Here is a 119939-nt window from a genome sequence, read left to right on the forward strand (position 1 = left end):
TGTACATTTTAATCACATAAGGTTTCAAATTCGATGCATATAAAGGTAAAATTTATCTACTTTTTTCGTGGGCCCTAGGTGCAAGTCCTTCTTGCCCTTGCTTAAGGCCGGCCCTGCATATATATTCATAACATTAAGACGAAATTATACAAGTTTAAAATTATGTTTGTGAGGTAAATCTTAATCCATATAGAGTATTTTTTATTCTGATTCTGATACTGAATATAAATGAGTAAATTAAAAGTAAGTAACTTGAAATTAGCAAATATTACTTGTTTACTAGTACATTATCTAGGGTTTTAAACTTTTTTTTAGCGTAAATAACGTTTAAGTCATCTATTGTATGTATTCTTTTTCTTATTTTAAGGATGGAGCAAATACATAAATGTTTTTTAAGTTGTGTTTACTTTACATTTTATTGGAATTATTGGGATCTTAAGATAGATAGATATATAACAGCAAACTCTACCTTTATAAATGAAGTTGCCGCTATCACATAACCCTCGACTCAGGTAAAGTGTCGAGGAACCAACTCAACCAAAAGTTTAATCTGGTTCACACGAGAGCCCATTAGGCTAGAAGTGTGGATGCGCATATGCGCTAAATATTTCACTTTAAATGAGGGGTGATTGAGATTCGAACCCGTAACCTCTTGTTACATTGGCTTATGATACCATGTCAAGGAACCAATTTAACCAAAAATTTAAGCTGATAGTTGAAGCCCCAGAATATCTTATATACTCTAACATAAAGACATGCAAATAAAAAGAGGAAACAAGACAAAAACAAGGCAATGTAAGGCAAGACAAATATGACAGCTAGTCTCTTGAGAGATCGTCTTTTTTAGAGACGTATGTTAAGCCCAGCCCATTAAATTTTAATGTCTACTTATCGTATTATTAATGCATATTTACATTATTCTTAATTATAAATTACCGTCTCTTTAATGCCTACTTTTAATATCTTAAAGACCTACTTATATCATTTTAAATGTCTACTTATAATATTTTACAAAATATATAATGGGTTGATCCAATTAGAGGTGGTTTCTCAAATAGACCATCTCTCATAACAATTTTATGCAAATATAATACAGTAAACTTAGAGTATTTGAGACTATATTTAAGAAATTTAATGCTAGGTTTATACTATTTTTGGACGAACATGAACCGATGAATTATCGGGTGCGTAGTAATCTGGCAAGAATCATGAACTAGTGGAATTATTTCCATGTAAAACAAGAAATATACAACCATATTCTCGACAATGAGGGATTGGGGATGCAATTAATAAAAAATTATGTTCCTGAAAATCGAAAACAAATGTACTCCTACAATAATTCAATCAATTTTGTCTAGTTTTGAAGACATTTTGACCGTAATAGTTAAGAAATAATAAAGGCAAATTTTATATTGTGTCCAAAACTTTTTGGCTTTTTTATGTGATAGATAAATGTTTTTTTATTTGTGTGGTAAACATAAGATTTTAACTTTTTCACTTGATAGATAAAAATATAAAGTTTTTGTTAAATTTACGTTATTGACTTGAATCATAATGACGGCCTTTATCATAAAAACAGGAAAAAATTACATAGAATAATCCAACATTTTCATGATTTTCCCATAATAATCTCACATATTGATTAACCATGAATAATCTCAAGTTTAGGGGGTATTTACGTAGAGTAAACTTATGTAACCTGATGACTTGCTATAATAGGTGATTCACCAAAATAGTAAACTAAAAATTAATTTCAAATTTAAATTTTTTTTAAAAATTTACATAAAAAATAATAAAAAAATCATAAAATATTTTTAACATTTTTTCAACATTTTATTTTTTTATCTTTTTTTTTAAAATAAAACTTGCTATAACAAGTCATCTGATTACCGGATTTACCTTAGGAAAATACTCCTTAAAGTTGGGATTATTCATGGTTAATCAATAGTTGAGATTATTGTAAAAAAATGATAAACAAGTTTATATTATTTTAGATAATTTTTCCTAAAAACAGACGTTAGGATCTCCCTTATAAACATATTTTTCGAAAAATTTGTTCGAAATAAATACGTAATATAACAAAGAACTTGATCTTTTGTCTACATGAAAAACTTAAAAGCTCAAGGTCACCTTGTGAAATAAAATAAAGACTTATCTATTACATCGAAAAGTCAAAAACTCAATATTACCACATACAATTTTTCTTTGATTAATTATTCATGCTTAAAAATATTAGAGGATTGGCGGTCAATATTTCTTAGCTAGTAGCTTTAATCCTAAGCATTGACTTAGTTCTTGTGATAAAGATTTCTATCTTTGTACGTGTTTTAGGTTTTAGGAGTATCTTGGGTGTTCTCATCTAGAATAGACTACTAATTATGAAGTGTAAGTTTTTACAGGGCATTTTGGAAACAGTCAAACAGTATATGAGTTTTGATATTTCTGTAATGGAAAATGACATATAATTATGATATGTTTGATTGTTGATAATAAAAGGTGGTAATGTAAATAAGTTGTAATGTACTTTTCATTATCAAATAATATCATAATTTTAACTGGTAACACATTGCAAATAATTTTGTGAAAAAAAAAAGATGATTGGACGAGAACATTCATAATCATTAAAATGGCCAATAGATTTTCTTATCAAATTACACTAATTTTTCATTATTATTTACACCATTTAACAGTGACTATTAAAGGGGCTGTTAAGTACTTCTTCTGTCCCATTTAATTTGCAGCATTTTTCATTTTGATCCGTCACACTTAATTTGCATCAATTCTATTTTTGGACTATAGCCCACCACTTTCTTTTATTCTCATCCATACATTTTAACCATCTTTTAATTTCAACAACACAATTGATTCTCTCTCTTCATTTATTACCATTATCTATCTTTTTCTTAAAAAACAACTACTTTCTCTTTGCTTCAAATTATATGGGACATAGTAGTATTATATGGAGTAAGCTTAGCCTTAAATTAATTTCCATAGACTTATTTTATCGATTACATTATAAATTACACAAATAAAAATATAATAATATTTAATTTTTGTCAAATATTATAATTTCAATGCAAAAATTACACAAATAATAAAGTAATAATTCTACTTTTGATTTCTTTTATATATATATATATATATATATATAGCTCTAAGCGTTGCATTGTCATATTTTCTGATGCAGATTTGCTTAGGCCTAGTAAAATTCTCTTTTCGACAACATTTAAATTTAGAATTTAATAAATATTTTAATTTTGAAGTTTGGGTTCCGCTTTAAAGCTTTTGGTAATTTGAATATGTGGTATATTTTAGGAAACTAGGAATTACTTTATTCTACATGTTATCTTGTTAATCTTAAAAGCCTCATACAAATGGAGTATTTTTTTTGACCTTTATGTAAGTAAAATGATATAAAAGAAAAACTTTAAATTTTTTTGATAAATATACTATAAATGGAATTTTATATAAATAATATTTAGAAATAAAAAATTATGTAATTACCATTGCATTATTACTCCAAAATGATAATTATTAGTAAACCAAAAAACAAAAGCTAAAGCAACAAATTATTGGCAAAGAGAGGTAACACAATCTTTAAATTGTGAGTGGTTGAAGTTACAAAATTTAATTTATCTAATAATGATGTTTTATGAATCACAAATCTGTCTCGAAGAAAGTAAAAACTTTAATCGCAAATAGTTGTCCATAAATTAAACGGTCTATATTACTTGATCAATTATTTAGCATCAATATGAGAAGAGAAATAGAAGAATCCTAGATCAATTTAATTTTATAAGAAAAGAAATATTCTTGAAAAAAATAATTATATTCCTTTCATTTCATTTGCTGGTTACGTTTAGGATATTTTTATATAATAGAAGTAAGGGATAACAATAATACAATTTTTCATGAATAAATAAAAGTTAAAATATATTTATTTGTGACCTTATCATATTCGTCTGGATGTATATAATTAATTTAAATGGAGTAATATACTCTCCTCCAAATTTCTAAGTTCGCTAGGGGCATAGAATGAGTAATTTGGAGTATAGACAATATTACTTTCTTTGTTCCTTTTTCTTCTTCTTGTTTACTTTTTACACAGTTTTAGAAAAAAATTTTAAACCTTAATATCTCTAACTACACATAATAAAAAATTATAAAAAATACATAATAAAAAAATATACATTAAGACGAATTAACGACTTCTCACATAGATATATTTTATTTTTTAAATATGCGTCAAAAATATTAATCAAATTTCTCTCTTCTTAGAGTAAAATATTCCAATAGTAAGAACATTAGCGAAAGAAGAGTGTAATATTTAAAATAATTAAAATTTCAAAAAGGTAGTAGATATGGGGCCATGGAATTATGGAAACAAGAAGGGAAAAAAGTAAATAAATTTATGCAAACAGAATGACATAAGGTGAGCACTGAGGAGTGAGGACCACTGTATACAAGTCCAAAACTGCGGTCAACAGTGGCCAATTAATGGCAGACGCTCGGTCATGTTAGGAATTAGAGTGCAAAATTTCACTATAAATGGAGTTTATTTTTATAAGATTTTTTTAAATGGTAACATCCAGTATATGTACTATCTAACTGTCGTAATATTTATTGTTAAATTTTTGTTAAAAATGTTTAATTTATTATTTGTAAGATTTTTCTACATGGTAGCATCCAATTTTTACGCTTAAATGTTTAATTCACCATTTTAACGTTTAATTCACCGATTAATTTATCAACGCCCTTAAATGTTATAACAATTTTATTTTCATTCAAATTATTGGCATTATAAAGTTCAAAAGGTACATTACAAACACTAATAAATAATTCAAAAAGCGCATTTTATAAGCTCAAAAGGTGCATTTCATAAGTTCAAAAGGTCCATTCCAAGCACTAATACATATCTACTTAATCGTTACAACATTTAAGGGCGTTGTTAAATTAATCAGTGAATTAAATATTTGAGAGCAAAAACTGCATGCTACCATGTGGAAAAATCTTACAAAATGATGAATTAAACGGAAATTAACAAGAATTTAACGGAAAATGTTGCGACAGTTAGATAGTGTATAAACTGGATGCTACCATGTGGAAAAATCTTACAAAAGTGCTACCACTGGCGTTTCATGAAAACTAGATGCTACCATGTGAAATTTCCCTTAAATATATATACTATTACACAAATTATTAAATAAGTTGATCTCGTGGTGAAACTATTTTTAACAGATTCTGACCAATATAATTTAGTCTTTAAAGTAATTATTTATAATTTTTAAATAATTAATTAAAGAAACTGACTAATTATATAGGTTGTCCTATAGTGAAATAGTCTCTCATATAAGACGAGTTGAATATTATATATTCACTTCATCCTAAATGATATTCTCATTTATCATTTTGATCAATTTTATTATATAATAATAATAATAATAATAATAATAATAATAATGATAGTGTGTGTCCAAACTCCAAAATACCATACTATTACGAAATATTCGGCCATTTAGTTATTGTAATTCAACTTATAAACTAATTATCACATGCAAAAATGATTGTATATTTATTATTAAATTTTTTGAATAGATAAAATTTAGATGTGAATGCAAGGGGAATATGAATTTATTAGTAGTATATATATAAGTGAAAAGGTAATGTAAAATAAGAATACAAAATAAACTAATAACTATTTATTAAATTTTGATTCTTAATAAGATGAATTGTACGTAAGACTAAATATCTATCACTTTATAATTTCTATGTATCAATTGTGTTGGGTGAAAAATTATCATGAATTCACCATGGTTAACTCATAAGCAATATTAAAGTGAATACACCTTAATTCAATTTAAAGGTGGTCCTGAACATGTGCAACAAGTTTGATCGTACATGACCCTCTAAAATTAAGAGTCTTAAATATTAATTGACATTAGTTTACTTTATTTATGCTTTAGTTTAATTATTTGTTTTTAGGTCTTAAAATTTCAAACAAAAGTACAAAAAAAAGAGTCTTAAAGTTTATAGTGTATTTTTACTCCGCCCCTAATTCCATTGAAAATAGGCAAGTTAACGGAAAATGCTTATTCTTTTTGATTTATTTTTATTTACACTAATAAATTGAGCAAAGTTAAATCACTTCAATTTCTAAAGTTCTTCAATTTAGTACTAATTTATTTTAATATTATTATTTCAATATTTATCTTAAATTTTAATAGTATGAACAACATAAATTTCGCACGACTTAAATAATTTCACTAAATTTAAGCAAACCATAAAAAGGAATTGGAGGAGTGGTTATAACAAGTTGTAATTTGTAAACAAAAACAAGAAGAATTGATCAAACAAAATTTGGTCCCCCAACTTAAGGGGACGATCATAGCAATAGGAACATATAGCATAGGGAAAAACCTCAATCACGATATTCCTCTTGCCCTTAAGAAGAGGTCCCTTAATATTAAGTCATTTTCACCATTATGAAAGGTGAGGAAAAGGAACACAACAAAATAGATACAACCTACACTACAATAGAGAAATTCCCCTTAATTTGATAATTAAATTTATGAGTTGATATGTTGTACTATCTAATACACTATTGCAATTGGCAAACCAAATATATTTGAGCTAGTTGTTGAAGCTCAAAGTGGATTACATTGATGGGAAACTAGCCTTAAACAAGAGGACCCATGTATGATATTTTCTTGTGTTCAAACTAACACTATGCTACACATTAGAGTTTGTTTTGTATTTTGCCTTCTATTGCCACAAAACTTTACTCTCTCCCTTACAAAGGGTAGCTACAAGTGGTATTCAAGTTAAACACCATTATGATCTATGATTGCCTGGAGAATGTTGGAATCTTTGTTAAGAGTATATAACATATCTATGGGTCTCAATTATCAGTTTAAGCTTTTAGTTGAGTTAGTTCTTTGACATGTTATCAGAAGCCAACGTGATAAGAGGTCACGCACCGATTCGAATTTCAACCACCCCTCATTTAAAGTGAAGAGCTCATATACTGCATTCATACTTTTAACCTAAATGGCTTTAGTGTGAAGGGGCCTTAAATCACACAAATGCATGACAGTTACAAATCTCCTTGAAATGAATTCTACTTACTCTTTCATCTAGTGTGGTATAAAAGTAAAGATCAATTCTTTGTAATAACTTTTGATTTCTAGCTCGTCTTCTTAAACAATATATTAAACAATCATGAAAAAAATGATGTGTAAAACCTTCTAATGCAACAAAGAGTACACCATTCACATAAGCAATATTCAAAGTTGGCAAGGTTGGATCCTTAGAGGTGAAAATCTAGTCATTTAGTTGCATTTAAGGTACTTTAGGTAAACATTTTTGTTCGTGTAGGTAACATGGATGTAGATGTCACAATTTGACTCTTTTGCATACTCACAAATTGTATCATTGTTATTGTTTGAATCACTTTGAAACAAATTAGAGCCAGCAAGTATATAACTATGTATGATGTTATCATGGATGTGAAACATGTACCAATGTTCACAATGATGGGACACTATGTCTTCGTATAATTATAGGATTGTGAAAACTATTATAAAATTATTTCTTGTCTACTTAAATTAAGTTTTTTTTTCTACTGTTAATAAAAAAACAATATATTTTAAATTTTATCAAATTTTACATCAATATACTAAATTAATATATTATTCCTAGCTAAATGAATTTACCCTATGAGATGAAAATAAGAGGGTCATGACCTAAATTTATAGTTGATTCTTTTCTTGTAAATGCTAAAGTATCTTTGACCAAACCACAAACTCCATTAGAGCAACTATACTTGTGAATTTAAAAACCAGTGATGATAATAATTACTAGTAGATTTGTTCTAAATACAAGTAATATTCCTTTAGTGATTTTTTGTTGGATTTTTGTTATATAAAATTGATGGTGATAATTATTTTTTAAATTATAAATGATAACTTTAAATGACCAATAAATAATTATATATATTTACAATCTACAAAATATCCCATGTATAAGATAGAAAGCTAAGATACAAATATAGCAAAGAAAATGAAATAGAGTAGATAGTGATAATTTGAAAAAATACTTCTTCATTAAGGGTCATACTTATTCAAATAAAAGTTGAGACCAAATAAAAATATAATAATATATACGACTAATAATTTCAGTTAACAGTCATTTATCAAGCAAATTTTTCAATTGTTTTATAAAAATATTACTACCACATTTTTTCTTCCCTCCTATCCCATCTAGAAACTATCAATATGTGTTCACTTTATTCTCTTATTTTCTCACTATAAAATAATAATACAAACTTCTTTTATTATTGCAAATTCATATAAATTGAGGAAAATATGCTCTTTTCAAACAAAACAAACCTTGGGCAAACAAAATTAGAGCTCAAAAGCATATAAATCCTAGATAACGAAAATAAATTTAATAAGATACCATATCAATATATTTAACACAAATTATTATGAGAAAAGGTCTTTACGAGAGACGCATTATATATGGCTAAATAGTCTAATTAATACAAATTAAAAAGGAAATAAGATTGTAGGCCTTTTATTTTGAGGTCATTCCTCTGATAGACAGTCTCTTATAAGAATAACTTCAACTTTTTTATATCCTTAAAAACTTATATTTATATTTTTCTCTTTCTCCAAAACTAATTTTTGCGCTATTTATTATTTTTTGTTATTTTACATATTACGACTGTATACAAGAATAAAATATAAGCACATAAAATCTTATATTATTCATCTTACAGCATATTTCATAATATATTTTTTTTACAAATTTAGTTATGTATAACATTAAATATAGATGATCCAACAAATGTATTAACTGGGTAAACAATTGTGTGAAGCAACTAATACTAAAAACTACTCCCTTGTTCTTTTTTGTTCTTTCCATTTATTTTTTGCATAGTTTTCAAAGCAACTTTTGAGTCTCAATATCTCTAAATACGCATTATAAAAAATTATAAAAAATATATAATAAAAAAGTATATATATTAACACGAATCTAGATGTTACATAAATATATTTTATCATCCATATATATTTAAAATATTAATTAAAATTATCTCTCTAAAGTAAAATACTCCCTCCGTTTTTTTTTTCTCGTTTACTTTTTGCATAGTTTTCAAAGCAAATTTTAAACCACAATATCCTAAATACTCATAAAAAAATTATAAAAAATACATATTAAAAAAATATACATTAAGACGAATCTAATAAGATCTCACATAAATATATTTTATCTTCTAAATATATATTAAAAATATTAATTAAATTTCTTTTTTTAAGATAGAATATTTCAAATAGAAAAAACATTTAAGAACGTAAGAAAATATTCTTAACGACAAAAAACATTACAAAACAAAGAGATAATAAAGTCTAAAAGCGAGTAGTACCAAATATTGTAAGCGTAATTAAAATTTAATTTTATGATGATATCCGACAAAAGAAAGGGTAATAATTAGGATTAGGATTGGGAAATGGTAAATGTACTCCCTAATTGCCCTGCCGTAGGCTGACTGTAAAATGATGTACTCTACACTCTACAATTACCATTTACCCAAAATTCCTTCAGTAAATTCCAAGACAATGCGCCCCTCAATGGGCTCCCTAATTGAGGCAACTTTAGGATAACTTACTCTATTACTCCTACTTAAGACTATATTTATAACACAACAATACGACTAACAAACCCCGGATAAATAAAAAGAAAAAATAAATTATGTCGATAATATCAAAAGAGAGTTAAAATATATAGATAAATTGAAAGAAATTTATAGGCTATTTCTTAAAAATAAAAATGATTCAAATTAAGTGAGACGGACTAAAATAAAAAATAGTGTAAATTAAATGGCACGGAGAGGGATATGTGAAAAGGGTGTGATTTTCATGGTCCTTTTTGGATCCCAATTCTATTCCAAATTCATTCGGATTTTTTTTTATTATTGTTTATATTTTTGAAATTTTGTATTTATAAGAAAAAAATGGTATATATCCTTTTGTTTGTATAGTAGTACTTTTAATTTCTTTTATTAAATTTAAAAGTAAAGGACAATCTGGTGTACAAGGCGTTTTTTGTGAGGTGTAATGTTATTTTGATTTTCTCACATTTAATATTGCTAAAAAAATAATTTTTTGATTTGGACGAACACAGTGTAGATGAATCACATAGATGATACAAAAAATAATGAGATATTTGTGGTGATCCTGAACTTTTGGCTTTTTAAAAATTGTTTTTTAAAATTTGCGTAGTGACCTTAAGTTTCTAACTTTTTTATGTGTCAAACAAAATATTGAAGTTTTGGTTTTTCCATGTGGTTATTTAGGGTTATTACCATGTTTGTTTGTTTTTTTAAAAAATGACATTATATTGGGTAAAAATAGCGTAAAGTAAAAACAAAAAAGTTTTCTTTTGTCTAACACGTAAAAAAGTTGGAAGGTCAAGGTCACCACATAAATTGAATAAAATATTTGTCTACTACGCGGAAAAGCCGAAAAGTCAAAATTACCCCGTAAAATTTCCAAAAACAATTAATATTTATGAATAAGAACTAATCACATAAATTTTGTGTTATTTTTTGAAAATAAATATATATTAAAATTAATAAGCATATATTTATCAAATTTTCAAAAGACGGACTTGAAATAAATTTAAATTTAATGCAAGGTCTAGAGAAAACAAATTCCAATTATCAAATTAGACCTAGTTCTCGAATTTTACAAGGTGATTGGAAGTAGGATAGCTAGTAATAGTATTGATTGATAAGATTAATAAAGAACTTAATTCAATTATCCATGATTAAACCTTATTAATTAATTAATCTATTAATTAGTTAGAGTGAAAAGATCGAGGGAAGAGGCAAAAATTGACAGAAGGATGTATCAGAAGATGATACCTACAAACCCCACACAGACATAACTCAGTTACAATTCTATGGAGGATGTGGGGTCCATTTTGTTTTCATCCTTCCCCTTCCCCTAGAACTACAGTATCTTCCCGATGTATAGCTTTAGACCTAACCCCAAACCCATTCTTAAAAATGCGTAACGGTTACGATCGCGGTAATTTAACCAGAGTGATGGTTATCAATCGAATCATAAGATTTTTCTTAACACGTTCTAAAATGCGGTTTTCACTACAAAATTAAAGCGATAACAAAATAATGCGATTACTGTAACGCAACGTCTGAATATCAATTGAATCGTAAGATATCTCGTTATACAACTCAAAATGCGGGTCTTTAACACCTTTACGACGCGGAATATATATCAGTTTGTTTATTTTGAAAATCTTTACAACGCGGCTGATACAATATTATATAGCCTTATTTTTACACAATGCTCCAAACTCGAACCCTAAACCTTAATCTTTATGCATGCACTTGTCTTAAGTTGCCCTACATTTTATAACTTTGAATTGATCTTTAAATCAACAGCTGGTTGATAGCAAATATACTACTTCTAGTATTATTGTAATATATTCTCTTTGGGTTGATGTATTATTGTATTATTGTATTATTGAGATTGAGACTATGAGAGTACATGGGTAGTTGGCCTATACGGCTATACCCAATATTTTATGCCCTGTAATTCGTATGCGTATGAAAGTGAGGTGTGTATTAATTTTGATTTCTCTTTTTTAATTTGCGATACTATGTTTTGAAGTGTTTGCATACATAACTACAAGTTTAATTACAACATAACAAACTTAAATTGATAATTTACTTATAAGAGTTTTACACACTCTATTTAAATTAAAAGAATCAAATGATTAGTTTGATAGTCGGTAATAAATAGTAAAAATAATGATGAATTTGGATTATTGGATAACAAATTTGGTGGGAAGTAAATTAAAGTCTATGAAAGTGTATTGTTAAAATGACGAAGTGTATTCGCGTATGTATATGTTATTTTGAACGAAATTATAATTTAGTTTATTTAATTAAGAATATCACTCTTTTGACTAGAAAAAAAAATGTTGGTCTTTGTTTCTAATATAACTTTTGATTTCACAAATAATAATTTTCTTAAATTAATGTTTATTACTTTCTCCGTTTTTTTTTCGTTTACTTTTTACACAATTTTTAAGTGATTTTTGAGCTTTAATATGGCCATATACGTATTATAAAAAACATATAAATGTAGTTCTAAATATAAAAACTATACATCAAAACGAATCTCTTAAGATCTTACATTAATATATTTTATCATTCGTATATCTCTAAAAATATTAGTCAAATATTTTATTCTAAACAAAAAAACGGGAGGACTTATCTTTTGAAAATCTTAATATTAATTGAATATAGTAATAAAACAAAGATTTGGCACAACATCTCTTTAGACTTTCAAAGATCCCAACATTTTTAAATTTTTTACTTTAAAGATGTAAAATCAATATAATTAATGATAATAAATTAATAATTAATTAATGACTAAAAAAATATTATTATGTACTTTGCTTTTCTAGAACAGCGTGTGTTGTTCATTTAATACCAAAAGTTTGCCTCTAACCTGGTGTTGCTCAGCCTTCTTTTATCCCATGGTGCTCTTTGCAATAAGGGGGACCATCTTAAAATTGTCTATTTAACACAAATATTTAGGATTTAACACGAAATTAAGCGCTAATAGATATTATTAATATGGAAATCTTTTCTTTTTATTACATATAGACTAATTAAGTGAATGAGTGAGCTATTTGAATCGAAGAATCGAATTCAAAATCTTTTTGAAAAATAATATTTGTTTTTCAACTGAGATAATTAGATTAGACTCTTAGCAAATCTTATCTTTTAGTTATTTATACATAGATAACGACTCGTTTAATATTTAGTCGTTAATGAGGAAAAAAATGATTATGATATCTCTATGAAAAGTATCATGTTATTACAATAATACATCTACCAATAATGATGTATGAGACAGGATAATTTTTATATAACAATAAAAGTATCAAAACATTAATCTCAAAATATTAAAAATATAAATTTTTGTTGAACAGAAATATAAGAAGTCACGACATTATTTTGTAACATGTGCTACTTTAAAATTTTCAATTAAATTGGATTATTATTTCTAGTGTTCAATGAGTGTCATATGAACTATAAATAAGAGCTATATTTATTGATAATTTAAATTAAAAAAGATGATAAAATTTGAAGGCATGAATTAAAAAGAACCAATATAATTTGCTTTTAAATGCAGTCCTACAACAACAAACATTTGTTTACAAAATGAATACTTATCACTGATACAAGAAAATAAAGTATAATCAAAAGTAATATAAACACAATGTTAAATGGTATACTATTAAGATAAGGATGTCAATTTGCTGCTTTGCCTATATATATAGTATTTTTTTCAACAACAGATTGGTCTTGCTATATAATATAGATAAAGAAAGGGAGTAAAATTAAAAGTGTACAATGTACATGTGGAAAATTGCAACAAATAATAAAATATACATATACTTTAGGAAAAATAAATACTCTTACTGTTATATTATTTTCTACTAATTTAACATTTACTTTTAGTTTACTTTGAATAATTCAATGCAATATTTGTCTTAATTTAATGATAACATACCCTATTATTACTTATATGGCATGTTGTGGGCAAATATATGACAAATATTAGATTATTAGATAATAATTCAAATATAGAATTATTAAGGACGGATGAGTGAAAAATTAGATACTAATGTCAATTTTTCTAGTACTTTATATTTTATGATTAGGATTTCAATCATCACCTTAAATTTATAATTGTATTAGTTTCTTGAGGTAGTATTAATATTCGGGTCAAAGATACACTTTCATCAACTCCTTCTAAATTTAAGTTAAAAGGCTTATAAACTAAAACGAAAAGGTATTGTAAGTAGTCTTTTCATTATTGTATGATTTTTAATTTTTGATTTGCTTTTTAATAAATCGTCTACAACCAATAATTAATTTTTATATCAAATATGGCTAACAAACAAATCGATATTTTAAATACTAAACAAACTAGCCAACAACTTCGAGTTTTTGACCATCGACCATTTGCCAAACCAATCCAAAATTGAAAATCTTGATAAATGCAATATTTTTGAAATTTCTCCGTAAAAAAGCTAAGGCATTATTAAACTTCGCCACCCTTTTCATTTTATCGTCACCCCTTATATATTAAACTTCCAAGATTGCCCCTAGTTGCTTTTCAAACTTTTAATCTCTAACATCTCTCTAAAAACTCTCTCCGAACACTCATTAAACTAAACCAAGCTAAAACTAAAAATCGAATTACAATGGTCAACGAAAATGAGCATCAATATGATTGCGGAAAATAAACCTAATCACATGTATCAAATTTCAGCACAAATGCATGCGACTGAATATTAGAAATTACTGCAAACTTTAAACGGTCGTCATTTCTCGCTCGATTGTCGGAATTAGACATATAATACGTCGTTGAAAAGCTCTTGAAATCCAGTTTCAATGCTGCAAACCTTGCATTAATAAAATTTTTATATAAAAAGTTATGCCTAAAAGATTGAACATATATCAAATTTAAGCATAACCAAACTTTAAACGATCGTCATTTCTTGCTCAGTTATCGGAATTGAACATATAATATATCATTGGAAAGATCTTGAAGTCTAGGTTCTAATGCCGCAAATATCGCAGTAATGTGATTTTTCTATATAAAGTTATAGCCAAAAGAGTGAACATGTATCAAATTTCAACACAAAACGTGTGATTAGGTTTATTTTCCGATTTTAAAAATTATTTTCTTTTTTAAAAGTAATATTTTTTATTTTAATTTAATTATTATTAATAAATTTAGTTTAGTAATAATAATGATTGGTTTCATAATTAAAAATAAATTTAAGGACATTTTAGTATTTTTATTAAAAAATAGATGACAATATAATAAAAAGAATAACGAAATTTAAGAATAGTAAAAAATTACTACCGGTCAAGGATGGGGAAAAATTACTACTAGTTTTACTCCTTAGCAAGTAGCGATGAAATGGAAAATAATACGAAGATGAAGATATGACACCATTAAATAAGGAGAGGATCTCCTCGATCCCTTTCACAGCATCTGATTTTTGTATTTAGAAGAGAGACAAAAACAAAAGCATAAAAACAAAAAAGGAAAAATCATAATCCACTTTTGGTCCCTTTTCCATTCTCTTCTTTTTACTCATTACTCAATTCTTTTCCTTTCTATACCATTTTATAAATCCCCACTTATTTTTTGCATTTACATTCTTCAATTCTTTAGCTTCATTTCTTCTCTCACTCATCGTACACACTTCATTCTTTGCTCAAAATAATCTTTTTTTAAGCTTAATATTGTGAATTTAGAAAAAACCCAGTTTCTATTTTCATCTTTAAAGTAGCAAAATAAGCTAGATTTGACATCTTTTGCATTTCTACCATATTTTTTGATTTCTGGGTCAATTTAATGTGTTGAGGAAAATTAGAAAAACAGCTTTTCTGGGTTCAGAATTGCTTTGAAATCAGAAAAAATTTGTTAAGTTTGGGTATTTCTTGTTTTTTACCATTCTTTTTTTTGTTGGTAAAAAAATAAAAAAAATCCTTTTTTGGGATTTTACTGGTCACTGTTTGTAGGTTATAAACAGTAAAATGATTGATTTATAGCAGGAAAGTTTGAAACTTGTGAAGGTATTTTTGAGGAAGAAGTGAAAAGAGTTACTCTTTAATTCTCTTGTGAGATTTTTGAAAAAATGGGGATGGAAAATGGAGAGTCATATATTAAAAAGATACTCAAGAATTTATGCTTGAGCAATGGATGGTCTTATGGTGTTTTTTGGCGTTTTGATCCAATAAATCATATGTAAGTTCACTTTTTATCTGTTTGTTTTTCTTTGTTGCTAAAAATAGGAGGAAAAAATTAATGGGTTAGTCTTGAAATTTCTTTAAAGATACAAAAAAAAAATTAAAAATGTCCATGTTTATACTCAAAAACAAATAAAAATTGTCCAATGAAAAAAGTCTAATTTGTTTTTCTTAATTTTGAAAATTGTTTTTATGCTAATGAAGTGTGTTTGGTCACTTTGGATTGTTCCTTTTGCATGTTTTAAGATAGTCATATAAGGTTATTTTAGTATATGCAACTTTTTCCTTTGTCAAGGACCAAGATTTCACTTTAAGAATAAGAGATCTTTCAATCAAAAGTTTGAAAACATCTAATTGAAATAAAAGATTTAATTAATACTATGGTGGTAGTCAAATTTGATACACAATTTAATGATAAAAAAAAAAGTCGGCTACATGACTAATGTAAGATTTAATTAATTCTATGTTAAATAAGGTTGTTAACTATGGGAGATGCTTACTTTGAAGAACATGCTTCAAGTTTAATGGAGGGTATGCTTATGCAAGTCCACATGCTTGGTGATGGGTATTTGGCTTTCTTCTGATTCTTTTGTTGGGTTTTCTTATACATTTAATTTGAAAATTTATATTCTAATTTTAAATAATTTGTTGATTTTTTTAGAATAATTGGTAAAGCTATACTCAATCGGAAACATAGATGGATGCATAATTGTTTGGTATGTGGCTTGAATACCCTTCAAATATGTTGTTATGACCTTTATTTTTAGTTCAAGTTTGTTTAACTTGGAGTCTTTATTTTATTTTATTTTATAAGTACGAGTTGTCGCCTTTTTTCCATTCAGATCTCTATCATAGTTTTACTGGGTATGATAATAATGTTTGTCTATTTTTTATTTTCTTTGTGTTTTACAGGAAGATTCTCTGTTAAGAATTCAATTTTTATCAGGCATTAAGGTACTTTTTTTGTTTTTACTGTTCAGCCTAATGCATTTAACATGGCAGTTTTAAGAAGTTGTTTAGTTATCTGCTAGTGTAAACTGCAACGAAATGAGCTATATTCATGGATCTTTTGCTTTCAATTTGCAGACCGTTGCTGTCATTCCTGTTGAGTTGCGAGGCGTGATACAATTTGGATCCACACAGGAGGTTAGTATTAATAAATTTGTCATTGTTTGTACATAATGAGAATTGACCGTAAACAAGCCTGATGAGAATTGACCGTAAACAAGCCTGATGAGGTTCCATCCTAAAACCAATCGGTAATAGGAGGGAGTAGCCCATCAAGCTTTTATGTTGGTCCATCTCTCGCTAATTCTTCGATGTATGCAGCCTTATTAGAATTTGTATCCATTAGGCTTTGTAGCGGCATTTCATTACCCTAATGCCTTGAATCATAAATAGACGGTTTAGGTGGTTCGGATGTATGCAGCCTTATTATAATAACAAATAAATTGTTTTTCGATTACATAGCAAATATCATTTGCAATTTCTCGCGAATAGGAAGCGCTCATGATTTAATTAGTCGTTGACCATATATTTTAGTTATTCAATTCTTTCTAAACTTTGCTGCTTTTCATTTGGTAGATTTTTGAAACACCAGAGTTCTTAAATCAAGCAATGAAGTTCTTTCTTAAAGATCAGTATGAAACTTTTGCTGGGTTAAATGGCGAGAATGAGCTCTTTAATTCTCTGACCCCATCTCAAAATCCCTTTTGCAACGATCTTTCTACGTCTTGGACAAATGATATAACCAACAGTTCAACGTTCGATCCTTTACACTTTGGAGAGGTAGTCCCCGATTCAAGTGTTGCACGCCTAGTTAAGGATAATGTGGAGGTGCTTGGCGAGCTTGATACATGCCAAACGGATGATCTTTCTCAGTGGCTCGCTGATGCTTCGAAGATCTGTGTTACTGGAATGGATTTAGAAGCTATACTATCCGATGACATATTTTCTGATATTGGCCGAAACAACATATTTTCTGGGAGTCAGGAAAAGGAACCCGCTTGCTCATCACAAAGTTCTTTGACTAACGCCTTAGATTCATGTCGAGAAGCGAAACCTGTCGTTATTCGTGCCAATAACAATGGACTTTTCGCTGAGGTCGGGTTAGATTTTAGCTGTGACGCTAAAACCAACCCACCGCCAGTCGGTTGTACTGGTATGAGGTTCACGGAGTGCACGTCAGAGGCAGGAAACTCGGGTGCTGCACCCAAGAAAGGGTTGTTCTCTGAATTGGGTTTGGAGCATCTTTTAAAAAGTGGGTCTAAGTCTAACTGTAGTTCTATCAGTAAATCTTGCATAGAAGATCAATTGCCGTTATTAAAGAGGAGAACGGAAGCCTGTCAAATGGCTAATGATCATAATCAGCGAAGTTTCGAATCTTGGGGCGTAAAAGTGATGCAACCTACAACTCATGGTCAACAAATGCAAGATTTTGGGTCCTTAAAAGAATGCATGACAAAAGCGCAATCAAATTCGTGGGTTGATGCCCAGAGTTGCATCGCTGGTGTTAATGCACAAAGCAGGACCGAAGATCCTCCGAAGGCTACCAAGAAAAGAGCACGGCCTGGAGAAAGTACGCGTCCAAGGCCTAAAGATCGGCAATTAATCTCTGACCGTATCAAAGACTTGAGAGACCTTATCCCTAATGGTGCAAAGGTAGAAATTCACTATCGAAATCATCGTGTGTTATTCCTAAAATGCTCGTTTATAAGTTTCTGATGTATGTTCAATATTGTTGTTCATATTGCAGTTAAGCATTGATGCCTTGTTAGGTCGCACTATCAAACACATGATTTTCTTGCAAAACTTGAACAAGCACGCGGACAAACTCAAACAAGTTGATGAACCTAAGGTAAGGTTGCGTATATCGGACTTTCAAAAATCCCGTCTAAGTGAGAGCCAGTTAATGACATCAGAATAATTGGATGTAATATTCTTGCATTATTCGACGTATTTTTGTGAATTTTTCTGACAAATTTCTTCTTGTTTTCGATTCTTTCAGTTGATTGGCCAAGATAATGGTTTGTGTCCGAAAGTCAGTTCATTGTCCATCCCTTCAGGTGGCAGTAGTCGTCGTAATGCCACTTGGGCGTATGAAGTTGAAGGCTCAAACCTCCTTTGCCCTATTATAGTCGAGGATCTTAACGAACCTGGTCAAATGCTTATTGAGGTAAGATCTTGATGTGAATGCTTGGTTTTATATCCGCGCTTTCAAATGAGAAAACTCTAAACTGATCACTCTGATTTCCATTGTATAGATGCTTTGTGAAGAACGGGGATACTTCCTTGAAATAGCAGACATAGTTCGTGGCTTTGGCTTAACCATACTAAAAGGAGTCATGGAAGCTAGAAATGACAAAATATGGGCACACTTCATTGTTGAGGTACATATTTTCATCTAAATAACATTCCATCACAGTTATGGCATGAACTTGTTACTTCTATCTAAACTCGAACATGTGCGAAGTTTAAAGGGTAAGATCTATCCAATCTTACCTGTGCAACTTGAAACGACCCATTTTTACTATACTAGAAGTATATCATCATCTGAAACAAAAAAGCTATAAAAATCTTTAGCTCCAATCTCCATTAAACGTATGATTTTGAAATTGTTGGGCTCACCAGCCGTGAATGATTTGCATTAGTATGATATTATCTGATGTGGGTTAAGCCCGCACGGATTAGTTTTTGGCCACTTTTCCATAAGGTATCATACTAATTTGGATCGTTAATATGTTTATCTACTCTTATTTTTCCACGTGAGACTTGGGATGTACACTCAGTACGTAGAAACTTGGTCAAGCTTTCTCTTTTGTTTTGTATCAACGGATTGATGAATTTGTTCCTTTCTGTGGGTGTGCAGGGTAACAAACATATAACAAGAATGGATGTGTTTGGGTCCCTCATGCAGCTATTGCAAGGCACAAATACTAGTGAAGTATTAAACCCGATGCGTGAGCCAACTAACATTGTCACTAACGCAGCCCCGATATGGGGCGATTTTCAGCAGCAAATGGTGCCACTACCGATCTAAGCATAATGAACACTAAACATATCTTGCTCGGATCTGGTTTTATGTATAGAAATCTAGGACGTTAACCAACGTGGAAGACGAAGGGACTCAACAATCAAGTGTGTTGCTCGGTATTGTGGCGATTCATACAAAACCGAACTTGAAAAAAAGCCTCAGCAAAATGACAGATTGTTATCACAACTGTGTATGTGTGTTTCTTGTTCAGTTTTGTTGGACCTTGTGGGTCATTTGTGATTAGTAATTAACCTGTTTATATTCTTGAGCTTATTGTAGATTTAGCTTAATATAATTTTAGTAATTAGTATTTAGTACAGTTTTAGTTGGTTGGTAATTGGTATATTATACTTAGGGCTGATTACTGGGGGCATTTGCCTAATTTCTGCCTCCAATTTCTCTGTTTATTTGGTAGTGAAGTGGAAGATTGAAGATTTAAGCTCACTCTTTCTATTTGGCTCTTAAGTTTTTTTTTGTTTTTTTTTTTTTTTTTTTTTTTTTTTGTATTCCAATTCAATTGATTTTTACAGAGAAAAAAGCTTCTTCATTTTCCTTTTATTTTGCCTCTTTCCCCTACGATGGGGACTTGAGCAAACTCAACAGAATGGAAGGACTTGTTGCGAGTTATGATTTTGATGCTTCAGTCACCTCACACGATAGAACAAGACACTTAAGTCGACATTCTAAAATAGGATCCATCACACAATCCGTAAGGGGACGGAGGTGCTAAGGCTTCATTTTAAAATGTAAATCATACGAATGTCCAAAAAAAATTATTAAAAAAGTTGAAAGTTTTCCTTTTACTTTTTGTTTTCGTTTAGTTATCATAGTTAATTTTGAAGGCACAAAAGATTAAAATTTTATATCCTTACTGTTTGTCAAGGGTTTTTCGACATTGAATTCCAGCTAATGGGCATCATTCAAATTTTATCTTTATTCAATGTTGAAATTTTTGTTGAGGAAACAAAATCATAAACTAAAATTCAAATTCCATTATTTGCAAAAGATAAAAAATCAGAAAGTAGTGGTTTTGCAGCATTGGTGCTCTTATATAAGCTAACATCCATGATTTATGGCCTACAAGCAGTACAAGGTTGAGTTATATACCATATGTAAAGAAACCAAACTACTCCATTGCCTGTAGATTCATATGTCTCACCAATTTAAGGGACAAAATTTGTAGGACATTCAATTACCATTAATTAGCTAGCCACTACATACATTGTGATTTATGATGTGTACTTCTGCATTCAAGTGCCATTGAGTCAAAACTAAATAACTAAAATATTTTCCATAAAAGATCGGTGAAAACCAGTTCAATAAAACTTAGTTAAAATTTATAATTATGAATCGAATATTATTTCTTGTAGGAGCATATGAGTGACCATTAAATTGATATACTGATTTTTGTGAGTCTTCAATTTTTTTGGGATTAAAATTATATTATTGTTGTTGTTCTAAGTAAACAATTCTTTTTCACCGTAAACAGTTGAATTTATACATGTAGGAGTTTACACACTACTCACAAGTCACACAACGCTAATGCTCTGAGTATTCAATTTAATTTTCAAAAATGCTGGTGAGAGCAATTTGTTTTAAATTAGCTGATTCATAACAATTTGTTTCAGCTAGTTAATTTTTAAACACTGTATTAGATATTTACTATTAATTATCTGATCTTCAATTAACGCTCATAATTAAGACGATAAAGTATGTTACTTCATATTGTCAAAGTAAAGTATTATTTTTTCTAATTAATTGCAATTGCAATAATAACTTGATTAGGTATTTATTTATTTATTTATTTATTTATTAACTTATAACTGCATGCAAGCATTATTGTTTGAATGTTGGGCATAATAATTAATATGGTTGAACCAAAATAAATAAATGGAAAAGAAAAAATACAGAAATGGTAATGGCCGACTTAAAAGCAGGTTTGTAGTGATGGCCTGGGCTGTGTTATAGCCGACTGTGCTGACTTGTAAGAGATGTGTGGGCTGTGTTTATTTTGTAGGTCAATTTGTTATCATTTTGCCTTATTTTTCAAGTTATCATCCTATTTTTATTATTGCTTTCTTATGCCTTTTTCTTATTCATTCTTTGAGAAACCTAATCCTATTTTGTAGTTACTCCTACTTATAGCTACTTCATAAGTATATTCAATTTGACATTATAATAAGGTTTACACCTTTTCTTCTTTTTTTCAACTTTAATTAATACAAAGGAATCTTCTCCAATTTGAAAAAATTAGTCATTAATTGAATTGATACTTTTTATATTTTATATCTGCGAAAAATAAAAAAAAATTTATTATAGAGAGTACGAATTAAATTTCTGCAATAATACAAGCTATAAACTAAGAAACAAATAAATTAGAGAAATTCCAATGTCTCGTCTAATGATAATCTCACACAAGATTTTCTTAATTATTTTTAAAAAAATTTTCAATCTAAGGAACATCTAATTTTTAATTCAGTAATTACATAATAAATTATGTGAGGTAATAAAATTACTACAAAAGTTAATATTTAAGCACTTAATATAATGATTTATAACAAAATATTCATTAATAAAATTATGATAAATAAAATCTAATTGAAAAGAAATTACACATAAAATAAATATAAAAGATATTATGAGAGATAAAGGTAAACTATACATATATATATTTTTAAAGGAGAAAGCTTAGTAAAATTGGTGTCTATTCATAGAGCACCAAATAATATGGACATAAGTATATACTCCATTTTTTATTTTTTAAATTTATAATTTTTTAAAATTGAAAAAAAAAACCAATATTGCAACATTTAAAAAACCACTTTCTTATTTTGTTTACCTCCCTATACATTTTCCCCATCTATGATCTAACCATCCGTTATCATCCTCATTAGCACCTCAAAGTTTTTTACCAATATTATCTACTCCTATTGCCCATGCTCTAAATAGTTTTCTTAGAGATAGTTTGTAGGTAGTGGGTACATGTGCAATAGTTTATATGCCTAATATTCACACCTTCCACCCCATATCCATTTGTACCGTATTTGCTTGCACATACATACGACATTATGTATTATTTATAAAAATAATATGGACAACAATCAACATAAAAATTGATGGTCTAAGTAGTTTAGGATAATTCTCAGGATCTATAGTATAATTATACCATATAAAATACTCATACGTAAATTGTTATATGTAATAGTCTTACTAATTTGTAATGAGATGTTTGGCAAATAGTTGTTAATTTTTAAGCTAAAAGACCAAAACTAAACTAGTCAAGGGCCAAGGTCAATCCATTAATTTATAATGAGATGTTTGGCTAATAGTTGTTGGATTTTATTTTTTTTAGTTGACTTATTTAACCAACTGAAGTGTTGGTCTTTTTGTTGACTTTTAAGCAATTTGATTAAGCCAAGTTTTCAAGGGGATGTTTGATAAAATTATGTATGTGTTTATTGACTGTTTATCAGAGAAAAAATAGACCAACAAGCTAACCAGCTTTTCAATTGGTTAAAAAGTTATTTACCAAAATCTTTTTTTAGTTTTTTACCAACTAAAAGCCTTTTTGACCAATTGATTGAAAATCCATTTACCAAACTCATCTTTTAATTTTTCGACCAACAAAAAACGAAAGTCAACCCAAAAGCAATTTACCAACATACCAAATTCTTGCTTGAAATCCGAAGTAGAATACAGAAACCCTAGGCCTTTATAGCATGCATGGGTCAGGGCGGCCAAGGCTAAGGCCAGTCCACTTAACAATAATGCTTCATTGGGCTCCTGAGCAATTCAAAATTCGGGTCAAATACCTACATAACCCAAATACCATTTCTCCAGTTTTCCAGGTTTTTCCAGCACTCACAACTTTTCTTCTTCTTCAATTCTCCGTTCCCCATCCTCCATACTCCATTTTAACACTCTCCAAACAAACACAGTTTACAAATTAACGGGTTTCTTCTTGAAATTGAGTTATGGAGGAAACTATTGCGATATCTGAATCCAACAATTCTTCACAGTTTAATTCTGCATCTTCTCGTGTCATTTGTCGTGTGTAAGTTCATTCTCGAAATTTCAAATTCAGTTTATGAATTAGTTTTGATTTTCCTGATTTTAGTGGTTATTTTTATTGTTTGAATCAATATTTGGGGAATTTTAGGTGTCAGAAGCAATTTTCGCAATATACTTGTCCTCGCTGCAATACCAGGTACTGCTCTCTTCATTGCTATAAGGTATGCATTTCCCCCTCTTTTCTAATTATAATCCTTAATGCGGAAGTTTTATTTTTAAAAACTTTCATTCTTCCGTACTAGTTCTTGAACCCTTGACCTATAGCTTGTGATTTAATGTATTAAACCACCAAGGCGAAGGAGAACCAGTTTGAAAACTTTCATTGAAATTTTGTCAATTCGGCTATGATTCTAAAATTCTTGGAAATTATTTACTCTATTTTTAATCAATTTGCTACATTTTATTTGAGTGCTTCATGCTCATCATTAAATTTGTCATGTTGATTTTAGTATGGTTTTTGCAACTGTTGAATATGGTGACTCATAATCCCATCTTGAGTCTCTTAGTGATGTGTAGCTTTGGTGTAATATGGTGATCTAGGGGCATATTTGAAGTCTTGAAGAAACTGTACATGTTCTGTTGACCCTCTGCTCACTCAACCCTCTGCTCGACCTGCCCATGTTGCTCGACCAGGTCAAGCAAACTAGTTGAAGATACTTATCTCTCGCTCGACTGGCTGCTCGACCTGATAATTAGTCGTAGCTGCTGACTTTATATTCGCGCGGGCTGTTTTTCAAATAGTGATATTATTAGTTATCCCTTGTTTTCAAAACCTATTAAAGGCTTATGCTCATTTGTAACATCAAGGAAGATCATTTGATCTAATCAATTGGGATTTCAACAGTGTGAGTGCCACAATCAAATCTTAGGGTTTCTAGTGAGAGAATTTTGGTGATTCCTTCAAAGATTCATGCTAGGGGGTTCTTCATTAGTGAGTTTGGATTATACATTTGTAATCAAGAAACTCTTAATCAATCATTCAATTGTTTGGGCAGGGTTTTATAGTCTAATATCAAATTGATATTAGGATTTTTCCCACCTTCCAAATTTGAGTGTTCTTTCTTTAGGTTTTGCTATTCTTTATTCATTTATTTGTTAAGTATCTTCATCTACAATTTTAATTTACTACAGTAACATTAACCGGAAAGAGCTAAATTTGACAATTTAATTAAAAATCTAATGGTTGGGGGATGAAATTGGTATGGTTCTGAAATTGATAAGGTAGTTGGATATTTTTCAAAAAAAGATTCACTTCAGTTCTGCACAAAGAACAAATCATATTTTTGACAAATAATTTTGGAACACGGTGTTTTGTGGATTATGCTGTCAAATTGAGAACATGAGTTTTCTATTCATTTACGAAATGTGCATTTTTTTAGTGACGTGAAGTTCATTCTCTCCTTTTAATAAAAAATAACCTCTGTGATTAAAATTCTCAACAGTAAAGTTGAATACATCGGACCCTTAAATTTCACCTAGGTGGTAGCCATTTAGTGGCAATGGGTGATGGAATGTTGTTGATTTTGAAATGATAATTGAAACTATTGGTTGAAGTTCACTAGATTTCGCAACAGGAAATAAAAAATATGCCCTCATTGTCAGGTAAGTAATAGTAATTCTGAACGAACTGTAAACGCTGGGAAGGATCAAGAGACACAAAAACAGTACAATTGTAGTAGTTTTGTCTGAGAAGCAACCTAGGAGTTGTAATCAGCTCAATTCATATCCTGCAATTATGTGGTATATCTAGATCCATCAAGGTGATTATATTCTAGCTTTAACTATATTCATTTATTTCTATATACTGATTCATATTTAGGAGTTGATATTTGTATGTCTTGTATGCAATATCGATAAAAGAATTAAAGTAAGGAATTTCTTGTAGTTCTGTAAATGGTCATTGTAAAATCATGGTTTGTTTTTCCAATTAACATTCTATAACCATGTTTGGAACAAATCATCTTTGTTAAATAAAAAGTAAACTGTGCGATAGATGACTTGCTCTCAAAAACTTGTTTTTGTCAACAGATTATTTATCTTTGACAGGTTGGTAAAATATGTCAAAAGCTGAGAGTACCATGTTACTGCAATTGATTTATTAAGTGTTTGCCACTAAATATTAGATATTGGTTTTAGGAGTATTAATTTACAAGTCAAGATGGTATAGTGGGGACCTGTGTTTTAGATAGTTTATGTACTAGTTAAGTTATCCTCATATACCTCTCTCTCTACCTTTTCCTGTTTTGGATGGGCTAGTGGGTTGGAAAGCTTGCGTTGCTTGCCTTACCAGTGAGCTCACTCACTTTACTGCTACCCATAATGTACTTTTGTTATATTCATCTGTGGTGATATTATCGCATGCATTATCAGTGAGCGTACTCGCTTTACTGCTACCTATAATGCTCTTCAGCTATGGTGATATAAGTGATGATGTAACCGTATCTGATGCATTCTCTGGTTGTTTTTGCAGTCTCATAGCCTTCGATGCACTGAATCTTTTATGCGGGAAAATGTTGTGGATGAGATGAGACATATACGCCCTGATGATGAAAGCAAGAAAAAGATGCTAGAAATACTCAAACGTTTTCATGCTGAAGATGATGATGAGGATAGTATGGATGAGGATGGTATGATTCTTTAGAGATATGATTTTTAAGTTAAGCTCTTTTGTCAATATTTTCTTTTACATATGTTTGCTTTCTGCATTCAAGAAGTCTATTTTAGTTTTTAGTGCTTATTAACAGATAAGGGCAATGAGTTATTCCCTGAGTCTATTGGAATATAAGAATATCCTTACCAAATCAATCCCAATTTTCTTCATGCTACTGATATACTGAGTTTACTAAAAGTTTAGCCCTCGTTTTATAGTGCTTGTGAAAATGGTTATTTCGCTGCATTTTTCCCCTATTTGTGGAAGACGTGTTGCCAATCAACTACTTTTGACTATTCTACCAAAGCTGCATTCTTTTGAGCCTTCAGCTTAGATCATTTATGGGTGCATTTTGCACTTTTTTTTTTTTTGAAATTGTCAGCTGACTCTTTTTTCTTGTATTACAGAGCCAACTCTATCAGAGGAGACAATTCAAAAAGTTCTATCAGGTATGTTGCTTCAATATTCATGTGAATTACCTGCCTTCTATTTTGTAATTTTGTACGGAAGTAGTCACCTATAGCAGCTGAAATCAGAGGTGTTTTTTTCTCTTTTATGCTGAGGCTTTTGATAATTACTTGCAATACTGTCATTTTCACACTGTGACATACTCAAGAATCATGTACTCGATCTGTTTCACAGGCCACGGCTGTAATTAACTTTTTCTTTTTCCGTTGAGGTTGTCCTTATAAGATGCTTGCTGATTTTATGCTAGTCATTGATTTTATTTAGGAAGGATTAATACTGTTCTAAAGCAAGATATCTGTTATCAGGTGGCGAAATAAATTATGATGAATTAAGTGATCAAGAGAAGAAACTATTCCAGCGAGCTATAGCAACTGGAGAATTGAGCAAGATGATCGAGCCATGGGAACCATGGTGGTTGAAGCCTTCTGCTCATACAATATCTCTTAGTCACGATGCATCCAGACTCATTCAGCCTTTAGAAAGCAAAGAAACATCAGCAGCACACTCTGCTACAAACCTTGAGAGTGAAGTACCACCTGGTCCAGAAACACCATTACCACCGCTTAAGTTACTCACTTCCGCAGAGCCTTCCCCATTTCTCGCTTTTCATCTGGTTGACATCCTATATAGTTACTGTTTCACCCTTCGTCTTTACAACGGGGATTGGCAGTCTGATGCTCTCGGTGCTTCCATGGTGGTTATAAGCATATCCTCTGTTTTGGGGCAAGGATCCCAACCAGAATCCTTGGTAGAAGCTGTTTCGTACTGCTTAGAGCAGACTTGTTCTCCGGCTTTTAGACACATGGGTGGTTCACAATTCGGGTTTGGTGTTCTCGATGACATAGTATCCATAATGTCCTTGGGAAGGGCCGCACTTGTATGTGCACTAGCAGACATGCAGAGGATAGTCGAATCAGGAGAAAAGGAGTTTAAATCCTTAAAATCAAAGAAAGCAAAGAGTTCAGAGGTTAAGAGCAAACTCAAGTTTGCTGGAAGGAAGATATATTTTATCATGTCTTGGGTAAATGAGCAGCAAGAAGAAGTTTGGTCAACTCTATCAGCTCATGTTAAGGCTGAAAAGACGGTACAGTTGGAATCCCAGGGAAGCGGAAGGAAGAGACCTCTGAAGGTGGAGAAGAATAACAATGGACACAACCTAATAGAGGAGGTTTAATAAGGAGTCCCAACTTCAAATCATTGTATGTATGTTGTGCTATTATCATCTTAAGCTATCTATAGATATTTTTTGGATCATCAGGTAGCAATTTTTTAGCATGAGAGACCGAGGGATTTTCATTTGTAGGTCATTTTGAGACGAGGGTCATTCTGATCAGTTTTGTATCTTTTATGGTACGGGTATGATCTATCGTCATTTGACCTGGTCATAGTTTCTATGAGCCCAATATATTGAATATCACCAAGATGATGAGAGACCGAAGGAGTGTACATTAATTAGCATTTCTGTTAATGTGAGATTATCGTCTTCGTGTAACATGATAAGTCTTTTTGGAAATAAACATACAATCAGGTTGTGATCCTCCCCAAATAAGCCAATGATTAGCTTCTTAGAGAGCTACGTTTGACAAGAACTGTCATTGTCGAGCGTTCATTCTGATCTCATATTGACGATTGATAAGATAAGTCCTATTAGCTACTGTTCAATTTAGTTTGTTTCACCAACAAAGTCCTGTCTGGCATTCCAAATGCCCTCAGCTTCATACCGGGCCAACTTTTAGAGGGGATGACAAGTGCAATGGGTAAAAGTTTGGAGAAAAAGACTTTAAAATCGATTTAGGCAACTGACAATTTCATGTTCATGTCCAGATCCACATATTTAATTACTTCACATTTCAAAATAGACCTTAAAATGTACTAAATGTTATTATCGGTCTAATTCGGTCTAATAAGAATAATAATATAACGAGTATTTTTTTTAATACATGGTAAGATTAAAGAAGAGAGGGAAAAAACTAGGTGATAATTAAATTTAAAATTTTACCTAAATTTTTATATTTGCTCTTATTTGATTAGTCTCCATTCTTCAAATGATTATTTTTAAAATGTGTTGAAAATATACAAAATGGACGTCATTTTAAAGAGCATGAAAAATTATGATTAATACTATTTGTTTTGCTTTATATTTTTTTCAAAATTTTAAAATGAAATATTTAATTCTATGAAAATTAACTGTAAAACTTTCATCCAACTATTATATGCCATATGGCAATTGAAGGTTTAAAAAGTTTTAAAAATTGACAACTAGTAAAATCTTAAGGAAATTGTCAGATGAATTTTTTATTCTAAAATTTTGAAGCTCTAAAAATATTAAACTGTTAGGAGTCGATACAAGGTGAATGCTTTCATGTCGGCGAGCAAAAGATTATTTCCATGAATAGTTTATGAATAGTATTTATGAATAGTGCTCGAATAGTATATGTATAGTGATGATTGTTGCTCTTTAAATACACAACGTTCTTATATGTTCGTTTGCAGTTTTTTCTCGGTGTATGCAAGAATTTAAGCAATACAATTTATATTTGCTCTTACAAATATTTTTTCCTTATATTCTCCCTAACTCTTAATATAAATCAAATTTTGTATTTTTTTATTGTTAAATCCAACCCGACACATATTCATAAAATCCCTTGCTCTAAAAAAAAACCTTTTTAGGCCACTCCCATTGGTGTAAAAATTTTGTTCGAGTGAAAATTTTTTGTGAGGTTTTTACTCTCATTAGTAAAAACAAAAAAATTGTAAATATTTTTAAAAAAATTCTAAATGAGCGGAAATTTGTAGGACTTTCTCACAAGAACTCCACTATCCAAAATAAATTTTAAATAAAAACTAAGAGAGTAAAAAGAAAAAATAGAGTAAAAAAAGTAAAAGGGAGAAAATAATAAAAAAAAATTTTAATTTCTCATTAAGATAAATTAAATTAATAAATATTTTCACACAAAATTTGACGTGGTAGATTGGAAAAACAATGAGAAATTTTTTTAATCACCATTGTGAGGGTGCTCGAATTGAGTACTTTAAAAGTCGCAAGTCAAAGTTAAAACGACGTGTTTTGGATAGAAGTACGTCATTCGGGGACTAAACTCAGCATCCAAAAACGAAAATATTCCCAGTGGCATTTCCGATATTTCGACACATCCTGTGGCAACGTTCCGTTACCCTTCTACTTTCTTCAACCGTGTTTGGTAATTGTGAATGTGATTTGTCGATCAATCTTAATTTCCTCCCTTCTTCTCAGACCCTCTGATCATCTTTCCGTCTTCTCTCACTATCTCAGAAAAAACCTTATCAAATTCTCAGTGCCTCAATCGCACAATCAGGAACCTACAATCTTCAACACTAAGAAGAGATAAAGAAAGAATTAGAGATAAACAATGGTGGATTCCAGCGATAAATTGGCGTATTTTCAAGCAATTACAGGAGTAGAAGACATAGATTTATGCACAGAGATACTTGCTGCGCATAATTGGGATCTTGAACTTGCAATCGCTACTTTTACTGGAAATCACACCTCTTCACCACCGCAAACTGATGTCGGTAGCAGTGGACAACATTTTCTTCCAGATTCTACTCAGAACGACGTCGTTTTACGGCCCGATTCGAATTCCGCTGCCGGAAACCCTAGTTTAGCGTGGAGGATTGTTACGCTTCCAATTTCAATTGTTTCCGGTAGTTTAGGGTTGGTTTCTAGTGCTGTTGGGCTTGGGTTCTGGGCTGCAGGTGGAGTTTTGTCATACTCATTTGGTATGTTGGGACTCGGAGGTCGTAGAAATGGAGAATCGTCGTCAAGTCCATTAGTTGAAGCTCAGCCTTCTGCTGCTGAGGCTATGGAGTTTGTGGCGAGTCTGGAGAGAGAGTATGGAGCGTCTGTGAGAGTTAGATTTGTTTCTGAAGGGTTTATGGATGCGCTTCAGCGGTCGCGTCATGCTTATAAGCTGTTGTTTGTTTATTTACATTCTCCGGATCATCCTGATACGCCGGGTTTTGTTGAGAGGACAATAGGAAATGAAGCATTTGCGGCGTTTGTTAATGAGAATTTTGTGGCGTGGGGTGGAAGTATTCGAGCTACAGAAGGATTTAAGATGAGTAATAGCTTGAAAGCTTCTAGGTTTCCTTTCTGTGCTGTTGTTATGGCTGCTACAAATCAAAGGATTGCTCTGCTTCAGCAGGTACTGTAGCTAATGTATTGATAATGTTGTTGATGTCTTGATTTTAGTTGAGAAAATTACTTTAATTTCTGATTGATGGTTAGAAATGCTTGATATGTGATGACTTTTGTTCGTTGTTCTTAATTGAGATAACATATGAGGTTTATGATTATCGTCTTTAGGTGTAGGTGCTTGGTCAGAATCTAATTTTATGGGAAGTGGTCCTTGTGAAAACTATTTTTTTTCTTAATGGCTGAAGTTGTTTAGTTCATTTTGGATGAATTGTCACTAGTAGATACTGTGCAGCAAATGCATATTACATGGTTTGATGGCTTAGTTTGAAAACATTACCAGTTTCAACAAGGTGATTAGAAGAAGGGACCTATTGATTGAGGGGAGATGGATCCATGTTATTATGCTGGTGTTTGTGGAGTAGATAACAGTGAGAAACAATTAAGGACACTCCAGTGATGGTGATGTTGTTTAAGCTGGTTACTTGCTGCAAGATTGAACAGTTGCTTGGGTTTAGTTTTTAGAGTGAGTGTTTCAACTTTAAAGAGCAGTAGAATTAAGACATGGTCATTCTGCTAGGAAGTGGAAGCTATTGTGTTTCTTAAATTTTGAGTTGGGTTGAATACTTGCATGGAAGGTTTATTTTGTTTTTGAGAAAATGTAAATAGATTTCATTTTATGTAATCAAAATGCAGTTGCTAGTCACATTTAATTTATATCACAAGCTGTCTTGATTTTATTTTTACATGTGAGTAATCTTCCCTTTTTGGTTCAATTTTTTGTTTTTAGTTTATGAAATTCGTTTTAGATGAGATCATGCATCATACTCTGCAATTTGGAGATCCCCTCATTTTGATATTACACTGTCTTATATCTTATTTTTGATTAAAATTAGTGTATTTATCGTAGAATGGATTATAATTTAATGGCTTTCTTCTTGAGAATTGATGGCCTTGTTTTAAATCCTTTTGGAGTTTGCCTTGCCATTAAATTTCACATACTTTTTGGTTTTGTCATTGAAAGAAAAATTGGACCGAGATGAGATCAAAATTGTTGAGGAAAGCCGCTTTTCATGGGGTTTGCATATTAACTTTATTTTTATGCTTAATGCTCTCTTTGTCCGTAAAAGTTTCATATAAGTTAGAGTTTTGGTGCTAACGTCTAGGACTAACTCACTGTGAATAACAAAATGGTTTTGAGGTTGTGGATAGCTAGAGCAAAAGATGAGAGAAAAAACAGGTTAATATGAGGGGAAGAGAAGGAAAGTTTAACTTGAAAATAGAAATTGATCATAAAATTGTCAAGTGTTGTTGTGACAACCCTTATTAGAGCACCAAGAGAACCTTTAAAGTCCCTAATTTTGATGTTGGAGGTTTGTTTCACTTTTTTAACTTTGTGAAAGTGAGGTCAATTCGAAGTGTGTATATGATTGTTAGGGGCGTGAAGAGATGTGATTGGCAAGGGAGTGTTAGCTTACCAAGCCAGATGTGATAAACAACACGAAACATTAGCCCATTGGTGAATATTGAGTTGATGACTTGGGCCGCCAAGACACTATCCAATTCATCTTCATGGGGTTCCATTTGGTAAGTTGGTATACTTCTTTATCCTAGTCATTTTGCCCCATTTGCTTTTGGCATGAAACTAAGGAATTAGGTAAGTGGAGTAGAAATAAGAGAAAAATTATAGAGAATAAAAGTGGTGAGGTCATATCCAAAAATAGAAATGGGGTAAATTAATTAGGACATATTAAAATTTAATAATGATGCAAATTGAGCGGGACAGAGGAGTACTTTGTAAATGACGTTTGTTTCTAGATCACCTGAGGTGATAGTTTGGAAAGCATGGAGGGAGAGACTGTTGTCCATGAAGAAAGCATCATTTGGCTAAATAAATATCAGATGTATCTCCAAAGGCACACTAAAAATTCCATTCTGAAATACCTTTAGTCAATAGAGAAACCAAATTAGTGTTACTTTCCGATTCTATGCCGTATAGTCTATTCTCTGAAACTTGAAAATGGAAGAACAAGAAATATTTTGCATATATTTATGGCCCGTGGAGAAAAGAGAAGGGGCAGTTGGATAGAAGTATAAACTAAGTGAATTTACTGTATCATCACGACGACGACTGACATGGATGCAGAAAAAGAATCAGCACAGGCAAATTCTTTTATAATTTCTTTGACAATAGAGCTCATCATGTTTGAACCCTGCCCACATGATCAGAACCTTACTCCTGGACCGAAAATCAACCCACTGTTCCAACCATGGTCGTGTAATCATGTTTGATCACCTCCATAGAGCAAAACCCTCAAACAATTTTGCTGTTTCTGTACTGATTTCTACTTAAGTGCTTATCCATATCATCTGTTATCCTGGAAGCAGGATGCCGTCTGCCTTTTATTTGTAATATTAGGTGTATACTTGCTGCTTTTATAATGGGGACTTTTTTGTTGCATATTAACTTCTGTATATTTCTACAGCGGAAGAAATAATTTTTGTATCTATCTAATAGTGGACCGGCTGGGATGAACGGATCTCTGCTTGCTAAATATTGCCTTGCTGTTGTTGTTGTTGTTGTTGTTGCATGTAGAAATGTGTATTGCACACTTTGTAATTTTCCAAATTTGAGAGCATGCCTCAAACTCCCAGATGTGTTTTACATTTTGTGATTTTTCTAAAAATATTCTATAAAATTCCCCCTCCTTGAGCTTATGTACTACTCAAATCCTATTTCTTTGCTAACTATACTTCTCTTCTGTGCCCCTTCTTTTTCTGAAATTAATTAGTTGCCCTATTGGAATGTCTAAATTTTATGGTATATGGATTATGGCAGAACTGGTAGACCATATGGTGTTAGATAAGGAACAAATAGGAAAGCAGGAATGTTGCAAACAATTTCATGAGCTGATTTGTTTTTGGTTCATCTATAGTATATCTTTTGGGAACAAGGCTTTTGCATTGTTTTTGTTGTTATTTAAGTCTTTTACTTTAGTAATTTCATTTCTATGTGTGTGTATGCTGTCATCAACTAGTTAAAGTCTTGCTTAATCATTGGTATTTACTTAAACATTTACTGGAACTGATTTGATAGCACTTAGCCTTCTTAGTACTTCTTCTGCAGATTGAGGGTCCAAAATCTCCTGAAGAGATGCTTTCAATATTACAGAGAGTTCTGGAAGAAACTTCTCCTGTACTTGTCTCTGCCAGAGTTGAAGCAGAAGAGAGGAGAAACAACATGCGTTTGCGGGAAGAACAAGATGCTGCTTACAGAGCTGCATTAGAAGCTGATCAGGTAAAGCTGTAGTTATTGACTCTGCCTCTGCTGTATCTATTTTAGTGTCAACCACTCAACCTGTTTTCTTTGTGTTAGTTGAGCCTATTTGGCCGATATGAGTGGTTGGGGATTTCCAGCCCTTCTTTGAATGGTTTCATTGGAGGTTGAATGCATGCTGAATATTTGACATATCTAAAATCTTGGAACTTTTTCTAGGTGGATTGTAGTGAGTTAGTGACCAAAAGATTTGAATGAAATTCGGAAGTGATAGCCTATTGAACACTAATGTGTTCATGTTTTGGGGAGTGTACTGAACAACGTTGAAGGGTATGATTTAGGCATAGGTTGAGGAGTTTAATTGTCTATGTGTCCCAATTGTAACATGTGGATGATACTACTCTGTCCTTAGCACCTAACTTTGTGATAAATTTAAGCAATGTAAAATAGCAAGAAAATTCGCCTATTGAATACGCGATTCATTCAAAACAGCCAAATAATGGCCTAATATAGACCATAATTTGTCTTTTCGATTTGTGATTCGCAAGGAGCTTAGGGAATCATGTGACGATTAGTTTTAGGTGTTCTTTAGGTTACACATTGGTGAGGTGGTTTCAGGTTTGAGATACAACCTCAAATTGTAGCTTAGCATGGCTTATCATTTACTTTCTGCTATATGCTTTGGTAGCTTGGTCTGTTGGCTGTGTGAAATTTGGAGTTGTTCTTTGTAGTTTTCTTGGAAAGCATCCTGCTCGTGTAACTTTTGGGAAGTGGCTATATCTTGGATTTTTTTAACAGTAGATGGAGTGCAAGAGCGATTCAATCTTGTTTCTATTCAATTATAACTCCCTTTGGTCCAATTGTCTACATCCAACCCTCTTTGACCCAGGCGGGAGATAAATTAGTTTGGCATTGGGCCAATTCAATGGTGTCGTTTTTGTTTTGTAGCCCCAATATTTATATTAGTTGAGCCATTTCTTTTTCTTGTTTTTTGAGTCAAGTTGAGCCATTTTTTTAACCTTCTGGTAACGTCAAACTGGGGAATATTTAGTCCTGAGTCATTACTACATTCAGAAAACTGACAAGTTTTTAAATTTTCTTATATGGTATGTGCGACTATTAATCTGAAAGGATCAGTGGTAGGAATTAGTTATGGTTATTATTGATAAGGTGATACGGGAAGCCGCAATCTCTGCTACCCTTTCTTTTTTTACTTCCATCCGACTTGTCCGTTCATTCTTCTCTCAGGCTAGGGAGCGACAGAGGATAGAAGAACAAGAGAGACTTGAGAGGGAGCGTGCTGAAGTAGAGCAAAAGCAGCGTGAGGAAGAAGAAGCTCGTGAGAGAGAAGCACGTGAAGCAGCTGAAAGAGAAGCTGCCTTAGCTCGTAGGAAACAGGAAAAGGCTCTATCTCTAGGCGCTGAACCTGAGAAAGGACCCGATGTTACTCAAGTAAGTCTCTCCTCTCAACAGTTTTTCCTTTCTTTTCAAAATACAGATACTGCTATGACTCGGTTTAGTTTTTCAGGATAACATTGCTTTTTCTGGCTCAGTCCAGTTGTTTTGTTGTCATTTTTATGCATTATGATTTAATTTCTATGAGCTATTTAAATCAGGTTTTGGTGAGGTTTCCAACTGGAGAACGAAAAGACAGGAGATTCCACAGCAATGCAACCATCCAGTCCATATATGACTATGTCGATTCTTTAGATTGCTCAACATTAGAGTGCTACAGTCTAGTCTCTAATTTTCCTCGAACAGTATATGGACCAGACAAGCATTCTTTAACCTTGAAGGAAGCAGGCTTGCATCCTCAGGCAAGTCTCTTTGTGGAGCCAAACTTGTGAAGAAATAGGTATCTGATGAACGATATTCACAACTGTGATCATAAAGTACAATGCCTAAATGCTGTTGTTTAGCAAGTATTTTCTGATTATGATGTAGTGTATTTCTTTTCTAAATCAACAATCTCGTTGACTCGAGTAGTAGATGGATTTTAATAAAGTCTGTTAATTTTTTCGATAATTTTGTTTCTTACTTTTGGGAAAATTTGGATGTTGTATGCATATTCTCTGCTGTTATCGACTATATAAAGCACTTTCAAAACAGAGAATTTCTCTCAAGGAGCTCTTTTTGGAGAAGGTAATGCGTTAAAAAATTATGGGTTGTTGACTTATTTGCCCACCACAGTTGACTTAAATTTTTTTTATTCATGTATTCTCACATGTGCGAATAGTATTGTTGCCTTGGCCAAATGAGACTCAAGAAACGTCGTTTTGTTGTACTTAGAAATTTCAAATGATGGCTGAATTTGACTATTGTATTTATACCCAAATCTTGAAGCTGTGCGTGGAATGTGGATAGTGAAAACACTTCACTAGCTTGTTGGAAGCCGGTTTTTGTGGGCTCAGTGCATATCGATCTGTTATTTTTTTATTCTACTCAAAAATATCAGGCATTAATCAATTAAAATTGATCTGAGAATAGGCCTGTTGTCTAAGTTTCTTGTCAATAGTTTTTAATTATTTTTAGCTACTATTTTTTCTATTGATTGTGAGGTTTGGTTTAATATTCATGTAATATGATGGATTATAATTTATAACTGGAGCATGATTTTAGTCCATCAAAAATCTTCCTAATAATCGTATGATATCAAAATTCTAGGTGATTATAGTTTGACTTGCATATATTATCAATTCCCGTATATTGTATAATTTGTTACTTTATTATTATTATGATATGATATAGTAAATTAAAATTACTTATCCTTGATTAAAGCTCGAACACATTAATGTTCCATTCTCTTATTTAAGTTATTTTTTAATTTTACTTTTTTTTTCTTTATTTTTAGTAATAAATAATAATCTTTTATATTCAAAAAAAATTAATAATAATCTTTTATCCCTCTCATTTTGAATCATTTTGGATTATGATGTTAGAGTTTTCACCCGAATAATCTAAATGTAAAGGGACATATAAGAGTATATAGTATGATATTTGTCATTTTTACACTAAATTATAGATTAATTATTATTGACTATATACGTCAATTTCTTCTAGTGTAAATCCTTAATAAAGAATAATGCATATTTGCACATTTATATCAATTAATATTAAAATTTCATTAGTGCGTATGTGCCGCAAGTTAGGCTAGATGAGGAAGTCAAACGTGAGTTTTGGGACAACTTGGGTGATCTTATAACTCACCCAGTTAATTATAACTCAGTTCATGGCGGATTTGGATATGGTGTAAGAAACGAGAGTGGAGAGATCTTGCTTAAGTTTGCGTTAGCAAAGGAATTGGTTATAGCAAACTCAATCTTTAGAAAGAAGGATGAGCACTAGATTACGTACAAGATTGGTGGGCATGCAACCCAAATTGACTACTGTTTAGTACAGAAGGTTGATCGGAGCTCGTGTCTGGACTGTAAGATCGTGCTGGGTACAGAGATGCCCACTCAACATAGATTGTTTCGTATGAGGAGAAAGATTGCCGAGAAGAAGATAAAAGGTCAGGCAAACGATCATGTGGGGTAGACTTAAAGGGGATATGATCGCAACCTTGTTAAACAAGATCAAGACGTCGGGCTACCTAAGTATATTAGACGATGCAAATCAAATGTGGGCGACCATAGCAGAGACCATTTGAAAGGCGACAAAGAAGACATTAGGGTTGTCAACGGGGAAACCAAAGGTGTACAAAGAGTCGTGGTGGTGGAAGGAAGAAATGCAAAAAAAGATAAAGGAAAAAAAACAGGAGATTCAAGGAGTTCATGGCTTGCACGGAGGAGGAGGATAGGACACATAAGAAGGAGAGGTATAAAGAAGCAAAACGAGCGGCAAAGAAAGCAGTAGCGAAGGCAAATGATCGCGCGTTTGAAGCCTTTTATCAAAAGCTTGATACCAAAGAGGGGGAGAAGTATATTTTTAAGTTGACAAAAGCAAGATCTAGGCAGAAGAAGGAGTTAGGGACAGCAAAGTTCATTAAGGATGAAGGTGGACGAGTACTCCTTAGACAAGAGGACATCAAGATGAGATGGCTTTAATATTTTTCCCAACTGCTCAATGAGACTAGGGGTCTAAAGGAGGAAATTCGACAAACTTCAGACATCCAAAGAACACAGGATCATGGGTCGATTATTGATATTACCAAGGCGAAAGTAGGAGAAGCTCTCAAAAAAATGGGGGGATCAAAGGCAGATGGACCTGATATCATTCCGATTGAGGTGTGGAGGGGTTAGGAGAGGAGGGTATTCATTGGCTTACTAACCTCTTTAATGTCATCTTGAGGTCTAGTAAGATGCCAAAAGAATGGAGGGTTAGGACACTTATCCCACTGTTTAAAAACAAGGGCGATGCACCAGTATGCCGGAACTATAGAGGGATCAATCTTCTAAGCTACACTATGAAACTGTGGGAAAGAGTGATTGAGAAAAGATTTACACGAGAGACGATAATTAGAGAGAACCAATTTGGATTCATGCCAGGAAGATCAACCACTGAGGCAATTCATCTTTTGAGGAGACTGATCGAAAAGTATATGAAGCGAAAGAAGGATTTGCATCTAGTATTCATTGACCTGGAGAAAGCGTATGATAGCATACCACGAAACATCGTTTGGGATAGCCTCAAGAATAGAGGTATTTCACAAAGGTACATTGAGGTAATACAGGACATGTATGACAGAGTGTCAACTAACATACATACACCGGTGGGTATGGCGGAGTCTTTCCCAATTAAAGTGGGACTACATTAGGGATCAGCACTAAGTCCTTTCTTTTTTACGGTCATTATGGAGGAAATCTCTAGATCCATTTGGAAAACCGTACCATGGTGTATGCTTTTCGCTGACGATATAGTTTTGGTCGTAGAAACCAAGGAGGAGACTAATAGTAAATTGGAAGAGTGGAGGGAAGCCTTGGAAAGTAAGGGGTTGCGCATAAGCCGTACGAAGACAAAACACTTGCGATGCAATTTCAATGGGGGGAGCCAGAGGTGACCATGAGGGAGAAGTTGTTGCAGGTATGTCCAAGTTCAAATATTTGGGATCGGTGATTCAGAGTAATGGGGAGATTGATGGAAACGTTACTAAACGTATACAAGCGGGTTGCCTTAAGTGGCGAGCAGCAACCATGGTGCTTTGTGATAAAAAGTTCCCGAGGAGATTAAAAGGTAAATTTTATCGTGTTGCAATTAGACAGGCGTTGTTATATGGGTCAAAATGTTGGCCAGTAAAGAAGGTTTTCGAACAGAGGATGGAAGTAACAGAAATGCATATGCTGAGGTGGATGTATGATAATACTATGATGGATAGGATAAGAAATCAGGTTGAGATGGTTTGGGCATGTGCAAAGAAAGATACATTTCCCTTTTACCCATCGTTTGTTATTGGTCATTGCCTTTAATTATCGCACTTTACCTCCTTCATTACCTTTATCTTTATTTTTAGTTATTTGTACATATTCTATTTATTCTATTTGTAAGTTGCGAGTTTCTCTTTCTTTGAAGATCTTTCTCGAGCCGAGGGATTCTTTGACCGCAATCTCCTCTATGGGTATGAGCCGCCATCTTTCTTCCCTTCCCTGACCCTGATCGTAGTTTTCTATGAGCGGGATACACCGTATATGATGATGATGAATATTAAAATTTCATTGTTACTTGAATTATGATTTTACTAAAATAAAATAGTAGTAGTAATTATAGGATGCCACATAAGATGTTTAATTACTAATAAATGTAATCCAAATAAGCAAGTTGTCGGAAAATTGTCATTTACAATTATTACTTTATCTTTATTACATAGTATGATGTTATGATATGATATCATATTATATTGTTAACATCCACATTAAAATGTTAAATATGGTTAAATAAGAGTATTAAAAAAAGATAAAGGAAAATAACAAATCTAAAATATAATTACATTGTTGGGCGCTTAATTTGGTGAAATGATTAATTTATATAATTATATAATTTAGGTACTAAAATAGAAAGTATTTTATATTTTGAATATATAAGCAGTTAGAAAATATATAGATAAATTAAACAAAACTCTATTCTCAAGATTACCGTCTAATATTCTAATGTACTACCAACTACTAAATGACTTAATTAGAACTCCTTAAAAAAAAAACTTAAATAGAATAATCTCTTTATGGTTTTCAGCTCGTCTTATATGAGACCATCTCACCATGAGATGAGCCCATATAATTATCCTACTTTTTTAATTGATTGTTTTAAAATTGTAAGTGATCGTTTTAAGTTTATGAGTAATCACTGCAAGACTATAAAAAATAATTATTTTAAAATTATAAGTGATTACTTTAACATATAAAATGTTATTGGGTACCCAAAGATATTATCACGTGTCACGTGTTGCCGTCTCATTAAAAAATTGGGGTGCGATTTTACCTGATTTAAGTAACGACCAAAAGAGACTCCTGACGCTATAAGTGGATTGGGGGACTGATTGTACATCAAAATCCACAAATCTCTCTCTTACGCTTCTTAACGAAAATTTTGCTCTCGATAAACCCTAACTTCCATATTCTAAGGTTTGCATCTTCAGAATACAAAGACGCAAATCTCCGTGATACTGAAGACATTCTTTTCACAAGATCTCTTCAAATTCTTCAGTTCATGATATGGTGATTTTGGGGCTGGTATGATGGAGTTACAAATTTCGCCTATTATGGAAATCCGAGCTCTGAAAATACGAATGGATTGTTCAAAACTAGATTTACTCGCTTGTCGACTTGGTTATAAATCGTCGTTTGATTCATATTTGATCGCATGTGAAGCATTTTCTGAAGAAAATTTGACTCACATTGAAGTATTCTGATCGGTTGTGTATCATCTGCGTTCTCTCTCTTAATTGAATTTCCTATTTTCAATTCTGTTAATCATCATCGTAATCGTCAGTGATGAATTCCGTCAATTCTCGTTCGACTTCGGCGATGGTGAGGCCAGTTACTGACAACATTGAGGATGTTGCCGAGAGGGATCCTTCCGGTCGATACATCAGGGTATGATGTATTTAATTTCTCTTCAATTTTAGAATTAATTGATTTTTTTGCTTAAAATCGTGAGTAATTATTAATTATAGTTTGTTTATTTTTTTTAATTGTAACCCTAATTGCTTTCCTTGTCAATTTCTTGTGTTGATTTGGTAAGCGTTAAGTTTCCGTTCTTCGACTTAGATCTCGATGTCATTGTTTGAAAGCCTGATTTATCAAATTATGATATTCGAATATTTCCTCACTCACGTTAATGTATTAATAATATTTTTTTTATCCTGTGAGTATATTTATTTTCACAGTATTTTAATTAATTAATTACTGTGTTTTTTAGTTTCTGTATTTGAGGCGAATCATGGATTACCTCTTTGGTTGATATCCTTTTTTTTACCGGGTTTTATTCACCACCTGAAAGCATTAATTCTTTCTCGTATCTCATCTTACCTATTGGATTTTCCAACATACCCCAAATTAAAAAAAAATATTTATTGAGGATTAAAGCTGCTATTTTATAAATGCATACTATGCTCTGTGTTTTTATAAACCATTTATTTTTATTTGTGATTTGTGATTATTATTATTTTTTTTCTTTGTCTCTTGTTCTTCAGTATCATGAAATCCTGGGGAAGGGAGCATTCAAGACTGTGTATGATTTTTTTACCCAGTCCTCTGATTTTATTTTCCTTTAATTTGCATCTATGGTTTTTTTTTTTTTTTTTTTCAATACCTGTTTATTGTGAGGATTTCCTTTTGTACCACCTACAGATAAGCAATACAAGTGAACTTTCCTTTTCTTCTTACCTGTTCTCCTTATATTTCCGTTGTTTAGATATAGGGCATTTGATGAGGTGCTTGGAATAGAGGTCGCTTGGAATCAAGTTCACATTAAAGATTCGATGGGGTCATCACAACAATTGGAGTTACTGTATTTGGAGGTTCACATTTTGAAGTCATTAAAACATGCAAATATTATAAGATTTTACCACTCGTGGGAGGATGATAGAAGCAAGACTATCAACATGATCACTGAGCTTTTTACTTCAGGAAACATGAAGCAGTGAGTGTTTAACCGTTGATTGTTAGGTTGTGGGTGATAAACCTACATGTATGATCTATTTTGATTCCTTCTAATGTTAATGAACTCACATTGTTTAGGTATCGTGAAAAACACAAGCAACTTAACATTAAGGCTATCAAAAACTGGGCGAGGCAGATCCTCAGAGGTTTACATTACCTTCATACTCAGAATCCACGCATCATACATAGAGATCTCAAATGCGAAAATATCTTTGTTAATGGACATACTGGAGAAGTTAAGATTGGAGATCTGGGATTGGCAACTGTTATGCAGCAACCTGCTGCTTTGAGTGTGATTGGTATTGTCTAGTCCTATTTTTAGCATTGGTTCTTTCTAGTCGATTCTAGTTTTACATGTTTAACATGTGGATTCCTCTTGATGTAGGTACACCCGAATTCATAGCCCCAGAGTTGTTTAGAAAAGAAGAATATAATGAGCTTGTCGACATTTATTCTTTTGGTATGTGTATGCTGGAGATGGCAACCAATAAAAGCTCTTATTTAGAATGCCATGGTGTGTATGAAATCTACAAGAAGGTTATCAGGGTATAGTGCTTTGTGTTTATCCTTTGAATAATCTGCAACTTGTATGGTAAATATATATGGTGTAACAGTCTTTTACTTATTGGTCTTCTTCTCCAGGGTGAAAAGCCTGCTAGCCTTGACACAATAATGAATCTGGAGATGAAGGAATTCATAGAAAAGTGTTTGGTTTCAGCTTCTAGTAGACCATCTGCAGAGGAGTTGTTGAATGACCCATTTCTAGTATCAAATAATCTACCTGGACATATTCCCCTAACTACTCCAAAGATGCTGGAATTGGCCTATGTGTCCAGACCTGAATCTCAATCTATGGATATAGACCTTGATAGCAAGAAGAGTAACTCAACCTCAAGTATGAAAAGCATTTGTGGAATTCCTCGCCAACAAAGCTTAGAATTATTGTATAATAATGTCAAGACATTCAAGTTAATAGGAAAGGTGGAGAATGAGGAGTTGATCAAAATGACCCTTGTGTTTATTGATTCAAAAGGTATTTCAAATTAACAAGCCGACTATTATAGTCACTATTATTTGCTTCCTTTGTTGGAAAACTGAGTGTTGTTTTTCTGCAGCAGGTTATAGGAACAGCGTTGATTTTCCTTTCTACCCTGAAAGTGATACCATCGTTTCAGTTCTGTGCGAGATGATTGAACAGATCAGCGACTTATCCGGAGAGTATTTGGTTCCCATAGTGCAGTTGATGGAGCAGTTGATACCAAAACTAAAGCCGCACTACAAGCCACCTTGTGATTTTAGTCTTGCTGAATATATTAGTTCACTCGAAGATTCTTCTGCTTCAAATTGTATCCTAGATGCACTAAGGTATCTTTTGGAATCTGGAATGTGCAGGACCTCTACAGAAGTAATTGAGATTGGTGATGACCGTTGTGCTCGAGGTTCTCTTGTTTCTGGAATATTAGTTGAACAAAACCCGGTGAATCAAATCATGATTCTGGTTCATGTGCTGGTAATTCCAGTAAAGTCTCCTACAGGTATCATTGGTTACATATGTAGAAGCTTTTTAGTGTCTGTACAATGTTATTCTATTCATCAACATAATCATTTCTATCTTATGCAGTGCTACCGCTACATCTGATGGTTTGAGTCTATCAAGCTTGTCTTCTTTAACATTAATAGAGAAAGACACATACTACGAGGACCTAAAGCAGGAGCTCGATGCAATTGACTCCCAGTATAACGAAAGTCTTCGTGAGCTCTCTAGGAAAAGGGACGAAGCCAAAGAGTTTGCAAAGAAGAATTATGCTTCTAAGTATGGTTTAGTTGCTTGATTGCAGTTGTTGCTTAGTTAGATCTCCATTGTTGCTAACGTCAAAGCTTTCATGTAAATCGTATGGCGTAATAGTTTTGATTCTGTAAAGTTTTTTCATTCGTTCTTTACAAGTTCATTTTTTGAAGAAATTTCTCGACTGATTTCTTTATTAACTGGGTTTAAGTGACAACGAGACGTAGGTTTTTGGTAGGCTTAAAAATTTAGATTGTATGTATAAACTAGTCGTCTCTACTGAAGCCAGTGTCTAAATTGTAGTTGCAACATAAAATTGGCTGCTGACATTGATTATGTAATGGATCAATTTGACTAGTTTGTACTACTCTTATTATGTATTTTTGTAAAATAAATATGAACACGCGAGCTAATTGTGACCTTTTTGCTTATACTTCTATTAGTTTTACCAACGGACATATCATTTTTACTTGAATTTATAAGGTGTCATTATGTATATATTATATTCCAAAAAAAAGTTTGGGGGACGAAACTTATTTTCACACATTTTAAGTTCAGCCACTATATTCACCGATTACTCTTGGCTTGTAAGTTAAAGCATAATCAAAAATAACTTGTTGAATTCGTTTCGAAGTTAATTTTATTAATATTAAATAATTAAATTACGATTAAATTAGAATTATTAATAAGTATAATAGATATTATGCATTTCAAGCATTAATACATATGTATTTAACTAAGATTATAAAGTTAAAAAGGTGCATTTTAAGCACATATGTACTTAATCTATCCACCTTCTGAACTTTATAATCCTAATTAGAGTGATTTGCCTAATTGGAGTTAAAAAATAAAAAAATTCCAACTTTGGTGTTCTTGAAAACATAATTCCCAAAATGATGTTCATATAATAAAATAGTTTTACTAAGCTACATTTTTTGGTTTGGTATTTCCAAACCTGCAAGAGGATAAAATTGTTTTGTCAAGCAAATATATGCGTAAACAAATTAAAAAAAACTCCCACAAGTCTTACAGAAAGAGTAAAATATCCTAAAAAATACTTCTACATACAACAAAAAATTTCAATCAAGTTTAAAAGTCAAAATCAATAAAGATGTTTGTCGAAGATAGCATACCCCTGTGATCTGTTGTTAGCATCATTCTTATGATGAAAATCAATCAAAAATAGAGATGAAAATCTGAAAATTACCTCAATTGCACATTGGAAAAAAAATCTCAATTAGAACAGTGGATTTAGACTACGCTGATTGATATAGGTGGCGGCTGTGGTGGAAAACGACGGTTGGCGTGGATGGTGGTTGTTTTCAGTCTCTTCAAGTACTTCGTCGTCAGTCTTACTGATGTTTAGTTTAGGGATTTGAGAAAATACATAGGCTTCTGTTGGAATTAAAATTAATTTAATTTTGGTTTAGTTTTACGGAGAGATTTAATAGGTTTGAAACTTTCCAAACCACAATCAAATAGAGCTAATTAATTTTTCTTTTAATGAACACTAGTTTGGAAATAAACTTTGGTGAACCCCAAATTGAAAATGTTTTTAATTTCCAATACTATTTAGGCAAAACATTCTCCTAGTTAAGTACATGTATATTAGTGCTTGAAATGCACCTTTGAAACTTTATAATTCTAGTTACGTACATATGTATTAATGCTTAAAATGCATCTTTTGAACTTTATAATCTTTTTTAAATACATTACGTGAACATTATGACTTATGTAATAGTGTTTAAGACATGTAATAATGCTTAAGACACCTTTTCTCAACATTGCCAACAATTTGAATGAAAACAAAATTACTACAACATTTGAGAGTGTTAATGAACTAAATGGTGAATTAAACATTTGAGAGCATAAAAATGATTTAGGGCAAAATATAAAGACAACAACTAACACTTAATTAGGGTATAAACGTCAAAATGGTAAATTGAACGGAAATTACCAAGAATTTAACAGAAAATGCTACGACAGTTAGTAAACTGAATGCTACCATGTGAATAAATTTTACAAAGATGCTACCACTCGTGTTTTATGAAAGTTCGATGCTACCATGAATAATTTTCTTTTAATTATTATAAATGACAATGTCAATAAGAATTATATGCGTTTTTACAATTTAATTATTATAAATCAATTAATGAGAATTATGATAATTTTAAGTAATAAAAACGGACCAAATTGGCCGGACCAAATTTTCAAAGATCGACTCATGTAAAGCTCCCATATTAAATTTAAAGGTTATTTATTCAATTTGACTAATATTTACTTAACCTCGGTGCGAGCCCAATCTTATTTAGGCCATTGAACACCACTACGCCAGTACTTTCTAAATCCTATTTCAGCTAACGGCCGAAAAGGCTCCTGATGCTATAATTACGGGCTAATATACTGCATAAAAACCGAGAAATACATCTATTTTGCACTTCGTAACAAATTTTGCTCTCAATTCTCATATTCTAGGGTTTGCTTCTTCAGGAAAATAAACAAAACTCCGAAATATAAAATTCTTTCGTTTCATAAGATCGCTTCAAATTTTAGGGTTCATCATCTGTCAATTTTTTTGCAATTTTATTTTACGTGATATGGTGATTTTGGGGCTGGTATGACAGAGTTACATAATCCGCCCATAATGGAAATCCGAGCTCTGAAATTACGAATGGATTGTTCAAATTTGGATTTACTCGCTTGTCGACTTGGTTTTAAATCGTCGTTTGATTCATACTTGATCGCATGTGAAGCATTTTCTGAAGAAAAGTTGATTCAAATTGAAGTTCTCTGATCGTTTGTGTATTCACTGCATCCTCTCCTTTGATTGAATTTCTCTTTCTCAGTTCTCTTAATCACCATCGTAGACGTCAGTGATGAATTCGGTTGATTTTCGTTCTACTTCGGCAATTATGAGCGCAGTTTCTGATAATTTTGACGATATTGCTGAAAGGGACACCTCTGGTCGATACATCAGGGTACGATCTCTTCCATTTTAGAAATAATTATTTTTCCTTTTCTTATGGTGATTGTAAATTCCCGTTTTTACGTATATAATCACGATGTTATTGTTTGAAAGCCTGATTTATTAAATTATGAAATTCGGATGTTTCCTCTCCATGTTTTGAAATTTTCTAATTTTTATTAATTTTTATCTTGTTTATAAATTTATTATTTTTGCAGTATGTCAAATAATTTATTACTGTATTTTTTAATGTCTGTATTTGAGGATTTAAGCTGCTGTTTTTAATCGAGTGTAAAGTATTGCATACTTTGCTTGCTGTTTTTATACACCATTGTTTCTGCATTTTTTTATTTGTGGTTTTTGATGATTTTAATATTTTTCCTTGTTGACTCTTGCCCTTCAGTATCATGAAATCTTGGGAAGGGGAGCATTTAAGACTGTGTATGATTCCTTTCCCAGTCCTCTGATTTTATTGTTCCTTTATTTTTATTTTGTGATTTTTTTGATTCAAATCCAGAGTATGGTAAGGATTTTCCTTCGTACGACTTACATATTAACGAAGGATTCAAGTGATCGTTGTTTTTCCCTCTAATTTTTCCCCTTATATTTCCTTTGTTTAGATACAAGGCATTTGATGAGGTGGAGGGAATAGAGGTGGCTTGGAATCAAGTTCACATCAAAAATGTAATGGGGTCGTCACAACAATTGGAGTTACTGTATTCTGAGATTCACATTTTGAAGTCATTAAAACATGCAAATATTATGAAGTTTTACCACTGGTGGGTGGATGATAGATGCATGACTATCAACATAATCACGGAGCTTTTTACTTCTGGAAACTTGAAGCAGTGAGTATTTTGTTTGATTTGATTCAAAATTAAAATAGCTATTATCTAAGAGTTAGTTATTTTAGTAAGTTATTGCTAGTAGTGGGTCAATGGGATATTTGACCTTAAGCGCATGCTTGGATTGGGGTAGATATTTAAGGGGTGAAAAGAAGTCAATAGTAAGAAAATGTAGTTGATAAGCGAGAAATCAGTGAAATTTAATTGTTGTAGAGGTGGAAGAATGGTTGCAAAATGATGAAAAATGAAGGAAGCTCAATTTTGTGGGGTAAATATTTATTTTAGGAGAGGGTGGGGCAATGAATTACCTCCATAATATGGGAAATCATCTTTTTTTCCTTTATAATTTTTGTTTTATGCTTATTTTACCTTCTTCACAACTTTCTCAACTAGTTCAAATGCATCTCTATTTGCTTTTATTTCATTTGTTTGACTTTATTTCCCCTTTAATTATTTACACCCAATCTAAGACATGCTCTGAGTTAGTGGTTTAATTTTAGGAAATTTAGTTATTTGATTCTCTATAAAATTTCTAGCTTTTTATTAATACAAATAAAAATAAGAAAAACTATATAGTAGTTTTACACTTTAATTTTTCCCAACATGTTTAACCGTTTATCTTTGTGTGTGATAAATCTACATGTATATTTTGATTCCTTCTAATGTTAATGAACTCACATTGTTTAGGTACCGTGAAAAACACAAGCAAGTTAACATTAAGGCTATCAAAAACTGGGCAAGGCAGATCCTCAGAGGTTTACATTACCTTCACACTCAGAATCCACGCATCATACATAGAGATCTCAAATGCGAAAATATCTTTGTTAATGGACATACTGGACAAGTTAAGATCGGAGATCTGGGATTGGCAACTGTTATGCAGCAACCTGCTGCTTTGAGTGTGATTGGTATCGTCTAGTCCTATTTTTAGCATTGGTTCTTTGTAATCCATTCTAGTTTTACGTGTTTAACATGTGGGTTCCTCTTGATGTAGGTACACCCGAATTCATAGCGCCAGAGTTGTTTAGAGAAGAAGAATGTAATGAGCTTGTTGACATTTATTCTTTTGGTATGTGTATGCTGGAGATGGCGACCAATAAAAGCTCTTATTTAGAATGCCATGGTGTACATGAAATCTACAACAAGGTTATCAAGGTATAGCGCTTTGTGTTTATCCTTTGAATAATCTGCAACTTGTATGGTAAATATATATGGTGTAACAGTCTTTTACTTATTGGTCTTCTTCTCCAGGGTGAAAAGCCTGCTAGCCTTGACACAATAATGAATCTGGAGATGAAGGAATTCATAGAAAAGTGTTTGGTTTCAGCTTCTAGAAGACCATCTGCAGAGGAGTTGTTGAATGACGCATTCCTAGTATCAGATAATCTACCTGGACAAATTCCCCTAACTGCTCCAAAGATGCTTGAATCGGCCTATGTGTCCGGACCTGAATCTCAATCTATGGATATAGACCTTGACAGCAAGAAGAGCAACTCAAGCTCAAGTATGAAAAGCATTTGTGAAATTCCTCGCCGACTAAGCCTAACATTATTGTATAATGATGTCAAGACATTCAAGCTAATAGGAAAGGTGAAGAATGAGGAGAGGATCAAAATGATACTTGTGTTTATTGATTCAAAAGGTATTTTAAATTAAAAGCCAACCATTATAGTCACTATTCTTTTCTTCCGTTGTTGGAAAACTGAGTGTTGTTTTTCTGCATCAGGTTGTAGGAACAGTGTTAAGTTTCCTTTCTACCCTAAAACTGATACCATCGTTTCAGTTCTGTGTGAGATGATTGAACAGATCAGCGACTTATCCGGAGAGGATTTGGTTCCAATAGTGCAGTTGATGGAACAGTTGATACCAGAACTAAAGCCGCACTACAAGCCACCTTGTGATTTTAGTCTTGCTGAATATATTAGTTCACTCGAGGATTCTTCTGCTTCAAATTGTATCCTAGATGCACTAAGGTATCTTTTGGAATCTGGAATGTGCAAGACCTCTACCGAGGTAATTGGGATTGGTGAGGACCGTTGTGCTCGAGATTCTCTCGTTTCTGGCATATCAGTTGAACACAACCTGGTGAATCAAAATCATGATTCTGGTTTAAGTGCTTGTGACTGCAGTGAAGTCTCCTGCTGGTAATTTTGGCTGATATGTTGAAGCTTTGTTAGTGATTTAGTGTCTGTCCAATTGTATTCTATTCATCAACATATTCATTTTTATCTTATGCAGCGCTGCATCTGATGGTTTGAGCCTGTCAAGCCTGTCTTCCTCAACACCAACCGAGAAAGACACGTACAGCGAGGACCTAAAGCAGGAGCTCGATGCAATTGATTCCCAGTACAATGAATGCCTTCGTGAGCTCTCGAGGAAAAGAGAGGAAGCTATAGAGTTTGCCAAGAAGAGACATGCTTCTGGGAAGGGTTTAGTTTCTTGATAGAAGTTTTTGCTTATTCAGAATTTCATCTTTGCCGAGCACAACTATATCAAAGCTTTCCATGTAAATATAGCATATTTTTTTAAAAACACGTGAATAATACAAGTTTTTATTGATTTTCTTACAATAATATCAACTTACTTTTGATTAACCATGTATAATATCAATTTAGGAGTGTGTTTTCCTAGAATAATACTAACTTTTGTTTAACCATTAATTACCTTTGTTATTAATGTCAAAAAGCATACTATACTATGCAAACATCCCCTAACTGTTATTATTCATGGTTAATCAAAACGTTAATATTTATCGTGAGGAAATCGGTAAAAGTTTGTATTGTTTACGGTAGTTTTTCTTTCTTTTTTTTTTTTTGCATACTCTATAGTTTATTTACTGTCAAGTTCTTTTCATTCTTTCTTTACAAGTTTGTTTTTAGAAGAATTTTCTCGTGTGGTTTACTCCAAGATTTGTGATTTCGTTTTTAATGGGTTTTAGTGACAATGAGACGTGATTTTCATGTATGCTTGACACACATTTTGGCGAATCAAATTTACAAACTTAATTTTCAGTTTATAAAATTTCTTCAACTAATAGCAGCCCTATTCTGAGATTTTCCAATCATCTTGTGAAGGATTAGGGATCTGCTTCTAGGACCCTAATTCTACACATACAATTATATTACTAAACATATTGGAGTTTGTTAGCAAATCATAAGTTAAAATACTCATTTTCGAACGTTATAGTGAACTTAGATTTTGCCTTCTATTTTTGGAGTTTTGAATTCTAGTCATGTCTGAGTTTATATACCAACTATTTGATGCTTTCATTCTAGAGTTAACTTTTTTTACACCAACTTATAAATGTTAACTTGATACATGATCCATTTTAGAATTTAAGTTCAAAAGACATACTAAATAAAACTCAAAATTAAAAAATTTCTAACTCCGTAAATTCAAATATGCTCAAAAATCTTGGTATAAATCTGGGTAAATTTCTGAATATGTGTAAAATGTCTAACTTCACAAGATCCCCTAAATTAAAGGCCATAAATTTACTTCTTCATATTACTTTGAATTTATCTAATTATTTTTAGGCCTTAATTTGAAATAAAATTAAAATTATCTAAACCTAAAAAAATTGTAGTGTATTTTTACTATGCCTTGTAACACTTAGGAGCATGGGTGCTGCACAAGAGGCAAACAGAGCACCAAAATTTTTATGGATATTTTTATAAATCGTGTAAATGCCATTACCACAAAGAGAGACGTGTTCCCTTAATTCATACACAAATAATTACATAATCCATATTCCATAGGGCCATATTGATGGAACCTTAACATATGGAAGATCAATTGCCAAATCAATGGGACAATATGAACATGAGAATTGGGAAGAAAAATCAACAAACTCAGGCCAACCTTCTTATCTACCATATCTCTTCTCTTCTATACAGTAAAAGAGGTAAAATAACATAACAAAACACCAAAATATCGACGAGGATGATAATTCATTGATTTTCATATATACTTTAATTATATCTTGCATTTGCCTTTAAAATAATTTGCGACTCTTCGTATGTGCTCATACTTCGATTGCAACCTTTAAGTCGTGCGGTAGAACAGAACGGTATAGTATGACAACTGGAGAAGAGAATGATCATAACTACCAATTATCCTTGACAATCTTGGACTTTTCTAGTATGTATTTTCCTTCCTTGTACTTTTGTGATTCTTCGTAAGCTCGTTCATATTTCCAACCAAGAACTTCACGACAATCAGAACAGTAGACATCTGCAACGGTATGGAGACCCGTCCTGAGATGTCTGTCTTCTTTTGGCCCTATGTCAACGTTCAAAGCGTGGGAAAAGAGAAAAGCCCTACTATTTCTTCCCTGAATAAGGAATCAGAAGGAGCAATCAGCAGGATAGAACATATCAGCATGCCAGAGTTTCGGTATGCATCAAATGTATTGAGCTACATAGGCATTAAGTTTCATGAACTTGATTGTGCCGCATAAACAAACACACCCTTTCCGACCCCTAACCTTTATAAGACGCAAATGTTATTGACGTTTAAACATTAAAAGGTGCTATTCGTTAAAAATAACATAATGCATATAGCTACTCTTGAACGAGGCATTTTAAACTGAGAGTGTGCAAAACTAAGTAATTAAACGTGGAGAATCATGGGCTGATCTAGTGGTTGAAGACATATCCTTTCACCCTTGTGACAAGGGTTCAATTCTCACCGCGTACAAGAAGGCTTACTTTTCCCTTCCCTGTAGGGTATTCTAAAGCTTAACCCCGATAAATAAATGTCACTAAATGTGATACCTACATGTTCAACAATTTCATAACGGAAAATTTTTAGCACAATGATGGTTGCTATCAAGGATCAATTAATAACAAACTCATTTTAATTACAAAGGTAAAGTTATGTATATCCAACCCCTCCAAAACCTGCCCTGGTGGGAGAACCTAAATGCGAGCAACTTAACGACATCAGGGTAATCGAACAACTTTCAAGCATAATCTCAAAGAGATGATAAAAAGCATCAAAATGAAAACTTGATATACATAACACTCATCAATAATAATGATTCATGAAACACTTAAGCATTTCCATCAAACCACTTCTTCACCTGAAAAGCTTTGGAAATGATATCATCATGAAGTGCAACATTGTTTCGACAATTGCAGCAGCTGTACACCCTAGGTCCAATCACCTCAGCCATCAAAGCTTCAAAGATCCTCAAATTTCCTATCATTGGGACAATATACAATAAATATGGCAATGAATCAGGCACAAAATCCCAAAAACCATACAATGAATCCTTAGGATGATGTCTATAAATAGCTTTCATAGTACTTACTTCTCAGAACGCATTGATTGATAAATGGAAAACTATTGAATAGAAAACAAATAATGATCATGTATTAGCATCAGAAAAGGGTCGGATTTATGCATGTTAAACATCAGCAATTACTTCTCGCTGTTAGAGTACATAACATACTACGAGATTACCTCAATCAGCTTGGTCCAATAATATGTTATATACACAATCATCTATAAAAACCAAATGAAATAGTGATAATAATGAATCAAATTCCTAGTTAAATGACATTGGATTAGTATTCTTAGCAAATAATACTCGCTCTGATTGGGTATATAGCTTATTATAGGATTACAACCATCAACATAGCCCTATGATTTATTATATTGATCACCCGATAAAAACCTAAATGTCAGCTTTTCTTGAATCTTCTATATATATATATATATATATACACATTATGGGATTATAGCCATCACCCAAACTGTCCCATTTATCTTTTCAGTCTATTAGATGCACTAATGCAATCCTAAATATATCTAATTGTACATAACTAAAAATTATAAAATATAGAAATTAATAAAATTTACATAAGACACAAATAAAACAAAATTACACTTGGCTACATTTTGACATCTAAATTATGAAATGATCAATAAAAAGTATAAAAAAATCAAATGGGACAATCACCGTGAAATTTTAGGGAGTATTATGTACTCTATCATCACTGGATAAAAAGCTAAATCTTAAATTTTATGAATCTTCCACTGATCAAGAGTAACATTGGAGACAGAACAAGTAATGATCATACATAAAATGGTTTAAAATGATGAAATTTATATATTTTAAAAATCAGCACTATAAATAAACAGAATTCCTAATTCTGATGAACAAAATCCTTGATTATTGGTCCAAATTTGCAACTTGTATAATTAATGCGAAAAACAAAATTGAAGAATTAGATAAAGTGTAAGAAAAACAAAGATACTTACAGATAGAGGAGAATTAACAATGGAAGAGAATTAATGGGTTAGGTAAAACCCTTGAAAAAAAGGGGGCAATAGCCAATAGTTAGGGTTTGGAGAGCAGTTAAGGAGTCAATTTTTGTATACAAGAAAAACTCTTGGAAAGAAAAGTGAAGATGATCAGAAAATTTTAAGTTGTCGACAAACGCCAGTTTTTGCAGTGGCTTAGATTGACGTTTCTTTTCAGTTGTTTTTTTTTCTTCTTTCTTAGAATTTATAGATTAACTGACACATTAAAAAAGATACTCTAGTTTTTTCATAAATTTTTATATATTTTTTTCTTTTTCAATTTTAGCACAATATGAAACGGAGGGGCTAATGAGTCATGTTTGAAAAGTTGTTTATGTTTTAACTAAGTCAAGATTGATTTTTTTTTAAAAAAAGTTGGTTTAGGTTTATCCTATTCATTCTCTAAATTTTTATTTTTTTAATTAATATTGATCTTCTAAATTTATTTGTTTAAGTAGGTTTGAGTCTAAATGAATATGAATTTTCATTTGCTTCGTATTAATAATTCATATTTGAATTGGGTCAATTCAAATACGATTGTTTGGCCAACACTAAAAAAGCAAGTGTGAATTGCAGACCAACCTTGTTGAGTGCAAGAGAAGTGGTCGCACAATGGGAGCAGTCGAAATCTAGTCTTAACTTGCTACCCAAAAAAAGATTGGTCGTACATTTGGTTATAATTTGCGGCCAATATGTTGGTTACAGACTGGTAGCAGCCTACGACCAATAAGTTGGTTATAAATTTGCGACCACCCTTCAATTTGGTAGCATATGGGTCACAAAATCTTTTTAATTGAACTGAATTTAATTGTAATTTTTTTAAAATTATTCAAAAAAGATTTATATCCATGTTGGTTTTTCTTTGGGTTAAATGAAATTTAACTTGAGTTTATGATGACTCTTTCATTTTTTAGGTACAAACTTACTTGGATGAGGTTATTTTAGGTTTGAGTTGAGTACGAATCTAGTATTTATGAGTTCAGGTGAAGTTTATATTAAATTATTTTGGATTTCATTTTACTTCAAGTTGAATAATATCATGTTTAATTATCATTGTGTAAGATAAGGTCAAATCTTTTTTATTATATGAGTTTACACAAGTTGCGTTAATTTATATTTATATATAATATTAAACTAAATAAATTTTAAATCATGTTTTCATTAGATAGGATTAGTTAAAAGTTTGAATTATCAAACAACTTGCATTACGTACTCAAATCTCGAGTGACTACTCACTCCATAGTCAAAGGAAAAGCCTTTAATATGTAAAGATAATTCATATTCTCAACTAAATGGATCTTATTACAAAGTGAAACCCAAATAAGTGCATTACTCATCTTCCCCTAAAGAAATTTATTCAATAACTCAACTCATGCAAACCCTCTCATCGCTAACAAACACTACAACAACCCTTGCTTACCAACCTCACCGTCGACCAATAGCCGCCTCTCAAGCAGCCATGCGCCACCGGCACGACTTTCCCTTCCCGCCAGTCAGCTACTGCTACCGTAGCTGACCGCCTCCTCCACCACCACAGCTGCCCAAGTATCAGCCAGTGGTCGTGCCCAGCCCCTCCACCTCCCATGACGTCTTATTTGTTCCTTCGAACACTGTTGCTGCCCCTCCTTCACTCAGGTCAGGTCGTGGCTCAAACAATCATTCATGCACCTCCATTCATGTCCTTCAATTGCAATTAGTGTCTAAAGATAAGAAACAAAATTTCAAAATATTTATACTCATGGTGATGGAGAGAATTGAGTCTTAGTTACTCATCCCTAATGGTACTCAATCTTTTCTCTTTCTTCTATTAACTCTCAATGTTTCTTAAAGCAAAATTCATTGCCGAATAATGGGGGTTTTGATAATTGTCATTTGTTCTCAATTTGTTATATAGCAATTAAGTTAGGGTTTATCAAATTAATAATATTTTCTTTGTTTTCGGCCTTTCTTGTTATGTCTTGAAAGTCTAGTATACACAGACAATACAAACATAAATTCTTCATTCAATTCCATGGAAATATCCTTTCAAAAACAAATTGCTCTTAAATTCATCCTTTCCATTATGGAAGATGCTTTGTTAATCAAAGCCTCTCCGATATGACATATAATAGTACTCCCTTCATTTCGGTTTCTTGGTTACACTTTGACCAAAAAGCTTTTACAGTTTTGATCTAAAAGTGTTACCAACAAGTTGAAACAGAAAGAGAAATATGATCGCTTCCTTGAGTGATAGTGTTCCAACATATTGCGAGGCACTAAAGATCTAAGCTAAGTATACTGCTAGTGGGTTTGGTATCGTATTTTCTTTATAGATTATGTCTAATTTCTATTGTCCTCGATGTTGGAAATTATAACCCACATGTAATCCCACATCAAAGAAGTAGAAAGGGTCGATAAACATATAGTTTTGATGGGTTACTCCTCTTATTACCTCTTATTTAGAATGGAAGCTCATGAATTATCACACGACTTAGGAGTGTCATATCCCGTTTGCTTTTGGCCAAGCCTCAACATGAAATTTCCCTGAAATCGTTTACTTGAATTTTGCTGTTACAATCTAAACATTTTTCCCCATGAATTGAATCCCATTGAACAGTTAAAAGAAAAAAAGTGAACATCATAATCTTATTCTCTGTCTAAAATGGATGCCTATAATGAGTAAAAGTCAATAAGTGGAACATTACCACTATGGGAGTTTTGGACTTGGGCACTTCATGGTTGACAAGGAATTTAAGTCCACAAATTTTCAGACAATTATGAACGAAGAAAGCTTGTTGGAGGCTTTCTATCCACAGAAAAAAAAGACATGGTTGTTGATTAGCTTGTTGGAGAGAATTCTCTCCGAGCAGTCCTGATTCTGAATCCTTGCTTTCATCTAAAACTTTTTTTTCAAATGTAACATAAGCTCCCTATCCCTTCGACTTTGCCCCTTGCATTGCAAAAGGCTCTCACATTAAAAATACAAATCGGGCAATATGCAACTACTAGTTCTGCAATATACTTAAACATTATATTCCATGAATTTGAGGATGGTGCTTGGTTTCTTGCCAGTTGCTATAGTACTTGTTCTGCAATTGTACTTGTAAGTTAATTTTAAACCCAGTTCATGATTAGCTGGGCTGAACATTAAAATAAGTAGATAGTCAATAGTGAGGAGTTGAGAGCATGTCAGATGAAAGGCAAAATAAGGTGGACGATTCCTACCACTTGACTGTCACTCACTTTGTCTTATAGAATTTTGTACGATTTCCATTATAGTCCGTCCTATTGAACTTACTACAGTTTTAATTTGGCTATGACCCACTGTCTAATTAATTCTCATCCTCACATCTAACCTATCTTTTCATCCTATCCACACGTATTTCCCAACTCCTTCGTAATCTACACCTTTCCCCACAATTCATAAAATCAATTTGTACTTTGTAGCAAATCTTTTCGGACAGAGGGAGACTATTTTTTGGCAAGTTTATGATTGAAAAATCTAGTCTCACAAGTCAATTAAACAATTGCTAACAAAGTTTTGGTTTCTTCAAATTTCTTCTGATGTTAACATAGTTATATTTTCTCAGCTTTCAAAAAGGAGCAAAAATCAGAGATTAGAGATGGAAGATGAAACAGAAGCTTTACATGCCCCATTAAGTATTAACTTCCCTTAAAACCCTTCAAAAATTAGTAAGTACCCTTTTCTATAGTTTGATCTCTCATATGTTTGATGCGTTGACCTTTTGCAGTTCACAGAAAAAACCAGCATGAATATGAAGAAAGCCAATTCCTTGTTCCATCAACATCCTCATCAAATTCCCAAATCAGATCATCATCATCAAATGAGAACTCACCTGTGAAACAGGTAGCAATGATGGTCCCCATCACTGATGATCCTGACTTACCAGTGCTGACTTTCAGAACATGGGTCTTAGGGACATTTTCCTGCGCGCTGTTATCATTTCTGAACCAATTCTTCTGGTACCGAACTGAGCCTCTCACCATCACTGGCATTGCTGCTCAGATTGCCGTTGTCCCTCTCGGCCATTGGATGGCTTATGTGCTCCCCGTTCGCTCATTCTTCCATGGCACACGATGGCAATTTTCGCTGAACCCAGGTCCTTTTAATGTTAAAGAACATGTACTTGTCACCATCTTTGCAAATACAGGAGCAGGAGCAGTTTATGCAATTCATGTTGTTACTGGTGTTAAGATCTTTTACAAGAAACACATTACCTTTTTTGTCTCGTTGCTTGTTATTTTAACCTCACAGGTAAACATATTATTCTGACTTGAATCTTTCAAATTTAGTTTTACAATTTTTAACTGGTGAGTAATTAATGATCAAATTAGTGGTTTATGTTTTGAATTGGAATGACAGGTTTTGGGGTTTGGATGGGCAGGCCTTTTCCGCCGTTACTTGGTGGAGCCTGCTGAGATGTGGTGGCCGGCTAATCTTGTACAAGTTTCCCTTTTCAGGTAATTTTCTTTTCTATTCATCAGTAAATACAATATAATGATAGTAACTTCTAGTCTATTAATAGAAATGCCTTTAAAAATGTGTGCGCATTGGTGTTTCCATAAGAACGTGTATTGAATGTTGTAGAGTTTGAGTTGATGATGCCCACTGTCACATGATTCACTAATCTCCTTGCAAATCGCAAATCAAAAAAAGCGAATTATGGTCGGTTTGGGGCTATTTTAGGGTCATTGTGAGCGAATCGTGAATTCAAAAAACCAATTATCTGTTGAATTATGTTACACTCAATTGATGCCTAATAATATTTCACCATATCCTAGATGGACGCTGCCAGAATGCTTGTAAATTGTGACTTGTGGATTTTGGATAGTTATATATGTAATCATTGAATGATGTTGAATTGTGTATATTGGGTTAGATGTTTCATTGCGGCTTAATATTTAGACTCGTCGAGTTTTACATTGATGTTGGTGCCCAAAATCGGTTCAATATGCAACACATGTATGCAGTGAGGAAGAACATGCATGAATAATGAAGATGTATTGATGAATTAATAGTCATAAAAATGCAACAGGGCTTTGCATGAGAAGGAAGAACGGCCAAGATGTGGTCTGACACGCATCCAATTCTTCATAATTGCCTTCACCTGCAGCTTTGCATACTATATCTTCCCAGGATATCTCTTCCAAGTGTTGACTTCATTTTCTTGGATCTGTTGGATTTTTCGCAAGTCTGTACTAGCCCAGCAGCTTGGTTCTGGGCTACATGGACTTGGAATTGCATCTTTTGGTTTTGATTGGTCTACCATTTCTTCCTACCTTGGAAGCCCACTAGCAAGCCCATGGTTTGCTACTGCAAATGTGGCTGTCGGTTTTGTGCTCATCATGTATGTGCTTATCCCGTTGGGTTATTGGCTGAATGTTTACAATGCCAAAACCTTTCCCATTGCTTCAAGTCACCTCTTCACATCAACAGGTTCAACTTACAATGTCTCCGCTATTATGGACTCGAGTTTTCATTTCAACCAAGAAGCTTATGAGAAACAAGGTCCTCTTCACATCAGCACATATTTTGCATTGACTTATGGGATAGGATTCGCTGTACTAAGTGCCACCATAGTGCATGTAGCACTCTTTCACGGCAGGTAGTCTTGGATTTTAATGAATTTATGTAGAATCAACACAAAGCTCACATGATTGTTATCATTTTTTGCCACCTCGATCTCAAAATATAGGGACATATGGGAGCAAAGCAATGCAAGTTTTAAAGAGAAGAAAATGGATATACATTCAAAACTTATGACTCGATACAAGGAAGTCCCTCAATGGTGGTTTTGGCTCATTCTGGTGGTAACAATCGCAGCAACCATCTTCGCGTGTGAGTATTACAATGACCAGCTTCAGTTACCATGGTGGGGTGTTCTACTTGCAGGTGCCGTTGCTTTCTTCTTCACACTTCCAATTGGTATTATAAAAGCCATAGCAAATCAGGTTGGTAAACTTTAATATGAATTTTTGTATGGCGTCAAATTTTCTTAGGGAAACTAAATTTTCTATTTAGCCCTGATGGAGTCAAGGTGATTTAACAATGTAAGGCCGGAGAATTTCCTACATATAAGGTGAGAGGGGGAATTATTCATTCCTATAGGTGGTGAGTACGTTTCAAGCCCTTGTCACAAGGGTGAAAGGGAAAATCTCGAACCAGACTAGGCCTACCAATGGTTATCATACGCATAAAATTGTTACAACTTCCCACTTGTTTATTCGACTATATACTGAATATTGCATTCACATATGCTCTCAAAATTTGTTTACTCATCTAATTAACGTTGCTTATGATGCAAAGTCGCCTCGTTCGAAAATAATCTCTAACTATATCTTCTAGAGTTGGAGGGATCATAGTATTTCTTGTTTTAACTAGTCATCTTTCTTCATTCTTAATGATCACAATATACAGTCGCCTGGTCTAAACATCATGTCCGAGTACATTATTGGATACATCTACCCTGGATATCCTATTGCAAATATGTGCTTTAAGGTTTATGGAAACATCAGTATGCAGCAGGCTGTTACCTTTTTAGAGGATTTCAAACTCGGTCATTACATGAAAATTCCACCAAGAGCAATGTTCACAGTACAGGTAATTAATTTTCTTGCTATAACTTTTCTTTATCGCTCAAGTTTTGCTCAACTTGCTAGGAGTGATCGAATCATTCATCTTGCATCATTGAAGTTAGAACTGTACTTATTAAAACTAAGATTTTCCGCCTTTTTTTAGTATCCTTCGCTCCAATTTTAAGCGAAGTGAACAATCATAGTGAAAAATCATAGGACATAGACAAAGGCAATCTTTATTGTACTTAGCTTGTTCTTTGCTCAGGTAGTAGGAACTCTGATCTCTAGTGTGGTATATCTTGGCACGGCATGGTGGCTCATGGAAACCATCCCGGGTATCTGTGAGAGGAATAGCTCGAGCAGTGTGTGGACATGTCCTATCGATACTGTCTTCTACGATGCCTCAGTCCTATGGGGCTTGGTTGGACCTCACAGGATCTTTGGAAGTGAAGGCATTTATGGAGCTGTGAATTGGTTTTTTGTAGGAGGAGCTATTGCACCAGTTTTGGTTTGGTCGGCGACAAAAGCCTTCCCGACCCAAGAATGGATTCGTCTTATCAACATCCCTGTCTTAATTGGTGCTACTGCTTCAATGCCACCGGCAACTGCAGTGAACTACACTACTTGGATTATCGTTGGTTTTCTGTCTGGTTATGTAGCATTTAGGTACGCTCCGGAATGGTGGAAGCGCCATAACTATTTGCTTTCTGGGGCACTTGATGCTGGTTTAGCCTTTATGGGTGTTGCATTGTATCTTTGCTTGGGTTCGGAAGATTTGAGTCTTAGGTGGTGGGGCAATGACCTAGATGGATGCCCTTATGCATCTTGTCCAACCCAAAAGGGTGTTTTGGTTTCAGGTTGCCCTGTTGTAAACTGATACTATACCCTCCGTGCTCTAAATTTGTTATATTTGTTATTTTAATTTGTTCTCCTAAATTTTAAAGTGATTATTAACATTTTTATATTGACCGCTTATATATCTAAAATGATCTTTTACTATCTAAAGTGATCATTGACATTTTTAAATTGAACACTTAGAATTTAAATCAATTCAAAAGTGGTCACTTAAAGTTTTTAAAATGATTACTTATTGTTTACAAGTAAACAATTTAAAGATTGTTAATTACTTATAATTTTAAAGTGTTCACAGCTTATTATTTTAGATTGATCACGTATAATTTTAAAGCGATTAATTATAATTTTAAAGTGATCACTTATAATTTTTTTAAAAAATGATATAAGACTTTCAATATGATTTTAAAATAAAATATTCGACAAATTCATAATTTCTTATTTTACAGCAAAATTTTCTACCGTTTTAAGTTGATGAAGCAATTGTTTTTTTTTCTTGCTAATAGTAATGCCTTTTTTAAGCATTTTTCCTATTGTAGTTCCTAGACTTACTAATGTTTTTTCTTTTTACCGTAAAATGTACTTAGTTATATATATTTTTTAATGTAAAATAGAATCACGGTGAACCGGGCTAAAATTAAAAATTCAAAAAGAATATTTGTTAATTTTCCATGTCCAAATAAGATTCCTTGGGGTCCATAATAAATTAAAAAATTAAAATATCAGATCCAATATAGCAAAATGTCAAAATACTTAGATGTCACGTGGGACAACATGCAACTGTAACTCTGTAAGCTTAATGAGAGATTGATCATACCTGGAACAGTTCCAGCCCTTCCTCCCAGCTAAAACCTTTCATTTTTTATTATCAATCAATCATCATATTTAATGTGACAACTACTCTCTTGTAATTTCTAAAATATCCCTCAGGTCCTCTATCAATATCCTACCCATCTCCATAACAAAAGCATTAACATCATCCTTCATTGAAACAACTATATGGGTTTTATACGGATAAATTAACTACATATTGTATTAAGATATAGGCTTTATGAGATATCGTTTTATTAATCAATTGATTTTAGAATAAAATCTTATTAGATTTAATTTATATGCGGGTAATTTTTCTTTTATGTAAATCTTGTTGTGCTACAAGTCTAATAACAAATTAGAATGAAAACTAATATATGTTGAAAAATAACTATTTGTTCTATTTTCATATGTCTAAATCACTTTTTATATTTTAACTCTCTATCTGTCCTATTAAATGCATTTCTCTTTGCTCTCTTGTTGGAGGGTGCACAAATATATTTAGTACGTTACCATTTTTCTCCATTTCAGACTTTGTGCGAAAATACTAAATTGATAACCATGACTCCATCTGTCCTATTATAATTGTTTAATATTACCTCAAAATCTCTCACGTTATTAACATTATTATAGATAATGTATCAGTCTCAATGCTACATTACCTTATGAGTTAATTCTGTTCGTCTTTACATTTCATGCAGATATTTTTTTCCCTCTATTTTCATCACATTCTCTATCCTTTCATAAAAAAACTAGTCTTTCATAGCTGTAAGCCTCTATATTTCCTGGTATCCAAAACCATTGGTCAGTTAACGTAACTCTTATCTACAATGGATGATCCAAACGAAAACACCCCATTAAGTAATAATATCTCATAATCACCCTCTTAATTACAATTTATTATTTTCTGTTCTTAATTCAATTCTAATTAATTAATCTCATCAATAATTCTTTTCTTACATACAGTTTCAACCCATCAACAAGAAGATCCAGATTCAATACATGAAAACTATGAAGAAGAACATCATCATCAAGAAAGTCAACCCTTACTCAATCCATCATCATCATTTAAAGATGAGAATTCACCGGTCAAACAAGTGGCGTTGACTGTTCCGACCACAGATGATCCAAACTTACCGGTGTTGACTTTCAGAATGTGGTTCCTAGGAACATTATCATGTGTAGTATTATCTTTCCTTAACCAGTTTTTCTGGTACCGTACAGAACCGTTAAGTATAACGGCTATATCTGCTCAGATTGCTGTTGTACCTTTGGGACAATGGATGGCGTCGACGCTTCCTAACCGTAGGATGTTAAGAGGGACAAGATGGGAATTCTCGTTAAATCCAGGACCGTTTAATGTGAAGGAACATGTTTTGATTACAATATTTGCAAATGCTGGGGCTGGAAGTGTTTATGCTATACATATTGTTACTGTTGTCAAGATTTATTTTAAGAAACATCTCACTTTTTTTGTTTCTTTACTTGTTGTTCTTACCACCCAGGTATGTATTTTATGCTACTCTCATTCAATTTTACTGAATTTTTTTAATTTTACTATAAATTGATAAAAAGATAAAAAGATTATTTATGGTAATTGGTAAACTTATTTATAGCATTATCATACTCAGTAAATTTGGCTGTTTAGTTTGATGTATAATTATTAGAAAAAATATAGATGTTTGACATTGGCAAATTTCCAGGTGAATAGTATATGATGGGGTGAATTATGTACGTTGAACTAACTTGGTAGTCATTCTTGTTATTTGTTATAAAATTTAATATTAATAGATGTTGATTAATGGTGACTCAAACTAGTAAGCACCATTGAAGAAGATGAGTATGGGTCAAAGAGGAGGTTCGCGGGATGCGGAGAAGCTGCTACCTCAGTCCGCGGGGTGCGGAGTGCGTTCTGTCTCCATTTCGCGGCTCGCGTAGTTGTACACGGCTCGCGAAATGACGGTTTCTTTTCACGGGAGGTGTCTTTTGGGACGGTTACTTTGTGTTTATTATGCAATAACTTCCTTTTATTAGGCATTAGTACATAAACTCTCATTTTAAGATTAATATATGATGATTCACAAAATTGAGAGAGATCACAAGAGAGCCATTAATTTGTGATTGTGATTGAGATTCATCTTGTAATTCTTTGCAATCATAGTGAAATTATTTGATCTTGGTGCCGGTGGATGTAGCTATCACATTGATGGTGAACCACCTTAAATCTCTCGTGTCAATTTCTTATTTTGCATTGAATTTTCTTATTGTTCAATAAACTTGCTTTCGCTGTTGCACAACAACAGACTTTTTAATTAAATCAATTGTGTCATGATTTAAGCAGAATTGTGCCTAGATTTTCCTTGACGTTGGAGATGGAAAAGTGGAATAGAATTATTTCTTTCTAATTTTGAAGAAAATGCTTGTAAAACATTGATTTTGTTTTTTAATTTTATATATTTATATCAAACAAAATAATGAAAAAAAAATTTTAGGAAAATATTTACCGAAATTATTCAGTTCAGTTTAGTTCCTTGAATAAGGTTGTTAAGGAATATATATATATTGAGATTAAAAGGTCTAATTATTGAATTTCTTAGCAGTTGAATGATATGATCAAGAGTTGTGCTTTGATCAATTTTAATTGCTTCATGGGAATGATTTAGTATATAATTAGAAGTGGTTGTTTTAAGTTTTAATTTAATTAATTGTTTGGTTCACATAAAAAATGTTGGATGTAGGTGTTGGGGTTTGGATGGGCTGGTATTTTCCGGCGTTATCTTGTTGAGCCCGCTGAAATGTGGTGGCCTTCCAATCTTGTTCAAGTTTCTCTTTTCAGGTATTTAATTTAGGCAAATGTTATATGTAGCCCTAAGGGCTACATATAACCATTAATGCTAATAAGATGCTTTTAGATTCCCCATATAAATTATGAGTAATTTTTTTTTCAATATAGAGCAATTTATTACTTTAATTTTGTGGTGAACTTGTCAAAGATTAATTATTTTACAAGGCTAATTTAATGAGTAATTTGTTGATCTATTAATAAACTTGTCAAAGATTCCATTGAAATTAGTCCATGTACATTTATTATAGGAATTTGCTAATTTTTATACATAGCCCTTAGGGCTATATATAACAAAGTCCTTTAATTTACTCTAATTTTTAAAATTAGCTTCACCAGCTCTCATTTCTATTGTTATACAAACGTTAAGCCGTGATAATTCGTCACAGAATCATTTTTTACAGAGTTATCTATGAGATTGGGCCTGCAAAACTATATGGTAATAGGAGGATCACCCACTAAATATTATATACGAGTTCATAATCCACTTTTTTAGTAATGTGGGATTTTCTTCTTATAATAAGTATTTCAACATGAGATCATATGTGGGAATTTCCTCAATAGTCTTTTCACCATTCTTTACGAATCTACAAGGGCCCTAGAAATTCGGATCTAACATTGACACAGGATAAACTCAATAAAAACTAAAGTTGATAATTAAAAAGGTTATAGTTCATACTCCATCACCTTTAAAGATTGTAACTCAAAGACACGTTTTTATTTAGTTATATGTCAATAGTTTACAAATGAAATATGTTTTGATACTTTTGAGCTATGAAATTAACTTTTGGGTATTTTATGTAATATATAAGTTTGTCTCGACTTAATGATAGAGCTTTCACCTCGTGAGAAGACTAATGAGGATGTCTCAATTTATAAGGATCTTTAATTTTTAAATTAATCACCAATTTTTCCTTTAATTAATTGCAATCATACAATTTGCACACTAGTGTTTGTTGGTGAAATAGACGACATTAACAATCCATTTGATTAATGGTATTAAATTATAAAATAGTAATAAAAATTTGCACACCAGTATTTATGTGATGCTTGTCATACTCTAATTTTTTTTTTCTTCGCAAAATTCATTTCTTAGTTAGGTAGATGGTATGGTATGATGTAATGTAAAGTTGTGAACACATTTTATCAAAATTTAAATTAAAATTTATTCTCATTACCATCATTTAATACCAACAATTAAACTGTCTGCTGGATAGAGGGAGTGTTTCATTAGCTAATAACTAAATTCAATTTCATTCACACATGACAGGGCTCTGCACGAGAAGGAAGAACGGTCCAAAGGCAGTCTTACTCGCACCCAATTCTTCCTAATATCTTTCATATGCAGCTTTGCATATTATGTTTTTCCAGGATACCTCTTCCAAATGTTAACTTCTCTATCCTGGGTATGTTGGCTTTGGCCCAAATCTATACTAGCCCAACAATTGGGATCTGGGCTACACGGGCTTGGGATTGCAGCCATTGGGCTAGATTGGTCCAGTGTCTCATCCTATCTTGGAAGCCCACTTGCAAGCCCATGGTTTGCCACTGCCAATGTTGCTGCTGGCTTTTTGATAGTTATGTATGTGGTTACTCCTATTAGCTATTGGTTTAACCTTTATAAAGCCAAAACTTTCCCTATATTTTCAAGTCAACTCTTCACATCATCAGGTTCAGTTTACAATATAACTGCTATTGTAGACTCCCATTTTCGTATCGATGAAGAGGCTTACCAACAACAAGGCCATCTTTACCTTAGCACTTTTTTCGCTATGACTTATGGAGTCGGATTTGCTGCATTAAGTGCGACTGTTGTGCATGTAGCACTCTTTCATGGAAGGTATATCCATATTTTGTGAATTGTTGTATGAGATAGTCTAATCAGCAATCCAACGGTTTTTGATTTTATATTGCAAATTATAGGGAAATATGGGAGCAAAGTCAGGCGAGTTTCAAAGAGAAGAAAATAGACATACATACAAAGCTAATGGCACGGTACAAGGAAGCCCCCGAGTGGTGGTTTTGGGTGATCTTGGTTGTTAACATTGCGGCTACGATCTTTGCTTGTGAATATTACAAGGAACAACTCCAACTTCCATGGTGGGGGGTTTTGCTTGCTTGTGGCATTGCCTTCATCTTTACACTTCCTATTGGAATTATAACTGCTATCACAAATCAAGTAAGTTTGAACTCTTTTAATAGAACACACTTGCTTCCTATTCGAAGTATACACTGGCAGATCTAGTGTGATGTCACTGTGGTCTGTTGACATCACTTATATCCAAAAGAAAATCAAATATTACATGTAAATTAATATATCTTATATTAGATGAGTTTGTTACTATATTGTCCTCCACATATGCGACCAGAGATCAAATCCAGTAGACGCGATTTACTTAAATTGACACCATTAGTTTTTTTTTCTAAATCTGCCACTAGGAAGTATATAGCATGATGTACTACAATAGTACAACTTGTAGCCCAAATCCCAATTGTTGGGCTAATATTGATTAAGTGGCTTCCATACAGACGAAGTTTGGGAGAGTTAAATGTATGCAATTGTAACCTTGTAGTAACAAAGAGTATGTTTTGTTTGTGGTTGAACCTTTAAAGCAAACATCATCGTAAACTTCACACAAATAAGAAGAGCACGTAATTTGCAAATCAATAACGACAAATTTACATGAGCGTTAGTTAGACCTTTCAGCGGACTAATGCTCTGATACCATGTCATTGAACAATAATTTACAGACTCCCGGTTTGAATATCATCACGGAGTACATCATTGGATACATCTACCCTGGATATCCGGTGGCAAATATGTGCTTTAAAGTTTATGGTTACATTAGTATGATGCAAGCCATTACCTTCTTGCAAGATTTCAAACTAGGCCATTATATGAAAATTCCTCCTAGAACAATGTTCATGGCTCAGGTAACTCACTGTTATGACCTACCGATATTCTGTTCCACTTTAGTAGGCGTTTTCTGATCCTACATTCTTATTCAGGTAGTGGGAACTCTTATATCCGCGTTGGTTTACCTTAGCACGGCATGGTGGCTAATGGAAACCATCCCGGATATTTGTGTACAAACAGCCACAAATAGCGTATGGACATGTCCTGGTGACACTGTATTTTACGATGCCTCAGTCATATGGGGTTTGATTGGACCTCGTAGAATCTTTGGAAACGAAGGGATCTATGAGGCGATTAATTGGTTTTTCTTAGGAGGAGCTATTGCTCCGATTTTGGTTTGGTTAGCTACTAAGGCATTTCCGAACCAAGAATGGATTAGGCTTATAAACATGCCTGTACTAATCGCAGCAACAGGAATGATGCCACCAGCAACTGCGGTGAATTACACAACATGGATTCTGGTGGGTTTTCTGTCTGGATATGTGGTGTTTAGGTATGCTCCGGAATGGTGGGAACGCCACAATTACTTGCTCTCCGGTGCACTCGATGCTGGGTTAGCTTTCATGGGAGTGGCCTTGTATCTTTGCTTAGGGTTGGAAGAAATTAGTCTTGATTGGTGGGGAAATGATCTTGATGGCTGCCCTTATGCATCTTGTCCTACTGAGAAAGGTGTAATGGTTCAGGGTTGTCCTGTTGGGTACAGCTAATTTTGTAAATATTACACATTGTAATATTTGTAAGCATTGATTCTTCATCATTCTATTGTGTTTGTAAGATTGATGTTGAACTTCACGTTGAAAATTTTTCATGCAATTGAAGTAAATGTTTATGGAACAAATGCTTGTTTTCACTAATCACTTCTTGGCCGGTTCTAATCATGACTCAACTCATTTAATGAAGCAAAAGACTATGACATTGTAAAGGTTTGAATTGGGGTTATAACCATCCCAACCCTTGATTGAATCTGACTTAAACTTACTATTATTCCGTAAACTAACACATAAACCAAGTTTACTTCGACTTTTAATCAATTCACATATGTCAAATTATAAAAATACATTTTAATTATAAACATTGCAAATTTTATATGCAAATTAATGCTTTTACATCGGTCTTAAATCAGCCATGATCCTTAATTGAATCTGAGTCTAAACTTATAATTTTAAATCAAATTGTGACCTATGAACTAACTTGTAAAGACTCATAAATTAATTCTAATTTGACTTTATGATTTATTAGTTGATCTCTAAACTGTTTAGATTCTGCATTAGGTTTTGATGAACCAGTCAAAAGTTATCAGTGCCCATATCTACTATTAGTGATTGAGTTATTCCAATTATAAATGGATCCATTGCTCCCACGGTGAAAACTACAAAGTACTCTTTTTATTTCTAAAAGTCCATCATATTTTTCATTTTCGTCCACACACTAAGTTTGATCATCAAGTCCAGGGCCGACCCACATATTTGAAAGGCCCGTGGCAAAATAATGGACCTCTAATTAACCCAAACATTAGTCATGGATACTAATTAACCCAAACATTAGTTATGGATACTAACCCATCTTAAATGTGTACATAAACCTAACCATTAACCGACATAAAGTAGTAACAAATCATCTTTCACTAATTCTTTATTGAAATTGTCTCATCATGAGTCATGAGATGGCCTTAATTGAAGCAGCTCATACACTAAAAAAACTGCTGCCTTATACAATATAAATTTCATTATTTTTTGATGTTTTATTAATAATGGGCTATTTATATGGGCTCGTCTCACGGTGAGACGGTCTCAAACTAATACTTGTTGATCTTCTTTATGCACAATAAATTCTTAATAAAGAATCATACAAATCAAAAGTTGGCTGACAGAAACATGTTCAATCAAAATCTTTAAATCAATAAAATAATACCCATTAACCCTTTTCACGCCATGGTAATTGGAATTTGGATCTATCTCAATTACTATATACTTCAAATATATCCTGTCGCCGACAAAAAATGACCAATACAAATCTGATTAAATTCAGATTACAGCATTTAAACAAGTACCCAGATTGCCAAACCAATCAAAGATACCAAGAATATTGAAAATCTAAGGATTGGAGAAGTATTTGGTGTAGGAATAGACCCAAAAACTTGATGATAAGATGGTGCATCTGCAGTATCTGACATTGCGCTTGGACCTTCTGAAGGTGCATAAACAATGGCGCCATTTCCTGCAAGAGAAATGTGCAGTTTCTGCCCTTTTTGACAGTGTCCTGATTCACCACTTGTGAAGTAGAATTCTCCTGGTTGTGTTATGTTGAACAGAGAATTTCCATCATTCATGTACAAGATTGGATCTTTTAAGTTGCAGGATTTATATGCTGCTGGTGTTACTTGTATTACTGAATCTTGGCTTGGTGGGTACAAAAATACTGTATTACATGTATCATAATCGTGATTATTCAATCATGTTACATAAATTTTTTATTTAAATTTCAAAGTAAGGTTAGAGAAAGAATATAGCTCAAGTCAACCTAAAGCCATGGTCAAGGGCCCTTGAATATGGTATATAATTTAACATGCCCCTTCACACGAGAAACCATTAGGCTTAAAGTGTGGATGAGCACAGAAGGTAAATATTTCACTTTAAATGAGGAGTGATTGAGATCTGAACCTGTAATCTCTTGTCACGTTGGCTCTAATACCAATCAAAAGTTTAAGCAGATGGTTGAGGCACCAGAATATATCATATACTCTTTCATACTCTAACAAGAAGATTTAAATCTTCATAGTGTTCGATAAATTGAAGTGGTCGTCTCTAAAAGTGGTTTTTCTAAAATGGGACAATCTTTAAGAGACAGATAGAGAAGCAAAAGAGAGGTAATAGAGATGACTTACAAAGAGAATCACCAACTCTGAAAGTGGTTTTATTGGACCATTTGACATAAACATCTTTCTTTGCATCAGTTGGAATGTTCCAGCAATTTAAGTCTCCCACTTTGTGCTTATAACTCATCACTTTGGCTTGCAGTAAAATGAGGATTGTAAAGAGGAAGAACAAACATGTTGGACTGCCTACATTCAACATTCTTTCTGTGTTTTTAACCTCTTTGGAGTTTCCCCAATGCCCTTTTCTTGTTTACACCCCTTTTAAGCTTTTTATAACAAGGATTTAGTAGGGATTAGAATACTGTGAATGCCAGCGGTTGGACAGATCGGTGCCTCAAAATAATACACTGGAAAAAGTAGATTACTTGGATACCCATCACATGTTACTCCTATAATGTGTCTTATTTCGGTAATGTCAAAAAGGTCTCATTAATTTATCACCACTTTATTTATATATATATATATATATATATATATATATATATATATATATATATATATATATATATATATATATATATGTTAAGTTGCGGTTCATGTTATTACTAATAAGGATAAGGTTGCGTATATTTAATTTCCCAAACCCTATTTTATTGGTAACTACTTAATGACATTAAAATGATAAAATAAAATGACATGTTACTCCTAACTCTTAACCAATAAGTCTTAAATATTCTCCTTACTAGATGTTGTTTGGCTATTAGCTCATTAGTGGGTAAAAAATTATCTAACAATGATGTTCAATAGATTATAGTTACGAGTCTATTGTTAGGATATTGGGTTTGGTTCAAATTTTGTATTCGTTGTCTACTCAATGAGTTTTTATAATTTACTTCATGTTTATACGTTTATTGTTTTAGATTCAAGTTAACTTTGATTTAGTTAACTATTATTTAAAAATATTTTTTTATTTCAAAATCTATGTGAAAATTTAATTGGGTTTTTAACTTCACTAATATATAGAAGAGCAGATCTAGTGGAATGCAACATGAAATACAAGGATAGAAAAGGACTTTCTAGAGTTGCATAGGCTATAATTAAGGTTGGAACTTAAAAAATCAATCAAAGAAAACAATAGCACATGCGCCAGTAGGGAAGGCACCCATTAGAAGCTTGCAAGCCAACATGGGATGTGATGTGATTTTTCCATCCAAAAATAAGAATAAGTCTTGGCTGATTGGTTCTAGACTGAGGTAGAATGGGACAATTTTTGGAAGTTAGCTACAAACTGGTTAACTTTGAGCTTTTACATTTAATTTACCTATATTTTCAAATTAGACAGTTTGATGGTGAGACTATATCTATTGAATTGATTCATTAAATGATTACAGTCTTAAAATTATTATTTATAACCTTAAAACGATCACTTACAATCTTAAAATAATCAATTAGAAAAATTAGCTAATTATATAAACATGTTTCATGATAAAATAGTCTCATATAAAATTTGCTATTAATTTACTAGTGCTCCTAAAAAGACTTTCACATTGTAATATAAAATGATGCACTTTTTGCATAAATCAAGACTATCTTGTTTTTTTTAGCATTATGTTTTTGTTGTTTCTAAATTTGTTGCAAATCTAATTACAAAATTTTGTTTTAGTAGGTAATGGAAATAAAAGGTGAAACAAATTAAAAATGGTATGAGAATGATCTATATACGGATATTATTTTCTACATATAGTGCATTAAATAGTGTAAAATAGTGCATGAATTCGCACAACAAATGTTATTGGATATCAAAGATCGTCCACACTAGGCTGAAGGTGAATGGTAACGGTCCAATTCCATACCTTGTAAATCAATCGTCACATCCGAACTTGGGATGGTGTCATCGGTTTGTCTTTGTTTCTCTGCCAACGACTTTGATGTGTGGCACCAGAAAAATACAAAAAGAGAGTTACCCAATTCATTTGAGATTAAGGCTTTAACATTGTTATTCTGTAATCAGTGATACAAATAAGGATACACCAGTAAATAAAAAGAAATGCCATAAAACACAATTCTAAACCTACAAGGAAATTAATGTTATTTTTGACAAAGGAAAATATAAGTAATACGGTATATAATGGTGAATAATTGGAAAATTACTAGCTGAAATTTACACAATAATTTAAGGCTTTCAAAAATAAGTGCAGATCCTTGCTCTGCTACCAGCTCTATCAGCTATATCTCTGGAGTCGTGATCCATGAACTCGCAATGCAACAACACCAGTATAAACGGAATGTATCCAGCCGTGTCTACAGCAACCGATAAGCTACCATTACGACCATCAAGTAATCGTCACCTCCTCATAGCCCGCCACGAAAACGTTTGTAGACTGAATATCAAATCATACGTTAAGTGGCTCTGCTTCAGGATCCCTCTCCTTCATTGCCGACCATTCTTGTGGCTCTATAGCAAATAACAACTTCAGTAACTATAGCTCAAAGAGTAGTAGTGTGAACAGCAAGCAATTTTATGAAAGCGATCAAGTAATGCCTCATATAAACAAAACTTACTAGGTCTTTGAGTATCAGCAATGACTAAAAGCCGCCTTTGCAATAGGGATGCCACAAACAGGAAAATGGAACACATGCCAAACATGACCGTTATGGGGAATGCTTCAACCTGTATAAATACGCAAGAAAGAATAGCATTAGCTTTCAACATGTTGAGCCTGTTTGACAAACGATTGTTGGTTGGTTTAACTAGCTGGAAGTATTTGCAGATGAGCCAACTGTTACGGATATGTTTGGTAAATATCAATTTTTAGTTGTTGGTTGTTTGTCAGAAAAAAGTGCATAGAAAACCAAAACTCAATGAAAAAAGATACTCTTAGCAGCTTTTTGGTTTCGACTCACCAAACACTTTTTCTGCTAATGAGAAAGTCATTTAGCAAACACACCCGTTACACGGAATCAAGCAACCAAATAATAAGATCATTTCAAAATGAATGAATAGTCATACTTCCACTAAAGAAATCTGAAATTTGGTAATTATGGTTCGACTTACGTTGTAAAGAACAATGCATACGAAGATATTCAAAGGTATGCGAAAGAAGTTCATGATTGTACTTCGTGCCTCTTCAGGAATGTATTGTGACCTCATCTTCATAATAGATGGCCAGAAAATACCCACACAAGCCTCAAATACACAGAAACCAAGTAGCTGGATGCAACCAGAAAATGTGATGCCTCCGCCTTTCACAGCCGATGGTGTTACCAGAAACTATTTCACAAGTCAACACATCAGAAGGCAAGGTTAGATACGTGCAAGAAAATCCCTCACGGAAAATCCAAAAATAGAAGAAACAAAGATCCATTAAAAACATACACTAGTCACAATGGGGAGCATGAGGGAGGCAGAAGAGACGGTGAAGACGATTTGCATATAGCTCTCAACTTTGGCAGAGCGGGCCAGCAATCGTGATGCAAATGAACTTCCCAACATTGAGGCCAACATGAATGTTGCAAAGATGAAACCATGAGGAATATCTTCATCATTTGGGCTCAAAGCGGGTGTCCATAGAAACACGAACGTATACATGGAACCTTCAAACAGGGACTGTATGGCACCCAACAACGCAATTTTCTCATCTGTTATCACATAACTAGATACATTAGCCAGCTTCCAAGCAGTGCTTGTAAGAGTTCAAGGGAAACGGAAGTTAGAGAAACACAGCAATAAGAACAAAGGACGAGCTTGAAATAACGGACTGGAGGGTTTACCACAATACCTATAGTATGCGTCGCTTACAAAAACAAGTCCACACTGAATTGGTTATATCTAATTAATGGTGCATGTGCATTTAATGTTCAGAAATGACGTGATTTGAGAAACTGAAATTGGCGATTGCACTTTACCAGAAGCAATAGCAACGGCAGCAGTCTTGAACTGTGTAAGCAGATCTTTATTATCTGAAGCATCCCCAAAGTTTTCACCCCACGAAGTCAGTATGATTACCATACCGATTGCAAGGAAACATGATGCAGCATCAAATGGAGCAACAGCACCTAACCCAAAAGTATGAACAAGCAAATTTCCCAATAATCCAGCCAAAATAGCAACTAGACCATTGCCAAGGAAAATTGCCTTGGAGAAAGTCACAGAAAGCCATTGCTGTTCAAATCCTTTCTGCAAAAACCAGAGCATAATTTACTTTACTAATAGAACAGGATAATATGAACATTTTTATAACTTAGTAGGTTAATGATCTTCGACATATTACTCCCTAAGTCCCTTTTGAGTTGCCCACTTTCTATTATTCTATGCGAGGGCTTGTTTAAAAGTATGAGGCAAACTGTAATGGGACAAAGGGAGTATAGTCACAGTTTACTTCTTGACTTTCCATGCCAAGTATTACAATTTTAGTTCACAAACCCACTTGCCACCAGCCACCATAACAAGGGTAGCATCGTGCTTTCTATTCGATGACAACGAAATTTCATTACCCCAATGCCATTAATTGTTCCCACCTCAAAAACAACAAAAACCAGAGCATGATTAAGTTTAATAATAGAACAGGATAATATGAACATTTTTTTTTAACTTAGTAGGTCAATGATCTTTGGCATACTACTCGTTACGTCCCTTTGAGTTCCCACTTTCCAATTTTTTATATGAGGGCTTACTTAAAAGTATGAAGCATACTGTAATGGAACTAAGGGAGTATAGTCACAGTTTACTTCTTCACTTTCCATGCCAAGTATTACAATTTTAGTTCGCAAACCCACTTGCCACCAGCCACCATAACAAGGGTAGCATCGCGCTTTCTATTCAATGACGACAACATTCCATTACCTCAATGCCTTTAATTGTCCCACTTAAGCGGCATTTGTCAGGTTGGATTTTCACACAATCTTACCCTTGTTACTTGTTAGTGACGTATTTTAATATAGTCCATTATAATTCAAATCCTAAGAAAAAATCTAGTAAAAACAACCAATATCTCCCCCCAATACTTCTTTATCTAGCAATTCCAAGTGTTAGGTCGACAGCTCAAGTTCGAATGAATTGTACATGATTTAAATCATTCCTCACCTTATTATGCTCGGCAACAAGCCAAGATTCGAAGGCCGAAAACAGAAGGGATGTAGCAATGCCTCCCAAAATACGCCCAATCATTAGAATTTTGTATTGTGGAGAGTGCTTAGTAATGCAGCTCATAATATAAGTAAGGCAATAAGTTACACATGCCCTCTTACGACCCCTGAAAAAACCCAAGGTTAATCAGCCAAAGAACCAACAAAACTTAAGATAACAACAACACTCCATCAAGAAGGTATAAACAAAGATAGACAATACTGTTTATCAGCAAGGGATCCAACAATTGTCCCAAACAACATGGAAGATCCAAACCCGGCAATAAAAAGCTGCCCAATCTCACCCTTGCTAAATCCATACGTAGTGTAAAGATAATACACATATGGACCTTGTAGCCAATCCCCAGCTGTTACCAATATAAGTTTGAAATCAGCTCAATTATTGCTCTATTAACTTAACAAACAAAACTTAAAATATACCCAACAAATCAACATTAACTCAAGGAATGTCTAGCTAGAATAATCACAAAAAAAAATAGCACACAAGAATATTAGATCTATTGCCATGTTAAAAGTACAGTCTTAAGTGTAATTTTAGTTACTAACCAATTCAACATTAAACCAAAAAAAAAAAAAAAAAAAAAAAAAAAAAAAAAACAACTCAAAATATAAACCCAAGATCCAACTTTTTTGGGGGTCTAAATTATGGGTTTTCAGTAACAATACAAATTGAAATGATTAAAAAAAATTCTTGATAAAAAGATAAGACAGATCTGAGAAGGGAGAAAAATACCCATCATGAGAGAGTAAACAAGCACGTAATTGTTCTTGAAAGAATTGAAAGCAGAGGAAGTATTGATGCGATCTTTGCTAGTTTTGCTGAGTTCTAATGCAGCAACAACTGCAGCTAATGCACCAAAAACTAGAATGTAGAAAAGGTCCATTATTTCTTCTCTCTTGATCTAACTTTTCTTTTTGATACCTCTGTTAGGCGAGGAAATGAATGGATCTTTGATAGAGAGAAGAGAAGGGAATGATAAAAAGAGAGACAGAATGATGAACAGAAATAGGAATGGCCGAATGGGACGCCTAAAAACAAAATTGAATTGAAATATTGGATGTAAGATTGTACTCTAAATGCTACTCCCTCGTTTCCTCAAGGAAGTTTTAGGAGGAATATTTACGAAAAATAAGTTTTATGAGGAATATTTAAAAAAATATATGAAAAATAGAATTTTTTAGATAATAAAGATATTATTTAATTGAATAATAAATTTGATGTGAAAAGTAGGGATTATAAATATTAAAAAAATATTAAAAGAAAGTTGGTGAAAAAATATGGAGACTATAAAGTTAGCAGGTAATATATAAGGACCATAAGGAATATAAAAATGCTAAAATGAAGTTAGTGGAAAATATGTGGGGACCATAATCAGTATTAAAATATTAAAATGAGAATGGATAAGGTTATTTTTGTTTAAAATTTGTAATAATTCTTTATGGGAATAATAAATAAAACACCCTAAAATAAAAAGTGGCAACTTCTTTAAGGAACGGATGGAGTAGTACTAGTAATAGTATACTCCTAACGGCCGGTTTGTTTAATGGTACTAAATGGTGGTAATGACAATAATTTATAGTGTAAAATTTCATCAAAAGTTTCATATCATTCCCATGGTAATGAAACTTTGATCACAAAAAAAAATTTTATTTACAAATTTTCATTACACCTCTCCCAATGATAATGCATTGGAATGAATTTTATAAAGAAAATGCTTAAAGTCGGACAAGTATAGCTATCAAGGTAGCCAAGAGATTTTTCAATCAAAATTATACTAATTTTTTATTCCTATTACCACCGTTTAATATCACTTTCCAAACGGACCCTAAGAGATTTACTCTAGTGGCTCCGTATCTACTCATGTTTGATCGTTTCTTACACTACAAGTACAACCTTTATGTATTTTTTTAGGTTTTTATTTTTGATAGCATTTTTTTTAGTTACTCCTCTTGTTAATTTGTCAATATTTCTATTTAAGGGTGCCCTTTTTATTTTGTAAAATTTGTATTTTAGAGTATATTTCCATAACTTACGTTTGTTATTGTATTTTGTACTTCATAATATCAAGTTTTTCATATACTCCTATGTCCACATCATTTTCTTAAATATAGCAAAAATTGAAGCTAGAATATTTTTGTGTATTATATAATAAAATTTACGGGATAGAAGGAATATATACTAATATCGTAGATATCAATGACTCATATTGCAACCTTTATTTTTCAAGCCAAAACTCCACACAAATTCTCGTGAGAGACGATTTGTCGATTTCTTTTAGAGACCATCTCTATTTGGGCCGACCATTATATATATTTAATATATTATAAGTAGACATTAAGAATAATATAATTAGACATTTAAGATATTGAAAATAGACATTAAAAATACGGTAAATAAGCATTAAAGACAATATGAGTTGGCATTAAGAATACAATAAGTAGACATTATTCTTTAATGGATTGGGCTTAAAATATGTCTTTCAACGAGATAGTCTCTCAAGAGACTAACTAAAAATCCAAAAGACAAAAGACAAATAAATATTTATTTTATAAATATTAAGCAACATATTCTTTTAAGAAACATAAAAAATATTTTGTTAGGCAGAAATAATTAAATTAAGATAATTCTTATAATTGCACGGACAATTAAGCTAGTTTGAGAGTAATTTAGCTATAATATAAGCAATTAAGCATGTTGTTAGAATACATGTATTCAGTATTCACAATTCACATGTACCATTCATTTTGTAATATTTAAATTAAAAACCTTCACATCGAAATTTAAAATATTGTGATACTTGGAATTTGCTTATGACATCAATTATTCCAGATCCCCTTAATCATATGCCTCCTTGCGTTGTAGTAGTCTGTTTCTGTTACACTGTATTCTATACACCGCTTCTACTGCACTGTCTTTTACTACCATCAAATGTCATTATACAGTTGAATACCTTTAACTATACAATAGCCAATAGGGCATGCTTTACTTACAGATATCATCAGGATGTAGGAACTCAAACCGGGGTCCAACTTTGATCGGGTCCTGGTCGACCAAACCAGTTTGGCTCAACCCTAGGCTAAGATTCACATAAGCAAGTACTAATTCAATTGAACATAGATCTGGTTCCATAAGGCACTCGGTAATCCATATTAGAATTTTGCACCCAGAGTCTCAGACCAACCCACACTACCATGACGCAGTCAACCTTATAGCTGTGATTTCCTGGATTGATTCCAGTATCCACAGCCTCCTCGAACTCAGCCGACACTTGAAATATACAAACATAAAAAACAATTTCACAAAGTTCCCGGATTCAAAATTCCAATAACAGCGACACAAAAGAACCAATACAATGTGAAGTCGTACTTATAGCTAATTTGATTGATCATACACACATATATAAACACTTGAACAGAGATACACATGAAGTTCATTATCATTTATTCTTAATTCCCTCCCCCACACCCACCTGAAAACTACATACTGGCAGACATTTAATAGCTGTTACAAGTTGGGAACATAGTAGCAACATTTTCCTAGATAGAAGTTTTGAACTTCTGAACATCCTTAATGGCAGCATCCCTATAAAGTAGAATATCAACGGCACCACAAATCATATTATACCCACGCTTTTTGAGCTCCTTAGGTTCATCGTGCGGCATAGCAAATCCGGCTAGATAAACACTTTTATTTCCCTTGGATTGCATGTCTAACACTACATTCTCCACCGTCTGCACCGCCTTCACTGCATTTTCATTACCTGGATCCCTAATATAGCCCATGTTAGCACTCAGATCAGTTGGCCCGAGCATGATACAGTCCAGCCCATCCACAGCAGTGATCCCATGGATCTTTTCAACAGCCTCCTCGGACTCAATTTGGCACATGATTAGCAACTCCTCTTCACACCAGTCTAGGTATTCTGAATCAAAGCCAAACTTGGAAGCCCGAGTAATAGGATGGGCCACCCCACGAATACCAGCTCGTGGATAACGACAGTAGGATACAGCCTCTTTGGCCAACTCAGGGTTGTGAATCATGGGGAACATGATCCCTTGTGGACCTAAATCCAAGGCCTTCTTAGCCCACATGGCAGAACACTCTGGCAATCGTAGGATTGCCGAAGTTTGAGAGGCAGCAAGGGCGTTGAGGCAAGAAAGAGCCTCGGATATCCCACCATAGCCATGCTCCATGTCAACTACAACAAAATCATACCCAGCATGCCCAGAAATCTGGGCGATGGTGGGAGAGAAAGTGTCAAAGAAGAGCCCATACAAGCACTCTCCATTTCGAAGGCGTGATTTGAGAGAGAGATTAGGTGGAGAAGCTGAGGTAGACATGCTTACTGCTAGTTGTTTTGTAGATTGAATCCTGAAGCTAATTCTTGTAATATCACTCGAGGAGAAGTTTAAGAGTGAACTAAATTTTGTGACATACATTATAAATTTACCATAGTGATAAGCAAGCCGTATATTTTAGTCATATTCAATTATTTTTTTTACAAAAAAAAAAGAGATATTTTTGGCAGTTGGCAAATGTCTTATTAGTATGACACTACTTTCTAACCTCGATTGGACTCTAGAACAACCAAAGTTCTATTTTTCACTATCTGACAGGGTTTTATATTTTTTATAATCACTCACAAATCAGTAGTTCAGTTCCAAGGTGTGACCATATACAAACTAATAAACTAAACACTCTGGGAAAAGTTTAATTGCAAGTTTGCGACTATGAGTATGTACTTTCTTCTTTCTAAAATCATAAATTCTTATATGCGACAGTCACATCATAAGACGTGCTTCATACTTGGATTAAATAACCTAATAATAACAACTTTTAGCATAATAGACCTTTTGTATGTACTCGTTTCATGGTGAGACGATCTCATACGAGAAATTGTTCTAAAATATATTGTAGTAACACTTGAGAATAACAACGTGAAAATCTTAATTCCAATGTCAGATTCCAACAATATTCCACCTACCAATAATTGAGATTAATTTATTAACTCTAAGCTCCACCAAAAAACAGATAAGATGAAACAAGGGAGTAACCAAACACGAGAACTGAGTCATTGACATTAACATCATATGGGAAACCCCAATTTTACTCCACTTGTCAAAAAAAAACCTCAACAGAACATGACAGATAGACAATAATGAAAAGTAAAAGAAAAAGAACTAAACTGCTCACAAAAGTGACGAAAACCAATCAATCAATCATCCTTCACTCCAATACTTCTCATCATCATCTTTACTCTCAGCCGTCTGATCATCATCATCATCATCATCTTCCATACTCATCTTAAACTTCCTAACATCTTCAACAGCAGCACTTCTAAACATCAGCAAATCAACTGCACCAGAAATCATATGATACCCACGTTTCTTAAGCTCCAGTGGACTATCATGTGGCATAGCAAACCCAGATAAGTAGGCCCCACTTTTACCACCATTTCCCATTTTACCTTCCAACACTTCCTTCTCTGCTTTCCTCATCTTCTCCCTTACTTTCTTGTTCCCTGGGTCCCACAAATACCCCATACTAGCACTCAAATCCAACGGTCCCATCTGAATGCAATCTACCCCATCAACGGCTGCAATCTTCTCAATTTTCTCAATGGCATCCTCACATTCAACTTGGCACATTATCAGCAAATCCTCCTCACAATTCGTTAAATACCCGGAATCAATACCATACCCTGAAGCACGAACAATCGGGTAGGCTGCCCCACGGACTCCATTGGGCGGGTAACGGCAATATGAGACGGCTTTTTGCGCTTCCTTAGCGGATTCAATCATAGGGAACATAATCCCTTGTGGACCTAAATCAAGGGCCTTTTTCGCCCATGTTGCGGTTGTTTCTGGTAACCGAAGAATCGCTGGAGTACCAGTGGCGGCAAGAGAGCGAAGACACGTCAACGCCTCGGGAATTCCGCCATAACCATGCTCCATATCAACGACGACAAAATCATAGCCCGCGAGACCGGCGATTTCGGCGAGAGTAGGGGAGAATGAACAGAGGAATAATCCATAGAGGGTTTCGCCATTTTTGAGGCGTGATTTTAAAGTTTCTATTTTAGGGTTTTTGGATGTAGCTGCGGAAATGGGGGAGATTCGGTTTAGGGTTTTGGGGGTGGGAGTGATTTGGGGGTTTATGGAGGATGTGATTGAGAAGTGAGATGACAAATTGGATGGGTTGTGGAAGTTGGTGGGAGTGAGGAATTGAGGTTTGGTAATGGAGGTGTAAAGTTGGGAGATTACGAAGGATGAATTGGGAGAGATTATGGTTGCCATTGTCGTGAAATTGCGACGTTTATTGTAAGATCTATTAAGACCAGCTTTTATTACTCCATAATTCTCGTACACTTTGATGAACTTAATAGTTTGTCTTCAATAACATCGTCTACATTATTAATCTATTTTTCTAAAAAAAAAAGGTTTAAAGTTGTGAATGAATAATAAAATTGATTACTTTAACATTATAATAAATCATTTAACACATAAACTTTAAGTTGGTATAATTAAGATAACTACTCATGTGTTTATTTAAGATTTATGTTAACTCGTTTAGTATTTAATATTGTCATTTTAAATGTTAATATTGACAATTTAAATATTAACCATTCTATATAAGTCATGAAAGTTAAAATTAAAATTGTGTCAATTTTACTGAAAATATATTCATATATCTTTATTTTGGAAAATTGTCAAAAATAAACTTATAATCTTTACTCGATCCAAAAATAAATTTAACAATTGTTTATATTTAAATAAACGTACATATTCAGTATAATTGAAGAAAATAAACTTAATGAAGTGTTATTTATTCTAAATTGCTTAACTTACAAAAAATCTTTAAAGATGGTCAGAGTCGTATTTGACCCGAGGTGGGTGGGGCAAAGGCCCAAGGCCCAGATCTCCATCTTAATTTTACTTATATTATTAACAGTCCGTCTTATATAAAACAATCTCATGGTGAGACGACCTCATAACAAGAAGTCCATGAGCTAAAAGTATCTATTATTGAACTATTGAACCCAGATATGAGGCATATCTCCCGGTGAGATTGTCTCATTTAAGAATTTGTGATTAACATATTATAATAATGTTGGCACGAAAATATGCATGTTGTGACAAAAGAAAACAAAAAGAAAATGAATTCAATAAAGTAAAGAATTACTTCCTCCGTTCCATAATACTTGCTACATTTTCTATTTTTGGCAATTTCATATTACTTGCTACATTTCCGTTTTTAGTAATAAAACAATCATTTAAAGTTCTATCTACCCCTATTTTTATCCTACTCTATACTCTATAATAAAATATATACTATACTCTATAAAGTAACCTAACAACCTATTTTTCCTTATTCTTTTTCAATTAACAATAATAAAATACTATACTCTATAAAGTAAACAATCAGCTACAGTGTAGGTCAATCACTTTTCTTAATTCCCGTGCGGCCGTGCCCATGCAAATATAGCAACAATTATGGAACGGAGGAAGTACAAATTAATTTAGCTTTTCATGAATCTGATGAAAAACAGTATGAGGATAGTAATGAAAAATTTTTAGCAATGCCATTAAGAACTCCCATTTCTAACCTCGCACCTCGACCCTTGAAAGTTCAGAAAGGGGCCTAAAGATAATTATAAACATTCGAGAGTTAATTCTAGCAAATATATGAAAAAGCTGAATTTATTTAAAAATAAATAATATGAAATTTTTCCGACAAAAAATATTAATTTATTATTGATAATTTTTCTATTTTTTATAGAATTATATAGGTTCTTTAGGATAAGTCTCCTACGAGCAAACTTCAGCCTAGTCCACAAATCCAGACGCGAGAAGCAATTAGCAAACTGCAAAAACATCAAAACCAACCAAAGCATTCACAAAGCAAAGCAAAGCAGAAGAAGAAAATAGAAATGGCATTACCAGGTACTTTTAACCCAAATCTCAATCGTTCTTTACTACTCAAATCATCAATTCAGAATTCCTGGGAATCAATACCCAGAATTCAAAGCTTCCGCAGAAACCCACCATCCAAATCCATGTTTATGATAGTAAAATGCAACTCCATTTCAGAAAATGGAAATGGGAATGGAAGCTTGAAGAATTCACTGTCTAATATAGTGGATAAAAGAGTGGAAGAATTGTTGGGGAAAGAAGAGAATAAGGAATTGTTGGATAAGCTAAACAAGGCTTCTGAAAGAGTTGAAATTGCTAGACAAGAACTTGCTGAGATTGAGAGGCAAGAACTTGAAGCTCAACAAATGAGGAAATATATCAATGAACTTGAAAAAAGGGCATCTCAGGTCTCCTATAGCCTCTTCTTTAATTTAATTTAATTCTTTTTTTATGTGTTTAATGGTTTGCTTATTTTAATAAATAGGTTCTAATCTTTGGTTAATTTCAATGATTGATTTTGATTAGGGTTTTACGATCTTATTGGTAATTAACTTATTGATGATTATTGACTGTAAATACTGTTTTGATGCAATTTGGAAGTAGTTGTTGTTGGGAAGAGGTTTGGTAAGAGCGATTTTTCTTTCTCTTAGATAACCAATAATTCCTGAAAAGCTAGTCAAAAGAAATAATTTGTGATTGAATCAAACAACTTCTAACTTCTTATTACAAGGATGAGGTTGTGTTAGACTAAGTCGACTATTGTTTTTACCGTTATAGTCGTAGTCATCATTCCAGTATCCCTTACATGTCGGGATACAGGGAGGAAAGAAGGTGGCGAACAAACTATATCCGTACCCCTTTAAGGAGAGGCCAAAGAGGATTAATAGTTTTTAAATGAATGAGCCTGAGTCATTGCCTAGATAGATGGATCTAAATTCCCCTTTGTTGCTACATAAGACCCTCTAAACATCGCATAGCGGGAGCCACTTGGCTTTGAGGTATTGGCATGTTGCATAATTTGTGATCTGGTCTACAATGGGTGAAAACATCTTGAACCTAGGGGATGTAATGAAGAGTTGTTATTTAGATGCTTAACTGCATGCTAAAAATTGAGCTGCTAGTTCTAGTCCTTTTTACAATAGAATTGGGTAATCCTCATGAAGTCTTTGGGGTTTTGTAGACTGTTATATATTGGTGACAGTGCATAAATTTTTTAAGATTGCAGAGTGCCAGGATGAAGTATTAGAAGCAAGAGCAATGGTTGAAGAAGCGGAACGATCGTTATCTATGAACATGGAGAAGCGGGGGGAGATCAGCCGAGAAGTAGAGAGGTGGGAATCAGTAAAAGCCGCTTCAATATCTGCGTTGGTAGGAACCCTTGCCGCGGCTCCCATATACCTTAATAAGGTGACAAGCGGTTCCGAGTTGTTGCTTCAATTAGGAGTCACCTTTGCTAGTTGTGCATTGTTTGGTGTCACTTTCCGGTATGTAGTTAGAAGAGATTTGGATGATAGTCATCTTAAATCCGGGGCGTCTGCAGCTTTTGCTGTCGTAAAAGGTACATTTTTCTAGTTATGTGCAAAACCAATACACTCATGCTTGCAATTATCTTCACAATTTATGTACTAAAAAGAATGGTTTACAAGATTGAAATTGCAATTGGAAATTTCTTGTTATGTAAAGACCTTTCTCGAGTCGAGGGACTCTTTGACCGCACTCTCCTCTATGGGTATGAACTGCCGTCTTTATTCCCTCCCAAGACCCTAACCATATTTTTCTATGGGCGGATACACTGGGTATGATGATGATGGTGACTCAGATCATCATTCATCATCATCATACCCAATATTTCCCGCTCATAGAAAATATGAAATTGACATATTCAGATGATTAGATAAAATCTTTGTGGATTACGCAGAACTTTGTTCCTCGTATTTCAGGTCTTGCTACATTGAGTGGAGGGTCGCCCTTGGAGCTGAACACGGAAAGTTTCATATCTCACGCTGTGGATGGGGGATTCTTGGTGTTGCAGGATCTGTTTATATTCACATTTGCTGCTGTTAGTTTGGATTTCTGCTTTAAAACAAGGTTTGTAAGTCCGTTTCCTATCGTGAACGATAAGATCTGAGGAACAGTTTGATCAAGTCTTGTGTTTCATGTAATACTTCTACAGCAGCAGGAAAATATGAATGATAAAAAAGAGGTTTCCACTTCAGATTCATGAGCATGTGTTTTTTTTACAACAAATCACAAGAGGATTTAGAATCGTTTGATGCGAATTTAATCTGTATTTGAAATCGGAACTAATTAGTTTCCATACTCAGACAAAGGACTCGTCATGAACGAAAAGGCGAGTGTCCAACTTATCCTCAGTGCTTTAGGAACACTGTTAAAACATCTTTATAAAAATGACAACAGGAAATCATCACAGATAACAGAAACAAGTTTTGAGCCAGTAGTAGTTCATATTTCTCATATTTTAACACAAATGTCTAACGCATTTCCTTCAGAGTTGACAATCATAGCTCAGACATATCTGCATAAGAAGAAAATGCAGGTAATGTATGCTTGCTATCGCTCTTGACCGAAACTCATCCGTACCTCAGCCAGAAAATTATGGGTTCTGATAAAAATTATGATCCACTATACAACAAACTCTAGTATAGTAGCAGAATCAAACTTGTAGGAACTCTGGTCAGCTTTGGTTACAATTTTGTTAAGAGAAACAGTTCTCTGGCTTCGTTTTCCTCTGACTTAAGATTTGAAAGGGCCGCTCATATATATATATTTGTGAAATTCACTATGAAATTCCTCATTATCTGATTACCATCGATGTTGTGTTCTATCATCTAAGTCACCAATTTTCATCAACATCTTCACCATCTTGGGAACCTTTTATGCCCCATCCTCTAATCTGATCTGGCGACTGTTTCCCTGAAGGTAATTTCAGTCTAACAAGCTTTGCAGCCTCATTCACGACTCTCACCTCCTTCAAGCTGCCACGAAAATTATAAATTTCATAGCAAGTAAACAAGACTCGTGACTGAGTTGTGAGGTAGCAACATAAACATTCTTATTTAAGTCAAGTAGCCAACTAATATGTAGACAATCCAGTACCCAAATCGAAGAGTAGGTTTCAAATTAAGATGTAAAATTCTTTTAGAAGAATTGTGTCAATAAAGGGAGGGAAGAACTGTATTTCTGCCAGGATGTAGTTAATGTACTATGCAGCCTTGAGAAAGCATTAGAGGATTGTTAAGGTAAAACATGACCAGTTAAGAATTACGACTAAATTTGCACCTGTATATGAATGATACATAGAACAATGCTTGCAATTGGCAACCAACTGTCTTCTGGTGCAATGGATAGGTTACTCCTGTTAAATTGCCAAGACATAATTTCTGAGCATCAGAATTCAGGACCTATGGTTATATAAATACAGATATGCATGAAGATAAAGTTAGCAGTTCAAAAACAATTCCAATACTGCTAATAATACAATCTAGGTCAAAAACAATTCTAATACTGCTATAACCAGTGCAGAAAATGTTTCTTGGAATCTACCTTGAAATGTCAGCAATAATCTGCTATTTTCAACTGACTTCAAACGCCATAGTATTCAAAAGTCATGTACACTATTGACGGAAGGAAAGACACGACCAAACAAGAACATCGTTATACAATCGTGGGTGTCACTTGTCATGACAAAATTTTGCAGTTTACAGTTACTCGATCGAGTTAGGGTTCGGTTCCTTTCAAGTCGGGTTAGTCAGATTTTGAGTCATGTTGGGTCAACTCAAATTCAATTTTGAGTCATACTAATTGGAGTTTTATCAAATATCTTATGGTTAGATTTAGCTCAACAACAAGTGCAAGTCAAGGTTTGACTATCCACATTTTCGGTGATATGGGCTGCAAATCATTCTCAACATGACAACATCCAATTTAGAGATGAATTAGGTTGCGAGCTAGCATTAGGTTCTAGTCAGGTTGATTATAAGTCGGCACATCTCAGGTCAACCTTTGTGTCGTATGTATGTAGATATTAGGCGGTTTTTCGAATGCAATCAGCTTTTTACAGTCTACCTACAGGTACTACAACTTTCTGTTGCTAAAGTGCTACCACAATAGTGTAATCTAAGAACCATTTTCTTGACAAGAATAATCAACAACAATATCACATCACCCGAAACAGCGGATGAAGATGATGGGAATGTATACACCCGTGCTACCTTGCCAACAATTAACATATCACAGTTCAGAAAAAGGCAACAAACCTGAGATAAGGAGCTACATAAACACTTGCATACACAGCATACCGCCATTTCCCAGTATCCGAAAAAGCGAAAACCCAGCTCTGTAAACATTTTACAATATAAGCCAACATATAAACCCTAGATTTGTTCTTTATACGTTTAAGAAAACATAATCAATAAAATTGTTGTTTGATTGGTCTCAAGGAATATATTTATACATCAAATTTAATAATTTCTTTTTATCCGCAATAAAATATTAATGGTCAAATAATGCAGCACATAGCAAAGAAAATCCGTTATAAAGTAGAGGAAATAGTAGTAGTAACTAGTAAATTGGGGTTAGTAGAAGCTTACCAGCCAATTGAAGTAAGGGATTAAGCTAATGAGGTTCATAACAAAAAACCTTTTATCCGTGAATTTCAAGGTAGAATCTTCCTCCTCCAACAAAGATTCATCTGTAAAAGGGAATAGGTATGAGTTTGATATACACGCGCCTATAGCAATCGCCAAAGGCGCATCTTGCTGTAGCTCAGCTCTGCATATTCCACTTTTTCTCAACTTCACCTTCTGTTTCTTCGTCAATTTCTGCAGAAATTTACGGTGTTTTCATGAAATTGATTAGATGAACACTTTTTTTGAACATCCTAGATTATGAAATTTGAATTTGGGAATGGTAATGGTACTTACCTGATTAAGGACTTTGTAGCCATTGTTGTGAATGTGATTGAGCTTAGGAAGAAAGGTGGTGGAGAGGAGGGAAAATGAAGTAGTAGGAGAGAGAGTGAGACCGAAAGGAATCATTTGGTTTAATGAAGTTTTGCCTAGGTTTTGGGGATTTTGCTTTCATAATTTATGTTTCAATTGAACACAATGATTGATAGTATAATTGATTAACAAAAGCCTTATCTTTGTGTTAGAACTTAGAATGATATACAAATTTAGAGAATATGAGATATTATACCTTAGTGGTGGATAAAATTTTCTTTTCCTCCTTGTAAAATTGTTTAATTTTGAAGATTTTTTTTTATCTGTAAAAATTATTTAGCTTTACCTCATAATAAAAGAATAATTATTGTAATATTGAAAGGTTTTGTTTTTTTTTCCCCTTAAAGCATCTCAATCATTTTACTACATTTTCATTTCTATAAAAACGTATTATTTTCAAACGTTCTAATCCATATATATTTTTACTCTTAAAAATAATAATTTACTGGTTCAAATTTTTTTGTGCCTATTCACTCAACCCAGCAACCAAAATAAAGATTAATCCATAGGATACAAGAGCAATTTATTTTTTCCTACACATATTGAGTTTCATAATGGAGTACTATTGTAAATATGACTTTTATGTTTGACAATAAAACCATACTTGCTACTGACTCATTTAGCATAACAATACCTACTCTGTTCTACTATACTTACTATATTTGATTTTTACGCAATCCAATGTGTTATTTTGATCATTTATATATTAAATTATACGCATTTAAAAATTATAAAAAGTTAATATTATGAAAGTATGCGATTAAAAGATTTAAATAAGATTCTACTTGACTATATTTTTTCTTACACATTATCCACACTATATATATAAAATAAGCTTAAATGATGAATAGTACCAATAATCGTTATGTAGTGACTATTTCCCCAGGAGTTAGGAAGCAATGAGATGTCCAATAACATAAGTTAAATATTGATGAGTTGATGACTATGCCAGTGAACACCATTATCCAAAATGGCACATAGTTCAAGACAACATTTATCCTTTATAATTCTCCAACAGTCAAAAAGATATCGCATATTCACATGTACAAAGGAAAACAGAGATCAACGACAATAACAAATTCTCCCAAAATTTCCTCACAACCTAGTATATCCCGTTAGATAACTAGTTTCAGGAGGATTTCCAATGGTATAGAGTAACAGTCAAGAACAATGGTATTAAAATAAAATTGTAAGATACAGATCACCAATCGGAACTTATTCTAAACCCGATTAGCATTAAATATAATGCTTACTGAAACCGTTCATTACGATGTTACTCAAATCATTGAAGATATAAATAGAAGTTTTAATAAAAATAAAAAAACAATACTACCCCAGAGTATTCGATAAAGCCTGTACAAACTCCTCGCAGTCTGAAACGTTACCGGAACAGATCCCATTTTAGTTCTTGGACAAATAATCAAGAAAAGAATTATAATTATGATCAATAACTGTTGTCATCATCGTCACTTTTCCAAGAACTCGGGGTATCTGTGAAAAAAAACCTTAGATATATCCAGATCCAGAAAGGAGGACCAGCAGCTCTTTCATCTTTATATTCACCAAAACGAAGGATTGGGTTGAGTTAAAGGATAGGTCGGTAAACTCAATATATCTTACCAGAATATACACTATAATCGAACTGTACAAGAAACTAGAGCTTTCTCCTCAAGGGACCGCTTCACTCCTCGTCATCTTCTTGTCGACGGGAGACGGTATTTATCTGTTGTTGCAACTGAAATGCAAACAAAACAGGCACCCGCAACAGTTTTAGCTCATAAGATTCAATGATCACAATAGTTAGAAAAATACCCACCCACCCCAGCAATTAGCTGAATGAGAAAACCTATGGGCAAATTCGAGAGTTAATAACTGAATTACCCGTAGCACCATGCTAATATGAGGAGGTGACTTGGTTGTAAGACAAAGTGTGGTTTACTTCACTTAATTATCATACAACTTTTGGTTCAGGAAAGAAATTGTTTGGGTATATTATTTTTGGATCCAATACTTTTACCCGTACATCATATTTTGTTCCTCAAGATGTACTAAAAATATGAGGACGGAATTTTCTGAAGAGCGGAAGAATGATGTAGTTTGGAAATACTATTCTTAGATTGTTTCGTGGTATCCCAAAAGGAGTGATTAGTTTCCAGGAGTGGTCTTTTCCGCAAGTCATAAGATTGTACTTTTGGATTCAAAATAAAATTGACATCTAATTAATGCACTACTCAACCAACTAATACAATATCCAGTCTTTATATGTCATTTAACATGTTTAAACAAACAAAAAACTATCACTTGATGTTACCAAACAATTTCATACAAACCTGAAATCGTTAATCCAATCACTTAGTCAAACCTGTTAATTCAATCCACTATTGGTTAACAGCTATCCACTTACTACCAAACACAGCCACAAACTGTTTACTTTTGAGTGTCATACTACTACTAGTTATAGATCAATCACAGATTTAAAACCTAATCAAGGGTTAACATTATACAAGAGAACTTACCAGCAAATATTTTTGTTTCTCAGTATTCAATTCTTCAGACAAATTAGCCATCCTGCAGTATATTCCAGATAAGGAAAACAAAACAAAAAACCATTCTTCTGAAAACATAAGGAAAAGAAGAATACAATCTGTTTATTTTTATCAACAAATTTGGACAGAAGGAACTCAACCTAGTTTGAAGGTCTGATATCTTATCAAGAAGCAATTGTTCCCTTTCTGAAGCAACAGCTTCAACCTGTCAATAATCCAATGTTAGAAACTAGCAGAAACCAAAAAAAGCATCAAATCAATATCATCTAGGACCTCGGTACCAGTAAAATTTCGTTAATTGCAAGGGAACGTTAACAAAAATCTTGTTCTACTTTCAAAAGCAACATTTTTGTGAGCTCAGTTGTTTCAAAGAATGTATGTGGTCTCAATGCAGGAAGGTGAAAGTGAAAGTATTACATGACAATAAAGAAAAAGAATAAACAGAAAGTAATAAGTAATATTAAGAGATAAATGCCACTTTTCATGAAATAACAGCATTACTTAATGATACAACAGCACATCACACAAGAAGGCTGAGTAATATCAATAACAGCAGCATGGATGCAATTAGTAATCAGAGGTTAATCCTCAAAACTTACATTTCCATTTTCTAGACCACCAGGTAACGGTATGGCCGGAAGCTTTCCATTTTGACAGCCTACCAAAAAAAAAACAGAGAAAATTGACTAGGAGGCCATCTAGATGCCAAAATATGATTACTCCATGCAAGAAGCATCTGGCATGTTATCCACTTACCATCAACTTCAGATGATTGGAAGCTGTTTAACAAGCTCATTATCAGATCCTGATTATTAAAGAAAGCATTAATTTAGTTCCACTCTTTTCAATCTAATACACGCATACACAAAGACAAATGAAAAAAGCAAACAAAACATTAACACAATTGAAATTAGAATAAAGACAGGCAAAAGATCAGGTACCTGCTGGATTGCAGTCTGTTGAAATAGATTTTGAAGATGAGGCAAGAGAAGTGAAGCGGACACATTACCACTGCCTGTTTCTCTGTTTGCTTGATTGGTTATCTGACAACAGCCATGTATTATAATTGGAAAATATTTTGTATGATTGTAAAAAGAGCACAAAAATCCGCAGAACTGAGTAACATTGTTCAAGCAAATGTACATTTAGCTTTCTGCAACCGAAGTGCAATTCCAGTAACACGGCAGTAGGCCATACCCTATCTTCTCTAAACTGATTCATTCAGATAAAAACTGAACTTTGCTAATTGAAGATGATATTACCCATTTAAAGGTTTTCTCCGGATGCTGTTTCTTTATGAAAAAGAATTCAATGCTTTATATTGGCCCATCTCAAGACATTATCGCCCTTTCAAATCAGGTATTTTTACTAAATGACTATTTTTTTCAGATAAAAACCGATTTTCAAAGATTATAACAGAATTGTGCATATTAAAACTGCTTTTTGATGACTAAAACCAACTTTTACCAACTACTTATCGTTATCCTTCTACATAGGTCTTCGTCGATTAAAACTTGACTTTGAATTTGAATGAGTTATATTTTTGAGGTCGACGAAAACAAGGCAACTAATCATATACTGATTAACATTGGTTTAGCAAATTGAAACAAAATTTTGAGTACTAGAATTTGTTCGCTGAATCTTCATAGATTTCTTTGGCTTCATTGTTTTTTTTTTTTTGGAGAAATGGTGTCCTTAGAGAAAACAGAAGTCGCATATGCTATACGCATTACTGCTTTGACTGATTAAAACTGAATTGTTTACTGATGGATACCAACTTCTTTTGATTAAAATGGAACTTAAAAAGAATATTATTTTTGAAGTTCAAGATGACAAGACCTGAGACTGACTGTTAATTTTACAAGTTTCACCAAACCAAGTTTACTATGGCATGTAATCCCAATGCTAACATCAGTCCTAAATGCCTTTTTTTTATAAACTCCACATATGATGCTTTGTGGCAATTGATGTGTTGATTCATACTCCTATGTCCCTATGAGAAAGCACCCAAATGAAACTGTTGTATTTTTAATGGAAAGAGGAACTGGATAAAGAATAAGACATATACAAGTGGATGGTAGAAAACTAGAAATGAGTGGTGAAGACGGAGAGAGAGAATCAATTTGTGGAAGGAGCAACTTGAGTGGGATGAATTAAAATGGAAAAGGAAGCTAATTCATAAGGACAGGGGTAGTAGTTTATAATATAGTAATTGCTAATACAAAACTCATGAACAACAATTCTAGTTTGCGAACATATGCTCATCCAAGGATGATTGAGATGAACATATGAGGATGCATAGTTATGATACATACAGTTTGCTTAGATTCAGAGATCCAGTCGCCAACACTCGCTGACTTCCTTAAAGGTGAGCCCTACAATTCCAAGGGGAAAATATCAGGCCGGCACCACATAAGTAACATAAGTATTGTCATACCATGAATCTAATTTACCTGTGAAGATCTCCGAGATGTAGATGATGTCATATCCTAACAAATGCTATGTGTCAGTGGCATGCATGATAAGTGAGACACATATCATCATTATAGAACCTTACCTTAACAACATCTAGACTCTCTGATGTTACAGAGAAGCGGCCCTTTATTTGAACCAGATTAGCCTTTGATTTTTCGTCTAAAGAATCTTTGTAACCTAAAGCAATGAGAATTTTAAAAAACTTCACACTTCAATGTATATAAGCAAAAACAAGAAAATGGTGAATCGCTTGCTCTAGGAAAATGAATACAAGAATAAGATGTACATCACCTCCTGAAGATTTAATGGGCGCTGACAAACTATTTGCCGAAGCTCGTGTTGGTAACATCAGTGGACCACTAAAGCTTGGTGCCCTACGTGTACCTCGGTTACTTTTCTCTGCTGTTGATTGATTTTCATTCTCAGGCCTGATGAATACAATCATCAAAAATTTAAAGCTCCAAAACTAGAGTGAAGATATAATCGAAAATAAACAAAACAACACAGACAGCATCACATCTCTACTCATAATAATATTGTGACAGTGCTTAGTCTAATTATCATCAGTTGTCATGTTTTCAGGTAATCCTCCAAGAGCAAGAGAATTGGATTGGCAAATTCCAAAATAGTTGCTTGGAGAAGAAAACACCGGCTACGTCCTAAGATGGGTTCAAAAAGGGATGTACACACAAGAAAAATCCCACATAAAAATTCCAATCTCAGAAGAAAAAATGCATAAACAAAACCTAACCCCACGCAGTACTAGTGAAGATGTCATGACTCTTTGTATATAATCAGTACACAAAGGTTAGCAAAGTATGACTACACTGCCCAAATCGAAAATTAAACCCCATGAAGTATGATGGCATGCATAATGCTTCAATTATTAGTTCTTCAAGTAGAAGCAGAAACCTAAAAATTAAAAATTAAAAAGTTTCTTTTCCTTTCCCTCTACTACTGAAATACATTTTCATCAATAACGAAAGAGTGATATATGTCATATCAATGATTAATTAGAATCAACCTTTCAGAGACACGACCTCTTTCCATGGATGTCTGTCCGAGCACAATTCCAGGCGTGAGTGGCCCACTCTGACTTTGACGACCTCTCACAGCTTGAGAGTTAGCCTTCACTTGTGCTGTTTCTGTCTCAAAAGACGGTGCCGCAGATTCGACATCTAACCCATCTTTATCCAGAATACTTTTTCCATGACTAAAAGAATCTGATAACTCAATTCCAGTTCTGAACCTACTGATTGTACCTTCAGTTGGTAATACAGCAGCAGCATCACTATTGACTTGTTCTCTGCAACAAAATGTCAACCATAGAGATCCAACTCAAAAATCAAAGCCATATTTTTTATAATGATAAAACTATCATTCTAAACAATACAATTAAATTAGACTATGGTGGGTGATGAGGTTCCTTCTTCAGCAAGATGTAACGATAGAAGAAATCGCTTTCAATTCTAACAGGCTAACATCAACAATGCCTTCAATTCTGATCTAATTTAGTAAATGCAGGCATGTATCAAAGTGCCAAACTCATCATGGTCAAAACATTTGGATGCCAAAATCTTGAACACATAGGTGGCAGCATGATAACAAAATTGATTCTATCTTCTTAATGCAGTCAAGAATTTACAACATTTAGCCATGCAAATCAAATATGCATCTCAAGAAAAATGACATTGATACCCCATGTAAGCAGAAAACTGTCAGGGAAAAGACTAAGTAGGCATCATGATACCCCAAAATAGTTATTAAAGCATACATAGGTTTATCCTGAAACTTTCTTGATTTACTTGCACAGATTCTCAACATCTTCCTCATTCTTTCCTCCTCCAACACTATTTGGACCCAGTAATTGTCCATGTGTTTCAACTCTCAATAATATGGGTAAATGACAGAGTATTAATATTAGTTACTCAAAAAAGTGCGTCTTAGCCTCTTATGTATCGCATTCATGTCCAGGTGTTGAGGATACCCCAACTCCCAAAAGAAAAATAATGAAGAGGGCCAATGCCCAATAATCATGCAAATCATGCCAATAGCACAGTACTACTGCAATGTCAATTGAATAAAAGTTTGATGAAAATTTATACAATTTGACCAAACCCCAACCAAGAACCCCATCATAGCTGCATGAAGCATGAAGCACAAAACTATATTTAGTGGTCATCCACAAAGATCCACTTCCTGTATAATATCTATCAAAGCCAATGTGCTCCTACAATGCACAAGCCCTTTTTCTTCAGATCACCTTTGACTCCCTCTCAAATTCATTTGGCCTCCCTCAGCCTCTTCCAAAATCCCAGTTTTCCACAAACTTAATTTATCTAAGATGATAGTGCAAAGTCGGAGAACATAAAACATGTAAATCCAATTTTTATCAAAAATTTTATATTCAAATCCTTCGAATTACTAGCGGATAGTTTCAATCCCTAAAATGCACTACCTGTGAACAATATCGTTGAGGGGAATGTTTCTTCCTGAAACAGATCCAGCATCTGATGCATCCTGCCAAGTGAAACAAACAAAATACAGAAGATAAGAATCAAACTTTGGTACAAAATATTAAAAAATCTTGCATTATTATCACCTTACTGCTATGAGCAGATTTTACACTTTCATCAGCTTCCTTGATGTCTGTGAAACCATCATCATCTTGCACCTATGATATAACATGATAGTTTAGGCTAGTAGCAAAGACCTTCAACTTAAGAGGCAAGTAGGTGAGATCATCACAAAACTGAAGTGATGTGCTAAAAAAATAAATTTTCTAAAATTAAGGACTATGGCTGACAGGATTCCAAAGTTAGTTCCCTTTTCCTTTCTTTGGTACACTTGAATTTGGATTGACTTGACCAAAATAAACGGTAATGCTGACAGAACACAAATATATTACTCACTAGAGCAGCCTGCGCTTTCAAGTCCTCAACATCAAAGTTCCAGGCACTAACACCTCTCTTGTACTCATTCTGGGGAAAAAAGTACAAAACAGTTAAAACATACACTGAAATTAGGACATACATTTTCGCATTTAAGGGGAAAGGGGGGGGGGGGGGGGGGGGGGGGGGAAGGGAAATGAAAGGGGGGGAGCAACACAACTTCTATATAAAATAAATGGATAAAGGACAAAAGGTGGTTCAAGAAAACTTCACAGGCTCCAAAAATGCTACAAGAGACGAAATACCCAAACAGATTTCACACCTGTGATATAGCCTCTTGTTCTGCTGAAGGCATTCTCTTAAGGGCAAGTTGAGCAGCATCTTTACACTGCACAAAATTGACAAATCGAGATAAATTCCCAAGAATAAGAACCATGACCTAAAAACAATAGATCGAAGAAGATAAATGACCTCCAAAGCCTTCACGCGATCCCATAGTGGCGGCAAGTCTGCAAATAATTTCTTCACAGAAAGCTCAGGTGGCTTAGCATGTTTGAAGAAAGAATGTTTGAGTAGCTTCTCAGCAGTAGGCCGCTTTGCTTGATCTTTCACCAGACACATTGCAACCATTTCTTTAAATGACTGATAAGCAGCAAGAATACTCCAATAAGATTCTTAGGTTAACCACAAATAAATGACTAGCAATGCAGAGAAAAACAGCAACAACTCACGATATGGTAAGGACATAGTAACAAAAAGGAGCTAATGACAGTTGATAATGGTAACAAATTATGTCAGTAGAAAATAAAATAAAAAAGAAAAAAAAGTCCTTGTGAATAATAACTTGGTAATATAAACCAGATTTGTGAGGGAGAACAAATAGGTGTACTAGAAAAGGTCACATCCCATATTTAGACTGATAAAATCCCTCATGGTACAAGGCCACCAAAATTTACAATCAAGCAAGGAAAAAAATATTAGGTGCATAAAGGCACCAAGTCCATTTTGTTTGAATCTATTAACTAGAGAAGTAACACCACAGCAATAACCAATAAGATACAAAAGTTGAGGTTACTGATATGAAAATTAATTAACCTTTGAAAACTTCTTGTCACGATCATAGTCAAGTCCTGGAGGAGCGTTCTGTATAGTCATAAGCAGAACCTATAAATAAAATCAAACAAGGGAAAAAGGTCAGAATCAAGCATCACCATCAGTTTTCGCATACTATTGTTCAGAGGAAAAGAACGGCATACTTTCATCGGAGGATATTTTGAGAAGGGTGCATGACCATGAGCTAACTCTAAAGCAGTTATTCCAAATGACCAAATGTCAGCCCTGGACAAGCAGATAGTACTCAGTAACATGCTCTATATAATTTTTAAATTATCAGATAACGTATGAAAAGAAATTTGTGAGCAACAATGCAACCGTTAGAGCATTCAATTTCTTCCCAGAAAAGCGAAAAGTGCCTCATGTTGGCTGGATAGTTCAATGGAACACTAGTTAATGCTCTTTCAATCCATAAAAAGTACTTGAAGACTTATAATTTGAATAATAGCTAAAACTTTAACAGGGGGACACAAAAAATAACTTTTGAAACCCATTTGGGAACTCTTTGCCAATTTCAAGATGCAGATTGTTGAACTTGCTATAATGCTGTGAATTGAAACACATCATAGCATGTTCTAGTGGTTTCAAGTTTTGGTTTCAGATTTTAAACAGAATAAATAAGTTGCACAATAAACTTGGAATAAATCATAGATAAACCAATATTGCCCATCCTCATTGGAGCTAAGATCTATAGCTCTATGATTTTAAAATATGATGGACTATAGTAAAATGACTTACTAAAGCATGTGCATTTCTTATTTTTTTTTGAAGTTGCAAATGATGTTATTATCAAGAATCAAGGGTCAAAACAACCTCTGTGTAATCACAAGAGTTAGGTTGCGTACATCCAAACCCTTTGTGGGAGCCACTTGATGGCATTGGGTTAGTGGAATGTAGTAGGCTTGTAGTCATATATAAACCAATCAGGCTGATAATTTCCAGAACTGACAGAAAACTAAAAAGTGCTTCCTATTGTTCCTACAATTTAGCTTCATTTTCAAAAGAGCTTAAAACTCACCCTCAGGTTTCAAAACATTTTCTTTTATAGATAAATTTTCCAAATAGAAGTATTCTGCTGACCACTGAATGACCAATGGAAGAAACCTCCTTGATGATACTTAAATATCCAGGACACCATATCATAGAGCCAGAAAAGGAAACTGAAGCGAGTTCAACTAAATGAATCACTCTCCCAGTTTTTCATAAATGGTCCAAAGGAAAGAACTAAGATCTCTAGATCTTTAATCCTAGTTATGCTTAAACAAAGAATATATTAAATGCTAGCACTAAGTGCATAAACATGATATGTTAGTCATAATTAAATGTTCAACTGCCAAAAGCAATCCATACATACAAAAAGTGGACCTACTTAAAGTTATATCCACTTCCTGGTTGCAACACCTCAGGAGCCATCCTGAAAACGAAATATAATCAATCATTTATTATACTGGTATAATGCCAAACAAGAAACCAAGTAAACGGAAGACTTCAAAAAAATTAATTAAAAAACACATGGACAGCAAGTGTCAATTGATCCCACCAGCAAGGAGTTCCAACAAATGTATTTCTTGAACGCTGCCTATCACCACTGTCGAACATGCAAGCAGAGACACCAAAATCAGCAAGCTTCACAAGACCATTAGTATCAAGTAGAATGTTCCCAGCCTGCAAAAAGTTACATAATGCAATTACAAAAAACATCTTTAGAATTTCTAAATGCTACACATACTGAGTTTTACGGACTAATTAAATAACCTTCACATCCCGATGGATATGTCCATGTCGATGAAGATACTCCAAAGCCTTTAGCGTTTCTTTCAAGATAGAACAAATTGCTGGTTCCTCAAACCCATCAGGATATGCTATCTTCATCAAGTGTAGGCAAGAGCCTTCAGCCATGAATGGCATTACAACCCAGAGATGTCGCTCCACAACAAATGAGCAATATGCTCTGACAACATTTGGATGATCAATCAAACTCATCATTTGTGCCTCTCTCCTAATGTCATCCTATTTAAAAACAAATAATTTAATGATCAAATGGATAATATTAGCAAATATAATCCACTAGCAATCATATACCTCAGTAAAGACTTTTACTTCCAAATATATTACTAAATATTTAGTCACCAATAGAATCTGAATTCTGAGAAGAAAATGAACTTACTTTTTAAATAAGGTAATATTTTGGTAATGAGGTTTTCTTTTTTCAGTGGAACAAGAACTGTTTTAAATTTGGATTACAATCAACTCACATCAAAAGCCTCACAAAATTAGCCTTAACAAATTTTCTTAAGAACCAAGTCCAACTGTTGCCTTTTGGATCAATGTTAAACGGTCTAACAATGTCTTATGTCAACAATAAGTCAGCATATGGGAAAGGAAAGTGAGAAAAAGAGAAAGAGCACAAATTCAGCACTCTCATTTCCTTCTGTTTTCATCCAAAGCACCTCATTTAAAGACACTGAAATGAAGAAAGAACTCGTGCAATTGAAAGAGTAAAGCTGAAAGAGCTTTCTTTGCACCTTTTACTTGTTCTAACTCCTAAGACATAACAATTAAGGGGTAAGAAAGCACATATCCCAACAGCAGAGAAACTCATGATGTATATTGAGCTCTAGGTTGGTGTCATTAATAAAAATCTACAGTGGCTTTGATATTCCCTTAGTAGTTAGTACTAGGGAAACGTTCCACATAAATCTAAGATGTGTTACAGTAAGCTTTCTTAATTCTTAAGGACACATAGACATATCCATTAAGAAAATAACGCAATTAAGCTACTAACAGGTTAAATTTTAGCTTTCCAAAGCTATGAGCATTATTTCACTTAAACGAGTCTTATGGCTACACTATCATCAATTTAACAAAAACAAAATTGCTTCTCACTTTGAAACTTCCTTGAACCAGTAGGAGGTTGAGAAAATTGAAGAGAATCTCCAAGGAAATGAAAAGGCTATGTCTATGCAGTCAAATATCAACTCCTATTCCTACCCCTCAGTTTATCTACTAAATCACCTCACTGAGTTAAAAAATCAAACTCCTTGTTTTCCCCTTCCTTTCTCGCAATTTCAATATCTCTAAGCAAGGAAACACGTAACAAGTCAGAACCCTCCATCTCCCCGTCTCACATCACCACTTCTCTCTCTTGTCAAAACAGCTCCCTCTCACATTTTGTCTTTCCCATTTTCCATTTCTCTCTTGTTCTCAACCAGGGAAGATTCAAGAATCACCTTTTAGCAACTCATCATTCATTTCAGTTTCAGATTAACCATGTTGCTTACTAGTTGAAATTTGATAACATAGGGCATGTTTGATACCACTAATCGTTCATCTCCCAGGTTGTCGCTCCCATCCACCCCTACCTGAAGAAAAACATTTAGCTTTTCCTTCTATATAGAACCTTGATAGTTTAAAAGAAAAAAGGGTTTAACTTATTAAATTGACAAACTTAAATATTCTAATGCCTAAAACCCAACTCTAAAAAAACGCATCATTGTTATAAAACACATACCACTGATTTCTACTTCCAAGAGAAAAACAAAATGGGAAAATACAATCCCCCTCGTTTGCAAAGTAAAAAATATATTTCAAAGTGAAGCCACATAGAATACCAATTGCAAGAAGCTTTATTAGGTATTAAATATGATCTTTACAATGCCTCAAAGAAAAATGAATTAAACAAAACTACACCAAACAACAAAATAAGATTAGTAAATGAAAAAATTTATAAGCAAAAACATATGCACAACTTTCCAAGAAAGAAAGGTAAGTGTTCAACCGCTCGTATCTCACAAGATAATATGGTTAGCCAAAATGCTCAGTCTTAATATAGAAAGCATTATCCAAGCATAAGTAAGCAACAAACATCTGTAAATCCATCCACGAAAGAAACGTAAGAATTTAATTGCTCGTATCTCACAAGATAATATGGTTCAAACACGCTAAAATGCTTAGACTTAATGGTATATCCATTATTAAGGTCCTAAAGAGCAACAACATTTTGAAGAATAGGTCAGAAGGTGAAAATGGCATCAATCTCACATTAAACAGGAATATACCACTAAGAAACATTGAAGCCATGGTGTAACGCTTTTCTTCAACCCTTTTCCATTGTTTCATTGTATTCTTCTTTTTTTCATTTCTTCTAATCGAAGAGATGTACCAAAAATGTTCAAGTTTTCCATTGGATGAGTGTTATTACTACACCTAGTCAATTACACATGATTCACATCAAGCTTCTTTTTTCAAGGATCTTCTAATGATACTGCATTCAAGATTATCATGTCTTTCCTTTTTCAATAAATGTATAAAACCATTTTGAAATAGAAAACTAAAGCTAAAAATCGGTTTAAAGATTTTAGGAAATTAAAAGAAATATGGAAATAATGCCAAATAGACCCTAAGTTATTATATCCAATCTTGATAATGCTCAAAACAAATCCAAAAGTGAAAATAACAGAATATGATTAATAAATGTGAAAAAGAAAGTTTAAGCAAGCTACGGATATCTAAGGGAAAAATATACATACCCTCAAGAGCTATGCAGACACAAAGAATTGTATTCAGCTCAGGTAATTGTGATTGTGCCAATTTACATGCATAGTGCCACATGATATATTCAGGTTCTACAGTACCAAAAATATGCTAAATTTCCCTAAAGGGCTAGGTCTAAGTCTAACACCTGGATCACTAAACAATGACACATGTCCAAGACTTGCAGCTGACATTGAGTGGCAATCGAACGTCAAAATTACAAGCATCTATTTATCAATGCAGACATATTGAGAAGTTCAGGCATTAGAAGTTGGAACTTAGGTTGCTTACTTCATGTACGCCAAACCTTTGTCTAAGCACCAAGGCAATCTGACAGCAAGCTTAGTTTCTTTATTGTTAGATATTGGTCAAATCTTTACATGAGCATCTTATTTATCCCTGTATTCTAAACCAACATTCAAGTTTACCGAACATCTTTATCTCTGACATGACACTCAACGCTTATTATAGGATTAGTCATAATTTAGAAAACATCATCCATGCTCACATGCTCCTAGCAACATGATTGAAACATTTCCTCTTCCATTGAAGCTCTTAGGCAATCATTTCCGATTTTCATAGAGCAATGAAGAAACTAGAAGCCACAACATTAGGGCTATAAACCATACCCGTTAAACCTCAAACAAATAATACTAACTAGAAAACCAAGTCATCCCACCACATGAACCAGCTACATGAACCAATGTAAAATACAAAGTAGTTACAAATTTGTCGCTTCATAAGAATGTGCATATTTAAATATAATCCTCAAGTGTCAAGACAACTCCCTTACTCCAGGTAATGGCTTTTTAAAATCATTTGTGATTATTATTTTAAAAGAATTTGCAAATGATGTTTGCACTCAAAGGAAAAATTGAAAACAATCTCTTTGTTATCGCTTAAGATTTCTTACAGTCTGACCCAATTCACCTAGGTGAAAATCCAAGGGCAAATTTAGGATACTATTATAGGATGGGTCGAACACTCTGGAACCACCTTGGATGTCAATCTTCATTGTTATTTATTACATAATACAATAATAATAGGATTTCTAATCAAATGACTTAGGTCATAACCAAGGCAAAGTCGAGCCTAGATTTCCTTGCAAAAGTCACTTGACATTAGGGTAAAGGAAATTGTTGTATGTTATTTGAACTGTCCACGATAAAGCCTCCACCTTTCCATATACTAACATCAGTATTATGATCAATTTTTCTAAAACTAACTTGCTTGAAGATTACGAATGTCTGAAAGCTCTATTTCGGTAGCAAAAGCATAAGCATAGGTAAAGCATACCCGTTCATGCAATCGAATTTACTGAAGAAAGAAGGATTTCATGCGATCATTTTTCAAATTATTTAATAATTTCAACATTTTTCTCAATAATCAAACAGCATTACTGCTAAAGCCGAAATTACAATACATCAAATTAAATTTTAAATCAGATCAATAGTACATGCAAAACCAACAAAATTAGATCATGCAGATTAACAACTAAAACTCTATAGTACTACTCAGACTACGAAATTTTCAAATCCCTAACCAATCCTTCAAACAAACATCATCGATCAAAAATTGACGGTCAACAGAAAATTACTCAATAATCAATCAATTAATTGATCAAAACTTCAAAATCAGTAGAAAAACGAACCAAATTACTATTGCATCGATCAAGATCCAAACATTTGATAGCAACAACTTCACTATACGGAACATAAATCGCTCGAAAAACAGTTGCACTTGCACCAAATCCAACTTCTTCAAGAAGCTTATAATCATTCGCGTTTACGGAATAACTCCGCTGACCATTCCCGGACCTCCCCATGTTCTAAAACCGCCCGGAAAACCACCAATTTCACCTCGGAAAACCACTAGCGAATATCAAAAATTGAAAATTTTGGTAATTATTTCAAAAAAAACAAAAAATCTTCGATGTTTTTCTCTTTTATACTCCCTCCACACTATTACCACCACCTACTTTTTTCTTCTGGAGATTTTTTTCTTTTTTAATTTTTGAGAATTGAGAGGTACAAAATACGGAATCGTTGACTACTATATATAGCAATCCAAGGGCTGAGGAGCAGCTTTTGACGTGGTTAAATTATGATCGTTGATTTCTTCAATTACACGTGATCGCCGATTTTTGGGGCGCTTGCGCGGCAAATTGTATTAATATCTTAACAATTTTTACTATTTCTTAGGCTAATTAAAATTAGGAAAATGAATTTTGGGAATTAAAATGAAAACATCATATTTAACAAATATTAAACAATGTATATTAAGTGATGAATTTTTCATTTAATGCTATTTTTAGTAGTTGACTAGTAATTCAATCATAAAATAGAGTAATAATAGAGACTGCTCTAAGATTTTAGAAGTCTAAGGCGAAAGATATATCATGGGTCCTAATCATATACAAAACATAAATATTTACCATTAATAAGGAAAATTTTTCAAAAAAAATTACTTATAAAAATTCATTTTTTTTTTACAAACTACCCAAAATATTCTTTTTCATCCAAAAACTATCTAAAAAAACTGACTAATCAAAATTTAGTTTTCAAAAATTACCAAAACAATATATTTTCTTTGTAAAATACTAACTATAAATAATGAAAGACGTCTAATTTTATATTAATATAGACATGTGTACATCATGTATTTATTTTTTATTTGCATCGAGAATATCAAAAGAGACCTCGTGTTTTTATTCAACCCTCTCTTTACTTTTTCATTTTCAATTTTCAATAAAAAAAAACTCATTAATAGGTAATAATTGAAAAAAAGTGACATTTTACAAAATAAAAATAGGAAATATAAATTTAAAAAAGTAAAAAAGATAAATTGTAATTTTTGGAATAGTCTTAATAAAAATTAAGGTAAATTGAAAATTAGAACAATTAATTACGTACAAATTAATACCTATTGGTAAATTTGATGATCTCCTAAGAAGTTGTATTGGATAATAGTTTCCAAACAAGAAACATAGTGACATCTCCTGGCAAAGGTGTTCTTTGTTCCCATCTACCACACAAGGGCCTAGAGTTTAATCCTTGGCAAAGGCATTAAAGTTAAGTTTCTGGTGAGCAAACTAGCAATATTATTGATGTTTATAGAGTTCTTAGAATATTTATCACTATTTCATGAACTTGTTTTCATAAGAAATATTCACGTGAATTAAAAAATAGAAATTAGGTGATAAATGTATTATTTTATGAGATAAAAAGTAGAGACTTAAGTATTATTTAAAAATATTAAAATAAAGTTAGTAGAAAAAATATAAACACCACAATTATAAAAATATTAAGATAAAGTTAGTGAAAAACATATAAAGATCATATCATAAGTAATATAAAAATGCTAAAATAAAGTTAGTGAAAAATATGTGTTGATAATAAGCATTAAAAAATATTGAAATGAGAATGAATAAGGTTAATTATATCCAAAATTTATAATATAAAGGAAAATTTGTCCAGAATAATCCTAACAATTGTCTATTTGCTGCGAATAATCCCTACTATTGATTATTTCTAAATAATTGAACCTATGTATATTATTTGCTGACAGTACCCCTTTCCACATTTGAACCAGCTATTATTGGTATCTACCACTAAAGAAGAGTAGGGTAAGACCAACGAAGAAGCATAAGGGGGAAGAAGAAGTGATTGTAACGGCTAATAGGTACTTACAGTAGCCGGTTAAAATGTGAAAAGGAGTGCTGTCAGCAAATAATATACAAAGGTTGGATTATTTTGAAATAATCAATAGTAAGGATTATTCACTAGAGCTGTTCAAAAGTGACCCAACTCGAAAACCCAAACCGAAAGTAAACCGACCCGAAAATGTGTTCCTTTTTTAGGTTAATCGAACCGACAGTACCCGAACCGAAATTGTACTCGAACAGGTTGACAACCGAAAATGGAAAATCTGAACCCGAGCTGTAACTGACACATAACCGTTAACCGAGATTACCCCCAACCTAATAATACTGATGTAATACCCCAGATTTAGCTTAAAAAAGGATTGATAGACTACTCATATCAACAAGGTGTATCTTCTTTTCTAGGATGCCCATTTGCTAAGAACTCCACAGTTAAGCGTGCTTGGCGGGGAGTAATCTTAGGATGGGTGACCTCCTGGGAAGTGTTCTTGGGTGCGGACAAAGTGCGCTGGAAAGACCTGTGTTGGTTTGTGGGGCCAGTCCACAGTCTTCATGAGTAGTTACCAGCGGTCAGAGAGGCCGGGGTGTTACAACCAGCCCGAATCATGCTCGAAACCGAATTCGATCCGGCTAAAATCGACTTAACCTGAACGAATTTTAGATCAAACTGCTGTAAACCGAATCAATTTTAACATAGAAGTATGATAGACTCATATTTAATCATCTAATTAGTTAATCAAATAAAGTGTTAGATATTTTAATAATTTAAATTTTATAAATACATGGTTTCATATATTTAGAGTTAATAATCAATGGTCAATGTTTATTTAAATACTTTTAATCGAATTAGATGAAAATTGATAGAACTTTATAATTTTAATTTCCGGTCAAACAAGTAAAAGTAACAAAGTAATAATGATTATTAATTGATTTGCATTTTAACTATTTTGCTTCAAGTAAAGGGAATCTTGTCATCAATTAAAAAATGACTAACAACTTGATTTGATATTGATTGATCGATAGTAATTAGTAATACTTAGCCGAATTCTGTTTTAAAAAAAAATTCCGAACCCGATCTGTACCTGACAAAACCGAACCAATTAGTAACTGATGACAACCCGAGACCGATTGACACTCGACACGAACTTTAACCGACACCGAATCGATGCTAGCCCGATAGCTTGAATAACTGATCTCCAACCGAACCATGACTAACCGACTCGACCCGAGTGTGACTCGTTGTAACACACAGCCGGAAAATAACCGATCTGAAAAACAACCGAACCGAACGACATCCGTCCGAAACCGGCCCCATCACCCGAATGAACACCTTTATTCACAGCAGATGAGCAATATGTGAAATTATTCTGGATAATTTTTCCGAAAATTTTTTTTATAAAACCAACAAATATAACGTATTTTTTGATAAATGGACACAACTTTATACTTTAAAGTATGTATAATTAAGCTAATCAAAACTAATATTTTTATGGATGACTAAGGTTAAAAAATGGAGGATTAGTGATGGTAAGATGATAATAGATGAATTTGGTTGAGTTATGACTTATGACTTACGGTTCACGTTAAAACTCCTTTGTAAATTTGCCTTATTTTGCACTTTAATTGCACTACTAATCTACTTTATTTTTATATTTGATCATAATTTACATTTCTTTTTTAATTTTCATTAATATATTTAGCTAACTTTTTCATTTCATTCACGCATTTCATACTAATTGTATTATATTACTAAATCCATCCTTACAATTTATATACACCTTCACATCACACTCAATTTACATTAATTTTTTGATTTAGATTATCTCACTCATTTCACATCATTCATTATTTAAAAATAAATCTTATCACCTTCTTTAAGCTCATTCACATATTTAAACTTTTCTCAATAATATCATTTACACAATTTATTTTCTCTCTTTATTTATTATACAGTTTTATAACTTGCTATACTTCCCTTTAAAAACACTTATTTCTCTTTACTTAGAATCCAAAAAAAAGTATATAATGGAGTATATGTAGTTTATGAATTAACTTATTGACCGAACTAATACAAAATCACAGGATAATCAAGCTACACTATAAGTTGATAAGTCGATACAGGACTCAAGGTATTGAAGTACAAATGTATACTGACTCATGGTATTGAAGAACAAATTTATACTTCATGCTATCCCAAAAAAGGATATTATACAACATGTGACAAATTACACATTGAATGTCGATTCTCAAACATAATACCCTTTCAAAGGAAAGGTTTATATATGAGACATAGTGCTAAATATCGCCTTCATCACCGTATTCCGACTGAAATATAAGATATTATACAACCAGCGACAAATTACACATTGAATGTCAATTGTTGATTCTCGAACATAATACTGCTTCAATGGAAAGGTTTATATTTGAGACATAGCGCTAAATATCGCTTCATAACATATCCCGATGAAATATAGGCTAAGACAACCATGAAACAATTTGCATTTACCGCAGAAGCCGTTTGCGACTATAACCAAGGGTGCATTTTCGCACTAATGATTTGAGGTAAAATATACATATCTGATCCTACATGTATCAAATGTCTAACTATTAGCACAATGTACTACAATTGATCAATAAGCTGAAATCTCATCTCAAGCATCCGAACACCAAACTCGCCATCGCTAACCTTCAGCATATCCCTAACTGACATGGAAAATCCATTTTCCATCAACTGTCTATGTCGCGGCTTAATCTTTCCCTCCAAACTAAACGAAAAATATTGTGGAAACTGCTTGATTTCTTTTAAATCTCTTTTCATTTCTTTCACAAAATACTCTACTTTGGGTTTCAAGTTGTTTTCGATACTGTACGTTAGCAGCCCGGGTGACCTGATGACCATCTTCGCCACCTCAAAATCTGAAAAGCCTAGACTTTTCAAGAAATCAAGCTTAGGAACCAAGGTATTCTCGACGTTGGAAACCAACAAAACACAGGTATGGCAATCAATTTTATGCCTCCCTACAAATCCTAATCTTCGCAAGAACAACAGGGTAGGGCGCAATTGAAAGTCAACGCTAGAAACGAGCAATCTAGGGCATCGAATAATGGACTTGCCAACATCCGGGAAAGGAATTTCAACTTCGTTGATGAGGAAATCAAAAACTGGGTAGAGATGGAGGTGAGGGTCAGAAGTAAGGAGTTGGGGAAACATATCGAAAATGCGACCTAGTGAAGAGCGAGGAATACCAAAAGAGGACAGGCAATTCTCAATGGACTTCAAACTTTGGAGAGATGAGGAGCGGAATTGGGGGTTTTTGCTTAGGGCCTTCAGAGAGTTGATGTTTAGGGATTCGAGATAGAGGAGTTTGCGGCGGAATTGGAGGCCATTGGCACTTGTGACGGGCGATGAGGAGCGGAAAAGTGAGGGATTTTGGAGAAATTTAGGACGAGAGAATGAGAAGAACTGAGGAGGGTGGAAAGGCTGGGAGAGGGAGGTGATGCTATGCTGAGATATCATCAATGCCGCTCCTTGGGCCGAAACTTTTCCAGTCATCCCATATACTAATCTGCAATGACAATACAAACACAAAAAAAAAATGGTTAATGGTAAAAACACAAACCTTAACAATGAAAAATCAAAGTATTTCATTCATATCTATCCAATACAATTATACAAATATAAAATAACTGGATGTTGAGCTCAAAAATAAACACAAGGAACAACCCAAAGAACTATATGGGTCAATCTTTAGCTTGATATTTGCTAAATTGAAAACAAGCGATACTGAAGAACTTAAGTTAGATAAACGAAATAGATCACATAGAATAACAATTATTAGTGGGGGCGTATAGCATCGAAGGGAAAGAAATTGGGGGTTCTTTGTAATTAATCTATTGTCTCTTCACCCACATGTCCTGATGACCAGCTATTTAAAACTTATATTTTTATCTCTTTAAATTTGCTACATTTGCCATTTTAATCTATCCCACTTTATTTGCTACATTTCCTTTTAGGACATCGACTCATACACTCTCACTATTCACATCCAAGTTATGGCATATAAGAAAAACAACTTGTCTTGTATGAGACCGTCTCACCATGAGACGGGCCCATATAATTAACCCAATTCTTTAATTGATTACTTTAAGATCGTAAGTGATCGTTTTAAGGTTATAAGTAATCACTCTAAGACTATAAAAAGTGAACATTGTAAGATTGTAAGTGATCATTTTAATGTTATAAGTGATTACTTTAAAACAGAAAGTGTATATTAGGCCAGCCCAATAATGATGGTCTAACCATGAGATCGTCTCATTTAAGAATTAGTGTAAGAATAAATGGTGTACATGAAACCCAGCCTGGCTTTAATAGGGAGCACAATACATGGACCATCATTTTGCAATTAGTCAATTACTCTCCACAACCGAGTAGATTTTGGTTTAAATAATGTTTCCATTTTGGACCCCCATTTCTCAGCCATTCAGTCCACCATTTCTTAAACCTAAGAACCACAATAATGGTTAAAACCAACTCCTTATGAATCAAACAAAAATTGGCTGATAATGTTTAACTAAGACCAGTACAAACTCATTCATATAGTGAGCATAAAAGCGTTATGAACGAGCTCAACAGACTACCTAAAGAATTAGAGACTGGTGAGGGAAATTTTGTAAAACACAAAATGGTGATCAGTAAATAGAAAAATTAACAAGTGATGTGTTTTTGTTAGTAAATGTTGTTGTTAGGATGAGTAATGTGGTTGTTAGTTCATGCTCCAGGGGTACTTTTGATGTGAGGGTGGATGACACTAATAAGACCAATTTGATGGAGTTGATTGAGTATATGTTTGAGGATTCAGTGAAACAGAATGTATATCTCCCTAAATACTTCACCCTGTTTGTCACTAAACCTAGAACAAATCGTAAGTTAGAGTTAGTTGATGATGGGGCAATGTTAAAAATGTGGGAGTGGAATGAAGGGAAGAGTGAAATTGTAGAAGAGACAGAAACACCATCTCTTGTGTTTCAGTCTGTAGAAGCTAGTTGGGCAAAAACTTTAAAGAACAGGGCTGAAAATATTAGGCTAATGGAGGAAGAGAATGGAAGGATGGCAGAGGAAACAGAATTTGAGGAGCAGCTTTTAGCCTAGCAGGCATATATTGTGACTGTAGAGGTCCCTGTTTTGAATGTTGATGATGATGGGATTGAATATGTAAGAGTGTTTTCTACCCCAGCAGTTGATGAGGTTTTTCCAGAAGATTCACAACCTCAACCCTCACAACCTCAATGCTCATAAACATCTCAACCAAATAATCCTCCAAGAAGGAAAAAGCTTACTCCAAAGAAGAAAATACCCCTGCATAGTCAACCCAATAGCAGCCTAGGCAACCAACCCAGCCCAAAGAACAAACCAGGCTTAAACCCAAAGAGTGGAGGGTGCCTAGAAGCACTACTGTTAAGTTTGGCCTTGATGTTGGCAAGAAAACTGCAGCAATGAGGCAAATCAACATTAGGGGCAAAAAAAATTTGGTGGAAAATAATGAAATTGATGTTGAGTCTGATGCTTGGCCTTCTGATGATAGTGAAGGTGGAAAATGATGATAAGATCAACCACTTGAATTACTTTTCTGATTTCCTAGTGTCATTCCTTCATCAACAACTTTCGATTCTTCATATTCTAAAATACTCCATCAACATTAATAATTATACATGATACCATTTGGATCCATACTTATCCATTCCTCAATGATCTAAGACAATAACCAATGGTCTCCAATTTACACTACTCCTTAGTTTTAAAATGCAAGAGGCGCACCGAGGCGAAAGTTCCTTGAAGCCTAGGCGCAAAGCGAAAGGCGTAGGCGTGAGCTTTTCGTAGGCGAGGCGCATTTATCACACTAAAGCGTAAAAATCGATTTTAAAACATATATAATACTTCAAACAACATGATATTCATATTTTAGTATCAACAAGGTTGTAAACATTCATAATCCTTGGGGTAAATACCACTCTAGCACAAAACTATTATAATGAAAATATGAAAAAATTCCCAAAGTTATTTTCTTCTTCACATGCTTTATGTTTTTTCTAAAAAAAGAAAAAACAACAAATTTTCAAACTTTACATTCTAGTGAATTTGGGTTTTGAATTTTATTTTATTTTGTTTTATTTTATTTTATTTTATTTTATTTTCAAACAAACAAGCAAAAGTTAATTACCAAACCCAACAAGGAGGCGCACAATGCATGAAGTGCATCAAGGCGCTTAAGGTGCACACCTCTTGTAGTGGCCTTTGCCTCGCCTAGTCGAGGCGTTTTCAACCGAGCCTGAGCTCGAGGAGCACAAGGCGCAAAGCAAGATGCGCTTTTTGAAACTAAGCACTACTCCAGGGTGTAAATATTTTCTTACCAATTTCAACAACATGAATAAAATTGTCAACATTTGAGTTAAAACACCAACTTGACTTCAAAGACTATAACATAACCCTAAGTTTATGATGAAGGCATTATCTACAGGGTATCATATCAATTTCCTAACCAAGCAACTTCATTTACAATCATATGCGAATCTTATCCTATTTTTAATTCTTCGTCCTTATTTTTGTTTAAACTATTCACAATCATACTTGCACAATCATTAAACATATTCAAAAGAACTTTTTTTATCACCACATTTTATGCTATGATGAACGAATGCACTTGACAAATGAAATGTTCAAACATATAAATAAACAGTGAATATAGAATCCATATCAAAACTCATAAGCTTTATGAAAACATTTAACATGAACAAATGTCCATGCACATAAGATCAAAGTTTATACAGTCCTCACCATCAAGAGGAAATATCGATGCAACCAACTTCTCTATAAGTCCATTACTCATACACTGTTTTCCGTAATTAATACCTATCACGCAACTCATGAATTGCCCAAAATACGTAACAATTGTCATTCATACTCGGATAACACATAAATTAACTCTACTAATTTGTAACATCACATCATCAATAAAACCACAATCATAACTTTTAATTATAATAATAACACACATGAGAATGAGTCTTATAATAAGCTAAACAAATTATATATTTACCTATGCACGTGCAATGATAATCATTATGCATGAATATGTAATATGCACCTATCCCATATCTAACCCAACTCTCAAGAATAACTTCTAACTTCTAGCAATTTCTCAACAAATTTGAAAACACAAAGCGTCGAAAATAGGGACCACTGGGTCTGGTTACCACCTGTAGCACCCCTGAATTTCCAACCCCTTAAACGAAACCAAAACCGCAAAGGACGGGAGGAAATTTGGGTGTATATAAAAATAAAAAAGAAAAGAATTTAGATAAACGTTAAAGGTAAACTTTAAAGAGGTGAGTGAAAATTTCGGCAACATCTGCCCTAAAACTGTGCGCCTTCGTAGGAAAACAAAAGTTATTTAAAATCTAATAAAGTAAAGGTATCAACGGCCTATCAAAACTATATCACGACGGAATGATTCATCGCCGACTTCTCCAATCAACATGTCAAGCATGGATCGTGGTTCCGGTGTCAACGCTTGCGTTTTAAACCGACTTGACTCTTTAAAACCATAAAAGTTATAAACTACGTAGAAAAGTTATTTAGAATCTAATAAAGTAACGACATCAACGACCTATCAAAACTATATCACGGCGGAATGATTCATCGCTGGCTTCTCAAATCAACATGCCAAGCATGGATCGTGGTTCCGGTGTCAACGCTTGCGTTTTAAACCGACTTGACTCTTTAAAACCATACAAGTTATAAACTACGCAGCGAAGATAACTTATACAAAAAGGAGGATATGTGCCTCAAGCCAAAAACATAAACAAATTTAAATGCAAAGAAACAACATGTAGCGTCAAAAACAAATATAACATTGCACGCTTCAAGGTTCTCACTCATTTCCCCCGTATGCAATGCATAGAAGCTCCATCACCTGTAATGTCTATCTATGATGTCCCTGCTGCTCAACGTAAGATCATACACCGACACGTCATAGCAACGCTATCAAAGACGAGCCATCAACAAAGAAAACAAACCGTACACGTCAGTAACTAACATCATATCATAATAAGGCATAATTAGTATCAATAGAGTATTTCATAATAGGAGGGTGATTTCACAACACTCCAAGTTCCAATCACAACCACTAAACATCACTCCCTACTTCTCACTATCATTTCTATCTTCTTCACTTCTTTTCGACTTCATAACTTCTCGATATCACTTGAACCAAGAGCTTAACCACTTTCAAATATCTATCTATATATATATATATATGTGACTAGAGGCCACCATATTGGGGTTTGCAAGACCCACATGGCAACACCTCAACCAAAGGGCGGTGACGGGCCATACCGGCGCCCAATGGTAATGTATGATCATACCTCCATATAGCGACCATATACAGATGATCCTACCTAGTGGAGCCAACATACCTAAACGTATATGACTAGAGGCCACCATATTGGGATTTGCAAGACCCACATGGCAACACCTCAACCAAGGGCGGTGGCGGGCTATACCGGCGCCCAATGGTAAACTATGAACATACCCCCGTACAGTGACCATATTTAGATGGTCCTACCTCCGGGAACTAAACCTACTGGGGTACCCTAACCAGGGGAGCCACAATAGTCGAACAAATTTGTTATCTCATCAATAAGGGACTCATTCCCATTACAACCAACAACTTTCTTACTCCATCACTAAGGGACTCCTTCCCATTCATAAAACATAAATCAACCACATTAATAAGGGGATCATTCCCTATTCAACTAACATAAATCAATCTCAATAACAAGGGAGTCATTTCCATTCAAACTAACGTAAGTCAAACTCATCAATAAGAAAGCCATTCACTATTCAAACTAACAATAAACAATATCATTAAGAAGGGACTCGCTCTCCTTTCAAACAAATAATAACCAATTCAATAACAAGGGAATCAAATCATTCCTATTCAAAATAGCAATAACCAATCTTATCAATAAGGAACCCATTCACTATTCCAACTAACAATAATCAAATCTCATTAATAAGGGAATCGCTCCCATTCTAAATCATCATCAGCATTTAGCATACTTGAATCGTTTTTATCGGTAAACTTGAAAATCATATAATCAATAACTTCGATATTTCATTCGACGATAATTCACAGATGGTGTACAACATATGCTTTGAAACAATTCAATATCGATAAATATACAATGCAAGATGCATGTAAGGGTTAGTTACTGCGTGTACTTACCTGTAAGCATCACTGCACGACTAAAAGTCACAAAAATCACCCAATTAAAGTTCTACTTTCCTCTTATGAAATGAGCACCTATATAAGTTATGAGTAGAACTAATAAGTCCACTTATCTACTTTGTCATACCAACTAAATGTCAAAGTAACCACTATCATCCATATAAGATAACTTTCCAATTACTTTAGCATACACACATCTCATTCACTACAAGTCGCAATCACTGGCTCAACAATAACATAAGTCTTTCCATCAATTTAAGAGAAAAAGGATCGTGTGAATCGTTCCTTTACATCAACCAAATTTGAGTTATATTGATCCACGTTACTTTAAGATAAACATAGCAATTCACACTTAAACCTTACAATGTTAATGTAGTGCTAATGTGACGACAATGACGAATCTTAAGGTTATCACATCGCAATATCATTTATTGCATTCTCCAAGGTTAGAAAGAACGATAATCAAGACATGATAACAAGTAACTTCAATAATTCTCAACAAGTTGACACTATGTTCATAGCCTTACTAATTTTATTTATTTATAACTTCGATAACCTAACAAGAGTACTTGTAATCAACATTAATAATTTCTTTTACTTCAACAAGGCCAATAAAATTACCATGCCTAACAAAACTCCCCCATTCAACACAAATGAAGTTGCGCATGTACTAAGACACCATCAAAATAGCACACAACCATTATTTTCATTCATACTTCAAACTCTAAGTCATAAATATGTTCAATTCATCAAACACACTCTTACCTACGAAAAGATTCAATGAAAACAATACAAAGTTCAACACTTTTCATTCATATTTCTAAAACCCAATTCATAAGTACATTCAAATCATCAATTCAATTCTTACCCATAACAAGATTCAATGACAATATACAAAATCAACACCAAACTCATAAACTTAATAAAATCCCAATTAAAACTAGAGAATTAATTAGAGAATAGAAGAGATGGCTTACAAAGAGTGAGACTAAGAAGTGGACCAAGAGATGGGTGGTCCTTGTGGTGGTGGCTCACGTGTGTGGTGGTGGACCACAATTGGTGGTCGTGTGGGCAGCCTCCACGGCTGGAGGAGGAAAAACGCAGCAGAGCTGCTCTTAGGAGGGCCTACAGCCGCCTGCTGCTAGAGTAGGGTGGAAGGGGCTGCTTCTGGTGGTGCCGTGGTGGCAGTGGGCTGCTGCTGGCCGCCAGTTGCTGGTGAGGGGAGTGGAGCGTGAGGAAGAGAGGGAAAAGAGGGATGGGAGTGACGGCTACCCTCTGAACATTTTGGGTTTTCATGGCTTTTTATCCTTATTATTATTATTATTATTATTATTATTATTATTATTAGGAAAATTTACCCAGAATAATCCAACCTATTCACGATTTTCCTATAATAATCCCAACTATCGATTAACCATGAATAATCCCAACTATTGACTCACTTAACCTGTGCTGTTGTTGCTCTTGTTTTTACCGGTGCGAGAGGTAATTTTCTGGCATTTAGTCAATAATTGGGATTATTGTAGGAAAATCGTAAATAGGTTGGATTATTCTGGGTAAATTTTTCATTTTTTAAAATATTTATCTTTTTTTTTATATTCAAAATGACTTGCTACAATAGGTAGCAGGTCACCCGGGTGTACCCAAGGCAAAGACCCTCCTTCGGATTATTCATGGTTAATCGATAGTTGGGATTATTGTAGGAAAATCGTGAATAGGTTGGATTATTCTGGGTAAATTTTCCTTATTATTATTATTATTATTATGTTTATTTATTTATCTTTATCTAAATTCATTTTCTTGCGATATTCAACTACGAGACCTATCTTCGTGTGCTCACACATTTTAATAAAATAATCATTTTATTTCGAATCATTTTATTTAGAAATCGTAACTTGATTTTTAATATATATATATATATATATATATATATATATATATATATATATATATATATATATATATATATATATATATATATATGTTAGCATTTAAATTCGTATATGAAATAATGAAAGAAATTTCTTAAAATTAATTCAAAAATAATTTAATATAATTATAAAATCTCTAAAAGTAATTAAATATTAAATAATTACGTCATTAAAGTCTCAAGGTGTTACACAGCTACCAAATATAGTGCAATAAAAATCAATCAACTAAAAATATTGTTTGATTTTCGATAATGCAATTATTCCTTTTTAAAAATGTATTAACACTTTAATGACAGAAATTACAATATAGATAGTCTAAAATTCAATATTTTTATTAGTCTAAAATTTTATTAAAATATTAATACTTAAAAATTCGTGCATTGTACGGGTTTCTATCCTAGTCTCATATAATCTAATGAAAAGACTTAAAATTTCACATGCCATTCACATAGTGATTTGTCATATTGAATAATTTTTACCAAAGTTAATATCAATTTATTCGGTTATTCCTTTAATATATGAGTAGTATATCACAATTAAATATGTTTTGTTAAATTTTCTTGGAATATTATATTTTTGAATTTAAAAGCTATATAAGATTTCTAATTAAAGTTTGTTAGTTATATGTAATACCCCAGATTTAACTTGAAAAAGGATTGATAGACTACTCATATCAACAAGGTGCATCTTCTTTTCTAGGGAGCCCATTTGCTAAGAAAGACTTGTGTTGATTTGTGGGGCTAGTCTACAGTCTCCAAGAGTAGTCACTAGCGGTCCGAGGGGCCGGGGTGTTACAATATATATTTGCTTTTTTATGTTGAAGTATTTTTTTTTCATTAAAAATTTAATTTTAAATAATTTCATCAAGAAGCAAAAGATACATAATAATCAGAAATTATTTTGAGAATAATAAAGGATCATTATGATATCATTGTTGAAAGATTACCCAAATTTGCCCTAGATATAATATGAGAACTTTAATTAATATTATATTAACAATCGAATTTTTTTCATTAAAAGCAGTATAGATTTTAAAATTCTCTATCTTTTTCATAAGAAATATTATATTTTTATATTGATAATATGTAATTGCATCTTTATTTAAATTTATATTGATATATACTTTTATCCTACAAATTTAGTACATTTCACGAGTTTCTATACATGTATCTAATATTTATCCAACTTTATAATCGAATTCCATTTTAAATTGAATTTGCAATTATGAGAGTAAATGTTAAATACAATGTGGAATCAAACCCTGATCATTATTTAATCCAAAACACATGATTTAAATTCATGTATGATAATGAGACAGACTCTCATTATTTTAAAATCATCTTATCGAAAAATAATTTTTGTAACACTTCTCATATTTTGTACTTAAAGTTTGGCTATTTAACTCGGTGTGTCTAATAAGGAGATGACGTTGTACAACAATTTATGAATATATATTCATATTCCTATGAGGTTTATTTCTTGTCCAAATAGTCTAATAGTCTATATTTTTTTTCATTGCTAGTCTTAAATAAATTTCCATCTTAACTTTACAACTTGTTATTACTACTTAATCATTTCTAATTTAAAAATAGTTTACGGTTTAATAATTGATTTTATATGCAATTTGCAAATAAATGGAACTATAATTATTGAGTTGGTAAAACAAAACCAATTTGCAAAATACTTATTTTTGTATTAATTAGAATTTCAATCTCGTGACTGATTCTTATAGAGTAGTTGTTTGTATAAATTATTAGTAGCTTATTTATTATGGAGTATAATATAATTTTCTATAAGACGGCATCTTTCGTTCTCCATATGTATTTGTTTACGAAAGTATAAAGATAGATCGTTTAAAATCATTTAAAATGGTAAAAATTAAAAATTAAAGTACAAGTTTAACTTTTGGGCATTTTATATGTGGTAGTATGTATTTCTAAAGTAAATAGAGCTCATTTAACTTGACTATATTTTAATTTATAGATTAAAAATCAATCGTAATAAATAAATAATACACTATTTATAATGTTACGAGTGTTTTAAAACGGTAGAATTACTTAAAAGTATT

The 119939-nt window shown here is 33.1% G+C and overlaps 16 protein-coding genes across 35 annotated transcripts; 8 read left to right on the forward strand and 8 right to left on the reverse strand.

Moving 5' to 3' along the window:
* Positions 1-15192: 15192 nt before the first annotated feature.
* On the forward strand, positions 15193-20348 carry LOC130800794 (transcription factor bHLH157). The gene is made up of 10 exons (XM_057664463.1): positions 15193-15869; positions 16347-16436; positions 16533-16587; positions 16784-16825; positions 16958-17017; positions 17456-18532; positions 18627-18728; positions 18879-19046; positions 19135-19260; positions 19740-20348. The coding sequence occupies exons 1-10, from the start codon at positions 15760-15762 to the stop codon at positions 19908-19910; spliced, it is 2001 nt and encodes a 666-aa protein (XP_057520446.1). The 5' UTR covers positions 15193-15759; the 3' UTR covers positions 19911-20348.
* A 3315-nt stretch (positions 20349-23663) lies between these two features.
* On the forward strand, positions 23664-28639 carry LOC130800795 (uncharacterized). Of its 9 annotated transcripts, XM_057664470.1 has the most exons (6): positions 23905-23958; positions 24064-24111; positions 25578-25735; positions 26446-26602; positions 27033-27074; positions 27399-28639. In XM_057664470.1, the coding sequence occupies exons 4-6, from the start codon at positions 26476-26478 to the stop codon at positions 28265-28267; spliced, it is 1038 nt and encodes a 345-aa protein (XP_057520453.1). In that variant the 5' UTR covers positions 23905-23958; positions 24064-24111; positions 25578-25735; positions 26446-26475; the 3' UTR covers positions 28268-28639. The 9 variants fall into 9 exon arrangements, with proteins under 9 accessions (XP_057520447.1, XP_057520452.1, XP_057520453.1 ...); XM_057664464.1 differs by lacking the exon at positions 25578-25735 and having other exon boundaries at positions 23664-23958; positions 24064-24136; XM_057664469.1 differs by lacking the exon at positions 25578-25735 and having other exon boundaries at positions 23866-23958.
* A 1504-nt stretch (positions 28640-30143) lies between these two features.
* On the forward strand, positions 30144-36685 carry LOC130800796 (plant UBX domain-containing protein 10). The gene is made up of 4 exons (XM_057664473.1): positions 30144-31277; positions 34395-34565; positions 35793-35996; positions 36161-36685. Exons 1-4 carry the CDS (start codon positions 30483-30485, stop codon positions 36389-36391), a joined length of 1401 nt encoding a protein of 466 aa, XP_057520456.1. The 5' UTR covers positions 30144-30482; the 3' UTR covers positions 36392-36685.
* A 4307-nt stretch (positions 36686-40992) lies between these two features.
* Positions 40993-44844, forward strand: LOC130800798 (probable serine/threonine-protein kinase WNK11). 3 transcript variants are annotated; one of them, XM_057664474.1, is made up of 8 exons: positions 40993-41569; positions 42169-42206; positions 42390-42617; positions 42716-42936; positions 43023-43183; positions 43280-43670; positions 43753-44172; positions 44259-44844. In XM_057664474.1, the coding sequence occupies exons 1-8, from the start codon at positions 41468-41470 to the stop codon at positions 44282-44284; spliced, it is 1587 nt and encodes a 528-aa protein (XP_057520457.1). In that variant the 5' UTR covers positions 40993-41467; the 3' UTR covers positions 44285-44844. The 3 variants fall into 3 exon arrangements, with proteins under 3 accessions (XP_057520457.1, XP_057520458.1, XP_057520459.1); XM_057664475.1 differs by lacking the exon at positions 42169-42206; XM_057664476.1 differs by lacking the exon at positions 42169-42206 and having other exon boundaries at positions 41009-41569; positions 43756-44172.
* A 1933-nt stretch (positions 44845-46777) lies between these two features.
* Positions 46778-51197, forward strand: LOC130800799 (probable serine/threonine-protein kinase WNK10). 2 transcript variants are annotated; one of them, XM_057664477.1, is made up of 8 exons: positions 46778-47401; positions 47792-47829; positions 48009-48236; positions 48921-49141; positions 49228-49388; positions 49485-49875; positions 49960-50377; positions 50472-51197. In XM_057664477.1, exons 1-8 carry the CDS (start codon positions 47300-47302, stop codon positions 50674-50676), a joined length of 1764 nt encoding a protein of 587 aa, XP_057520460.1. In that variant the 5' UTR covers positions 46778-47299; the 3' UTR covers positions 50677-51197. The 2 variants fall into 2 exon arrangements, with proteins under 2 accessions (XP_057520460.1, XP_057520461.1); XM_057664478.1 differs by lacking the exon at positions 47792-47829 and having other exon boundaries at positions 46779-47401.
* A 453-nt stretch (positions 51198-51650) lies between these two features.
* On the reverse strand, positions 51651-54746 carry LOC130800800 (protein yippee-like At4g27745). Its single transcript, XM_057664479.1, has 3 exons — positions 54501-54746; positions 53317-53435; positions 51651-52566 (listed from the first exon to the last, which is right to left on the reverse strand). The coding sequence occupies exons 2-3, from the start codon at positions 53407-53409 to the stop codon at positions 52339-52341; spliced, it is 321 nt and encodes a 106-aa protein (XP_057520462.1). The 5' UTR covers positions 53410-53435; positions 54501-54746; the 3' UTR covers positions 51651-52338.
* Positions 54747-55832: 1086 nt separating this feature from the next.
* Positions 55833-62093, forward strand: LOC130800801 (oligopeptide transporter 7-like). Of its 4 annotated transcripts, none has more exons than XM_057664480.1 (8): positions 55833-56323; positions 58112-58181; positions 58274-58797; positions 58906-59003; positions 59579-60148; positions 60239-60494; positions 60961-61143; positions 61384-62093. In XM_057664480.1, exons 1-8 carry the CDS (start codon positions 56321-56323, stop codon positions 61993-61995), a joined length of 2316 nt encoding a protein of 771 aa, XP_057520463.1. In that variant the 5' UTR covers positions 55833-56320; the 3' UTR covers positions 61996-62093. The 4 variants fall into 4 exon arrangements, with proteins under 4 accessions (XP_057520463.1, XP_057520465.1, XP_057520464.1 ...); XM_057664482.1 differs by having other exon boundaries at positions 55843-56323; positions 58112-58214; positions 58281-58797; XM_057664481.1 differs by having other exon boundaries at positions 55843-56177.
* A 1307-nt stretch (positions 62094-63400) lies between these two features.
* Positions 63401-69377, forward strand: LOC130800802 (oligopeptide transporter 7-like). Its single transcript, XM_057664484.1, has 7 exons — positions 63401-63641; positions 63747-64285; positions 65519-65616; positions 66893-67462; positions 67546-67801; positions 68374-68556; positions 68632-69377. Exons 1-7 carry the CDS (start codon positions 63611-63613, stop codon positions 69244-69246), a joined length of 2292 nt encoding a protein of 763 aa, XP_057520467.1. The 5' UTR covers positions 63401-63610; the 3' UTR covers positions 69247-69377.
* Positions 69378-70259: 882 nt separating this feature from the next.
* Positions 70260-71796, reverse strand: LOC130800803 (early nodulin-like protein 8). The gene is made up of 2 exons (XM_057664485.1): positions 71424-71796; positions 70260-70957 (listed from the first exon to the last, which is right to left on the reverse strand). The coding sequence occupies exons 1-2, from the start codon at positions 71611-71613 to the stop codon at positions 70578-70580; spliced, it is 570 nt and encodes a 189-aa protein (XP_057520468.1). The 5' UTR covers positions 71614-71796; the 3' UTR covers positions 70260-70577.
* A 1518-nt stretch (positions 71797-73314) lies between these two features.
* On the reverse strand, positions 73315-77599 carry LOC130800805 (uncharacterized). The gene is made up of 8 exons (XM_057664486.1): positions 77233-77599; positions 76702-76846; positions 76438-76606; positions 75261-75531; positions 74731-74993; positions 74410-74625; positions 73917-74025; positions 73315-73809 (listed from the first exon to the last, which is right to left on the reverse strand). The coding sequence occupies exons 1-8, from the start codon at positions 77381-77383 to the stop codon at positions 73748-73750; spliced, it is 1386 nt and encodes a 461-aa protein (XP_057520469.1). The 5' UTR covers positions 77384-77599; the 3' UTR covers positions 73315-73747.
* Positions 77600-79143: 1544 nt separating this feature from the next.
* LOC130800806 (uncharacterized) lies at positions 79144-81280 on the reverse strand. The gene has a single exon (XM_057664487.1). It carries the CDS (start codon positions 80937-80939, stop codon positions 80037-80039), a length of 903 nt encoding a protein of 300 aa, XP_057520470.1. The 5' UTR covers positions 80940-81280; the 3' UTR covers positions 79144-80036.
* Positions 81281-81409: 129 nt separating this feature from the next.
* Positions 81410-82948, reverse strand: LOC130800807 (uncharacterized). Its single transcript, XM_057664488.1, has one exon. The coding sequence runs from the start codon at positions 82794-82796 to the stop codon at positions 81720-81722; it is 1077 nt and encodes a 358-aa protein (XP_057520471.1). The 5' UTR covers positions 82797-82948; the 3' UTR covers positions 81410-81719.
* A 980-nt stretch (positions 82949-83928) lies between these two features.
* LOC130800809 (uncharacterized) lies at positions 83929-86628 on the forward strand. 2 transcript variants are annotated; one of them, XM_057664492.1, is made up of 4 exons: positions 83929-84443; positions 84591-84820; positions 85632-85971; positions 86354-86628. In XM_057664492.1, the coding sequence occupies exons 1-4, from the start codon at positions 84431-84433 to the stop codon at positions 86539-86541; spliced, it is 771 nt and encodes a 256-aa protein (XP_057520475.1). In that variant the 5' UTR covers positions 83929-84430; the 3' UTR covers positions 86542-86628. The 2 variants fall into 2 exon arrangements, with proteins under 2 accessions (XP_057520475.1, XP_057520474.1); XM_057664491.1 differs by having other exon boundaries at positions 83929-84820.
* A 170-nt stretch (positions 86629-86798) lies between these two features.
* LOC130800810 (uncharacterized) lies at positions 86799-89688 on the reverse strand. The gene is made up of 5 exons (XM_057664493.1): positions 89357-89688; positions 89024-89254; positions 88691-88770; positions 87714-87789; positions 86799-87409 (listed from the first exon to the last, which is right to left on the reverse strand). Exons 1-5 carry the CDS (start codon positions 89468-89470, stop codon positions 87383-87385), a joined length of 528 nt encoding a protein of 175 aa, XP_057520476.1. The 5' UTR covers positions 89471-89688; the 3' UTR covers positions 86799-87382.
* Positions 89689-90584: 896 nt separating this feature from the next.
* LOC130800808 (serine/threonine-protein kinase BLUS1-like) lies at positions 90585-105021 on the reverse strand. 3 transcript variants are annotated; one of them, XR_009039501.1, is made up of 23 exons: positions 104644-105021; positions 100215-100469; positions 100000-100124; positions 99829-99873; positions 98603-98684; positions 98442-98510; positions 97818-97988; positions 97669-97734; positions 97368-97436; positions 97058-97129; positions 96914-96975; positions 95480-95761; positions 94747-94883; positions 94538-94632; positions 94434-94469; positions 94296-94355; positions 92922-93023; positions 92737-92785; positions 92580-92638; positions 92121-92185; positions 91951-92002; positions 91055-91169; positions 90585-90925 (listed from the first exon to the last, which is right to left on the reverse strand). XR_009039501.1 is itself a non-coding variant. In XM_057664489.1 (22 exons), the coding sequence occupies exons 1-22, from the start codon at positions 104815-104817 to the stop codon at positions 91116-91118; spliced, it is 2181 nt and encodes a 726-aa protein (XP_057520472.1). In that variant the 5' UTR covers positions 104818-105021; the 3' UTR covers positions 90585-91115. The 3 variants fall into 3 exon arrangements, 2 of the variants coding, with proteins under 2 accessions (XP_057520472.1, XP_057520473.1); XM_057664489.1 differs by having other exon boundaries at positions 90585-91169; XM_057664490.1 differs by lacking the exon at positions 94434-94469 and having other exon boundaries at positions 90585-91169.
* Positions 105022-108690: 3669 nt separating this feature from the next.
* Positions 108691-117226, reverse strand: LOC130800811 (transcription termination factor MTEF1, chloroplastic). 3 transcript variants are annotated; one of them, XM_057664495.1, is made up of 3 exons: positions 116918-117226; positions 115938-116015; positions 108691-110219 (listed from the first exon to the last, which is right to left on the reverse strand). In XM_057664495.1, the coding sequence occupies exon 3, from the start codon at positions 110204-110206 to the stop codon at positions 109274-109276; it is 933 nt and encodes a 310-aa protein (XP_057520478.1). In that variant the 5' UTR covers positions 110207-110219; positions 115938-116015; positions 116918-117226; the 3' UTR covers positions 108691-109273. The 3 variants fall into 3 exon arrangements, with proteins under 3 accessions (XP_057520478.1, XP_057520479.1, XP_057520477.1); XM_057664496.1 differs by lacking the exon at positions 115938-116015 and adding an exon at positions 114624-114691 and having other exon boundaries at positions 116918-117220; XM_057664494.1 differs by lacking the exon at positions 115938-116015 and having other exon boundaries at positions 116918-117220.
* Between the last annotated feature and the right edge of the window lie 2713 nt (positions 117227-119939).

The sequence above is a fragment of the Amaranthus tricolor genome, chromosome 15, assembly GCF_026212465.1.
Source record: "Amaranthus tricolor cultivar Red isolate AtriRed21 chromosome 15, ASM2621246v1, whole genome shotgun sequence".
Classification (NCBI taxonomy): domain Eukaryota; kingdom Viridiplantae; phylum Streptophyta; class Magnoliopsida; order Caryophyllales; family Amaranthaceae; genus Amaranthus; species Amaranthus tricolor.

Excerpts from the sequence above, each read along its gene's own strand:
- LOC130800811 (XM_057664495.1), bottom strand. The coding sequence starts at position 110,206 with ATGACTGGAAAAGTTTCGGCCCAAGGAGCGGCATTGATGATATCTCAG.
- LOC130800802 (XM_057664484.1), top strand. The coding sequence starts at position 63,611 with ATGGATGATCCAAACGAAAACACCCCATTAA. Across the intron at positions 67,463-67,545 it reads GTAGCACTCTTTCATGGAAG|GGAAATATGGGAGCAAAGTC; the intron begins GTATATCCATAT and ends TGCAAATTATAG. Across the intron at positions 68,557-68,631 it reads GAACAATGTTCATGGCTCAG|GTAGTGGGAACTCTTATATC; the intron begins GTAACTCACTGT and ends ATTCTTATTCAG.
- LOC130800810 (XM_057664493.1), bottom strand. The coding sequence starts at position 89,470 with ATGATTCCTTTCGGTCTCACTCTCTCTCCTACTACTTCATTTTCCCTC. Across the intron at positions 89,255-89,356 it reads GCTACAAAGTCCTTAATCAG|AAATTGACGAAGAAACAGAA; the intron begins GTAAGTACCATT and ends AAATTTCTGCAG. Across the intron at positions 87,410-87,713 it reads TATGTATCATTCATATACAG|CTTGAAGGAGGTGAGAGTCG; the intron begins GTGCAAATTTAG and ends TTTTCGTGGCAG.
- LOC130800799 (XM_057664477.1), top strand. The coding sequence starts at position 47,300 with ATGAATTCGGTTGATTTTCGTTCTACTTCGGCAATTATGAGCGCAGTT. Across the intron at positions 47,402-47,791 it reads CCTCTGGTCGATACATCAGG|TATCATGAAATCTTGGGAAG; the intron begins GTACGATCTCTT and ends CTTGCCCTTCAG. Across the intron at positions 49,142-49,227 it reads TGCTGCTTTGAGTGTGATTG|GTACACCCGAATTCATAGCG; the intron begins GTATCGTCTAGT and ends CTCTTGATGTAG.
- LOC130800800 (XM_057664479.1), bottom strand. The coding sequence starts at position 53,409 with ATGGCTGAGGTGATTGGACCTAGGGTGTACAGCTGCTGCAATTGTCGA. Across the intron at positions 52,567-53,316 it reads TCATTTCCAAAGCTTTTCAG|GGAAGAAATAGTAGGGCTTT; the intron begins GTGAAGAAGTGG and ends TTCCTTATTCAG.
- LOC130800805 (XM_057664486.1), bottom strand. The coding sequence starts at position 77,383 with ATGGACCTTTTCTACATTCTAGTTTTTGGTGCATTAGCTGCAGTTGTT. Across the intron at positions 74,994-75,260 it reads TGCCGTTGCTATTGCTTCTG|ATGAGAAAATTGCGTTGTTG; the intron begins GTAAAGTGCAAT and ends ATGTGATAACAG. Across the intron at positions 74,026-74,409 it reads TATGCATTGTTCTTTACAAC|GTTGAAGCATTCCCCATAAC; the intron begins GTAAGTCGAACC and ends GTATTTATACAG.
- LOC130800809 (XM_057664491.1), top strand. The coding sequence starts at position 84,431 with ATGGCATTACCAGGTACTTTTAACCCAAATCTCAATCGTTCTTTACTA. Across the intron at positions 84,821-85,631 it reads TTGAAAAAAGGGCATCTCAG|ATTGCAGAGTGCCAGGATGA; the intron begins GTCTCCTATAGC and ends AAATTTTTTAAG. Across the intron at positions 85,972-86,353 it reads AGCTTTTGCTGTCGTAAAAG|GTCTTGCTACATTGAGTGGA; the intron begins GTACATTTTTCT and ends CTCGTATTTCAG.
- LOC130800807 (XM_057664488.1), bottom strand. The coding sequence starts at position 82,796 with ATGGCAACCATAATCTCTCCCAATTCATCCTTCGTAATCTCCCAACTT.
- LOC130800803 (XM_057664485.1), bottom strand. The coding sequence starts at position 71,613 with ATGTTGAATGTAGGCAGTCCAACATGTTTGTTCTTCCTCTTTACAATC. Across the intron at positions 70,958-71,423 it reads CAGAGTTGGTGATTCTCTTT|TATTTTTGTACCCACCAAGC; the intron begins GTAAGTCATCTC and ends CATGTAATACAG.
- LOC130800808 (XM_057664489.1), bottom strand. The coding sequence starts at position 104,817 with ATGGGGAGGTCCGGGAATGGTCAGCGGAGTTATTCCGTAAACGCGAAT. Across the intron at positions 98,685-99,828 it reads GGAAGTGGATATAACTTTAA|GGCTGACATTTGGTCATTTG; the intron begins GTAGGTCCACTT and ends CTGCTTGTCCAG. Across the intron at positions 92,786-92,921 it reads AACAGACTGCAATCCAGCAG|GATCTGATAATGAGCTTGTT; the intron begins GTACCTGATCTT and ends TTTAATAATCAG.
- LOC130800794 (XM_057664463.1), top strand. The coding sequence starts at position 15,760 with ATGGGGATGGAAAATGGAGAGTCATATATTAAAAAGATACTCAAGAAT. Across the intron at positions 16,826-16,957 it reads AATTTTTATCAGGCATTAAG|ACCGTTGCTGTCATTCCTGT; the intron begins GTACTTTTTTTG and ends TTCAATTTGCAG. Across the intron at positions 19,047-19,134 it reads CTGGTCAAATGCTTATTGAG|ATGCTTTGTGAAGAACGGGG; the intron begins GTAAGATCTTGA and ends TCCATTGTATAG.
- LOC130800796 (XM_057664473.1), top strand. The coding sequence starts at position 30,483 with ATGGTGGATTCCAGCGATAAATTGGCGTATTTTCAAGCAATTACAGGA. Across the intron at positions 31,278-34,394 it reads GGATTGCTCTGCTTCAGCAG|ATTGAGGGTCCAAAATCTCC; the intron begins GTACTGTAGCTA and ends CTTCTTCTGCAG. Across the intron at positions 34,566-35,792 it reads CTGCATTAGAAGCTGATCAG|GCTAGGGAGCGACAGAGGAT; the intron begins GTAAAGCTGTAG and ends TTCTTCTCTCAG.
- LOC130800798 (XM_057664474.1), top strand. The coding sequence starts at position 41,468 with ATGAATTCCGTCAATTCTCGTTCGACTTCGGCGATGGTGAGGCCAGTT. Across the intron at positions 42,207-42,389 it reads AAGGGAGCATTCAAGACTGT|ATATAGGGCATTTGATGAGG; the intron begins GTATGATTTTTT and ends TCCGTTGTTTAG. Across the intron at positions 42,937-43,022 it reads TGCTGCTTTGAGTGTGATTG|GTACACCCGAATTCATAGCC; the intron begins GTATTGTCTAGT and ends CTCTTGATGTAG.
- LOC130800795 (XM_057664464.1), top strand. The coding sequence starts at position 23,879 with ATGGAGGAAACTATTGCGATATCTGAATCCAACAATTCTTCACAGTTT. Across the intron at positions 24,137-26,445 it reads GCTCTCTTCATTGCTATAAG|TCTCATAGCCTTCGATGCAC; the intron begins GTATGCATTTCC and ends TTGTTTTTGCAG. Across the intron at positions 27,075-27,398 it reads AATTCAAAAAGTTCTATCAG|GTGGCGAAATAAATTATGAT; the intron begins GTATGTTGCTTC and ends ATCTGTTATCAG.
- LOC130800806 (XM_057664487.1), bottom strand. The coding sequence starts at position 80,939 with ATGTATGTCACAAAATTTAGTTCACTCTTAAACTTCTCCTCGAGTGAT.
- LOC130800801 (XM_057664480.1), top strand. Across the intron at positions 59,004-59,578 it reads GTACAAGTTTCCCTTTTCAG|GGCTTTGCATGAGAAGGAAG; the intron begins GTAATTTTCTTT and ends AAAATGCAACAG. Across the intron at positions 60,495-60,960 it reads TAAAAGCCATAGCAAATCAG|TCGCCTGGTCTAAACATCAT; the intron begins GTTGGTAAACTT and ends CACAATATACAG.